Genomic DNA, 117,116 nt, shown 5'->3' on the forward strand with positions numbered 1-117,116 from the left:
AAGATCCAAGGTACAAAACATTTTAAACACTGGATTTTGTAATATTGTCAATGGTGATTGATAACTTCAATTGCTAAACATTTGGGCTATACAGTATATCATTAAGGCAATGCAGTGTATCACTAAGGACAATGATGATAGGTTTTATTTTATTGTTAGTCAAACTGGAGTGTATCACTTACTATCAAATCGACACTATACAGTCAAGGATGAAACGACATGGTATTTTTTCTTGAAGTCATTGACCAATGTACCACAACAACAACAACCTGTTCTAGAGGACATGCAACCTGAAGTAGAGGAAGATGACACACATGACCAACATTTCACCACACAACCACATGTACAGGTAGATAATGTTGATATCTTGTCAGCCATTCAGCGTTATCCAGATGATTTCTCTTCTCAGTAATTTCTTTGAACTTTCTTAGTATATGTTATGTTATGAATTCTTGTTTTCAGTCTCTGAAGTCTGAACCATATTTCTGTCTTTGAATTTGTTATGTTATGAATTTTTATTTTCAATTTTTGAACCACATTGTGGCATTTTGTTAAATGTACGTATGTGGTTGGCATTCTGGAATGACCCATTCTGGTTTCAGAACGACTCGTTCTACTGCACTCGTGGTGTGTTAATTTTGCATCTGGAACGTCTCGTTCCAGATGCAAAATTAACACACAACATGTGCAACCAGAACAGGCCGTTCTGGTTTCAAACGCATTAAAGAGATTTGGCATCCACCTATGCATCTACGTGGCATCCACCTGACATCCACGTGACCAACAGTTAACTCCGTTTAAATAATTTGGATAGAAGTCCGACATTGCACTAGTTTAAATTATTAGGGACCAAATTGAAACAAAAAATTAAAGTGGGACTAAATTGAAACAAAAAAATATTATAAGGGACCAAATTAGGGTTTTAACCAACATTATATTATATTAAAAGATTGTGTAAGGTCAGAGTCAACTACCATCCTCTTTGAGAATTTTCAATGAATTACGAATCACTTATCCTATCTCTAGTACAAATCTGCTTTGAAAGAAACAAAGCACAAGAAAAACCTTGTGTTTTATTCTAATTTACCTATGAGTACCATGATTGTGCATTTTTTTTCTTCTTCTTATTTTGATGTCATGTTATTTTATGATTTAATAATTATTATTTAAATTTTTTATACATATGTTTTTATAGTCTTTATTTTACTATTATATTATAAATGATTTATATATTTTTGGTCTTTCTTATTTTGAACGGTAACAAATCAATAATTTGACTTTTATTTTATATTACGAACTAATATTTACTACAAATGTTTTTTGAATGATAAAAAAAACCTGTTGCTACAAGTTTATGTGATGACCCACCATGGTCATTATACTTAACAAATGAACAATTAGCAACGGAAACAACTAATTACTTAAGATTAATATAATCACAATACATGAATATATGCACCATATATATGTGTGTGTGTGTCCAACACTGTAAAAATAAAAATCTCAAATTGTTAGTCAAGCAACTCAACAAAACCTATACAAACATAGTCTCTTGCTACACCACCATCCAGCATGGCCTTGTAGGCCACCAAATTCCACTGACCTAACCTTACCATGCTCCCTTGTAAACATGATAATTGTAATCCAACCACAAGGAAATATGCAATGGTAAGTTTGTGTACAAAATAATAAAATATAATACATGTATAGAAGTAAAAACATCTATGCTACCCACCAATGTAAAACCATATGCATCACCTTATGGTTTACAACACAACAACACAACAAACATCTCAACATGACATTCAACAACCTTATAAAAGTAGGTGACTTATTACATATGATACATCATATTTCACCATATCAATGTCATTCAAAAATCAATCTACAAAGCATATAAACACACCAAAACAACACATCATATGCAACACACCTCAACTACATGTGTCATCACGCATTCACCTATGAAGATCTCCTACAATAAAGGTGAGCAATTTAAATGGCTTGACCTTACTAAACCAACCAATATTTTTACATTTGTTAGATCAACAACCAATTAGGATATCAATCCCTACAACATTATTTCTCATATGTCATCACTTGAACTAAGAAAGTTCATTAACACCGTTAAGTATAACATAGCTTGGGTATTAGTTTACCATGACATTGGCATACATTAATCAAGTCACTTGTGGATTCAGCTCACTAACTATCCTCGTGATACCACACACCTCTCTAATAATTAGTTAAGGTTTAACCTTCGACTTCATATCTTACTCAACATTGAGTAAGGACCTATAAGAAACACAACCCACTCCAAGGGACAACATTTACTCTAACAATTGGGCTTATAGAGCACCACACCAATATCCTCACAGTGAGATACCAACTTTAAAAAATACTCATCCCTCTAGTCCTAAGTTAATCAACAATCATGCTTAAATGCCTAAAGCACTCTCAACATCAATGTCTCAACAATTCAACATATAATGCCTAAAGCATTCTCAACACCACGCCTCAAAAATTCAACAGTATAATCATATATATATATATATATATATATATATATATCATCACATATCAATATACATAGAACAATTACCACATCTTAACATACAAAATACAATAGATTCATCTAACCTGTGCATGTTTAACATATCATCATTAAACAAAACATTTTTACAAAGCATATCACGCCTGATGCTATCCACCTTGCACCGAGCACCATTAAGGCAGAAAGCTCTTTACCTTGCTTGCACCTGATGCCATTCAACTCATGCCCAACGTGGATAAGGTAGGGAATCTTTAGGCCCTCACACATGAAATGGTAAAGTCCACATCTGACTCCATTTCATGTAGAGAAGAGTCTCTCTTCTCACACCCAACGTCACTACATTAATACCCTACACCAATCTAAGCAGAGACAATTCTCTCACTTCACGCTTGACGTGATTCAAATAATGTCTGATATGATCAAGTAAGAGACTATTCTTTCTCCTCACGCTTAGTGCGACTAATCTTGCGCCCAACATGAGCAAGATAGAGAACCCTTAATTTGAGTCATGCTCAACACCTTGTAGGTGTGTCTAACGTGACGATGAGTTATGCACTTTGCAAATGTTCAAATTGGCTCAAAACACCTGAAAGTTAGAAGATACCAAACATGCAACACATAATAACAAACTTAGGCATCTCAAACAACTCAAATCCAATCTCAAATTTCACATGCAACCAAGATCATTCAAGTTCACCAATCTCTCCCCCTTGAAACCAAGAACACCAAAACTCAACCATTAAGCAATCCATCTCACATAACTTCAGCAACATAATAAAACAACCCAATCATGCGTATATAAGTACTTCAATTAATACAAATCCAACACTACAATCAACATGCAACCACCACTTCAATCAAGTAATAAAGTTTAACTCAACACCCTTCACAAGTGACAAAATACAAATCCCCACATTTGATCAAAATTAGTCAACACAATTACATTTATGGTCAAGGATTATCATTTAACTCAACCAAATTCAACAATGAAATCAATTTTAGTTTCCCTTACCTTGGAATCAAATTGAACGAGGAAGAGGAAGAAGAATGAGCTCCGAGCTCTGGGAAACTTCGCATAACTCAATAGCTTAGATTCATGATTCTAAAAACCTAAATCAACAACACAACTAATTAAAACTATGGGGAAAGAATCAATCTTTAAAGAGAAGGTTAAAAAACATGGAGAAAACTCATTGACCAGAGCGTCTCTCTATAGTTTCTTTCTAAAGTTCTTTGAAAAATGAGCTTACGAGACTCAAGTCTCAAAAGAAATCTTATATACTATTCCCTTAAAGTTAAACTAGATCTCAACCTAAAGAAATCCTCTAAACACCTAAAAACTTTTCAACAATCCCTTAATTCTCATAGTTCCTCTCAACAACAAATCTCAAAACAATATAACACATATTTATTGATAAAACACAATCGTTAATAAAAATGTACATTATTACATTTTACTTTTAATTTATTTATTAATCCTCTCTTTTACTATATTTTTATATAATTTAATACAATTTAATAAATTTCAAATATTTATTAATTATAAAACCAAAGAAATTATTTTTATATAATAATATGAATATTTTTATATAACAATGAGAACATGACATTGTATTATGAAATAAGATAAATAATTAGTCTTACTAAAAAAATATCTTCTAAATTTATTTCAATTTAAGTAAAAAATTAATTTTATTTAATTTTAAAATTGATAATATTTTTTTGACTTAAATATATTTTTATTTTTCGTAAAGTAGATAAATTTTGATTTTGATTTTCTAGTTATTGTTCCACTCTTAAAGGTTAAAATAACTGTTTTTAGTCCATGTAGATAAAAGTAAAATTTGATTTCAATCTTTGCATTTTTTTTAAATTTTCACTCTTTCAAATCTAAAATCATTTTGTCCTAATGTTTATTTTATGATAAATAAATAATAATTTTATTAGGTCTATAAGAATTTTTAGAAATGTCACGTACTAGAATGGTATAACAAAATGTTATGAATGACATATAAAATGTTACTTGACCTATTGATAAACTCACAAGTAGTTAATACAATAATAATATGAAATAAAAACAGTAATTTCAAAATCATAATTAAAAATATATCAATCCATATATATAAACAAGTATTTCAATCTTGTACGAAAGGTTTTTAGAAGTTTTTATTCAACAAATTTTTTTAGAAACTCTTTTAATTTATTATCTAATTTAATTTTATTTATTTTAATTATTTATAAATTAAATTTTAACTATATATTAAACACTAAACACTAATGCTTGTTTTACATACTAAAATTTTTCTCAACTAAAGGATTTTTAAAATTTTTTAATTTTTTATTTAATTCAAATTTTTTATCATAATTATTTATAAATTAAATTTAAATATTTTTAAAATAAATTATTAATAAATATCAATTACTTGTGAAAAAGTTAAAATATTATTTATATGTTTAAAAAATATTTATTTATAAAAATTTTAAATATAATATTTATTTACATATAAAATTTGTTATAAATTTTAGTTACATATAATAAATATTTAATTTATGTATTATATAGATTAAAATATTAATTTAATTATATTTTTATATCTTTCTAGTAAAAAAATAGGAAAAGGTAAAAGAAAGAAAGAAAGTTTGTTTTAATAAAAACAAACGAGGAGGGTTTGAAAATTGAGTCCGAAGGCATGAAAGGCCTTTTTTTCCCCTGCAACTTTTATTTGCAATTTAATGGCCCTAAGGCCCTTCCATCTCAAATTGTCGCGCGATAGATTCTTCTTTCTCTTCCGCTCTTCTCTTTCCCCTTCATTTCCCTCTCCTCTCCGCCCTCTCAATTTCCCCCAAACCTTTCCACCCTCTTTTTCTTTCCGTCACTTCGCCGCCGCTCCCCTCGCACGACCTCCGCCGCCGCCACTCGACGCCATGGCACAGAAAATCGGAAAGTCCACCCGCCGCCCCGGCGCTTCCTCCAAGGCCAGGGTTTATGCCGACGTTAACGTCGTTCGCCCCAAGGAATATTGGGATTACGAGTCCCTCAACGTCCAGTGGGGGTAACAGATTCAAATACCTTTGCCTTTTTATTTTTATTTTATTTTTGTATTATAAATGATTTCGAGGTGAAACAAAATTTAGGGTATTTTGTTGATGTTTTTGTGTGTTGTGGTGGTTATTGTTGTTGGCTCTTTTTTAGGGAGCAAGATGACTATGAGGTGGTGAGGAAGGTTGGTAGGGGGAAATACAGTGAAGTGTTCGAAGGTGTTCACTGCACTGATGGTGAGAAATGCATCATCAAGATCCTGAAACCCGTCAAGAAGAAGAAGGTGAGTTATCTGTGGGCGTTGACGATTTTTTCGTTGTGAACTTTTGGATTTCGTTCTTATGTGTGGTTGTGGTTACTTTTAAACTCGATTACATGGATGCATGTGTTGTTGTGTATGTGCTGCAAAACAATCATCATAGACAGGTTGGTGTTGTAGATGTAATGTGATTTTGGGAAATCAAAATGAACCGGTGATGGTTGGTGATATATTATTGAGGGAAACATACAATAGTAGAGTGCTATGCATATGTTGTGGCTGCAGTTGAAATGTTTCAGCTGCCAAATTGAATATGTATATTTATTTCATGACTATTGTGTGTGTGTGGTGGGGGTTTGGGTTTTTTTTTATTGTTTTTATTTATTTTCTGGGGTTCAGGAGGGCTTGGTTGTTTGTATGTAATATGTAATCACTTGTAAAAAGGATGTGCATAAATGCATGTTTAGATAGAATAACAGATACATTAGTCACGTCCCAAGGGAAAGTGGCTACAGAAATTGGAAGAAGGTACATTTGGTTTTACTTAATTTTAATTTTTTTTATGGTTGATATACGCAATTGTACCTTTGGCCTTGTTATAATTAAACCATGCTTTTTTCCCTCCTCTCTGGTTTGTCCTACCCACAAATCTCTATTCACGTGTGCCAATATTCAACTTCTGTTTCTTTGTTTCATTCTTCACACTAACATACCCTCTCTGTTCTATCTTTTTGCATTAATTCCATCATTCTTTTAGCTAGTGATTGTGTGTTTGTTTGTGTTATCAAACCCAGTTCGGACTGTTTGGTTCAACTGGAAACCAGACCTATTAACGGTTTGAATTTTAACTTTTAGGTCTAAAGTGTAATTAACAGGGTTGACTCAATAAATAGATTTGGATTCAACTGGTGTAAACTGGTCATGAGTCAAGTTGGCCCTCCCTCCATTTGAATTTTCTTGACTTGTATGTGCTGTTCTTGTTTCGCGTGTAAGCTGCTGCAGCAGTCTTTTCAAATTCCACAGCTGCTTTTTCTCGAATTTCCGAGTCTCAAGATTCTCTTCTCACCTGCATGCATAGTATATGCTGATCACGCCAAGCAGCATGCATAACAAAATAACATACATACAGTGGTGAAGTTTAAAAATAAAATAAAAAAATGAATGGACATGCCAATGGTTGATCACAGCTCCTGGCAACAAGATAAATTATTTTGAACAACTTCCTCACTTGACAAATTTGGAACATATGTGACAAAATAAAAAATATATTCCTATATTAATTATTTTAATTAAAATATAAATAATTCATGCAGTTCAATGAGTGTCTCACTGGTTCAACCAGTGACCCAGTGACCTCGCCGAGTCGATCATTGGTCTAAGTTTTATAACATTGGTTTGTTTAACCTATGAATTTTGAATTTTTTATTATTAATCATGCATGTCTTTTATTTTAGATAATTCTTTATTTATGAGCATTTATACATGTGTAGTATTAATTATTTGTCTCAGTTGTCAATCTCCGATAAGAAAACAGAAAAATAACTCAAAATTCATGCATTAATCATTTTTAATAATAAAAGTTCATAATACTTAAACAAAACATAAGTAAAAAGTCATGGAGACAAGGTGCTTAAAGCTTTAAATCATCTAAAGTTAAACCCTAAAGTAAAGTACTAAGTAACTAAAAAAGTAAACATTAAAATTCAATCTTCATCCTGCTGACCACTGATGGTGTACCAGTACCAGCAACACCAGAGCTCTGGTTTTTTTGTTGATCAACATTTGGTTGGGCCACGGTTATGCTGACCACCAAAAAACAAAACCATACAAGTAAGAAAATAAACAGAATAACAAAAATTGCTGCTGCCAACAATAAAGAAAAAAAAGCAATAGAAAGGAAGTAAAAGAAAGAAAAAATAAAAAAAGAAGGAAACAGAAAAAAAGGAAAGGAAATAAAAAATAAGAAAAGAAGGGAACAGGAAAAAAGGAAATAAACTCTCATTAAGTGGAGGTATTTTTGATTTTCATAAACTGCTCCACTCGCTCCGCTCCATGGTTTTGTGCCTGCTCTGGCTGCTCCAGGGAAACTCTATACTATGGGGTTACTGTAGCAGCAAGGAGCTGCTCTGCCGTGATAACAGCTGCTATTGACAACATAGATTTCTCTTGTATGTGTAATATTTGGTGTAGCGGCCATCCCATTATTCAATATCCCACTACAGTATTTTGGTGTTGATTGCTCAACAGTCCTATTCGAGTTTGACCTATAATTCTATTCTCAGAAATAAAATTGACCAAAAGTATCACAAACATGAGAAAAATTTAGCATAATCAAAGTTAAATACGTAAACATGGTATCATAATATTTAACAAGTCTGATGATGTGGGTGAAGGGTCTGGGACAGAAGATGATCTATCCTTGATCACCAAACACATGAAAAGATGTGGAAAAGGTATGTCAAAGTGTAGCAATCTTTCAAGATCTTCAAAGGGAAAGAGATAGTTGAGGTTGCTACTCAATATAAATTAGCAATTAACAACAAATTGACTAAAAACAAGATAATCATAAATTTAACATTTATTCCTCCACCAAATGCAGTCATTATAATCACAAGGAGTGCCAACGACACTCTCTCTAACACTATTATTAATTGAAATTTATTGAAAATCACAAATTTTGTGAGTTCCATGTTTGATTTAACGAGTCTCTTCTGACTTAGTGGTACGACCTATCAAAATTTGTGATTTTCAACTAATAATAATGAGAGTATTAGGAAGTGAGTGTTGGTAAGTGTCACTAGCATTTCTCTTATTATTGTCATCGTTTGACATATCCTCCTCCTTTTTGTTCTCCAAAATTAACTTTAACCTCTTTTGATAATATATGATTTTCAAAATGTTGTTTTTAATCCATGTATGTGACTCCAAATTATGTGACAACTCTTGGTTTCTGTTGTCTATGAAACACTTGAAGTGCTTGGTATAAATTTTTATTTGGAAATCAATGCTATGATGGAATTTTAATTATCTTTTTTATTTATTTTTATTTTTTTAATAAATACTAAGTTGTTTTTTTATTGGATATAAATGATGTTCAAGTGGCCATGGTACTACAGAGTAGTTCTAGTTTCTTCCATTTGGTTACTTAGTAGAGGGCAGTCTGCTAGTCATTTATTTCTTTTAATCTATAAATCTATAATTGTCTCCCACCCTCTGGTTATATATATGTAACATTGACAATGCTTCTTATGCTGAATGCAGATCAAGAGGGAAATCAAAATATTACAAAATCTTTGTGGAGGACCTAATATTGTGAAGTTGCTTGACATTGTTAGAGATCAGCAGTCAAAGACCCCAAGTCTTATATTTGAATATGTCAACAACACTGATTTTAAAGTGCTCTATCCTACGTTATCAGACTATGATATACGATATTATATTTATGAACTTCTGAAGGCAAGTCTTTGACTCTACTGTTTATTAATGAACAACTTCAATAGATGTATATTTTTGACAACTTTTTTTTTATCCTTACATCTTGCTGGACAATATATGCTGATGCTTCATAACAAGGTTGAATGCTAATGATTTTCTTATTGAATTTGATTTGAAAGTGATAAAGATACAAGTCCTTTGCTGTACAGATTTGGTGACTACTGTGTCAGGTGTAGTTTAGATGAACTTAGCATATTGGTTGGTATTTTGCACATGATGTTTGAATAAGGTTTTGTATTGTATAAGGAACTTATGGAACTTAAGTTCTGCCATATGTGTTCTTGTGATACAAGACATATGTGTTCTTGTGATACAAGACGTATCACCTTGGCTTGATTGTACAGTAACAGTTGTTCAAGAACCAGTTCTTTCTCTTGAAATTCTGTGTTGAGTTTAATAAATCAACCTCATCAGAATGGATGCACTGGTTCTGACTTCTGGATCTATATTGGTCTCTTCTTGTTTGGTTGCTTTATTTTACTGATGGCTGTTAGTTCTGAAATTCTAACTTGTGATCATTAATTATGAATATCTCTTTAATTTTAGATGTATCTTGCTTTTAAGTTTTCAACATATATATGTGTGTGTGTTTAATAAAGGTTATGTTCTGTATATTTCAAAACTTTAAATTGTGGCCATCCCACCACCTGTTATATTGTTTTTGGGGTAGGCTGCATTGTGTTGCTATTTGAGATTGTCAACTATGTCTTCAACCCTTCTTGAACTTGGAAGCTTTTGTTCTTTGGTGTTCATTAGAATGTATTGTTGATCCCTTGTCATTCGATAAAGATTATCTTTATCGGAGAAACTACATATCACTCAATTCTGTCAGTTGTTATACCGAACGAAGTACCAAACTATAAAGATTTGCCTGGAAGGTTTATGTTACAAATAATGCTAACAAAAAAATAATGTATATGCATTTACATGTCTTTGTCCTGTAGGTTTCTTTATTGTCATATTAATTACACTTTCCCTTATATATCCTGTTTGCATCTGTGTTGTCACTACTGTGCTGCTGTGTTTAGTTTGTGATATATAATTTGCATTAGATTATTTTATCAATCTAGCCATTTTCAATTTTTTTGGCTATAAATTTGGAAGTGATATCTAGCCATATTAGTTACACTTTCCCTTATATATCCTGTTTGCGTCTGTGTTGTCACTACTGTGCTGCTGTGTTTAGTTTGTGATATATAATTTGCATTAGATTATTTTATCTATCTAGCCATTTTCAATTGTTTTGGCTATAAATTTGGAAGTGCTAACTTATTTGAAATTTATGACAGGCACTAGATTATTGCCATTCACAAGGAATCATGCACCGGGATGTAAAACCGCATAATGTAATGATTGACCATGAGCAGCGTAAGCTTCGCCTTATAGATTGGGGACTTGCAGAGTTCTATCATCCTGGGAAAGAATATAATGTTCGTGTAGCTTCAAGGTACATTTTCTTGTGTCTTTTTCTGGTGTTATGATAGGGGGAGGTTCATGGGGGAGGACTCATAATTGAGTGGTGGTTTTTACTTGTGCACTCTTGTTTCATGCCACTCAACTCAACCAACTAAAAACCATCCTAGGGGGACTGCATTTTTGCTTCTTTTGTTTCTTTTTCAAATGATTTATTAATTTTAACAACAAATGATTTATAAATTGTTACAAGTAATTACTTAGAAATATTTCCATACCTTGTGTGCACTGTCTGGCTTGATTTCCTTTTGGTTGTTGTAGTTACTCCTTCTATTTGCCTTTTGTCTTGGCTATACGTATACTTCTTGAAATTCAAAAAATATGTTAGAATATTATAAGACTTTTCTTTTTGTTTAAAATGATCATTTGGTAAGCTAAGAAGTTTATTATAGCAAAGAAAAGGAGTGTGAACTTTTCCTCCATAGACATCCTAAAGTAAAGAGCAAAATGGTTTTCTTTAGAATAAGTGAGATGTCATTATTTTGTTTATGTTTTGCTTTTTGGTGAGCAAGGAACTTAGATTATGTTTAGTTGGCAGTTTTTATTCTCTTCACATTTGTTATTGAGCACAAACACTTTTTGATTTGATTTATGCATGATTTGCTTGTAGATATTTCAAAGGTCCTGAGCTTCTCGTGGATCTTCAAGACTATGATTACTCTCTAGATTTATGGAGTCTTGGTTGTATGTTTGCTGGGATGGTAAATGGTGCACTTTCTTTCGAATGCAATTTTTGTTTTTTACTGTTTAGGGTTTAGTATAGATTCTTCTATTATGATACAAACATATTATGTTTATTCTCAATTCTTCCTTGTCTTAGGGTTGTCTTTTTACTTCTACAGATATTCCGTAAGGAGCCATTCTTTTATGGACACGATAACTATGATCAACTGGTCAAAATAGCTAAGGTAATCAAAGCCTGGGCTTGCTTTTTTTTTTTTTTTTTTTTTTTTAATTTTTAAATTTGTAATCTTACATTTCCACTATGTTTGGATTAGGAAAGGTGTGTTTGAATTAGAAAAGAAAGTAAAAGAAAAGAAAGTGAAAGGAAAGATTGAAAATGAGTAAAAAGTGATATGATTTTTAGATTGTTTGATAGGAGAAATTGGAAGGAACTTATTTTATTTGTGGAAAAAGTAAAATAAAAGAAGAAAAATGTGTAAAGTGACATAAACATCCATACCTACAGATGAAATATAATAAATAATCTTTTGATAAAATATATAATTAGAATAATAGTTTTTATACAGAGATTTTTTTTATGTTTTTCTCCTAAAATATAAAAATATATAATAAAATTAACAAAGACAAGTAATGATCATGAATGATTTTTTTTAATAAAAGCTATAGTTTTTTAGGAAGCAAACTGAATAGAATGAATGCGAAAATTGAACCTAATGTAGGAGATAACGTGATAGAACCCAATTCAAAGTAGCAAATCTAGTTTATGACTATGTCATTTGAATTATGTTATCATAGTTTATCTTTAGGGTAATTTATTATCATAGCTTATCTTTAGGATTTGTCATTTGAATTCTGTTATCACAGCATATCTTTAGGATTTAGTTTAAGATTATGTTATTTGAATTTTGTTATCATAGCTTATCCTTAGGATTTATCTTCTTTTATCAATTTTAGGGAGTTAGTTGAGGGAGAGGATAATGAATATAGTGTAGCTTGAGAGAGAGACAATTTGGAGAATTATAAATTGGATTGTAATTGGAGCTGGTGCTCGAGGAGAGGGAGGCAATAAATTAATCCGTCAGTCTCTATTCTCTATTCTCTAAGGGGGTTGTATTAGTTTAGGATTTTATAGAATTTTAAAAGATTTTTTTTAAATAAAAAAGTCCATTGGTATTTAATTAGGATTTTATGTCACTTAAAAATAATCTAGTGGTATTCAATCTGAATTTTTAATATTTTTTAAAGAGTCCATTATAATTCATTGGTATTTATTTGAGACTTTTTACAACTTAAAAACAATCCATTGGTATTCAAAAATATAAGGATTTTAAAAGATTGTTGTATTAGACGGATTTTAGTAGTACCTATAAATACCAAATTCATAAAACAATCCTATCCTAACCCATCAGAATTTGCAGGATTGTTTGAAGTGACTTTTCATATACTTCAAGAATTCCTCTAGTCCAATTGTCAATGGAGGAACATGTCATGCATTGGTTTTCCTTGCCATGAGAGGGTGATCCAAGGCTCTTGTGGGAGAAGTTAAAGTAGGCAGTTTTGGGAACATTAATACCCATAATCCATATGAACAACTAATTGCACTTACACAAGCATTCTGTTGCAGCATTTATTAAAGAGTTTGACTTTTTGTCTTCCCAAGTCCCTTGTCTAACTGTACCACATGTCATCAGATATTTTTTGCACGAGTTAAAGCCTGAAATTAGATATTGTGTACATCTTGACCACCCTGTGACAATCAATAAGGCTATCTCTAGCTTGAGATGTGGATTGTGCACTATATGGGGAGGTAGATAGCAAGGTGAAAGTTTTTGGTCAAATATTTATTTTCTTCCTCTTCTCATCCCACTTTTCATCATAGGAATAAAATAACTCCTAGAATTCGAAACTTGAACCCGTCACATGAGTCAGTGTTAGAGGTTGACAATATCTACCACCTATCTTCTCAAGAATTGTTCGATTAGAGAAAGAAGTGGTTGTGTTATTGTTGCAGTTAATGATATCATCCTATTCATCAATTCCCAAACAAACATGTCATACTCATGTTGCTTACTAAAGACAAAGTTATCAACGGAGGGGAGATCGAGTTGGTAAAGTGCAACACGGAGGAGAAACAAGAGGGTGTGAATACACTACTAGAAGAGGCCAATTGAGGAAGCCTAGTCATGGCCAACTCCCTTTTTTCATCCTTGAGGACAAGGTTGCTATTATTGGAAAAGGCAATAATGCTAGAACCCAACTAAAAGTTGCAAATTTAGTTTATGATTGTCATTTGAATTATGCTATCATACTTAATCTTTAAAAGTTGGTACTCTGGGAGAGGGAGGCAGTAGATTAATGCCCCAGTCTCTTTTTTCTATTTGAAATAATAATACTCACCCATATTTGGGTCCATTATCAATGTTGAGTTGATGGTACCATGGTTGTCAAACTCGCGAGTCAACTCGTAAACTTGTATGAGTCTATGAGTCTAGGGTAGCAAAACAGGTTAACTTGCGAATAGACTCGATTTTTAGTAGACTCGGGCCGACTCGGGTAGACTTGGGCTGACTTGCTCAGAATCGCGAGTGTGAGACTGAGTCCACGAGTCCAATTAGGTGTTTTTTCTCTCCCTTAAATGCTCCAAAACGACGTCGTTTCAGCTAGGGTTAGTAAGTGACCATAGTGTTTTTCCCTCTGCGCATAGAATGAACGTTGCCTCCACCATCCTCGCGAGTTTGATTTCTCTCCCTCCGCCGCAAACGAACGCGCATCCTCTTGCTGGGAGAGGAATGAATCCTTCACGCTTGGTAAGCGCTTCGCTGTGGGTGTTCGACCGTGATTGCTCGTCGGTAGAAGGAAGGAAGCTAGTTAAACGAAAGGAGCTTTCCGTCGTTCCAGCTTCTGGCGCCGTCATTGTAGCTTCCGGCGTCGTCCCTACAGTTTCTGAAGAACATCCACCAGTCATCGTCTGACTTTGTTACTCGTTAGTGGACTTATGTGTTTTCGACTTTTGGTTGTTCATGTATGGTTAAGATTTGTATTATGACATTTTATTGTTGTTATTTGACTTATTTCAGACTTAGAATGTTGAATTAGTGATATTATATTGTGTGTGTTCGTGTTTTTTAATATCTTTTAATATTAGGTAGACTTTTATGAGTTTACGAGAGCTCCACGAGTTTGTGTAGACTCTCGAGTTTGACAACCTTAGATGGTACCATAAATCATCTCAAAGCTTCTGTTGTAGCCAAGGAATTAGGCATTTAAACTTACAGGCTAGACTATGGATCCGTGGCTTCTATCAATTAGGTATGTAAAATGCCTTTTGGCATGTAGATTTGATTGTGGAAGTATTTATGGGCAACATCCTAGATTTTTTTGTAATCTGGATTAGTTGCAAGGTTAATAAATCACTAAACAGCCTTAAACAGCCTTGTAGGCGTTGGTTTGGGTAGTTTAACTTTAACAGAAATTTGGAATGTCCCGAGGCAAGGTTTTTGCAAGTACTCACCTAATCTATGTATCTACCTTGTGGTTTACATGGACAGCATTGTCATAAGTCATAACTAGTAATAATCATTATGTTCTTCATCTCAAAAGGATTATTTATTGTCCCTAATAAGATATGTTGAGATCGTGGTCTCGATCAAAATATAGAACTGCTATCTTCCAGAAGTTTGCTCTCAATATCCTTGGGAGAAACTAGAATGCTAGATTGCAAACCAGTTGGTACCTGTTGATTCAAATTCAAGCCCCTCCTATGGGAACATATTTCAGGGCGAAGCATGTATAGAAAATGTTCGGGAAGCTAAATTATCTCAATGACCAGACCAAACACTTCCTTTGTTGTTAATATTGTTATCCAATTCCTAAGTTATCCATGTGTTGGTATAGAAGTGTAATCAACCGAATTCTGAGATTTATTGCAGGATCACTTGGAAAAGTTTGGTTTTCTCAAACTGACGTCATAGAAATTGTAGCATACATTGATGCAAATTGGGTAGGGTTTCCTAGTGATAAGTGATCCACATCATGATTTTTTCTGTGAGGAATACTTTTTTCATGAAAAAATAAGAAACAATGTGAATAAGATCATTAATCCATTATTTTCTATTTTTTCTCATTGTTGCAAATACTAGCATGTATTTTATTAAGCTTGTAATCATTGGTGTATATAAATCCATGGTGCCTTCTGTGATATATTTCTGTGAATTTGGGGCTTCGAGGCTGGTTTGTGATAATCTGACCATAGTTATCAGAATCTTATGATTCATGATTAATTATTCAAATCTTATGATTTGATAGGATTTGGCAACCTACCAATACATATTATAAGATGAATCTAGAATGACTTTGTATCTTTATGATGCATGAATGAATCTATACATATCATTTTCCCCCCTTTTTTGGCCTTTCTTTCACCAATTCTCATAAAGATTTGAAAAGTCATATAAGCTTAAATTGTTATATTTGATTATTTCATTACTCAATTTGTCACTCATTCAATGGGTATACTCTATTTAGCTATTTACTTGCTTTGTTTTCATTCTTTTAAAATAAAGGTTTCAGACTCATATATAACTATAATTATTTTGTTCTACAAGACTTTGCTTATGATTTGATACAAATTATGAATCACACTTCAACAATTAGCTCGGTGATTAAAGATTCGAATCTCAATTTAATAACCTTGAATCTGGTAGCTCTTAACATCCAGTCCAGTGTTCCATGATCAAAACTATCATATGGGTATTGATTTTCATTTCATCTGAGAGAAGATTGTAGTTGGGGAAATTATAACTTAGTTAACTAAAAAGATCAGTTGGCACCTTTAGGGTCCAAGAGTTTCTTTTGCAACAAGCTGGATGCTTTGACGTATATGCTCTGGCTTGAATGAGTGTCGGAAACTACATATTAATGATCTCTCAACTAATCAAGTAGACTGGATACAGTATAATCTAGGGATTGTGAATAGGATCATTTACCCATTATTTCTCATCACGGCAAATACCAACATGTATTTGTTATGCTGGTAATCATTGGTTTATATAAATTCATGGTGCCTGCAGTGATTAATTTCCTGTGCTCTTGTGATTTTATTTTCTATCTGTAAAGAAATATGATGTCATTGGCTTTTGAGAAAATCTTTCTTATGTTTCCTTCATGGTGCCTTGATTTTATGCTACTTTGTTTTTGTACAGAAATTTTCTACTACTGATCTTTGCAGATCACTCTTTATTTATTTTTAATTATAGAATAATTATTATCAATGCCTAAGAAAGCAATCTGAATTCTGAAGTTAGTTCAGAACCGTAAAAGTTGTCTGCTTAGTTCATAGGTACAGTACGGTGTAGAAGCAATTTAAAAGAGGTGTTAACGGAGACTTTGATTGATAATCTTTTTCCTATGCAATAGGTACTTGGGACAGATGAATTAAGTGCATATTTGGATAAGTATCGAATAGAGTTGGATCCGCATCTAGCAGCACTCATTGGGAGGTTTGTCTCTAGTTTAGTATGTTTGTTGCTTTTGTTAAAATAAAGCTATGTTTGACTAAGAAGTCGCTAAATATTGTGACATGACAGGCATAGCCGTAAACCATGGGCAAAGTTCATTAATGTTGAAAATCATCACTTGGCTGTTCCTGAGGTAGTATGCATTTGTAATTACTCGTTTAAATTTACCAATATTGTCATTGCTCCTCGTTCTAAATTTGCTCTATTTCTTAAAAGGCTGTTGACTTTGTTGACAAGTTACTACGCTATGATCACCAAGAACGTCCTACTGCAAAAGAAGCCATGGTAAGAGCTCAATTTTCAAGTATTTTTTAATACTGCAATATGTTTTAGTATGATACTGTCAAGAGAAGGTATCATATTATTAGCCTTAGCTTGGACTTTCTTTTGGGACTTCAGGCTTATTTGAATTCGCTTTACCTGTTAGTTCGTCTGATTGATGTTAATACTGCCTTGGTTGGGATTTTGTGTTTCCATTTTAAGAATAAAAATCGTTGGCAAATTCCTGTTAAGTCAACCATTGCACTGCAATTTGATGCTTGTAACCGATCTTGATAGTTGGTTTCTAATTCAATGCCTGGTGCTCATGGTGATTTTAGTTAAGGCCTGGATTTTTTTGTTTGCCTTTTTAACCTGTTGGTTTTGGTAACTAGTGATCTATAAGGAATAAAAAATGTGTTTTTTTTTGTGTGTTTTGCTCAAATTGTATGATAAACTTCCTTTTGCCCATCCTACAACCCTAATATTTGGTAATTTGAACTTATTTTGTTGAATGTTTCTAAAATATATTTATTGATATGCAGAGCCATCCATATTTCAATCCAGTTAGAAATGCAGAAAGTAGTAGAACTCGTACACATTGAGTTGCTTGTGCTTGTTTTGAGATAAGGTGCTCGATCTTGGTAGGGGGGCCCTCCACATGACTGAACTGTTATTTCTGGTGGAACTTGCTTGTAGGAGATTCTGCCCCCGTTCTGTTGTAAAACTCAGTTTGATTAGCTCTTTACTCAGTCGTCTCGTTTCTGGTTTTTAAATTTATTTTTGGGTGGAAAATTCAGGTTTCAACATGTTTATTTGATTGTGTGTTCCAAATTTGGAAATGAAATCTTGATTCAATTTCAGTAAAATTATACGCAAGGGATTTTATTTCTTTTTATTTTTCTAAGCTTGATTGAAGAATCAAGATTTTACAGTTCCTGATTCATTTCAACCGTTGGTACATCATAGCAAGGTAGTATTTACAGCACCCCATTTAACGTGTCGACACCTATCGATGTTACAGACAGATTGCTCATTCTGCGAGTGCAAGATTATAATAATTAATCGCTCATTTTTCTTATGGAGAACCTATATCTGTTTAACATGTTTTTCTGAAATGGTAGGAGTATGGCATTACCTGACATTTAACCTTTGTTATTATAATTTCAATTCGCCTTCTGTTTTCTGACGCTAGTACAAGTGTGGCATTACCAAACGCACCTCTTAAATTTGATAACTTCCCATTTAATCCAAAAACAATGTCGGATATTTAAATCTCGGTTTTATTTGGTTAATTTTCTTTATGATTTTAGAAGAAAATAAGAAAAATAAAATAAAACAGGTTTTTCTTTCAAGTTAAAATCAGCATCTTGTCAAGTTAAAATTCAGTTTATAATGAATGAAGTTAATGTGAGAGAATCTGTAAATTAATATATGTAAAAGTTATTGCAACTTTAAAAAGTTATTTATCTAATTATTTTGTTATAAAAGCTTTTACGGAAAAGTTTATTCGAGCATACTTTGTTTTTTCTTTTGGTGATGGGTTCAAAATGGTGCAAACCGAAATAAAAGTTAGTTATGTACATCGTGTTTTTTAGTTAAAAACGGTCTTAAGAGATAGAAAGATAGTAGTCTGGATAAGGCAATCGACTTGGGCCATTTGATCTATTGGGCTAAATATTTGAGCTTTTGAGATTGAGCAATCGTGAAAAATTGACAGCAAGCCACTTATTGTTGCGCCAAAAATGTAAAAGTGTATGTATCGTTTTCTCCTCGAAGCATTTATATACATAGCCGAAAGTATCCTGGAAAAGGGTAGGAAAGTTCAAGCTTCTTACGCAACCCAAATTATGGCTTTCCATTTCAATCTTTTCGTGAATGCACTACAACGATACCTTTACCTCAATGAGATTTCCTTATATTCTGGAACTCGCTGACATAACTTTCCTTCACATTTCAGTACTCTTATGACGCCATATTTACGGTTACGCCCTTACAAGTTACATTCTCCACAAAATCCTCGCATTAATAACACCCCATTCCCTTATCAATAACACTCCACTTTCTCCATAGGTATAAAACAACGATTGTTTTTTAAATGAACTTCTAGTTCTATAACATCAAAATACTTTTCCAGTAATAGCATGATTTTTTTTCTATATATGATCCTTATATGAAAGTTAATATTGTGGGACTAAATTTAGGTTGGGTAACTGACTCGAAGAGTCTGCTTTTTCGGAAACTCACGAAGTTCTTGTTATTGAAGATACAATTCAGGATTGGAATTTCATAAATTCATGAATAAAAATTAAAAAGTGCAATGTATTCACTGTTTTGTTATTATTATAATCGACGAATTAAAGTGAACAGTCACAGACCCAACTTGATTTTTTGTCAGTGAAACAAACCACTTTCGATTCACTCCTACGTTGTTCACTTTCTATGAGCATCGCAAGATTGGGATCATATAAATTCAGGATTTATTTTTTTATTTTGCATCTTTTAAATAAATGAAAATGCAACCCTTTTCTCTACAGTGGTCAGGGAAGAGCTCGATATTCTAAAGATAAGGATCCCCACTTTAACAGAAGTGAACAGACCATGGTCTCCAACCCAACTTCATGTTGAGGGGCAAGAGTCATAGCGTTCTCATTTTTGTTGGATCCATGTGCCCTCATCTATATATATTATTACCACACATTTACTACTTTAATCTTGTTTACCCATATTGCTTCCCTCACACTTCCCATAATTCTCTATGCTTATTTATGTCATTGTCTTCCCACACATCAACCAGCTCAAGGAATGTGTCCCTTTATTTTTAAAGGCTATTTTCCCCCTTTATACACATAATTAACCTTTAAGAATATATACATATAATCTTTATATCTAATTATTGGATATCATCCTGCTCACGAATAAATTGATGCAAAATTATTCTAATTTAACTAATAATTTCAATTTGAAATCTTTCTAGGCAACTCTGTTAAATATTTATAGGTCTACATGAGAGAGATTACTATTGGCCTAATATTAATAGTCCTATTCGATGGAGATTGTGGAATAGGAAAATATAAGTGGTCTTTATGAAAAGAATCTAATCATTATATTATACAGGTTTTCCACCCATCTTATATAACTTGGAGAGCGTGGGAGCATTCTCCATCACTGAGGATGTGGGAATGTAAGTGTCACATAGTAACTGGAGACAAAGTTAAGACATAAATCCCGGGATCTTCGTGTTTATGGCATATTTGGCATATAATCTGATATCATGAACAAGTCAGTGGGACCATCTAACTCGCATTATAAATAATAATAATATGCATTAGTATCTATTATTTTGAGGATTTGATTTGCTCTTCAAATCAATATAAAAAAATGATGGTTGATGGGAAAATCGTGATGAAAAATTAAAGGATTAACCCCTCTCTCTCTCTCTCTGTCTTGTTCAAACAATTCACGTAGAATTAAATATGAAGCAACATGGGCATATGATGATCTACCACTCACCTTTTCCCTCTTTTTAAATGGCGAGTTTAGCCACTAAGTGATGAGAAACTTGGAGAAGAGAAAAGATGCCTAATATTGTACTGCGTTATTGTAGTCCCACCCAATGATAAAGAAATCTTGCAATACGCGACGAATTAACAAAAGCTACATCAAGTCTAAAAATATGACACTTGGGTGCATGAGAAAAAGCATGACTAATTTATTGTGATATGGTATATGTATGCGCCGAGTGATGATCATTTTGGTTTAGTTTAGACGATAATTAAGAGCATGGCATCACCAAGCAAATGGAATGATGTGCATTATTAATAATATTATGGTGTGTACACTAGTGGGTATTCTGTTGCATACTTTCATATCACTCAAGTGGGTTCAGAATGGATTCTCTGATTTGATTTTATATAGCTAAACCAATGCGTTTAGGTTTTTTCTTTCCAATAATCATTGCATTCTATTTTGGCAATGTTAGAATAACATCATGCATGCATGTATGTGGGTGGATGGATGGATGATGATGATGTGATCATGAAATGATGACGTGGCAGGTGTTGTGATTTATTATTTATTTTTTCTTGGTCTTTTTGGGGTACAGTGGTGAATTTGTTGTTATCTTGCATAAACCCGACCAATGCTTTCCGTTTCAGTAGTTTTGTCTTTTTCTCCGTTCGAAGATGGATATGGAAAAACGGATAGAAGGACATTTGTGTAAATTCACACTCTAGTTGACTCGACGTGCATCCACGCCGCGGTCACGTCAGGATGCGTTTTGAATGCTTGATTTGATATAACGGAAAAGTTGCTTTTGTTCCGTTCTACATTATACCAACACTGAATGCAGATCATCAAAATTTAACCTCAATTTCTTTTTAACATTACTTTCCCTTTTTTACTTTTTTACTTTACTTTTTATATTTTTAAATATAATTTTAAGTCATTATACTTATTTCATTCGATTCTTTTTAGTTTTTAGAATTTAAAATAATTTTTTATTTCTATATTTGTAATTTTTAAATTATTTTTATTTTTATTTTTTTTAACATTATCTCTTTTATATTAATATTGTGATAGAAATATTAATTTAAATTTTTATATTTGATGTTGAATTTATTTTAATAAAACTAATTTTTATGTTTCTTATCTCTTATATTTTTGCCTAAAACATCTAATATTGATATTTATCTTTTTTATTATTTTCACAAAATTAAAGACCTCAAATTTTCAACCACATTAACACAAAAACGAACATTATAAAAAAATAATAAAAATTAAAAAGATTAAAAATTATAGATATAAAGATTTAAAAAAATTATTTTAACATAGAAGATCTAAAAAGGATTGCAAAGGATAAATATAAAGATAAAAAAGTATATTTTAAATTATAACTAAAAAGTATTTAAATTATAATTAAAAGATAAAATAAGTAAAATTATAAAAAAAAAAAATATTTTAACTTAAAATTAAACATATGTTTTCCAAATCAAAATTCTTCTAAGAGGATCGAGTTATAAATAAAAATATATACTATTTATAATTAGATGTTCCAATCGGGCTTTAACTCATTCTCAAATTTTCTTTCATTTTAAAAGAATAAATAATTCTGAACATTTAATTATACATAATTTAATTAACAAGTTACAACGCTCTTCTATGTATTTTCTTTTAGATTGGAATACAAGGTGGCTTAATTCTTTAAAAACTAAAGGTTGATGAGTTAATTTTATTTTCAACTTTTATTTATTTGCCTTATTCTATTTATATAGTTTTATTTGTCAATGGGCACAAGCAATAACTAAGAGAGAGTAGCTAAAGTACCATGAGAAAAGTACAGTGATGATCAAAATTTGACATTAATAATACAAAGTTCTCACAAATGAATTTTAGTATCACTGAAACAATGAACTTGGGTTTTTAATATCTCCCCAAAATACAAATAATCTCTTATCAATGGGGTGATTGATCATATTGGGGTAGTTTCCAAACTTATTTACGTAAATGAGGCTGTTTTTAAACAATATATACTTTTGGGGTACTTTTTCACGGTGTCGTTATGACCCATAGCGATACCGGTGACACGTGACATTTTTGTAACTCCAACGAAGCCATGAAAGTTATATTGATAATGTCGCTACAGCCTATATCAACACAAAACAGCTTAACTGAAGTCGTTATAGCCTATAGCACCACATATTTAATATAAAAAAGACAGTTTTAAAAAAATATAAGTAAATAATATAAAAAAAAGAATTTATAAAAGTGGCACTATGACCTATAGCGACACAGGCGACACTGTGTCGCTATAGCCCATAGCGTCACCCATTTAAAAAATAAAAAACAAAAATAGAAAAATATATATAAATAAAATAAAGAAAAAACATAAAGATAAATATATAAATATATATTTTTATGATATTCATAAAATAAATTAAAATGTGAGAAAAATTATTTTTTTTAATGATTTAAAAAAAACGTCAAAAATAGTGGCGCTATGGCCTATAACGACACTATGTCGCTATAGGCCATAGCGCCACTTTTATAAATATTTAAATAGATAAAAAAGAAAAAAAATATACATAAAATAAAGAAATTATAGAAATAATAAATTTATAAATATATATTTATATGAAATTGATAATATAAATTAAAATTTTAAAAAAAGAAATTAAGTTAATAATTTAAAAAAATAATTTACTGGAATTAAATAAATTTTTGTAAAATAATTTACTGGAATGTTGAGTATATAATAATTTTTAACAGATATATTTTATTTAAAAATTGTGTATAGTGTATAATAAAAAATGAAATAATTTTTTTCTAGAGACAGAATTTATTTATATAAATGGAAATAATAAAAAACACAAAAAAAATGAATTACAAAATAATTTTTTTAAAAAAAACTAGTATAATAAATCTGGAGAAACAAAAAACCTAATAACCCAAAAAAATGAAAATTTTGAAAGAAAAAAAAAAGGCTAGTGTCGCTATGGGCTATAGCGACACAATGTCGCTATGGCCCATAGCGACATCAGCCTTCTTTTTTTTTTTTTTTTTTTTTTAATTTTCGTGTTTTTTTCTTCTTAAAGTTGCTATGGGTTATAGCGACAAAAATTCGCTATGGCCCATAGCGACATCAGCTTTTTGTTTTTTAGTTTTTTGTTTTTTTTTTACCTCAATTTTTTATTAAATTTTTGTTTTTTTGGTTATTGGGTCATTTTTTTCTCCAGATTTATTCTACCAGTTTTTTTTTTAAAATTTATTTTGTAATTCATTTTTTTTGTGTTTTTCTACATTTTTTCCATTCACTTATTTTTTGCCCAGTTTTTTTTTTTAAATTTACATATAAAAAAATTATTAATACACTTAAATAATAAATTTTCTTTAAACTACACAATTAATTATTTTTAAATAAATTTATTAATAAATTACTGAAAATATATTTTTAATTATATTAAACAACATACTTAAAATATAAATTTAATTAAATTTGTTTATTTCTGTACTTATTTAATTAAAAATATAAAAATTAAGTTTTTAAAATGAAATGTTAATATTTAAAATAAATAATTTTCCCCAGCTTTTTAAAAAATTAACATATTTATAAAATAATTTTCGTTTTTATTTTATTTACTTATTTTTTCCATAATTTTTTTAAAATTTAACATATTATAATATAATTTTATTTTAATTATTTAGTTTCTTTACTTTTAATTATAAATATAAAAATGCAAAATTAAAAATAAAATGTCATTATTGCAAAAAAAAAAAATACAAAATGTGTGGCGCTATGGCCCATAGTGACACCATGTCGCTATGGCCCATAACGCCTCTCTTAAAAAATACATATTATTTAATTTAAAAATATATTTTTATAAAACTTAATTTTCTTTTTATAAATATATAATAAATACTTCAGTTTATTATTTTTATTTTACATTTCTATTATTTTCATTTTTTTTATTTTTTTCTTTACAGAGTGTCGCTATGGGCTACATTATTTTTCTTAGTTCATCAACTGTGGTGGCTCAACTTATAGCGACACTCATGTGGCTCATTCCAGCCAACCAAGACAAAAAAAAATGCCACGTGTCACCAGTGTCGTTATGGGCCATAGCGACACCGTTATAAACAGCTCCAAAGGCGTAAATAGTTTCAAAACAACACCATTTACGTAATAAACCTTTAAAACAACCTCACTTTGATCAAAAAGCCCTTATCAATGCTCTCTAAAGTCTTCAATATGCAGTTATATTAATTATTCAATACAAAAGGTTTACTACTGATCATAATCAACTTAAACAATATTATCTCATATAGATATATTTATTTATAATAAAAAAATTAAATAATCCAATTTGGCCTTCCCACCAACCAAAGAATCCTGGCATCCCATGAAAACTATTAATGAGAATCACATAGTCTAGTTCTTGTCACATGCCTATGTATCCTATATGTTACATTCCCAGTTTGGCCAAGCTACACATTTTGTCCCTTATTGTTACTCTACCAAAATATCCATTGACTTTATAGTCAAATCATATCCCCTCACACCACACGCCTTCCAAAAGCAATATACCACTATAATGAGTTCCACCTACATCAAAAATCCAACTTGTACAATCTCACTATGCATCATAATTATATTTATAGGTGTATAAATAATCCAACGTACATATATATACACGTACATGTGTGTATCTTGATCATTTAATTATATTAACACTAGTGTAAAAATTGGATTTAAAATTGAAGTTTTAAGATCGGTTAAAAGTGATGCGGTGGAAATTTTGTAAATAATATGAATACTTTTAAGATCGGTTAAAATTTAACCGATCTTAAAAGTACTTTTACGATCGATTATAAAACAACCGGTTTTAAAAGGTCACTTTTACGATCGATTACAAAAGAACCGATCTTAAAAGTTGTATCAGACATCACTTTTAAGATCGGTTCTTAAATAACCGATCTTAAAAGTACTTTTAAGATCGGTTATATTTTAATCGATCTTAAAAGTGCTACTTTTAAAATCGGTTATTTCAGAACCGATTTTGTATGTAGTATACAAAATCGGTTCATAAATAACCGATTTTAAAAGTATCTTTAGAAACTTTTTATATTTCCCTCCATTCTCATTCTCTTTAATCTTTCCTTCTATTCATTTTTTTACTCTCTCGCGCTCTCATTTTCTAAAGTCTCCAATAAGGTAAATTTTGTTCTCGTTTTCGTTTTCGTTTTCGTTTTCATCTTCTCATACTCTTCTTGTGTCTCTTTTCGTTTTCTCATACTCTTTTTGTGTCTCTTTTCGTTTTCTCATGCTCTTCTCTTGTCTCTATTTTTGTTGTAGGTTCATTTTGGGAAAATTACGAAACTGGAATGGTCCGTTCTACAAGGAGAACAGCTCGTTCTGCAAGGAGAACGGCCCGTTCTCCAAGTAGAACAGCTCGTACTCTTTGCAGAACGACCCGTATTGCTAGGAGAACGACCCGTACTCATTTAAAAAAACTGGAACGACCCGTTCTGATTTTGGAATGACCCATTTCAAAATTGACTCTTTTAAAATCAGTTACGGAACTGATTTTAAAAGCCTTTTTTCCACTAATATAAACATATATTACATCCCTTCTTATTTATATCATACGTACTCTATTGAAATTTGTTTGTCCTTTTTATAAAATTCTTTTTAAACACAGTTAATTACTTTATAATAAATTTTATAGAGTATTAAGATAAATATATTCTCTCCTCTATAAAGATCGGAGAAGATTATTAGAGAATGTTAATAAATTATGTAGAAAGTAATTAAATAGAAAGACTAAAATAACGAGTCATAATAATTTAAAAGATAACTACATTAACAAACTTTTTTAATATCTGTGAATTATATTTATGACGGAAGTAGTATAAATGATATTTATGCATGAACATATGTATATATAGTATTTATTTTATTCTTACATGGTCACATGATGTGTTATGCAGCATGAAGGAGAGGGAAATGGAGAGGAAATGTTATGCATGCAGCATGAGGAGAAAAAATTGAAGTGAAGCTAAAAAAGGATAGAGATGTTGAAGTTGATGATCACGTGTAGGTGTAGGTGTAGGTGTAGTGATAAGATGAACAATATGCAGGAAAGGTCATTTCATTTCAGATGAGAATACTATGAACATAGATAATAGCATAAGGTGCATGGATAGTAGAAGAGGGATGGGTCATTAGGTGCACAAATTTTAGACAATCATCCGAGCCAGGGCCGCACCATTGTGTCGGATTCTTAGCATACAAAACACACATATAATAACAAATACAAGAAATGACAACTCTTTTTTCAATTACTTCAGACCTCTCTCACGTACATCACCCACCCCTTTCTCTGCGTTTTGTCTCAACCACTCTTCCAATACATGTAGAGCTGTACTCCACCTATGAGTGCATGCATGGCATTTGCAAGGCCATTTTCGGGGGTTTCAAATTTTTCACTCGTATGTGCTCATATTTTCAATTTCAATTTCTCTCAATAATTGCGGACCAAACTGTCATAACTTTATAATTAGTATTTAATTATATTTACCATTTAGGGCGATTACAACACATTATGGGAGATAAGTACCCAACACGCATATGAAGAAGTTAAACAACATTCACATCCTCTATTCAATTAATTGAGTTAAACTCCCATATATTTTGAGAATGGTGTTTGTTGTGTTTTTAAAATATGGTAACATTTTATGCTGTAAAAAACATATATGATACATGCATATCACAACTAATAATGTAAGATTTACATTCTTATAAAAATCATTAAAAATAAGAAAAAAACTTATACGTGCCTTAAGCGTAGACATTTTGAGAAAGATAAGAAAAGAGGGGAAATTAGTAATTGATATGATTGGTGATGTGACATGACAAAAAGAAATAGAGAAAAAATTTTAATTGTTATTTCAGTATTCAGTGTTTGAAAATGTAATGTTTTAAAAAATAAAATCCTAAAAATAATTAAAAATGTGTTTAAAATATGTTTCAACTTTCACAAAATTAAATAAGACACTCAACTAATATAAAATATAAAATTTAACATGTGTGAACATGACTATATTTAAATAAGGTTATACGATTCAATATAATACAATACATATATAGATCCATCAATCGTCTCATCATTCCTCGTATATTCATTAATAATAAGTGAGAAATCAAGTACATCCGAGTTAATGTGTGACGTTTATAAGAGAGAAATCACTTAACTAAAAAAATTAAAATATTAAATTAGTGACTCTCCTAGTTCTTACATGGAGTATTTTGCAATTTATTTCTAATGTAAGACTTATTCATCCACATAATGTTTGTTGGATAAGAGGATTTAGAACAAAAAGAAAAAGAAGTTAAATTTTTTAATAGAAATACTAAATATTACGAAATTTTTATTACACTAACTAACACAGAGATACATAGCTAAATATTATAATAAAAGTACTTGCTTCCATGCTGTAAAAAAAAAAAAAAAAAAAACCTGTTTCCATGTTTTTTCTTGAAACACAGTTTGATTGGTTACTTAGTTTTACATTTTGGGTATTTTTTTTTTGGAGTTTTTTTAGCAATATGCAGAGCTGATTTTTTTAAATTAAAAAAAGAAAAGAAATATTTTACAGAGGAATAAGGAACGATTGAATATTGAATGATTATTTAGTCATATCTCCTTATATTCCTGTCATTTTCTTTAAAAAAGAATACGTTTAAATAATAAAATATTATTTCAGACTGAATAATTATCCTTTCTTCATTTTCCTTTCATACCCCTCAATCAAAAACTCTTAATGTCACCGACCTAGAGAACATAAGGGCTTTGCTGGCATATTATATAATATACTCTTACCACGTATTTGCCAATTAGAACCATGATACATAAACATGTTTTGTTTTGTTTCTCAGAGTGGGTCAATTTCAGGTCTAGACGATGGCTAAAGACCTGTCCCGAATCGACCACCTGTGCTACTATTATTAAATATTCATGCAAGCAAGCACAAAATTATAAAATAAACAAATAGAGAGGAATATCTGGAGTATATTACATATAGAAAATGTCGCTGTTAATTAATTGAGTAATCAACCCCATAATCATTCCTCGAGCCACACTAACCACACACTCATAGTCAACTATTGGATCGATTTTACTTTCCAACTATCTTACTCTATTTTTTATTCAACCCTACAACAACTAGGCTTCTTGTTCGTTATGACAATTTGCAACATTATTGCGAACATGCTGCTTAATTGTTGTCATTTGCCTAACCCGGTCTTGTAACTATGTGGTGAAGGGATTAATATCCATGTTTAACCAACTATTTTAATCTATATTTGGATCCAACATCATTAACGTTGTTCCTCCAACCCTAATTTCTCCATGTGATAGCCAAGAAGAGACATAGCCTAACCATAGGGTTTTTTGTTCGGCATCGGGCCTACAGTGTTGATTGTGCTTCGCAACCATTAGTAATTAATTAGTATATCCATATCATGTATACCATTGTATAAATGAGATATTCATTATGATAATTATCTTTTATTTTTATGTTTATATAAATCACTCTTTTTTTTAACTTTTTAAAACTACATTTTTCCATAATTTAGTAACTTCTCTTTCTCTTTTTTGTTATTTTTTTAATTTTAAAACTATAATAATTATTTATAAAATAATTATTTTTCCTAATAATGTGTAGGCACGAAGTGTCTGACAGTATTTATAAACGAAATAAAAAGGAGGGCTCGTACGGAACGCAACCTGTATAATAAAAAACAGGGAACAATATCTATTGCCTTCGATCATTTTCTTGGATGATTTGCTCCTGACTGTTTTCTTTGTCTGTTTATTTCATCATACGAAAAAAGAAACACATAAACACGATACGTGTCCATGACCCATGTTCTTCTTGACTATTTATTTCAATAATGATTCACGATTCTTTTTAGTATAGGGTTATTTATTTGAACGATGCGGTGTGATCATTATTCATTCATACCCTTTTTATATATGCTTGGGGCAATTATTTTTTATTTCCTTTTAAATAAAATTTTGTTAGAATTCGTTAAGAATCCATAACGAATAACGAATAGCAGCACACACAAAAGAAAGAAGAAAAAGAAAAAGAAAAAGAATATATCATGTCCAATATCATAGTGTAGACGTTGGCTACTTGATCCTTCATATGCCAATTAATTAGTAAACTAAGATTGTTTAGTTGATAATATAAGAATAGAATAAGAATGGAATATATATGAGGAATGAGTTAAAGCCAAAAGTTTTGCGAGAAAGAGCCATGCACTTATTAAGATCTTTTTTATCTCTTCCATATAGGCTTATTCTGTCGTCATCTCCTATTTATTAGTAGGTATTTTGGATATGATCCAAGTTTATTCAATGAACGATTGAGCAATTATTATGAGACAAAACAGTTGCTTTTAAGTGAGATTCCAAAGTAGCTTGAGGCAAAAAAAAAATGGACTGATCTATAGGAATTATTCTTCATATTAATCAGTCAAAAAACTAAAATCTAACATTTAATTATGACAGAAAATCTTTTGAAATGCTTTCGTGATTCCAAATCTAATGGAGTCTCGACAACCGTCTAGTCATAGAATAACATGGTCAGCAAAATCGTGGTGGGTTCTTAGGATCAGCTTTAATGCATAAATGGTTAATTTCAATTATTAATGATCAATAATATATCTCATCTTGTATTTTAAAATTTATTCACTTTATTCTATATATATATATATATATATATATATATATATATATATATATATATATATATATATATATATATATATAATATGCCTCTATGTTGACCACCAATTGTTAGAAAGAAAAGTTGAATCTTGATATCTATATGGTATTCCAAGTATATCTATTTTATGTAATAACTCTCACATCAAATATATAAATAATAGGAGATTTAATATGATATTTAATTCATGAGATTTTTTCAATTAATGAACTATAAAGTTTGCACTGATTTTTCCTCATGTGCTTAATGTTTTCATTGATAGTTTGAGTTACAAATATTCTATTTATAAAGTAGATTAAGATTCAAAATAAGAGCTTAAATTATGAGCCGACACTCCCACTTAAAGACTAGTTTTCATTTTTAACTTTCTAAAGTAATTGATCATCATTTTTTAAGAGAAATAAAAAAAAAGTCTAGATTCTTGCCATTAAAAAAAATAAAAAAGTAACTTTTCCAAAAAAAATTCAAGGTTAGACACTTAGACCTAAAATTTATTTGTGAAAGAGAGTAATTTATTTATGGTGAAATATTTTGTTTAAATAAAAAATTAAAAATCTATTAATTTGTAAAGTATTTTGATAACTTAAAATTATTGAATTTCATATTAATTCTACCATAATGAAAACAATAAAGTTAATAAAAAGAAGTCACAAATGAATATGACAAAAAATATGTAATAGAAGATAAGAAAAAAAAAAAAAAAGAATTCCTTGTAGGCATGACAATCTAACTCATCTCGTGAGTACCCGCCCGAACCCGCCTTGATTTGGACGGAGAAAACCCATATTTATCTGATTCGAGTTCGAGTTCGGGTTCGAGTTTTCTCCTATTGATAAAATCAAGGGCTAAGACAGGGATGAGGATGTTAATACCCGCCCCGTCCCCACCCCCGTACCTGTCCCGCCCTAGTCTCGCTTAATAATATAATTAAAAAATTATTTATATATATATATATAAATCAAAATTAGAAATATTTATATGTAAAAATTTATATTTTTTTACTTTTTTATTTATAAATTTGTTCATATTTATTTAAAAGAAAAAAAAAATAGGAGCGGAGGCAGGGCGGGGAAACCCGAACCCTGTTGGGGGCGGAGATGGATACCCAAATTTTACTCCTAGCGAGTATCGGGAGCAGTTTAAATTTGCGAGGGTGGGGGCGGGGAATCTAAAACTCGCCCCCGCCCCGCCCCATTGCCATGCCTAATTCCTTGACACTCTCCCAATAATAGTCGGTTGAAAGAGTAATGGGTGTTGTTTTATTTTTGGTAACTAGTTGGTGGTTGTTATATTTGATCAACAAATATGTATTATATGAAAAAATCTAAATAGGTAATGAAGGAAAATTTATTTACTCTAAGAATAAGTCTATCTATATTTATTCTACTTAATAATTTATATTTTACATCAAATTTCAATGACTCAATTGTTAAATTAAAAAAAATAATATATAAATTAAGTTTGCAAGTTTATTAAAAAATTAAAAATTATTTAATATTTTATTTCATTTATTTAAATTAACATATAAAATATTTTTATAATTATCTATCATTTTGAATTACTGAAACGAGGAATTAAATAATTTTTAATTTTCTTAAAAATTTATAGACTTAATTTATGCATTTAAGACTTTTGATTCAATGATTAGATTGTTGGAATTTGATATAGTACATGAGGTATTGAGTGAAATAAATCTAAATAGATTTATTTTTAAAATAAATAAATATCTCCTCTTAAATAATTAATTAACTTTATTATTATACTTAGATATTACATGGAGTTGTCTAAATAATTAATTAATATGATAAATAGATGAGACAAATAGAATAGTTAATAAAATAAGAATCCTATTATTTTAGTTAGAGTTGGTGGATACTTAGGCTTTGATTAAATGTTTTAGATCACTTTTAGTCTTTTAAAATTATTTTGAAATTGAATTTGGTCTCTTTAATATTTTTTTCGTATTATTTTGATCGCTTTAAAAAAAATAATATATTGAAGCAGGTTCTTTGACCTAACTTCGTAAGTAACATCGTTTATGTGACATTGTATAATAATTTTTCACTTTCTCATGTCATATTGTAATTAATGTTATTAATTATTTATTTTTATGAATGTGGGTTCATAATAAGAACCCTGTACCTGTCTGAGGGGCACACTAGTAATCTTCTCGTATTTGGTGGGCCGAACGAGAGTTCCGATCGAATATTCCGGTGAGGGGGGATGCACCTGCAAAAGGCACTCCGACGCTCAAGTCAGGACAAAGCACAAATATCGATAGCAATTAATGAATAGTTACGTTACCTCGTGACATGAGCTATTTATACTGACATTTATGGGCCCGGATTCCCATGGGCCCTGCAACAGGATTACCGGATTAGGTAATGTGCCTCTAATCGGCTTATTGGTATGATTAACTCTTAATCCCTAATTAGGGGGAGTCCTTAACTTTTCATTAGTGGAAATCTGGATCTATGGATCATGTGGTGGCTAATCGGCCACCTGGTTCGGCCACTCGGGTGCCGATTGGGTGTCGGAGCCAGGTGGCCGAATAACCCTACTAGTACACTTGCCCCCTAGCCTTGTGAAAGGGAGACCTTTTGCAAGGGTATAGATGTGAGGTTAAGTGATGGGGCAGTTGAAAGGTTGGGATGATCTCTAGCGTTGGATCTTGAAAATTAGGCAGTTATACTTTTTCGAATTTTTGAAATTTTCCCGCCTTGTTTCTTTGCTATATATAGCGATGAGTGGTGGGGCCTTTTACACATATCGCTCTCAGCCGAATCGTGTTGCCCGAGCAAGTTTGAAGATTGAACTGCGCGCCGAGTGACCGTTGTGAATTCGTAGTCTTGGTAAGTCTGCTTTTATGACTACTTCATCTGAAAGCTCTTCGGCTAGTGAGGTTCGGTCATCATCATCCGAGGGGTCATCATCCAGTGATTCGGGACATTCGCCGAACGAAGATGGACGATCTTCTGAGATTATGAGTGCATCCGAAGGGGCCTCGACCAGTGGAAGTGAGGGGGAGCCAATTAGGACTAGGCGTGCCTCAAATCGACAAAGATATGGGCCTTCCGAAGTGCTGGGGTATGAATGGGTGAATGGAGAGGTGACTTCATACTACTCGCGTTACCGAGATACCACAATGATTACCAACCTATTGGATTACACGAAGTGTTTACATTTTGATGCGAAAGAGGAACCATACCCGATTGGGGTTCGAGCGTGCCGAAACAATGCGTTCCCCGATCCCGACACGGTCTGCTTAGACAAGCAGGCCGAGAGGATGGCGTCTTTCTATATATATGACTGCCTTTTGAGAGATTTGAAAGTGACGCTGCCCTTTGATGACTTTACAATGGGAGTTCTTCGGGTTTTGAATGTGGCGCCGACCCAGCTTCATCCGAATAGCTGGGCCCAGCTTCAAGGGTTCAAACATCTATGCCGATGTGTAAATATTAGACCTTCTCCCTTGCTTTTTCTTTACTTTTATTCGTGTTGGCCGTCAGACTTGGCAAAATGGGTATCTCTTAATCGAGTGGGGACTCGGCAACTTCTGGATAGCTTTACGTCGTCCTATAAGAACTTCAAGGCTGGGTTCTTCCGAGTGACCATCCGGCCGAATGGACATCGTTTCTTCTTTGGTGTGGACGACAGGAGTTTGTTTCCGTTGTACTGGAAACGTGCCCCTCGACCATATGATGTAGTGCCGGATGAGCTTCTCACAGCCCAAGAGCGACAAAACGTCCAATTTTTGCTTCAACTTCCTCGGCGTTTGCCGACGAGGTCGCTAATTAACTTGATCGAGTCATCCCGATGGGATTATGATTTGATAGGTAAGTGACTTTCTAGTTTCAGACTTAAGCTAAATTCATATTGATGTTCACTTGGTTATTCGTGCAGGAATCATGGTGAAGAGTGGTGCAAACGAGTTCAACATTCGTGACCTCCTTGCCAGTCGGGTGCACCAGGTGAAAGCTTCCGGAGTTATGGGTAGTTCATCAGTTGCTCCATCGCCTCGGCCAGAACAAGACAACCGGGTTCCTCCTTCACCGACCCGCAAGCACAAAAAAGGGAAGAAAGGGAAGGAAGTGGCCGAAGAAAGACATAAGAGAAAGGCTGCCGAAGAGAGGCCTGAGAAAACCAAAAAGTCGAAACAAACCGTGTCTTCACCAGGCGGAACGATAATTTGCGTCCCTCCGGGGTTGATGTCTAGGGCCTTTTGGGGTGAAGGTGTGTCTGCCGATTCACTCGTTCGGCCGGAGGGCTTCTCGGAGCAGGGCCGGGAATTATTGAGTCAGATGGACGCCACGTCCAAGTGGAAATATTATTGCGAATTGCAGTCTCGGTCTCTCGCATTGGTGAACCAACTTGCCATGGGGCCGATAGGTGAATTGGTGCAGATGAGGCAGAGGTTAGAAGAGGCCGATAGAGCGGTGGCCGAAGCCCGTGCTACAACCCAAGGGGCCCTAGCTACGAACCGCCAACTTGCCGCTGAGCTAGACGTTCAAAGGTGTAATAATGATACTCTTCGGCTGGACCTTCAGAAAGCAGAGAACGAGGGGAAGCGTCTAGCCGAAGAGGCACAGGTCGAGCTGGAGAGGGTTAAGGAGTCGGCGAAGGATCAAATTGTGGCGCAGCATGAGGCCGGATTTCGCCACGCCATTCGGCAAGCAAAGTACTTCGGCCGTTTTCGCGAGGACTTTGAGTTTGACATGACCAAGGACTTTTACCAAGGGTCTTTGATGTCGTTTGCCGAAATGCCTGCGGGAGCTATGCCTGATAGTGATGGACCGGATGATACTCCCGAGGGGGAAGAGGCGCAAGGTGCTTCGGACGATGAAGCCGAGGATGATCAAGAAGGGCCGACCCACGAGCAAGAGGACGAGCCCGAAACTCAGGAGGGTGCCCCCACTCACCCTGATGAGTGACTGCCTTTTTGTTCTTCGTAGAATATGAATAGTGTAGGATTTAATAGGCCGATAGAGCCTTTTTGTATTTTTGCTCCAAGTAATGAAAGCTGACTTTTTACTTGCATTTCGTAAGTATCTGGCGTATTGTTGAATTGTTGAATCCGGAGTTCACGTAGAACCGTAAGTTAAATACCGCCGTCCTAATGAGAATCAATCTAAAGTTGGTCTTTTACTAAAACCGAACAAGGTCCGCTTAAACGAGTTAAAACCGAATGGACTCTTTAGGAATTATTTGTTCTTTGAATCTGAGTGAGGTCATTCGGAATTGGAGCTTTTCGTGTCAAAACCGAATGGAGTCATTCGAAATTGGAGCCTTTCGTGTCAAAACCGAATGGAGTCATTCGGAATTGAAGCCTTTTAAGGCAAAACCGAATGGAGTCATTCGGAGTTGATGCCTTTTTGAATTTAAACTGAATGAAGTCACTCGGAACTGGAGCTTTTTAGGTCAAAACCGAATGAAGTCATTCGGAATTGGAGCCTTTTGAGTCAAGACCGAACGACTTCATTCGGGATTAAAACTTTTTTAGAAGGTACATCCTTGGCCGAGTTGGTTATTCGAGAGGGAAACCTTGAGTGAGATTTGAAGGTACATCCTTGGCCGAGTTGGTTACTCGGGAAGGAAACCTTGAGTGAGATTTGAAGGTACATCCTTGGCCGAGTTGGTTACTCGGGAGGGAAACCTTGAGTGAGATTTGAAGCTACATCCTTGGCCGAGTTGGTTACTCGGGAGGGAAACCTTGAGTGAGATTTGAAGGTACATCCTTGGCCGAGTTGGTTACTCGGGAGGGAAACCTTGAGTGAGATTTGAAGGTACATCCTTGGCCGAGTTGGTTACTCGGGAGGGAAACCCTTTTTCGAGTGCAACTTTAAGTAACAAATGATAAGACTGAGCTGGAACTTTCATTTCATTGATATGTGCCTCGTTAAAAACCTTGTCGGCCAAAACCTCTTTTCACTTTTTTCTAAGAGGAGAAAAGACCGATCAAGGAAAAGAGTGCACTCTGTATGTATACATGGATCACGATCTTTACACAGAAAATTGCTAACTAAAATAAGCCTTCAAGTGAGTTGAGTTCCACGTTCTTGGGATGATCTTTCCCGAAAGCTCCTCAAGCTTGTAGGCACCATTATTTAGAGTGTGACGGATTCTGAATGGGCCGTCCCAGTTAGCTGCCAATTTTCCTTCGCGGGGGTTGCGCCTTGCCGATCCTTGTACACGCCATACTAGGTCACCCTCTTTGAAACATCGCTTCGAAAGGGTGGAGTTGAAGCGCCGGGTCATTCTTTGCTTGCATGCTTCCGCCATTATACGCGCCTTATCTCGGATCTCGTCTATGACATCAACTTCAACCCGAAGAGATGCCTCGTTGTCTGCTTCGTCAAAATGTAAACGGCGGAAGGAAGGTTCACCTACTTCCACTGGAAGCATGGCCTCTGTACCGTATGTCAATCGGAACGGAGTTTCCTTTGTTGTGGATTGAGGCGTACATCTATAAGCCCATAAAACTTCTACTAGTTCTTCGGCCCAGGCGCCCTTAGAATCTCCCAGACGCTTTTTCAATTCTGTTAAGATGACTTTATTTGCCGCCTCGGCTTGTCCGTTCGATTGAGGATGTTCAACCGATGTGAATCGATGCCGTATGCCTAAGTCTTGGATGAACTTGTTCAACTTTTGATCTGTGAATTGGAGACCATTGTCAGTTACAATGGCATATGGTATACCGAAGCGCGTGACAATGTTCTTCCACAAAAACTTCTGCACCATACCAGCTGTGATCGTTGCTAACGGTTCGACCTCGATCCACTTTGTAAAGTAGTCTATGGCAACTAGCAAAAATTTGCATTGGCCCTTGGCTATAGGAAACGGTCCGAGTAAGTCCATCCCCCATAAAGCAAATGGCCAAGGGGAGCTGATGCTATGCAGCTGTTCTGCCGATGCATGGATTAGGTTGCCATGTTTTTGACATTGAATGCATCGCTTGACAAATTGTGCGCAATCACTCTTGAGAGTTGGCCAATAATAACCTGCCCTTAAGACTTTCACTGCAAGAGTCCGTCCGCCAGAATGTGACCCACAGATGCCTTGGTGAATTTCTCTCATCACATAATCGGCCTGCGCCGAGTCTAGGCATTTCAGCAATGGGGTTGAGAAACCCCTTCTATACAATTCACCCCCGATGACAGAGTATCTAGCAGCTTGGGCTCGTAAATTTTTGGCAGACGATGGCTCGACCGGTTCTTTGCCGTGAAGAATGAATTCAAGAAGTTCCGTTATCCAGGTTGCATTGGATGCCGCCGAACTTGATTCTTCCACTGCTAAGTTTTCAGCTGTGGCTATGCTCGGGGTAGGTAACTCAAAATGTAGAGTGGTTCTGAGCTGGCCTGGTTTCCGAGCACTGCTTGCCAATCGGGCTAGTTGGTCGGCTCGTTCATTGTTTTCTCTCGGCGTGTGTCGTACTTGAACTTCCTCGAAGTTGGAGCACATGTTATGGAATAGGTGATAGTATCGTAGCAAATTTGGATCTTTCACCTGGAAATGATTATTAACTTGTTCCGATACGATCTGGGAGTCTGTCCAACAAACCAATCTTCGGACCCCAATGTCACCTGCCAGTCTTAGTCCCGCTAAAAGTGCCTCGTACTCGGCCTGGTTGTTAGAGGCTCGAAATCCGAAATGCATGGATTGTTCAAGGATTACCCCCATCGGCCCTTCAGGTATTATTCCTGCCCCGCTGCCTGTATTGTTTGAAGAGCCGTCCACATGCATTGTCCATTGGTCGCTCTGAAAGTGACCGTTGGGATGTAGCTCATTGACGAATTCAGCCCAGTGTTGCGACTTAATCGGCCCGCGCGGTTCGAATGATATGTCGAATTCTGAGAGCTCGATGGACCACGCCATCATTCGTCCCGCCAGTTCGGGTTTCCGCAGGACTTTAGCAATGGGGCAATCTGTCCGAACTACAATCTTGTGCCCCTGGAAGTATTGCCGAAGCCTTCGAGCTGTATGAACAAGTCCGAGTGCTACTTTTTCCAGCAACTGATATCTAGTTTCCGCTTCTTGCAGCATGCGACTAATGAAATAAATAGGTAGTTGTGTGTCCCTCTCTTGGACCAAGACCGAACTGATGGCCTCATTTGAAACGCACATGTATATTATGATGGCCGATAAGGGATCGGGCTTTGAGAGGATTGGAGGCGTTCCGAGACGCAACTTTAATGTTTGAAAAGCCGTTTCACACTCTTCGATCCATGCGAATTTGTTAGTTTTTCTCAACAACCCCAATATTGGTTTGGCCACCTCTGTGAGGCATGGAAGAAACCTTGATAATGCAGTGAGACGGCCAGCCAGTCGTTGCACTTCTTTAACATTATGGGGACTTCTCATGTCGATTATTGCTCGACACTTGTCAGGGTTGGCTTCAATACCCCTAGTCGAAAGCATGAAGCCGAGAAACTTGTCGCTTGCTACCCCGAAGACACACTTTTCCGGATTGAGCCGCATGTCGTGTCGTCGAACCTGGTGGAAAATCTCAATTAAGTCCGAGATATGATTATGAAGGTCATTTGACTTAACAACCATGTCGTCAACATAAACCTCCATATTCTTGCCGATTTGATTTTGAAATATTTTATTCATGAGTCGCTGATATGTGGCGCCGGCATTCTTGAGTCCGAAGGGCATTACCCGATAACAATAGTTAGCCGAATCAGTAATGAAAGCAGTCTTCTCCTCATCTTGTGGATGCATTTGAATCTGATTGTATCCTGAATAGGCATCAAGAAATGTCAACATGTTATGCCCCGAGGCACCATCAACTAGTCGATCAATACTGGGCAATGGGTAGGCATCCTTTGGGCAGGCTTTGTTCAAATTTGTGTAATCCGTGCACATTCGCCATTTCCCACTCGTCTTCTTGACCATAACTACATTTGCAAGCCATGTAGTATATTGTATTTCCCGGATGAACTCTGCTTCAAGTAGTTTGGCCACTTCTGTTTCGACCGCCTGTTTCCTTTCGGTACCCATCTTCCTCTTCCGTTGTGCTATCGGTCTAGCCTCCCGACAAACAGACAATTTGAGACACATAACCTTTGGATCTATACCTGGCATATCCGAGGGTACCCAAGCAAAAAGATCTTTATTTTTCTGAATAACCTTGCTCAGTGCGTGGCGATCTGCCTCAGGCAATCCCGCCCCCAAGTATGTCACTTGCAGAGGTCCCTGGCCGACCTGGATTGCCACCTTCTCCTCGACTGCTTCCATCCGTTCATCTTCATTCATTCTTGGATCTAAATCCCATGTCTGGGATTTATCTGATACTGGAGGGTTTACCACATGAACTCTCCTTGACTTTGATTGCTTTTCTTCCACAGGAGTTACTCGCAAACTGGCAAAGTAACACTCTCGGGCAGCCTTCTGATCAGCATGTATTGTGAGAATTTTGCCTTTGTCAGATGGGAACTTCATTGCTAGGTGCGGCGTTGAGACAATAGCTCCCAACATATTCAACGATGGCCGACCCAGAAGAATATTGTAGGAAGTGTTAGCATGTACTACTATGTACTTCACTTGGATTTCCTTGTATTCCTGCTCGTCAACACAGAAACGAGTGAAAAGCTTAATGTATCCCTTAGTGCTGACTCTTTCTCCCGAGAAACCAACTAGAGGGTCGTCGTATGGAACGAGTTCCTTTTCCGAGATGCCCAACTGCTTAAAGGTGTTCCAGTACAAAATGTCGGCCGAACTACCCTGATCCACCAACGTTTTCTTCACTATGCAGTTGTGGATTTCAACACTAATTACCATTGGATCATCTTGCACGGGGTCAATTCCTTGAAAATCAGCATCAGTGAATGTTATTGCTGGTAACCTCCGAACGGGTTGTCTATCGACCGCATTGACCGAACGAACGGCGCGCAAATGCCTCTTTTGTGCCGAAGAAGTTGAGCCTCCACCGGCAAACCCCCCGGCGATGGTGTTGATGACTCGCCTATGGGAAGCTGTAGGCTCATCTTTCCTTTCGCGTGACCAGCTTCGGTCGTGGCGAGGTCTATCAGTCCGGTCTTGTCGAGGTCGGTCGTGTCTAGGTTGATACTGGCGCGATCGATGCGAATCGGGCCGATCAACGAAATTATGAAGCTGACCTTGCTTGATTAAATCCTCGATTCTGTCTCGGAGGGCCGCACACTCCTCGGTAGAGTGCCCCCTATTGCGGTGATACCGACAAGACTTGCTAGTATCGGCGCGCGGTGGCGTGGCAGCTCTTTTTGGGACGGCCAACACCTCTGATGCTAGGGCTTGTTCAAGCACCGCAGCTCGGCTTGCATTGAGGGGAGTATAATGAGTGTATTTCGGACCCCGCGTTGGTCGGTCACGAAGAGTTATCTCCTTATTTCGCCCCCGATAAGATGGTTCTACTGGCTTGTCAGACTTTCCCGATGGTTCAGCTCGGGCTTGATTTCGGAACTCAGCCAACTCCTCCATCTGCATATATTTATCGGCTCGTCTTCGAAGTTCATTCATGTCTGAAGGGGGTTTTTTGCACAGGCTATTGACGAATGGCCCGGGCTTCAAAGCTGTCGTCAGATGATGGAGTGCCACTGCGGGTTTAAGATCCCGAATTTCTAAAGCGGTTTTGTTAAAACGATCCATGAAAGCCCGGAGAGTTTCCTTCTTATCCTGCCGAAGACTAACCAACGACAGAGATGTCAAACTGTGAGGCCGACTCGTTGCAAATTGAACCGTGAACTGAGAAGATAGGGTGTTGAACGAGTCAATAGAGTTGGAGGGAAGCTGAGTGAACCAGCTCAAAGCTCGGCCTTTTAACGATGTGGGAAAAATCCGACACAGAGCAGCATCGTCCGTTGTGCTTAATGTTACCTGCGTAAGAAAAACATCAAGATGTTCGTCAGGATCCGAAGTACCATCATATTTATCAATCGGCAGCGATTTCCAATTATCCATTAAAGGCAACTGCATGATAGAAGGTGTAAAAGGATGTCGGTGTGATCCCACTGTTGCTACATCGGTGGGACGTCCAACTGTAGGCAGGGCCGATTGAAATTTTTGTGGTGCCGCGGCCGAGGCATGGATAGCCGAGGTATGGATGTCATGGGATTGGTAAGATCCGTGTGTTTGAGTGTTAGTAGGCTGGGTAGGTTTCCATGAGGAGTCTTGACTCTTTAACGCCTCATTTTCGGCTCTCAAAGCCGAAAGTTCCTTTGCATCCTTCTCTCGCTGCTGTTTCATTGCAGCCATCTCCTGCTTGAGCAAGCGCACGGTCTCGGTGAGATCAGTTTCGTCCTCAACTTGAACATGCTCTTCCTCGGTTTGGTGATTTTCCGTGTTCATTCTCCTTGTCCTCGTCATAGTCTTGTTAAGTCTTCAAGTCTTTCTCGGTTCGGCCCCACGGTGGGCGCCAAAATGTACCTGTCTGAGGGGCACACTAGTAATCTTCTCGTATTTGGTGGGCCGAACGAGAGTTCCGATCGAATATTCCGGTGAGGGGGGATGCACCTGCAAAAGGCACTCCGACGCTCAAGTCAGGACAAAGCACAAATATCGATAGCAATTAATGAATAGTTACGTTACCTCGTGACATGAGCTATTTATACTGACATTTATGGGCTCGGATTCCCATGGGCCCTGCAACAGATTACCGGATTAGGTAATGTGCCTCTAATCGGCTTATTGGTATGATTAACTCTTAATCCCTAATTAGGGGGAGTCCTTAACTTTTCATTAGTGGAAATCTGGATCTATGGATCATGTGGTGGCTAATCGGCCACCTGGTTCGGCCACTCGGGTGCCGATTGGGTGTCGGAGCCAGGTGGCCGAATAACCCTACTAGTACAAACCCTAAACTAAATGTTCTCGTTTATCACCTTCGAAGAACAAGTCGTGCAGGGGGAGAACAACTACGATTGGGTTAGAGAGGCTGGTGTTCATCATGGGTTATTGATTGGTTGCAGAACGTTTTAGATAAATCCATAGGTCTTGTCACAAAGTCGATCTTCTGCATCTACGACGTTGAGAAAGTAAAAAATGTGTGTAGAGAAACTTTGATGCTTATTACTTCAAATAATGAGATGAACTCCAGAAGAAAATTTTGGCAGTCTCGCATCTGCACTGTGAGTAAAACTTGGTTACTTTTTGCTATGTGTTTGCTTAATTAATTTATTTTGTTTGGTGTTGATTTGGTGTTTTTGCTGTTGTTTTGGTTGTAGACCCTTGCATTTTTTTTTGGTGGGTGGAGGAAAACGAGATTGAAGATGATACATTGATTTAAGAAACTCTACACGGTACATAGGAGGAGTTGAAAGACGCATGAAAAATAATTCTAAAGCTGCAAAAAAAGATCACCACAACAAGGAGAAAGGGATTTTGTGTTGATATGCTTCCTTGTGCTTTGTTGTTCAATGTTGAGAATCATGTGTGTAGTTTTGGTGTCCAAAAGTAACTTAATTGAGTTACAATTTTGTTGTAGTTCTTAAAATGTGACTATATTATTAAGAAATAGTGTTGCAGTCCTATTAGATGGTCCTATTTTGGTTTTATATTCTAGGGACCACTTTAGTGTAAGCATTTAAGGATTGTTAAAGTAGAATTCATATTGTGTAACAACTTTTTTAATGAATAAAATGCCCTTATTATTAAATTCCCTTTTTTGTAATTTATTTGGTTAATTTTGGTAATGTTGAATTCCATTTATTTGGACTTTAATTTTTATAATTGAGTTATGTAACAATTTGATAGGTTATTACACTTTATAATTCAATAATTAAACAATAGAAAACTTAAATTTAAATACTTACAATTAAATTATAACAATTCTTATATATACATGTAATCATATATGTAGGAACAAACAATTAAAAACATAAATAAAATCTCTCAATAAAATTGTTTCAAAAGCTTGTACATATATATATACTTATAACTATCAAAATTGTAAAATACAAATCATAAGTTGTCGGCTATATAATTATTATACAAGTTGTGTCAGAACAACCACTACTAAATTAAATATTGTCATTTCTAGCATGATATTTTAACTTACTTGTCCTCTAACCTAATCTTGTCTTACTCCCATAATAAAACGACCATTTCAATTCAATAAGGAGAAAAAACAAAGGTAAGTTCGTAATCAATAAAATAACATAGTATAAAAGTAATAAACTAACTAGACAAACAACTTCATCAACATAACATTACATTAGCCCAAGGCCAAATTTAACAATAGAATAACATTTCAACACAATTTTTCAACTTAGAACATAAGTATACAACTCATCATCACATCAAATTAGCATGCATACAACACAACAACTAAATAACACGCTCAACACAACTTATGTTTGTCACATATTTCAACTAAGAGATCTTTTATAACGTAGGTGAACAATCTTAGTAACTTGACCTATCGAACCAACTTAATAATACGATCTTTTTGCCTTGCTAAATTAACAAAAAATTTGGATATCAATCCATGACACATAATGAATTTTCAGATTTTATCACTTAAACTATGAAAATCTAGTATCTCTATCAGAAATAAAACATCTTAGGTATGGATCTACACAACATTAGTATGTATCAATTAAATTCATATGAAATTAACCTGTCGACTACCCTTTATATATTGTGTACCTTTTCAGTAATTAGTTAAGGATTTTATTCTTGACTTCATACCTTACTTAATTTTGACTGCTTATAAACTAGAATGGCTCGACATGACCTCCATATAATATCAACTAAGGATTCAGAAAATAACACTTGACTTCAAGAGACAACAATACTTAAGAAGGGTTTTTCAACATTTAGACTTTTAAAACACAACAATATATATTCGCATAATGAGATATTTCAACTTTTTAAAAAATAACACCTCTCCTTTGGTCCTAAGTTTACAACATAGTTCAACAATATGCATCACACGTCTTACATATCTCAACACATCACACAACAACATACTTCACATGTTTATCAAAACCTAACATCTTATAACTTCACATAACACAAGCTTCTTTCAACATTAAAGCAGCTCAATTCATCACCATATACATCATCATAAACCAACAAACTATAACCTATATTCAATCATCATCAATCTTCATATAATCACCCATCATAACAAGATATGATTTACTAAATTACAAGTTTTTAAGTGAAACAAGCACTTCAAGTCATGAATAGAGCATTCTAAATGAACACAATTCGTTCCAAGTGCGCACAAATTATTCTGAGTGAGTTCAAACAAAAAGCATACCTAAAAAAAGGGTTGACCTAGAACTTAGGATATAAATGCGACCGCGCTAGATCTAACATGAGAATGAACCATAATTATATATATATATATATATATATATATATATATATATATATATATATATATATATATATATATTCATACCTATTATAAAGGGGATGTATTTTGGTAACCACCCCTTTGATCTCCACTTTTTAGTGGACCATTATACTCCTTAAAATGTAAAAATAAAAAATAAATAAAAACTTCTTATATTTCTTCTAAATAATTATATATAATTTTTAATATTTATTTGTATGTAATTATTAGAGGCACGAAGTGCCTCGGCCCTTCTAGTATATTCTAAAATCGGAAAAGGATGTGCCAAAACCAGAACGGCCTGTTATGAAATTGGAACGGGCCGTTTTAAAATATGGAACGACCATTCTCATTTCTGGAATAGGCCGTTCCGAAGTTAGAACGAGTTCCAGGTTTAACTTTAGCTCATAACGGAACAATCAAGAACGGGCCGTTTCGAATCCGGAACGGGTTGTTCTAGTCAGGTCTGAAATCTATAAATAGCAGACTCAGGCACTGTTTTTGGTGCCGAGAAATTCATCCAGAGTTCCCTATAGCTTGAAAATTCTCTCTTCCACTCCTTCCAATTGTATTTCTTGAGATTTTTGTGAGGCATATTTTAGTGTGAAAAATTGTTACAAAGCACCTAAAGATTTTGATATTTAAAGATTCAATAAAGCTCGTTTAAGAGGTATTTCAGTCGATTCTTTTTTTTCTCTCTCTATTTTCTTATTCAAATATTGTCATAATTAAAGCAATCATATAGACGTTTTAGGATTAACCATGTAATTTAAATTTCAAGCATGTAAATAGCAATTCATATATAAAGGGGATTAATTATTTAAATTATTAATTCTTACTATGTTAACTTCATCATAAGGATATCGATTAAGGGCGTTGTAAGGGTGCTTAATTCATTGGTGGCGACTCCATGAACCTATTTTCAAAACCATTAATTAAGGATTAGTCCAGTATCTAAACATTCCTTAATTAATGAGAGGATGTCTAATTCATAGATCGCAAGATCAAAAATTTTCGAGTTGCGACAATTTCTAAATATAAAATTATTTTATTTATTATACTGTTACACTATAGCACCATTTTTTTTATCTGTTTACTTTTGTACTAATAACATTAAGTTTTTTTTTATAATTAAAACTGTTTAGCATAACAATTGGTGTTATGCATCCATGATCCACCATGGAAATATGAAATGATTTATCAAATGTACACTAGTTTTTGAATTTTAAAAAGTATTCTTAGAAATATTTCTAACCAAGCATATTCTCAAATTTAGTTATAAAATTCATAGGAATGTAATTCTAGAAATAACATATTATCTCCGAACTAGCTTAAATATTTTAGTATTTTGTTTGTTTATTTATTTTTAAAATTTTGATACGAGATATGATTTGTTTGTGATATATATATATATATATATATATATATATATATATATATATATATATATTACACAATAAAAATATTTAGAGTCACTAAATCACTAAATTCTTGAAGCATTTTTTTCTAGAATATAAAATTAAATAATTAAGTTGGTGAAGTTATGTGAGATTGTACTTTACTTGTGTAAATAAATTTTTTACTTGTTATCTTTAGTCAAAATGCACGAGGAAAATGGATGTAGACATTTAATTGGGAACTTGTTAAGCTCAAGAGGATCAATTTAGTGATGGATTAAATAAAATAGTTTGTACAAAGTTGAAGATTCAAATTTTCTTATCATTATTGTAAAAAAATTGAGAATATATTCTTTAAAAATTAATGCCCAAATATTTAATTGATGTTCATATTGTGACTAATTTTATATTGATTAATTTTTTTAACTATGTTTTTAGTATTTAAATTTTGCTTTTGGAATTAGCAAATGTGTGAGTAAGGATTCAACTTTGATTTCTAATTTCAGATGGTATTGTTCTTTTTTTTACATTACTTAAGTATTTGATTTTCTTTTATATGATGTTGCATTTTTTTTTTCGAAAATAAAAAAAGAAAAAAAGGAAATGCGAAGAAGGATCACTAAAATTGCAACAAGAAGTTCTCAATAATTTTGTTTTCAAAAATATAGGTTTTCTTGAAAATACTTATCAATTAAATGAAAACTCACAATGAAAATCTTGATAATGAAAAATAATAATCAAATCCTCATTTAGATATTTATGATCCTAAAATTTGGGATAATTTTGATAATAAAATAAGGGACATTTTAGTTGAAAAAGAGACTTATAAGAGAAATAACTATTGATTTTTCCTTGGATAACACTTCTAGTTATTTTTTGCATGCTTATTATTCTAAGAAGTTAAATAATGGTGAGGCTAGTAATATAAGATGGTTGTTACAAAGTATATTGATTTTGTTGCAAGTTATTCAAGTATGACAATAATAAAAGTTGTTAGAAAATAATGGCTTAAGAGATTGGAGGCATGTTAGTAAGAGACTTAAAAATCATGAGATCAATTTTGAACATATGACTGATATGAACAATTAGAATCATTTGAGAGTAAGATTAGATAAAAATGAAACAAATGATGAAAACTTGCAATGAAAGAGTATGAAAGAAAAAAAAAAGATAAGTCTTGGTTAGAATATTTTCAATTGTGAAATGTCTTGCTAGAAATAATTTGACTTTTCAAGGATCTAATAAAAAAAATTATTTCAAAATAGTAATAGAAATTTATTGAAATTAGTTAAAATTATTGCGAAACTTGATCTGATAATGCAAGATTATGTTGGATATAATCAAAGTCGTGAAATTTATTACCATTATCTTGGTCTTGGGCATAAAATACAAAATAAGTTAATATCCTTCTTGGCTCGTAGTATTAAAAATTTCATCATCAAAATCATTTAAGTAGTAATAAAATAATTGTACCATGATGTGAATCACCGACAATAAATGACTCTAATTGTAAGATGTGTAAATATGTCAAATAATAAAATAAAAATTAAGAAGTATTTTTTAAAAATTTTAAAAGTAGATAACACATTTGGTGAGACTTTTTAATGAGTTACTAATTGTGTTAAAAATTCTTAATCTTAATATTAATGATGTGAGGGATCAAGGTTATGATAATAGTTCTAATATAAAAGAAAAATACTAAAATTTAAAACTATACCTTGTGAGTTTACTAGATGCGAAATTCCTAAAAAATAATATCATTTTTTTATTGAAGGATATATATATATATATATTATATTTCATAATTCTTGTTATAAGTATATTATTTTTATTCTATAATAATCCATTTATTGTATTTGGAAAATTAAAGTTCATAATACTTATTATAAGTATATTATTTTTACTCCATATTAATTTATTTATTGTGTTTGAAAAATTAAATCTTATAAATTTGGCTCAAATAAATATTTAGTTCATAAAATAATGTTATTTTATTTTTAAACCTCTTAATTTCAATTGTTTCTATTTTGGTTCTTTAAATTTTTAGTTAATTTTGTTTTGCTCATCTAGAATTTTGATCCAATAACTTATCGACTTTATTATTTTGATTTTTATAAATTTTTCCCTTCTTTTCAATAGATTTAACGTGATAAAAGTAAAATAATTTTATTATATGAATGAAAATTGGAAAATAATTTAAAATGGATTAAACACAAAACACTCTTATTTTACTGGAATTAAAAGTTATTTAAGTCACAATATTAATATAACAAATATTGAATTTATCCTAAAGAATATATTGGGTAAAGTTGGAAGTGGCTCATTAATATCTCCAACACTAAATATGAGGTTAAAACTGCATAAAATATTATTGTAATTGAAGGTACGGCGTGGGCCAGTGTCTAGTGGAAGATTAGGATCACCATAAAATTCAATAGGACTGCTGGCAGAGTAGAAATATGAAAAATCTCTTTCAAAGGTTTTCGTTTTTTGTGCCTTTAACAAAGTGCAGAAAATCATTGCTTGCTGCACATGACTCTCCAACATATCATACATCACAAATATATGCAAATCGATTTTATTTTATTATTTTAAATACAAATATAAATATAATATAATGGATTTTGTTTTATTTTCTTTTTATTTACTATTTTATTTAAAGATATTAGATAAATTAAAAAAATTAAACTGCCAACACTACTACTTGTGCTGTTTTTTTTTTTTTTTTTACATTACTCATTTTAAAATATATTTCATGAACAATAATAATAAAAATTAATAATCTTATAAATATGTAGTCAATTAAATTTAAAATCATTCATAATATTTTATTTTATGGATAATTATATACATTACTACTGAGCTGTATTTTGTATATATAAATATTTTTAAAATTATATAAAATAATCAAGAGATATTAACGATGAAAATATTAATGAGTGAAATAAATGATTAATCATGATTTTTTTTTTTGAGTAACTGAAGTTGTAGACTACGTTAAAAAACTAATGATAAATCGAAAGATAATTAAGAGACAATGCTTAGATAATGATTTTTAATCTTATTTTGTTTACGGTAATAAACAATAGAGACTCATAAATTTTTATCTAATAGTTTTAAGTTCGTTTAGTTTTTATTTTTTATTTATACTTTTAATGTAATATTTTTTTTTAATCTTTTTGTGCAGGAAATAATTATATTCTTTGTTTTGGTAATGAATAATTTTTTTTATCATTATTATTATTATTTTTATATTAAATTTGATTAATGTTGTAAATTATGTACCATCTAATTAATCAATTTAATGTACTATTATTATTGTTATTGAGGTATGAATTAATAAAAATAAAAAATTATAATAACATACATCCTTATAAATTTGAACGGGCTTTTATTATGATTGTTAGGATATTATTATTAACTTATCATATTATCTAAATTGTGTAACAATTATCATTATTGTAATTAATTTAAATATTTGTTAAAAATAAACATAAAAATATATAATTGATTGTTGTAGTTGTAGTAACTAATAATTTTAAATTGTACATGTTTCCTTTGTCAAGGTACATATATATCCATCCAAATTCACAAATACAGAAATTACTTTTTTTTTATTTTTTTTTATTTTTTTTTTAATTTTAAGGATATGCTGGCTATTTTATAGTTTTTTATTATTATTATGAATATGCTATTTTATAATTGATTGTTTCCAATAATAATACATTGAGTATGTGCTTACCAAATTTTACGTTTCATGCAATAGTAGTAGTAGTAGAATTTTAGTTAATTATAAATCTTATAATTTTTAATTATTATGAAAACAAACCTTAAATAATAATAAATAATAATTATGTATCATAAATATAAATCTGGAGTACTTAATAATAGTGTACTTATTAATATCATTATCTTTTTTTTCCTTCTCATTATTTTATGGAGGTAAAATAATACTGTCTTTTTAAATTTACTATAATGAAGAAAAAAAAAATAGTCTGATTTTAATTGAATACAAGAATAATTTTATTCGAGTGTTTAATAAACACTAAATAAATGACTTTTTTAATTTGAATTTTTTTTTATATCTGTATTTATAAGAGTCATGATTTGAAATTTAACAACTTATAAATAATAAATTTTATAGATAAATATCCTTATAATAGTTAAATTATCCAATATAATTTCTAAATTATATAATAATCCTTAAAGTTAGATAATAATAATAATAATAATAATAATAATAATAATAAATTTTTAATATCAATTATAAATTAATAAAAACTTTATTTATTGGTATATTTTCTTGTATTCAATATATATATTCTTGTTATAAAAAAAGCCATGGTTATTTCATCTAGTTAAATTAATTTGTAAATTCAAGTGTTCAACTATACACATAAATATCAATTATAATTTCAAAAAAATATTTAGTGTTATTAATGTTATTATTAATTAATGTTATTATTAATTATTAATTGACCTAAAATTTTTAAGAAAGTTATCATTATATTAAAAAATTTCATTATTAAGGTTTGTTCTTTAATATATTTATATAATGCAATGATATAATGGCATAAACATGATCTATCTGTTTCACCCTCTTTATTTTTTTAAAAAATAAAATCTATTTCACTCAAAACACATAACCACTCATTAGTGGGCTGTGGGCAAGAAGTGAAACGAAATGAGAAAAGAAAAGGTAACAAATGTTGCATTGAGTACCAAGAAGGTGATGAAATAACGGGACAGTTTCAACGCCAGACCATTTTTGAAAGATGAGAGTCATGGATTGTGCTTTTTTATTTTACAGTTTTATAAGTATCCCAGGTCTTGTTGAGAAAATCATGCGGGTTTTGGTGACTGTAACGTAGAGGTGTAACTGAATGCAGATATTGTTACCGTTTATAACTTGATAATCATTGTTTTTAAAACAAGAATTAAAATTCATAAAAATCATCTGTGGACAATAATTAAGAAACTGATATTTAGTTAGAATAATAGTAATAATAATAATAATAATTTTGATTCACAGTGTTGATGTGAAGCAATGAAGAATAACGGGTAAAATGGAGAATGGCATGATGACACATGAAAAATGCATGTGCATCCCATCCACATGATGGATGATGCATCATGGGGAGGGAGAGAGTGTAAAGGTAATGATTACGAATGGGGAGATGATGGAAAAGAAAAGAAAATAAAAAGAAAACGAAAAGAGCTCCACAGGACTGCGCAGCCATAGCCGCCATTTCCTCTTTCCTTGGTTTCTCTATTTTTTCTGCTCATTATTGCTTTTGTTAATTTGCACAATGAAAGAAGAATAGATAAAGACATAAAAATAATTTAAATTTAATTAAATAGTGTTGTTCAGATTTTGAAGAGAAGAGAGAGAAAAAGGCGAAATAAAAAAGGTGAAAAGAGGAGGTATTTAAAGCCGAGGAGAGGGTTCACAAGAAGTGTAGGGGTGTTGCTCTGGTTTTATGGAAACCCCCCCCAAGATTTAAGCGCTCTTGAAAAAGCTGGAATTTGGTAACTCCTATATAAATAGGGATTGGATTGTTGGGTGTGTAAGTGCAGCATGGCTTGTGCGATGGTTGTGAATGTGAGAGAGTTCGACCCAAGTAAAGACAGAGAGAGTGTGGAAGCCGTTGAGAGAATATGTGAGGTTGGACTCAGTGGAAAGGTTTCCCTCTTCACGGACCTCCAGGGTGACCCAATTTGCAGGGTCCGCAATTCACCTACTTTCCTCATGCTGGTATCTATCTTATTATATATATATATATATATTCAACCTCTTTTATTTCCTTTGCCTCACCTACTGTCTTTATCAGGTAGCCCAAATTGGGCAAGAGACTGTAGGAATGATAAGAGGGTGCATCAAAACCGTTACATGCGGAAAGAAGCGAAACAAGCTGCCCATATACACCAAACTCGCTTACATACTAGGCCTCCGTGTGTCTCCAAACCACAGGTCACTTTATATTCTATTTATACGAGTTTAAGTGTGTGGGGTTATTAGTCCTCACTCCTCATTGGGTGTGTGCGTGTGCAGGAGAATGGGCATAGGGCTGAAGCTGGTGCAGAGAATGGAGGAGTGGTTCAGAGGCAATGGAGCGGAGTACGCCTACATGGCAACGGAAAAGGACAATGTCGCATCCGTTAAGCTCTTCACCCACAAATGCGGCTACAACAAGTTCCGTACCCCCTGCATCCTCATCAACCCCGTTTACGCTCACCCACTCAAGACCTTCTCCAACAAAATCACCATAATCCCACTCGCCCCACACGACGCCGAGTTTCTCTACCGCAACAAATTCGCCACCACTGAGTTTTTCCCGCGCGACGTCGACGCCGTTCTCACCAACCACCTCACTCTCGGAACCTTCCTGGCCGTTCCGCGCGCCTCTTTCTGGGCTGACACGTGGCCCGGCTCGGCCCGCTTTCTGGCGGACCCACCTTCCTCCTGGGCCCTCCTCAGCGTCTGGAACTGCAAGGACGTGTTCACGCTCCAGGTGAAAGGCGCTTCGCGCGTGAAGAAGACGCTCGCCAAGACCACTCGCCTCCTCGACAAGGCCTTGCCCTGGCTGCGTCTGCCTTCTATTCCGAATTTCTTTAAGCCCTTTGGGTTTCACTTTTTATACGGGCTTGGAGGGGAGGGCCCGGAGGCCCACAAGATGGTGCGGGCTTTGTGCGCCTTCGCGCACAACCTCGCCAAGGACCGTGGCTGCCAGGTTGTGGCCACTGAGGTTTCGAGCCGCGAACCCCTACGCTGCGCCATCCCGCACTGGAAGAGGTTCTCCTGCGACGAGGATTTGTGGTGCATCAAGAGACTCGGGGAAGATTACAGCGATGGCTCCCTTGGTGATTGGACCAAATCTCCTCCTGGATTCTCAATTTTCGTTGATCCTAGAGAGGTTTAATTTTACCAACTAATTACAACTTCAGAAACAAAAAATAAAAAAAATCTGATCTTTTAGTTATACCTGTAAGGACTAAGGAGGGTTCTTTTTTATTATTATTTTTTTTTATGTAAAGAAAGAAGGAATATCCTATCTCTCTCTTTGTTTTGTTTAAATTTTGTAAATGGTTAGTAAAATGGATGTGGGTTCTATATCCCTTTTGTTTGATGTCTTAAGGGTTTGTTAGAGTAGTATATTTTGATGTGTTTGATAATATGGCGCGGGTGGGGGACCTTAACTTTGTTTTATTGAGTTCCTAGTATCTTTCTTATTGAGGGTAGTAGGAATCAAATGGTGCCCATTAAGTCTGAGCCTAAGCCTCCTAATATAGCCAATTATCCTTTTCCACGTTATCTCAATACCCACCCCCTCCATCCATTGGGGGAAGACATTACCTCGACACATGGATTCATCATGGGACATGCTGTCTTGTATCTACGTATAAACTTCTACCTTCTTCCTTACTTTTTTTTTTCTTTTTTCACAGGAGAATTCAATGGTAACTTCCTCACCTTAGCCTTTTTTTTTTCTGCGTTATTTATGCAGGGAAGATGGAGGTTTTTTTTAATTATTATTATTTAACTAGAAAGACATTTCGTGTTAATAAAAGAAAAAAAAAGAAGTTAATTTTGATAGAATCAACATTTACTTAAGAAAATTGAAAGTGGTTAAAAAGTAATTTATGATGGTAAAATTTTAAAAAAAAATGCGTACATGAAAAAGTGTATAACATTTATGCAGTTTTATAAATTATGTGGACTGGACCTGCAATTAGCTTTTGAAACAACCAAGAATAACACATTTGGTTTCACTTAGGCATGACAATCTAACTTGTCCCTCGTGCGTATTTGTCTGAGCTTGTCCTGATTTAAATGAGGGAAATTTATGTTTATCGGGTTTGGGTTCGGGTTTGGGTTTTTCCCGATTGATAAAATCGGGAGTGGGGGCAGAGGTGAGGATGTTAATACCCACCCCACCCTGTCCCTGTCCCGCTTGATAATATAATTAAAAAATTATTTGTATATATATATAAACCAAAATTATAAATATTTATATGTAAAAATTTATATTATTTTACTTTTCTTTTATTTTTTTTAAAAATTATTCATATTTATTAAAAAAAAGAAAAAAAAATAGGAACGGGGCAGGGAAACCCGAACCCCGCCAGGACAGGGATGAGAACCCAGATTTTATTCTCAGCGGGTATCGGGGACAGGTGTGGGGGCGGTTTAAATTTGCAGGAGCCCCGCCCCGTTGTGATGCCTAGTTTCACTCGTAATGGCAGTTTCTAAATCATGACTAAAGAGGTTTTGAACAGATTTCGTGCACTAATTTTTATTTTATTTTTTAATAATGCAGCAAAGGCTTTGTACATGCTAACGAAACTTATAGAGGCCCATAAACTAAAGGCAAGATAAACTTTAACACTAAACCTTTTCTCATCTACACAAAATCATTTTTAAGGAAGAATATTTGTTTCACGCTAAATTGTATAACAATTATCATTATTGCAATTAATTTAAATATTTGTTAAAAATAAACATAAAAATATATAATTGATTGTTGTAGTTGTAGTTACTAATAATTTTAAATTGTACATGTTTCCTTTGTCAAGGTACATATATATCCATCCAAATTCACAAATACTCAAATTATTTTTTTTTTCAAAATTTAAGGATATGCTGGCTATTTTATAGTTTTTTTTTATTATGAATATGCTATTTTATAATTGATTGTTTCCAATAACAATACATTGAGTATGTGCTTACCAAATTTTACGTTTCATGCAATAGTAGTAGTAGTAGAACTTTAGTTAATTATAAATCTTATGATTTTTAATTATTATGAAAACAAACCTTAAATAATAATAAATAAGAATTATGTATCATAAATATAAATTTGGAGTACTCAATAATAGCGTAGTTATTAATACCATTGTCTTTTTTTTTCCTTCTCATTATTTTATGGAGGTAAAATAATACTGTCTTTTTGAATTCACTATAATGAAGAAGAAGAAAAATAGTCTGATTTTAATTGAATACAAGTAGGGATGGGAATGGGCCCCATAGGGGTGGGTAATAGTAAATCTGCTCCTGTCTTGCTAGATAAAAATTGTCCTCATTCCCATCTCATATCCGCGCGGGTATCCATTGAGCGAGTATTCATGATTTTCTTGAATATCCATGTTTTTCTTGAATATCCATGTGGATATCCATGAATATTTATAAATTTTTTAAGAAATTAAAAAGTTTATATTATAAAGAATTATATTTAAAGTCATTGAAATATTAAAAATAAAAACTTAATGTTAATTTTGAACTTGTATTTAACGTTAATTTTGTTGAAATAATAATAAAAATGTAAGATAATCAATGACTTAAAATATATCAATCTCAAAAGTAAGTTAAAGTCTCATCACAAAGTTACAATAATTCAATCTCATAATTCTAAACGAAAGTAAACAACTTAAAATACATAAATTTTATTGGTCCAATCAAAGCTAGAAAATTAATCAAATTATATCCAACATAATTCTATAACATGTTTAACACATGTTGATAACTTCATCAACCTCACTTTTGTAAGAAAATAAGACGAAAGAGTGTAGTTTTAAGGTTATGTGGTACAAGAATAATTAGGATATTTAAGAAATATTATTAAACGGGTACCCGCAAGTATGGATATCATCATACCAGCCCCCGCCCCATTTATAAACGGGTAAAAAATTATCTGTCCCCATTATTCGCGGACACCTAATTAGCCTATCTATTTATTATCCGTAGCGGATTTTACCCGCAAATACTCGCAGGTACGAGTATTTTTGTCATCCCTAAATACAAGAATAATTTTATTCGAGTGTTTAATAGACACTAAATAAATGATTTTTTTTAATTTGAATTTATTTATTTATTTTTATATTTTTATTTGTAAGAGTCATGATTTGATATTTAACAACTTATAAATAATAAATTTTATAGATAAATATCCTTATAATAGTTAAATTATCCAATATAATTTCTAAATTATAAAATAATCCTTAAAGTTAGATAATAATAATAATAATAATAATAATAATAATAATAATAATAAATTCTTAATATCAATTATAAATTAATAAAAACTTTATTCATTGGTATATTTTCTTGTATTCAATATATATATTCTTGTTAAAAAAAACCATGGTTATTTCATCTAGTTAAATTAATTTGTAAGTTCAAGTGTTCAACTATACACATAAATATCAATTATAATGTAAAAAAAATATTTAATGTTATTATTAATTATTAATTGACCTAAAAATTTTAAGAAAGTTATCATTATAATAAAAATTTTCATCATTAAGGTTTGTTCTTTAATATATTTATATAATGCAATGATATAATGGTATAAACATGATCTATTTGTCTCACCCTCTTTATTTTTTAAAAAATAAAATCTATTTCACTCAAAACACATAACCACTCATCAGTGGGCTATGGGCAAGAACTGAAACTAAATGAGAAAAAAAAAGGTAACAAATGTTGCATTGAGTACTGAGAAGGTGATGAAATAAAGGAACAGTTTCAACGCTAGACCATTTTTGAAAGATGCGAGTCATGGATTCTGCTTTTTTATTTTACAGTTCTGCTTTTTTATTTTAGTTTTATGAGTATCCCAGGTCTTGTGGAGAAAATCATGCTGGTTTTGGTGACAGTAACGCGGAGGTGTAACTGAATGCAGATATTGTTACCGTTTACAACTTGTTAATCGTTGTTTTTAAAACAAGAATTAGAATTCATAAAAATCATCTGTGGACAATAATTAAGAAACTGATATTTAGTTAGAATAATAGTAATAATAATAATAATAATTTTGATTCACAGTGTTGATGTGAAGCAATGAAGAATAGCAGGTAAAATGGAGAATGGCATGATGACACATGAAAAATGCATGTGCATCCCATCCCACATGATGGATGATGCATCATGGGACCGAAGCGAAGAAGGAATTGAAGAGGGAGAGAGTGTAAAGGTAATGATTAGGAATGGGGAGATGATGGAAAAGAAAAGAAAATAAAAAGGAAAAGAAAAGAGCTCCACAGGACTGCGCAACCATAGCTGCCATTTTCTCTTTCCTTGGTTTCTCTACTTTTTTTTTGCTTATTAATATTATTGCTTTTGTTAATTTGCACAGGGAAAGAAGAATAGATAAAGACATAAAAATAATTTAAATTTAATTAAATAGTGTTGTTCAGATTCTGAAGAGAAGAGAGAGAAAAAGGCAAAATAAAAAAGGTGAAAAGAGGAGGTATTTAAAGCCGAGGAGAGGGTTCACAAGAAGTGTAGGGGTGTTGCTCTGGTTTTATGGAAACCCCCCCCCCCAAGATTTAAGCGCTCTTGAAAAAGCTGGAATTTGGTCACTCCCATATAAATAGGGATCGGTGTGTAAGTGCAGCATGGCTTGTGCGATGGTTGTGAATGTGAGAGAGTTCGACCCAAGTAAAGACAGAGAGAGTGTGGAAGTCGTTGAGAGAATATGTGAAGTTGGACCCAGTGGAAAGGTTTCCTTCTTCACGGACCTCCACGGTGACCTAATTTGCAGGGTCCGTAATTCACCTACTTTCCTCATGCTGGTATCTATCTTATTATATATATATATATATATTCAACGTCTTTTCTTTCCTTTGTCTCACCTACTGTCTTTATCAAGTAGCCCAAATTGGCCAAGAGACTGTAAGAATGATAAGAGGCTGCATCAAAACCGTTACATGCAGAAAGAAGCAAAACAAGCTCCCCATATACACCAAACTCGCTTACATACTAGGCCTCCGTGTGTCTCCAAACTGCAGGTCACTTTATATACTATTTATACATCACTCCAAGAGTTTAAGTGTGTGGGTTATTAGTCCTCATTGGGTGTGTGCGTGTGTAGGAGAATGGGCATAGGGCTGAAGAAACTTTAGCACTAAACCTTTTCTCATCTACACAAAATCATTTTTAAGGAAGAATGTTTGTTTCTCGCTACATTTGTTTATTCTTGTCAAATTTTAAATTACTTGACATAAATAGTATAAAATAAACTATTTTTCCATAGCTGTAAAAATAAATATTAAAAACAATGGAATAGTCATGGTTCTTTTAAAACAACCGTGAAGAATTAAAAACTGTGAGCTGAAAATTACCATGAGGTGTTGGAGTGAATTGGGTGAGAAAAGATACGAGTTAGATATTTCTTTAAGTTGACCTTTCTCAATTTGATTCCCTTTCCTTTTGTGGTTGTAGTTTGGGACTTTAATGAATCGCACGTTTCGGGATAGTGACATAAAGAAAACAAGCCATATATAGTTCAATAATACGAGGAAAGTTGGATTTTAATTTTTTGGTCTGAACTTTCCCATTTCGTTACAGGAAATTGAACACTGTAGGTGTATGTATTTCAAAGAGTTTTATTATTTTTAACATATTTTTCAATACTGTACATAATTATTTTATATTTTCTTTATTTTCTTTTTTAGTTTTTTTTTTGTATATACATTTCTCAAAACCGAAGAAGACAACTTTTTTTGTAGCCTTACTTTTATGTTCACCAATACCTTTCCATATTTTGAAACGTGTTATCTATTCAAGTGTTGAGTTAAAAATGTGACAAATATTGTAAATGAATTTTAAATAATATATTAGCCTATTGTCAAAAATAAATAAATAATATATTAGCATAATTTGTATAAAACAAATTCAAAACACCAAGAGATAATGTCTTTTGTGTTCAGTACTTGCATTTCTTTTCGTTAGATAAATTAAAGATTATTATTATTATTATTATTATTATTATTATTATTATATTATTGTTATTGCATTTATATTATACGGAGTCTCTTTTATTATTATGTGGGAGAAGAAAAAATTATAATTTAACTAGGTTCAAAATACATTGTTCATGCATGTATTTAAGTAGAAGTGTAAACGAGTTGAAATAGGTTAAATTTAGACTACTTTTATATTCAACCAAATTAAATTTAATTGTGTTAGATTGAATTTGTGACTTTTTTTAAGCGACCCAATCTTATTACAATCGATTTGGGTCAAGTCAAATTATCGGGTTAAACTATTAAAAATATTTATTTTAAATTTAAAACAAATAAGAAACATAAAAAACAAAAAAGATATTTAATTCAAATTTTAATACATGATTCAAATTATAAACAATATTACAACAACAAACCACAAGTATCTAAAACAAATAAACATTATGTCACTATCGTAATTTTTGAATTACATAACAAATAGAATTAAATTATTATTCTTGTCTATAACTTCTTTAATTGTAGTAATTTTTTTTGTGTACATTGTCTCGAAACAAAACTCAATATAAGCCCATTTAAAATGTATTATGTGTAGTATTTTTTAATAATTTATTATAGGTCGGGTTAGTTTGGGTTCATCAAGTGGAAAATTCCTTGACCCATAATTCAACTCAATTATAATCAGTTAATAAAAAAATTATCCAACCCAATCCAATGATCAAGTTCAATCTGCAAAAATGTAATTGAGTTGGTTTGGGTAGGTCAGATCCAGAGGTGAGTCATGATCCATTTACACCCTTATATACAAGTCTTAAAGACAAAGTCATTTGTATAAAGCTTATGCAACTAATTAACTAAAAAAAAGCTAAATGTTTACAAACAACATAAAAAAATTATTTATTTCTCAATATACTCTTTGCAAGATAGATAATATATATTTAACACGCCCAACTTGGCAATAACTAAATAAAAGGTGTAGGGTCACATGGCTTGATGAGAAAGTTCTCAAGTTGATTGCTTAAGGAGAGTTAATAAGTGAATGAGTTTGGACTAAATAATCTTCTAAATGCGACTATATATGTCAACAAGTTTTATTCATTCACACGAACTAGGATTAAAAGCAATATGATATTGTTGATCAACCATCACAATAAAGAAAAATTGAAAAATTGAAGAAGACAATGAAGATCATGTAACAAGTAAGTAAGCTATTGAAGCTCACAAGTGATTGAGGCTATTAATTATTTGATATTCAACCTCAAATAATAATTTTTTTTTATCACCAAGACACTAGTGAAGAACTAAGGAAGACTCATTATGCTATGAAGTGTTTTCGGACTATTGCCGTAAGTGTAAAATTTGTTGTACTTGCTCACAACTAATTTATAATTGGTATCTTGTTGATCTACAAGCTCCAAGATTAGGTGTTTGTGAGCTTAAATCACCATTAATAGTTGCACAATTGACTAAGTTATTATTCCTTGATTTATAGTCTTGAGGAGAGCTATGCATGCTTGAAAAAATATTGGTTCTCTTTGTGATTGAAATTCCATGCATGGTTGAAAAAACATTGGTAATAAGTCTATTGTTTTCATGTAGTATTTGACCTTATACTTTGACCACATCTACCTCTTCCTTTTCAATTAGCCAATATCTTTAACTCATGTATCTCTTGCATTTTGTTGTAAGACAAGAGAAGAAAAAAACTATTAATGGAAGGTACGGGATCCATTAATAATATAAGTTTCATTTGTACGAAAAATCTCTTTCAAACCTTCTGAAAAGCACATAATGTACTTTGAATCTTTATGTTTATTAATAGTCATCAATGTAAAAGAAGTTTTTTAAGTTGGTTAAAATAGACATTCTACATCAATTTTACGACCGACATAGATGCTGCTAACATGAAATATAATGTCTATTATACAATTCAATAAATTTAAAATTAGAGAAAAAAATGTGTCATTCTTAATCCTATCCCCTTCGCCCCCTTTTTTCCCCTATGTCGAACCTATTCAACCTCCTATTGCCTACATCCATCAAACTCTTTCCCCCCTCTCCAAAACCTTCTCCTTAGTGGAACCTCCTACCCCACCCCTTGTGCTTGTTAGAACACCCCTTAGCCCAAAAACCAAATGAAAAATGGGAGGAGAGGAACAACAAAACCAAATTTGAAACAATTTTGAAACATAAGCACCCCGTGCATTACCTCTTAAGATTTAAGACAAATAGTGGCAAAATGGAAACAAAATCACAAATAATAAAACAAAAATGAAATGGAAACAAAAATCAAAACACTTACTAGACCAGTAGCGATGATGGCATGGATGTTAGGAATTTTATAATTCCTAAATAATTAAATGGACTACATATTAGTTTAATATATTTATATTAGTTATTTACATTTAGATGAACTTAATATAAATGGTCTGTTTTAGCAAGCACATTAAACTACCAACACAAAAGAAATATGACTTAATGAGTAAAAAATGGATTAATCCATTAACACTACTACAAAACACTATTTAACATCGCCATATTTACATCGATGTAAATCATAAACGCGGTGACAAACTTGTAAATAAATAGAAAATACAAACATATTTACATTGGTTGGGAGGAGAAACAATATAAATATAAGAAATTTTACAACAGGTTTATGATTGACCGATGCAGAAATGAAATCCGGGAGTTATTCTAGATCGGTTTTGCTTATGACCTATGTAGAAATGAGACCCTAATGTTCTCGCGCCCACCCTGCAAAGGCACGCTACCCTTTCACTCATCAGCAACGTAAACCCAACCGCCGTGAGCAACGACTGAGACCCTAACTCCATTGATCACCATCGACTGACCGAGTCGTTTGCGCCCCCTGTGAAGTGAGACCCTAATATTCCCGCGCCCACCCTACGAAGGCAGACCCTTTCAATCATCATCAACATTCCCAGCCGCCAACAATCACCCAAAGCCTTCCGCTCGCAACCATGCTATTCGCTCACCGCCTCTGCTCTTCCAATATTCATCTTCGCCTCCAATAGAGACCACCGCGTTGACTTCCTTTTTTTCTCGGAGGGAGGGGAACAAATCGACCAACCTCTTCTCAACGACATAATCAATCACCTTCTCGAAGTTCATGCGTGTCTCGACAAGCAGGTCTATCTCTTCGAGTCCGAGATCTGCCAGCTCTGCGCCGCCTCCAGAGATATTTTCTTGCAGCAACCTAATTTGTTGGAGCTTGAGGCGCCTATTAAGATTTGCGATAATCTTCTTTTCCCTTTTCAACTCGCTTTTACTTTTTACTCCACCATCACCCCATCCCGAACTGCCTCGTTTAGGGCTTAGGGTTTCTGGCTTATTATCTCAGGTGAAATCCATTGCTCATTGCACTTCACTCTGCCTTCACCAAATGCTGTTGGGGCCTTGTCTTCTCATTCCTGTTGAAAGTTGAAGAATTGGGGCCTTCTATTGATTAATCCCCTTTTGTTTTCTATGTTCCTCTATTGAGCCTTATTGGTCTGTGATCTGCCTGTGTCATCCCAAAGTTAGTTCTCTGTTACAATGGGATAATGGTCAGTTGTGGATGCTGTAGTGGCTTATTATATAGAAAATGAAAGCCATACCTTAGTTCAGTATTCATAAAATCAAATAGTTTACTACTTTAAAAGAAATGAGCTGGTTTGTTTTATATGATATTAGAAACAAAGGCGGTTTCAACTATGCTCAAGGCTAATTTCTAAACTACACAATGGTTTTACACTGAAATGTCATGCAGGGAAAGAACAGTTTTACTGTAGTGGAGGAAACTATAATAATATAATAATATTAATTACAAATGAGAAATCTTTGAGATCGAGTTGTGAGGTCATTGAAGTGCTGAAATTATTAACAGGGGAGCCTAAGGATGAATGCAACATTACAAACCTTTTTATGAGGTATTTTTAGTTATTTATAAGATGTCTAATACATGAAAAATATGTTATATCATATGGGAATTAAAAATTTTAAGCCATGGTGTGGATAGACGTGTTTGTAATTAAAAAAAAGATAATTGATCTTCACTGATGACCTTAGTGTGATTCAGTTGCTTAGGCTTAGCCATGTTTATTATTGTATCTAGGAATCGAAGTGTTCAAACTAACTTAAATTTGTAAACAGGGTTTCTGAAACTAGTTGTTCAAGTTTTGGTGCAAGGAAAACCAAAATATTCCCGTTTGCTTTGCTCTAACTTCTATGAGTATTTTGATCTATTAAGTCATAGTAATCATTTTACAACAACTAGCATTCTACACTACTATAAATTACAACCACTCAATTTCTATTATGCTATACCTTGATATAAGTACCATACTGTAGATAAAATGATTGCAAAGGGAATGGCTTCTGAAAATAGATGGGAAATACTAGATAGGCTTGTATATTCCATCTTATATTCTAGCAATAAGTATAAAATATACAGATCTGAAAGAAGAAAAAAACTAAGGTGTAAAAATCCGGAAACATAACATTTATGGATTTGATTTATGAGAAAATCCAAAAGAAAAAAAAATGTCATAACACTTACTGCTATAGCAAAAATAGTAAAAGAAAATTTAACAAATTCACTTAGTGCCAATTGATTTTAAGATGAAATTTAACAATTGTGAATGACATTCAAATATAGATTATGGTTAGTGATGGTCAAGAACATTGAGAGTTTGAGACATTTGTCAATTGATGTTTTCTATTACAAAGTTTACCTAACTTTTGTTTATTTAAAAAAAGTTGAATTGCATTGCATGCTATATAAGAAAGATATGTTGGTGAATCCAAATTTTGTAAAGAAGAAATTTAATTTTGAATGGTTAGGTTGGAAAATTAGATTGTTCCTCAGCAATTATTGCTTTCGTGCTTTACCTAGGCTTGGAATATTTTATGATTCTACTCGGAGTTGTAGTTGCATGTACATTAGTCCCATATTCAAGCCTTAATTTCTAGTTCTGCAGTTTCCTGCAAGCATGCTTAATTATACCTAATGTATCTATGGTTATTCAATCAAATAATTTTTGTGTTAACAGTTTGTGGATACTTTCTAACTGTCAACATATCATATTTCCATCTTCTGTTTGATTTTTACTTGCACCTTCAGGTTTTTTTGCGGCATAAGTTAAATTTTTAAATAATCCATTCTTGCATATGGTGTCTATTAGATTACTGACGTCCTGCCCATTTTATTTGATTTCTTGCTGTCATTTTCATGTAGGACAACATAAATGCAAAGCTTAATAGCGACCTCTGTGATTGAAATGCCTATGTGAAGCTTGTTTTATGTTGATTTTTTCTGCATCACTTAGTTGAAAAGTTTTGCTAAGTTGGTTCTAATTTTCATCCCTAATTCTGATTATTTATTATTTATTTTGTGGTTCCTGTGGATCTGCCCTTTTACGTTTCCATATATGTTTCATAGGGTGGTTGGGGGGTTTGCTCTTGATTTTATAGTTTCTTTTAAATGATTAAAATCTTTAATGTGATAAATTAAAATTGATAATTTGTTTTTGTGATTTTTGTTATTGTAATTTGGTGGCCAAATTAATCTTGATTGAAAATATTTGTCCATTATATATAGACAAAAAAAGAATCCAAAAACAAGCATAATTTTTTTTAAAAAAAATGCAATCTACATCGGTTCTCAGGAAAATCGATGTAGATTTAAGCTTAAATCTACATCAATTTCAGAACCGATGTAGGAATGTATACATTTTCTAAGTTGCTCTATTCTACATCGGTTTTAGAACCGATGTAGATGACTTTGCAGAACCGATGTAGAATATACATCTTGTAGTAGTGTAAGGGATAATGAGAGTCCTAATAGCTTAAATAGTAGGCATTGTTAATTATGGTCCCCAAGATACTAAATCAAATTACTAAAATCGACTTAAATAAGACGATGTTGTACACTTGTTTTTGGATAGTGGGTTTTTTATCAAGTCACATATAAAGTTGATCACATAGGGATAATGAAAAGTGGGTCTCAAAGAATCTAATTTTTCCTATATTCTCATAAAACCAATAAAAAAATCCTAAAACAGTAGTACACTTACTATAACAAATAAAAAATCATAAATAAATTGTTTGAAAATCATTCCTTCATATTACTCCAAAGATATTTCACAGTGTCTATATATAGTACTTTGAGCAATTAGTGGTGTCTAGATTCTAGTAATTGAAATTATCTTGAGATGAAACAAAGATTAAATTGCTCATGAACTTGAACTCATTCTTGGATGATAGAACTCGCTTCATGTCTCGTCTCCAAAATTGATAATTAGAACGAACTACTCATTGGAGGAGTAAGCAAAACCATATTAGGGTTCTCTCCTAGATGTAGATAATATGACCTTGAGGGAATTTCTGATTGATCAACAAATCCTTGTGCTTACCTTATCGGATGATAGATTTCGAATCACGCATATTCAGGATTGAAGAAGAATAAGATGACTTAGAACAATAAGCAACAACAATCGAATAAATCAAAAGTAAGAATAAGGAATAATATCACATCGAATCAAGTGATACAAATAGAGTATAATGATTCCACTCAAATACCATATTACGATTTGAGAGAAAAAACTTTATAATTTAAAAGAGATTTTATAATTAATTGATGAATTGACTAAGTTCATAGTTCACAGCTCAAATATATATACATGTTTCATGAAGCATCTCTAAAAAAAAATGTTTCATAAAATAAGACAATTGTATTAAGAACATGTTACTAGCTAAAGGAAAAAGAAAACTAATTGTACATTAACTAATTAACAAGAAAAATTTTATTTATTTTCTAATATTTTTAATGATGTTTACATTTTAAAAAATTATTCTTTAGCTATTGATTAAAAAATGTATAATTTATTACATGTAGTTTGTCCAACTAGTCTAATACTTAAAATTTTTAATTAAAGATCAAAGTTATCTCTACCTTGTATATAAAATTATAATTGAAAGTGACATTTAATTCCTATAAATATTGATGCAGTTAGAATGCATTATACCTCTTCATTAAAAATGTTGCATGATTTGAATTTGAAATTAATTTCCCACTAAGCTTTACAAAGTTGCAAAACATGGATCAATAATCACACTACCTCTTCATCAATACTTTGGAATTCAATATTTGCTATTACTATTTGGTCTATTTGGAAGGCTAGGAATGAAGTCATTTTTGCTAATTGGGTTTGGAAGGAAGAGGAGGTTATTAAGAAAGTTAAGTTTTTGGTGTTGGAGGTTGATCAACATTGGAAAGTTGGGGATTATAGGTTCTTGCAAGGGGAAGACCGGTTAACAGTCTAGGTTCCACCACTTGTAGGTTGGCTAAAATTCAATTTTGATGCTATTGTTCACTTAGGGGGTACTCAAGTGGGGTTGTGGGGGTGTTTTGCGTGACGAGAAAGGGACCTGGGTAAGAGATTTTTGCCGGAAGTTGGAGCCTTGCTCTATTATGGAAGCTGAAATGCATGCTGTTTTAACATCCCTAGAGATTGCTTGGGAGTATGGGACTAAGAACCTATGTATTGAAACTGACTGTAGAGAGGTGTCTGCTGCTTTCAACAATGGGTTCCCAGTGCACCATCCCTTGTACAGGTTTTATCAACAAGGCGTAGCTTTATCAATCGTAACTGACAGGTTCACTTATGTTATGTTGTACGTGAAACTAACAGTTTAACTGACTATTTGGCAGATTTCTCTATTAGATTTATAGCTAATTAATCTCCAATGTTTTGTCATCCTTATCTAAGACAGTGTGAATCTCTGATTTAGTTGGTTTTTTCCCGCGTTCAGCGAGTCCTATTTAGCAAAAAAAATAAAATAAATAAAAGAATATTTCAGCTTCATAGATAGTTTACTAAATCACTTTCTTCCGTGCTTTGCTGTTCTCTTTATCCCATCCACATCTGATTGGGTTAGGACGTTAGCTGCAATTGTACCTTGGGATATGAGGGGAAAAAAAGATAAGCACTTACAAGAAAAATAGGGTTTTGTTTAGTATTTTATTGTTATAATTATCAACATGACATGCGTCTTGAGATAGGAAGAAGGGTGGGCCTGGTTGGAGCTACAAATAAATGTGAATCCAGGTGGCATCATCCCTTTCTTTCCCATTTTATCATCATTGATTAATGGGGGTGCCACATTCACTTCTTTGCTTTGCCCATGTTTTTGATAAATGATATTTTTATCAAGTTATAGTAAAATTTATATTCAAAATTACCATAAAAATAAACTCATAATATTATATATATATATATATATATATATATATATATTCTAATCTTTAATCAATATCTTAATTAAGACACTTGTTAACATTCTTTAATTATATAAAAAAATGAGTTAATTTGGATAAATTTCTTAACAAGTATTTATAGAAAAAAGAATAAATATTTTTATATAAATTAAAATTAATTTATACATATTAATTTACAGACCTTAGCTTTTTAAAAATTTCTTCATCTAACTTTTTATGTATAAGTATTTAAAAACTTATAGAAGTTCAACATTTTTACCTAGAAAGGTTTTAATAGTAAGATTGTTAAGATAATAGTAGGGTTTTATAATTGACAAACTCCCAAAAGCTTAAAACCTTATCCAAAGTGGGCCTGTAATAAATATGTTACAAGGGAATGAGTAGTGTTAGGTGCTATAGTCATACCTGCATGTACGGCTGTACCTATATCCACAAAATCATGCAAGTAATTTTTTTATACTTAGACTTTCCACTTGGATGATTAATATAAATTTTTATTCCTTATGAGTAATTTTTATGAATAACGATAAAATCTGAATATGATATTCGTCCTAAATGGGATCTTACATGATTTGTTTAATTCACACCCACCACTAAATGGGAAATTCGTTTGAAGAAACATAAAAAGAAAAGTGTTAATTTCTGAAAAAGACCACCTTACCCGCTATTCTATTAATAATTCTAAGTACTGTTTATTCAAAGAGAATAATCCTTATTTTGGAAACTTGAAAACATAGTGGAAATTAAAGCCAATTCCAGTCGAATTAGATATAAAAGATAAATGTCAGTGAAATTTAGGCAATCCTTGAAAGATGTTATAAATTACTCCATAAGTTTGTCACGTACATTTTGTTAGATGAAATCAATTAGTGCTTTAGTTAATATAACTTTAATTAACTAACTTTCATTTCACTATTTATATAGTAAAAATGAAATTTGTTTCCGCAACACGAGCCGAAATCATGCATGTAATAAAAATTTTCAATATAAATTATATAATCCTGTAAGATGGATTTGGTAATAAATTAATAATATATATTCATCTATATGAATTCTCTCTGAACAAAGATTCTCTGGATCTGCTTTAGATTGATAAAAGGCCACAATGAGACATTGATCTATTCTAGTATTTATGTGAGAGATATATATAAAGATATTTCAACCACTAAATCATTATTGTGTCGGAAGAGTGACGATTTTGGATTGGGAATTCGGTTCTCTGCAACTTACACATTTAAGGATAAGGTTGCATATCTTAGTCCAAGTAAAAATGAGGTTAAACAATTTAATAGAAGATATTTGATGCAAATAGCTATATACTCCAATTCATAACAATATAAATGCTTCAAATCGTGATATATATATATATATATATATATATATATATATTATAAATTTCTACATCATATTTATTTTTAACAAAATAAAAATTATATCATTAAGATATAGAAAACAAAATCCAAATTGTTCCCTCTTTCTTGTTCATGCATGTAAACTAAAAAATTTCTATTAGCGCGTATGAGAAGGGGTCTTTGCACATGGTTTAGATCTCAAAAGAATTTGAGCAGCTTGTAATATTATTGAATCTATTTGACACAGATTCTTAATTAACAAATACGATTACCCTCTTTTCATAGTGTTGATTTATGAGTTACTTTTGCTTTGTCCTTAACAAATAGCATTGAAACTTTAGAATATTTTAAATTTTCTAGTGTTGTTCCTGGAAATTTTAGCAGCTTTGATTCCATTGGATATATTGCAATGGTTTGAAAGAAAATGCACAAGTGACTCTTATTTATCCACGTCTTGGTATGGAAAAGCGAAGAGTACGTGATGGGTTGGTGACTTATCTTTGCATTAGCACCAGTGTTTTCTCATTTGGTGGATATATACGACAACCAAAAGTTTGATTAATAATTAAATCACCAACACGCACTGTATATATAATTGGAATTATGGGTGGAAATGTTAGGCAAGGTTCGAGCAAGTTCAGTCTTATTGCTTAGTTTAAATGTGGAAATTCTTTCTCCTACTTTGCATTTTTAATTAAGTTTCATACGATAGCCCACATATTAATTGCACAGAGTCAAGAGACAAAGAAAGTGTCCAAGAAGGAAAATAGCTAGGAAAGTGGTTGCCAAGAAATTCGTCCATTAAGTTTGAAAAAATATTTTTTATTTTTAATTATAAAATGTCGCTTTAATCTTTTTATTTCATCTTTTTTTTTTTTAAAGGTTTATATAGAATTAGTTAAAACAACTTATTTTTTCTGTTTTATTTTAAATATTTGAAAACAAAAAAAACAAAATGAAAATACTGTGATGCAAATAAATAGAAAATAGTTTTCTTTTTCCAAAATAAATAGGTTCTATTTATCAAAGGGTAAAGGAAATAGAAAATGATGCAAATATTGATAATTGTAGGTTGTATGTATATGGTGAAATATTTTATAAGGAGAAAAAAATCTACTTTTGATGATCTTTATAGTGTTCTAAAAGGATTTGTTCCAACTTCCAACGTGGGCCGATGGAGTCTTAGATTATTTGATTAAGGAATAAATCTTAGATTATTGATCAAGAATGATTCGCATTAAAAGAGAGAGAAGATTGAATGGTGATTATTATAATTACAATTTTCCAAAGTAAAGAAAGGTTAATTGGTGAGTGCTTTCCGTGAGTGTTTTTCTTCATTTTGCCCCATGTAAAGTTCAATTGAGTGGTTTGATTAAAGGACAAAGAGAAGTGGCGAGTTAAAGTCAAATTTGGCTGCCATTAATATTGTTTTTTGTTTTTGATGTTCACAGTTAATAAGTGGGATCATATATCAGTTAATTAGCACGCTTTTGGAAACAAACATCTGTTTTTTTACATTAAGGTGGGATTAGACTAATGTGACCATAGGTGCCGGGATGTTAGTGTGAGACAAGATCATAATCTAATTAAAATTATCCTTAAGAGCTACAACTGTTCTGAACGGGGATGCAAATCATTGTTGTTTGACATAACAATCAAAAGGGAAGCAATGAGGAAAAAGCCTACAACATTTTGACTATATTGTTTATTTGTCCCAATCATGCTTTTACTATATCTAGGGGAATAGGGGATCACTTGGATCATTCCGTCTACCATTAACTATATAGATCAAGGTCAATTGAATGCAAACTTTCGAGCTTGAATGCACAATTTAGAATTAATAGACATAATATTTAAAATTTATTAGAATTGATGTAATTTATGTGTATGAAAATTAAGACATAAATTAATATTACATCGAAAATTAACAACATCAAATATTTTAGAATTTTTTTAATGCTAAAAGTATGATTATTTTGGGACGGAGAGAGAGAAACAAAATGACCACCTAATGCATGGATTAGCATTAATTTTTTTCTTCAATTAACTAGAAGTTTTAAATTCAAATCTTGGATATGTAATTACATTAAATAAAAAAAATTATTGCTTATAATAATTTTATTCGATTTAAATAAACTTATCTTTTATAAGTAACTATAATCTATAAATAAAAGAAGAAAAAAAACTAATAGAAAGAAAGCTAGACTAAGAAATGATTTGGACTTGGCCGACTAAAGAAAAGATTAAAAAAAAAAAAAAAAAAAAAAAAGCTAACCATTTAGGCCTCAAATAATACATGTGGCGTGTTTTCCTGAGTCCCTTAATAGTGGGGGAAATAGGTCCAGTTTTATCCACTACACAAAGTGTCAAATCCTCTAGTTGAGCATTGCAACCCCATGTTCATTAATGAGGTATTTTATATGTTTTTTTTTTTTTTTTTACTTAGGACATGTTTAAATTAAAACCTCTTATAAATTAGTTTACGTATAAAATAAATTTTAATTTTTAATTTTTTCTACTTTTCTTCTCTTATAATTGTTGTTGTTGTTGGAGAAATTTATCTAAATATGTCTTTATTGTATTTTTTCTTTTAGATTTTTATTGTTGAAATTTCTCAACCACGTGGAATTCTTTCTCTTGAGACACCTTTCACTGTAAGCTTTACGCACAGGTACTCGTTCTTTCGCCTTTTTAGGTACGGGTATGCAGCGGTTTGGATTAATCTAATAAATCCAGTGATATGCTTCAAATCAATTAGTTTGATTATTATTTTTTCATATTCGAATCAAACTCTAACCAAATCGATCAAATTCAAGTTTTAACTTTCACATATGTGAATATGATTATTTAACCAAATAACATATTCTTTTTTAAAAAATATTTTTGCCTATGCTTAATGCACAACTGATACTTACCATGTGATAAATTTTTTCAGAGATCTACTAAATTTAATATATTGCCCAGACATAATGAATAGAATCACAGGATAAGAATAATCAAATCTTATTAAATGTCTGCAAAATTATTTACATTAACAGTGCACTGTGCACATATATATAGATTCATTAAATTAAATTCAGAAATTAAACTAATCCGTGTACTATTTTTAAGCTAGTTTTTCTGTGGTCACCGGGCCACAGGCCCACTCCATTGTGGATTACGGCAAGACTATAAAGGTAATAGAGAAGAGTGACTTAAAAATTTGAACATGGACGACTCGCTACAAATTGAACGTACATCAATTTCTTTCTAAAAATATATATGGCGCTAATCCACAGTCAACAAAATGTCTGGTTGAAACTCGATTTGGTAACAATCACAAGTAATACATTCAAGAAAATGGTAAATGATTTTCAGATGTCATAAATTAATGAATTTGAATTCTCTGATTTCTCAATCTTTCATATAAGATATCTTGTCTAAGATATTTGTAAAATTCAAATTTGCCATGCTCAATGTCTCCTGTTCGTATTTCAATAATGGTAAATTTTAAGTATAACAGGTTTTAGAGCCCATACTCAAATGAACATCAATGACGGATCCAAGCTAAGTAATACTCCCAACACAAGCCTTTCAAAGTTCAAAGTTCAAACTATCTGCACCCTCATCAGATTGGTTCTAGTTATCCTCCTTTTTTCCCTTTAAAACTATGCTTACAAGTTCTGGCAGTCACAAACCAATCTCGAATAGTCAAAACTGGGTCACTCACTACAAGAGCTCACATCTAACCTACGATCAGTAATGGCTGATTGGAAGTTGCATCCCTAGGGGTATGATATAGTCACAATGAACATATACTTTTGGTGCTTCATGTTTAGTCACATGCCAACATTTGCTCACAGTTACAATGAACTGATTGAAGTATCAGCTGGAATATGTCAGTATCCTCTAACTCCTGATGCTACTTGAGTGAGATGATTACACAATAATTTAATGGAGCTCTAAAGTGTGCAGAACATGGTCTAAGATACCGAATGTCTCCTACTTCTAGATGGGGTAGATTTTGTTTCCTCTACAACAGTAGAAGCGGGGCTCTCTGATGTGTCAGAGCTAGTTAGCTCACCACTTTTTTCTTTGCTTGACCAAATCTTAGAGAGTATCTTCTTTGACATGAGGCCTTTCATTTTACTAGCAGTATTGCCTTTACCGCCATCATTGTCGTTTCTGCTGCTGGCACCGCTGCTTCCACTTGATAATTTTAGTGTATCGAGTTCACCTTTCAGAGATTTTATTTCATCCATTTTACCCACAGCATCCCATTCCTCTTCTCCGTTTGTTATAGTAGACCTTGAGCTCCCATGAGATCCACCAGGAAGAAAGGCCCTGGTTGATCCGGGATGATCCGGAGTGCTGATGTCTCCTGAAGATGTAGCTCTCATCTGTTCAAAGAAGAGAACCTGCACAACGACACGCATGGGAAGCCGTTCGTTCTGCACAGCATGCATGCAAGCCTCTGCAGACAACTTCCTGCAGTTCATCAACCTACATATTCTTTTTCTTTCACTCTTGCTGATTCCAGGATGCTCCTGCATTACATAGTACATTCAGTCAGCCTTGGAAATATGGTTAAGGTGAATTGAGATTAATCTATTTGTTTTCATATAATCAAATAGGACAGCCATCGTCAAGGATTTAATGCTGAAATTAACACACTAAATTAACATCAAAATTTATAGAGATGAATGTATATCAGTGTCAGTTAAGAATTTCATTAGCCTATTGAAATATCTCCTTGAAGGAGGTACTATGAGGAAGATAAAATTTGTCTAAATGTAGTAATGCATTAATGTACCACTTGAGTTTCATTACTGTTAGCCAATTAGAATGTCCTTAAAGGAAAACTTGAGTTTCCAGATAGCTGATGTTTAACACTTTTAGTTGGGAAAAGAAAAAGAAAAACTTGAGCAATAGATACTTGGCCAGCTGTATATACTACTTACAAAGCAGATAGGCTAACTTATAGTGCAAGGAATTTACCTTTAAATACATGTCAATAGCACGATAAAGCCCATCATGAGATGCTCTTGGAAAGCTTGATACTAATTCAGCAAGATTAACAAATTTTGAAAGAGGTAAATTTGGATCACATGCAATCTCAGCAAGGTAGCCATCTACCAGTTTTGCCACCTTAGCCTTAGAAGGGTCTGATACCATCCTGGGGCTTCTGATCTCCTGAAATTCATCTTCCAACAGAGAATCTGTCTGAACATGTTGATCACACGCTACAAACTCTTCTACTAGCCTTTGAACGGTATCAACATCAAAAATTGCCTCACCAACTGGGGCACGAACTAATAAATCAGACACCTTAGCCTCCTCAAGGCACATACCTAGTCTCCTAATCAGTTCAGATCTCTCCAACTCTTCGCATTCCAACAGAATAGCTAGCCTTAATAACTTTACCAACAAACTGAAGGAGACACTGCCTATGTCCACAGGTAATATTCGGATTATAGTCTCCAACAATAATCTATTCTTTACAATATCTCCTCCCTGGATCATGCCCTTTGTGAAGCCAGGCATCCTTCTTGAGGCAAAAGCATTTAGAGCTTCTCCAATTACAGCACCAGAAACACAACCTTTGGCTTTAACTGTAGTTATAACTCGTTCATAGAGATCAAGTTGGAGCTCACAAAGGTCCTCCACCCACCAGTCCTTTGGAACCATTTGTTGTTTCCTCACACTATTGAAGTGGGGATCATTGCTATTTTCAGATGGTAGCTTCTTCCTGTTATATGTGTATGACCACTCCACCTTTGATGTATCAATTGAAGCCTTTGTGGCTATGGAGTCAATGCCATGGCTCACTACCTTAAGTTCCTCAGACCATGGAAGAAGAGACTTGGTAGTTTGAAGAACAATAATAGAGTCTTTCCAACTCCTGAAAATGCTGGAGTTGAGGAAGACTTCAATCTTGTAGATAAGATTTCCTTTCTCAACAATTTCATACATCTCAAGATATTCTGCTGCACAACGAGCAGCGACAACATTGTAAGCATTAAGTGTGACTGTCATACCATAACAGAACTTGGCACATATTTCAAAAGCAGCAGGTCCTCCAGGAATGTCATGGATATGGACTTCATCATTGTTCTCCTCATCAGTGTTTGTAACCAGCTTTTGGAACCGTGCACTTTTTGACAAAAGAGGAAACTGCATACATAGAGCAGCTTAAGGTCATGATCAAAAGTAGAGAACATTATAAGGTCCATAATCAGACTATTCCTTCAAGTATTTTGCAAAAGAAAAAAAATACTTCTCAAAAAATTAGAAAGAAATATACCAAACATGCAAACATGATGTATTAACAGACGAATCATCTATCGCAACTACACAAGGTTTTCAGGATAGAAAAGTATGTAAAGCTGTTATGAAAATCCAATTGAGAGTTTTTGACAAACTGTTATATGCAAATATGTTAGGAACCATCTTTAATAGAAACACAAACAATATTATTGATTTGAAATAAAGAAAACTATCACAGTAGATAACCCCTGTAATCCCAGAGCTAATGCTCCTCAGAGAAGAGATGACTCTATCCCTGCCAACCTCTCAAGGTTCTCACAGAAAAGATTCATCATGCCTTAGTCCTTGCAGTCCTCACTCCCTATACCTAGGGTGCCTCTCCTAACCAACTAGCCACGTCAGCAATTGTAACTAATTTTGTGTTCAGCCCAACTGTTGGGCTTTAGGCCCAAACCGGTATCCTAACATTTGTAAATCTATAGAACAAATGTTACGTATCCCACAAAATTCCCGGAATGGAACTTTATGTTATGTGGAGTAGAGACAGCTGCCACCATTAAAATATGAAATCAAGAACAATTTGTAAAATGTAAAAAATCGACCAACACCTGAATGGTTAAAAAGACATACTAACATACATACTCTGACCCTACTGAAACTTGTTTTTGCAATACATTAAGAATAAATATCTCTGTGATTTTCAAGAGGAAAGAACCGATTAGACTAATTTAGAACAGCATTTGACCCCACATTCCCCCTCTTAAAAAGTATTGACAGGACATATGAAGATGATTATGCTTCATATCCACAATTAGATATTTATAACAGCAGGATTGAATTACAGACTTTTCATTCTAATAAAGGGAGATATACATGTGAGCTATATACCAGATTACTACATCACTTCGATATCAGATTGAATCTTACCTTATGGAGATAAAATTTTACATTTCCAACATTAATGACTATGTCAGTTGCCAATTCAGTTGTTACATACCTGACAAAAATATGTTGGTGCACGTTAGTTTTAAAATAAAAGAAACAAATCAAGAAGAAACATAAAAAATGAAGAAAAATATGGCACCCAAATTATTTTAAGATCTCAGGCATGCACAATGGAAAGATCATTATGAAACTTTTTTGGTGGTATTACTGAAATAATAATATACATGGATTTCTGTTGTCCATTAAATATGGTGAAAGTGAGGAACAGATAACCAAATATGGCCACTCAAAGCAAGTCCTACATATTAATATCCATAGATGATGGAAAATGGATAGATTGAGTACAATTCTTTGCGTTTGCATAGAAGTACAAAAAGCATATAAAGAATACATTGCAAGGCTGGAGGTTCTAATAATTTCTAGATAAGTTTCCGGTTGATTATTTTATTAAAAGATCAAGACTTTTCTATTGGCATTGACGGTGCTCAAGATTCTGTCATTTGCTCCAAAAGCAACAGTGTATAGAAACAAAGACAGATAAATTTCCTATAAACTTGTATGATTTCTACACATAAATAAAGTTACTATTAACTCTTATGATATACAGCAATACACATACTGTCATACATGCACATGAATGTATGTGGAAGCAAGCATGCGTGCATGAGTGTAAAAGAAAAGCTTATGTTAATCATACTAGTATAAATACCCATGCAATGCACAGGGCATAATTTTTTACTCCAATTACTGTAGCTGCCATGTCAAATTAGTATGCAAATAGTAAACTTCCTACTAATATATATTTATACATCGACATATAATTTTTTAAAATGGGAAAGAAACAGAACCAAAATTGATATATCAGTAAAAGTAGAGGTGTCAAAAAATGGCCTGGCTGACACACGGAGCTCCAAAAAATAGTTGCCCAAAAAGAACTGAGTGCAATCTGGCCTGGCCCGGTAGGCCAACCAAGCCAATAATTTTCGGGCCTAAAACCTACCGGCTTATTTGGCCCGGCATAATTTTTTTATTTTTCGTTTGTAAAATAAAAATAAAATAAAATGAGTCAATTTGGCTAGGCCCAATGGACTAACAGGCCAGGCCACAAAAAGTGGCCCATAAGAAATTCCGGTCAAGCCTGTTTTACAGGTATTGCCCGTCCGGCCCATTTAACAACTCTAAGGAAAAGTAAAGTTGAACTTATAGACTGTCAATTAAATGACAAAGGAAGTAATGGCTGATACCACATCCAAATCACCATCACCCGAAATAATTGAAAGAATTCATTTCGAAAAGAGTTCATTATAAGAAAACGCGAGAGGATTGGCATATCCGCAAATATAACACATTATTTGCCTATAAATTGAAATCAAACTCCTTAATTAATATCATTCCAAAAATGAATGAACACAAAATAGTATAGACTGCATCCTGTCAATTAAATGGCAAAGGAAGCAATGCCAGATACCATATCCAACCAACTGTGACCTGGAAAGAATTGAAAAGAATTCAATTTAACATGAAATGACTATACAGAATTTGATAAAATTTACAAATCCTCGAATATGACACACAAAATTATATGCAAAGAAATTGGACTCTTGTAACAATATCATTCCAAATAAAACTCATACTAGAATTCATTAGTAAATGGAATACATTTTTATTACCATATTTTTATTCCAAAGTCCTATGATGCATAGATACGAAATGCATATGATGATACAATTATTTTAATATATACATATATATATATATATATATAAGGATCCACATATTCTAAGAGTAAGTTTTGATAGACTTACTCCATTTAATAACTTATGTTTTATATCAAATTTTAACAATTCAATCATAAAATTAAAATTTTTTAATGCATAAATCAAACTAACAAATTTTTAAAAAAATTATATGACACTTCGTTATATAAATTCAAATTAACGTGTAAAATGTTTTTATGATTATCTATTAATTTGAATTAATGAAATGAAATATTAAATAATTTTAAATTTTTTTTTATAAATTCTTAGACTTAATATATGCATTAAAAACTTTTAATTCAAGAATTGGATTGTTAAAATTTAATATAGAACATGAATTATCAAGTAAAGTTTATAAAAACTTACTCTTAGAGTAAGTAGATCCATCATGTATATATATACTCATAAAATATAATAAATATATAATTGTAATTTTGATCAAAATTCATAATGCATAATAAATATATAATTCAATTTTGCAAATCCAAATTAATAACATATTTCTTGTACATTACTAAAAACAAAAAAATCATAAACCATTGTCATCATAAATTACTTCCTTTCTTGAAATCATTCATAAAGATGACAATTTTCATTTTTGGTTCATCAAGGGACAATGTTTCTATGCTTAATGTTTATATGTCTCATGTAACTGTGTTGGGTTTTCATAATTATTCAAAGGTTTGGATACTTAACTAAAACGAATCATTGAAGTATCCAGGAATGTCGATATTTAGATAATATTTTCATAATTTAGAATTTTTTTAAAGGCTTAGATTCTTCACCTGTAGATAAAGTATCTCGATACATACAGGTGAAGTATCCAAGTGTGGATACGAAAAGTAAATTCAAGTACTGGTGTTTCATAGTATAGTCCAAACACATGGCATTTGACCGAACTGCATAATAGTTCGAGACTATTGAATGAAAATATTAATCTGTCTTGTTAGGAAAAAACCTTATTCACATGAATTTTGGAAAGGTATGAAAATAATTGAGAAGGATGGTAGCATATCCTCCACAACAGAGGAGTTCAACCAAATCCATGTTCAATTCAATTAAGCTAATCAATCACAATCTAATACAATGACATAGCATGACTAGCGAAGCATAGATCAAATCCAGTATAAATCTGCAGTGAGCATCTTCATGCGAGTAAATGATAGCTTCTAATTTTAAGAATCACTGGGAAGATAAAATCACTGCCCAATCTGTTCTCTAAGAATAACATTGCAAAACTGATTACTTTTGTATGTACATGAAAAACGAAGAAAAGTCCACTAACACTAAAATCTTGAAACTGCCGGTGATTTGATGCCTATTAAGATTGATTGCAGTCAGAGAGAATAGGGAAACACAAGAAGAAAGCAACCAAATTAGAAAGAAATTGAAATGAAAACAATAGTTGGAATTGGAAGGAAATAAGTAAGAAAGCATGAAGCAGAAGAAGCCCAAAATAGAAGCTCCCAAGCAAGGGAAATAAAGTAAGTTGCATAGACATCACAAGTGAAGTGAAATTGTAAGTTTGATACCTGATATTATTCCCATCATTCTGAAAAGTATCAGGCTTGGATCCAAGTTTCATAAACTTCATCTTGATTATTTGGACACAAATCTTAGCTGCAATTTGCAAACACCTCTTAAAGAGAAACCACCGTCAGTTTAGATTTCAAAAAGAATGTGAACATGCTAAAAAGCTAGAGTGAGGAAAAGGATCTTTTTCACTAATCGAGGCCATTAAGAGAGCTTTTTTAAACGTTTTTTTTTTTGCTTACTTGAAATCGGAGAACTTTTGAAATTGGATAAAAGTAGAAAGCCCACCCCACTTTGAAGTTTGAACCCACTAAATTCTTATTTTGTCAGTCACTTTCAGTTCTAACCTATGTATCCAATTTTTTAGGGTTAGGACTAAGTTTCTTATGGGTCAGCCCAGCCCACCCCACTGAATGTTACTAATTAAATCAGAGGCTGGACGAAAATTAAATAATATAACATTTTCAGTTTTGTATTACAATATATTTTATTTTATTAATAATTACTACGGAAAAAAGAGACCTCCGACCCCCTTTATTTTTATTTTTTAAAATAAATATAAATTATATAGTAAATAATCACGTGAACAGTTATTTAAAGAATATAAGAAAATTGAGATTTAAAAGAAATTAAAAGATAAAAGGTAATTTAGATTTATGAGTAAAATAAAAGAAGATAACATGATCCACATAAAGTGAAGACCAAATCAACTATTGAAAAGAGTACTCCTTTATATAATGATATCGAATGATGTAAATATTCTTATAATATAAATTTAATGTATAAACAATATTATATTTTATATACAATATTACAATATAATATAGGATATAAGGCATATAGCTAGTCTGAAAAGTGCAATGGGAAAAAATAATAACGATAATATATATATATATATATATATATATATATATATATATATATATATATATATATATTATCTACGGTCCTTTCCTTCCAAAATTTAGTTCTATGATATTAAAACGTGTCTTTCAATATTAGCCAATTGTACGTTATTTCTCTTATTTTATTTTATTTTTTAATTATGTTATTAATGTGAAATAGGAGTATTCATTAATTTTTATACATAAAAAAAATTTGGTTGAGAAAATTTAGTAAAGTTTTTTTCTGAATCACATTTATTTCATACTAAACATTCATACTTGAAATCTTCGTTTGATTTAATTCTACGTAGATTATTGGTACAATTAACTCTTTCCATGTCTAATGCACAATAAATAAATCATAATGACATATTAAAAAATAAGTAATTTCAATCGTAATAATGTAAAACATAAAATTTTCAAATAAAAAGTCACATAATCAAAATATTTTCTTAAAGTAAAATGTGACACCGTATATTTTTACTAATGGTTGATTTTATTAAGATTTGTGTTGTGTTAATTTAATGTTAAGTTGTTGAGAAACTCTAAAATTATGAATTTTTTTAAGGATTTTTTAATTGTTTGGGAGTATCTTTGAGTAGAGGTCAAGTTTGACTTGTAGGGAAAGATATTAATATTTCTTTTAAGATTAAAGTCTCATAAGCTCATTTCTCAGAAAACCTTAGAGAGATAGTAGTGGGAGGATCTTAAGAGTTTTGAAGTTCTTCCTTTTCTTCTTTCTAGCTTGAGAGTTGTAGAAGTATGTGCTTGAGTACCAGAGTAGTGATCTAACCCCTAGTTGAGGATTGGAGTGGTGCGGAGCTTTCTGGTGTGTGCTACAAGTTTCTTGCCTTCTTCTTCCTCTTACTCTCTTTTAGAGTGATTTGTTGAGGTAAGGGAAGTTATAACTTTGATTATGTGGAATTGGTTGAGATATATGTTAATTGATGGTCATCAAATGTTATTATGTTGGTTGTTTCAAATTGAATGATGGAGGTTATAAGTTTTGTTATTATGGAGTATGTTGAGGTGATCTTGGTGTTTAGCCAAATGATTGTTGCATGCGGATTTTGTGGTTGTTTTTGAGTTGTCCAGATTGTGTGTGTAAGAATCAATGCGTTGCATGTTGGATTTTTCTTGAGTTTTAGGTCTAGAGAGCTAAATTTGTGAATCTGTGGAGTGTAGAAATTCACATAGCACCAGGAGTGACTCATATTAGAGGCTCTCTGTCTCACTTACATTGAGCACATGATTAATGACAAACGTGGGTTACAAAGAAGTTTATAACATGGTCATACTAGACGTGGATTGAATGGCGCTAAGCATGAAGAGATAGAAACATCTCTAACTTGGAGATATTGGGCCCAAGGTTGAGTGGTGTCCAACATACCCAGGATGAAATTCCCTGCCTAGACAATGTCAAGCACCAATGTGGTGACATTGGATATGAGCCAGGTAGAGACTCTTTGCTTGAAACAAGGTTAGACGTGAGTTTTAGCCACACCAAACTTGAGAGCAACAAGGGCTCTTTGCCTCATTCACGTCGGGTGCAAGAAGATTGATGCCAAGCGTGTGTGAGTTAGAAACTCTTTGCTTCATTTCATGCAAGGCATGGGAAGAGTGACATCGAGCGTGAATCACCTTATAAATATGTGTTGTTAAAAGTTGAATATGTGTAGGTTTGTGCAATCTATTACATGTTATAATATGATTACGTTGTGTTATATGCCATATGTTGATGCATCAATCAATTTTTTATACCTTGGTGTAGTATATTTGTATAAGTTAATTAAATGGTTGAAAGTTGAGTTGAGTTGTATTTTGGTTAGTTGAGTAGTTGTGTCGAAAATGCTTTGGCATTAAAGTTGTATTGTGTTTATCGACCTAAGACTAAAGGAGAAATTATTTTTAAAGTTGCATATTTTATTGTGAGGATATTGTGTTGAGGTGCTTTGAGAGTCTAGTTGACCCTTGAAGGGGATAATTATGTCTGCTATAGGACCTTAGTTGATGTGGTATATGGACTACAAGCAACTATTGTTGATTCATATGTGAGCAAAGTCAAGACATATGTGTATAAAGCAACCAATTTAGAGTAAGGTCAAAGGTTGGGGTTAAAATCCCTAACTAAGCACTAAAAGTGTATAATATTTGGAGGGTAGTTTTCGAGGAAGTCACCCAAGCCTATAATGTTGTTGAGCACCAATTATATGTTTTGGGTGTTTTCGAGTGTGTGTGAAAACTAAAAGAGGAGAGGAGATGATAGTAGTGTGAAAACTAAATAGGAAGAGGAAAATAGTAATGTAAAAATTGAAAAAAATTAAAAGTACCTATTGAAATAAATGGGGAGTGGAGGAACGTAAGGGGTGCATGTGAAAAATAAAAAGTAAAGGGAAGGAGGTGTATGAAAAAGAAGAAAAATGTGCGAAATTGAATGTTAGAGGTGTAAAATAAAAAAAAATTACGGATGTTTTAAGAATTTACTTTAAAAAAAAAAAAGAAAAAAAGAAAAGGAGTTGTACTTTTATATATATATATATATATATATATATATATATATATATATATATATATATATATGTATGTATGTATATATCATGAACCAATATATATCTTCATCTATGTAAACCTGGACTCAAATATACTTTTGAAAATTTAGCTACAAATGCACTTCTGAAAATCTAGCTTCTCTTGCACTCACTAAGTAGATTGACAACCCTCCACTGCCTTCACCTCCTCCACTGACATCAACCTTTCCTTCTCTACCTTCGACCTCGTGGTCCATGCCAAGACCATGTTTAAACTCATTTGCCCCATTATTGTTTCTTCTCATGTGTTTATAAGACCTGCAACACTCTTGTCTCTCTTTTCGCTCTTCACACTCCTTCCTAAACCTTAGTTTTTGTTTTCTTTCCCCAAGGCTGAAGTGGTGAGAACTAGGATTGTGAAGTAAGATTCATCATCCATTATTCATCTTCAACCCTAGAGTCGCACGAACACTTCTTCTTCTCCCTTCTCTTTAGCTCAAAGCCGAATTCTTCTTCCTTTGAGGTAAGGGAAGATGAGATTTTGGGGTTTTGGGTTGAAAATGTGGGGTTGTTGAATGAATTGAAGGTTAATGTTGATAAATTTTTGAAATTTGCAACTGAGGGGTGAATTCAAGGGGGTTTTGTGTTGAAAATTGGAGATTTTTGTTGTTCTTGAGGTAAGGTTAAAATGTGATGATTTTCTTGAGTTGTTGTGGGTGCATGTTGTTTTTCTTAGATTTTCTGAGTTGTATGATGTTAGTGTTGGAAGGTTTTTGGGTTACATGTCTTGATCCTTGCATGGGTTGAAAGGATTTGGAGATTTGAGTTGTTCATCTGCTGGTATGAGTTTATTGGGTTTGGGATGCTAAGCATGAGTTTTCACGCTTAGCGTGACAATTTGGGAGTGCTACTGGAATGTTGGGGCTAAGCGTGAGATTTTACGCTGAGCGTGAGAGTGAGTTGTGCCTCTTGAAGGCTGACGCTAAGCGTGGAATTCTGTACTTAACGTGAGAGCTGAGTTGTGCCTCTAGAAGGTTGAGGCTGAGTGTGAGTTTCTACGCTGAGCGTGGGGACTTAGTTTAATAAATATCTTTTCTAATTAAGTTGGTTGCTTACATGATGGATGAGCTGTATGTTGAAAGCTTGTTATTTGAGTTGTATTATGGTTAAATGATGTTGAATAAGTTGTAAAGATATTGTATGATGAGGAACATTATGTGTTGAACATATTGCGTGTTGTTGGAGTTGTTTATATGTTGTATGTTGTTGAAGTTGTTTACGAGTTATGTGTTGATCAATTATATGTTGAAAAGATGATATTGTTGAAGCATGTTGAAACTAAGTTGTTAAAGTTGTTATATGTTGTGCGTTGGCTTATATGTTGTGAAATATGATGAGATGATTTAGTTAAGAGTTGTGAAGTGCATGATGATAATGTTGCTAAGTTGTTAGGTGAGAGTTGTATGTTGTTATAAAGTTGTATATTGTACTATGTGTTGAAAAGATGTTACCTTGTGATGGTTGAGTTATAATTTGTGAGTTGAATTGTTGAGCTATTGAGTTAACTATGTTATTTAAAGTTGAATATGAGTAGTGATGATTGAGTTGTGAGATGTTGAGATGCATGTTGAACATAGTGTTGTAAACGAGTTGTGAAGTTGAGTACTTGTTAGAGATGATATATGAGTTGAAAAGTTGTGTGTTGACTAAGTCGTTGTGATGAAAAATATAATGAGCTATTGTGTTTTTATCTTGAGTTGTTAAGTTGAACTGTGTTGTTGAGTTGTGTGTTGACTGAGCTATGATGATGAGTTGTTGATCACTAAGACTATGAGAGATATTTTCGAAGTTGCTCATCTCATTGTGCGGATTGAGATAGTTGTGGTATTATAAGAGCCCAATTTGTTGAAAAACCCTCCTCGGGAAGTTGTCTCTTGGAGTGGATGATGTATTGTTCTCCTCTAGGACTTAGTTGATCTTGTGAGTCGACAAAGTTGAGGCACACGTGTATGAAACGACCACAATATAGGGGCCAGGTCGAGCTATATCGCTTACAAGCGATCAATTCAAGTAAAGTACGAAGTCAGAAACTTAGTTTCTAACCGAGTATTGGAGGTTTTAATATTTGGAGGATAGTCAGTAGGTTAATCCCATAAGTGGCTTAGTTGAGCTAGCTAATGTCATGGTAGGCCTAAACCCAACTGTCCTATCCTGACATAGTACTATACTTTTTTGTTTAAGTGGCAAAGTATAAGAAACCGTTATCGTGTTGTGGATTTTTATCCAAATTTTTTGTTTACCTAGCAAGCTCAAAAATGTTCTATGTTGTCGATTCGGTAAGATCTATCCACTTAGACATCTCACCCTGTGTTGTAGGAGATCTCCGAGTTGAAATACGTGACGACGCATGTGTTGATGAGTTGAATATGTGTTGATGTGATGATAATGTGTTGCTATGTGATGATGTGTTGTAAGTTGTAGAAAATGTGAGTAATATGGGAGTTGTTTGTTGTTTGCGTTGAATGTGATAATGATGAACCATAAGTTGCTATGTTGTATATATATTATGTGTTTTTTATTTTACCTAACTTACCCTTGCATGTTTTCATGTGATTTGGACTGCGATAATCATACATTGTATGAGAGCAAGACAGAGATAGGTTGGGATGTTAAAGATGGAGGTCACCTAGTGGCGAGAGTTGAAGATGTTTGTATTTTGTATACTACACTTAAGGGTAGAATATTTTGTAGTTAGTTGTAAATATATATATTTGTTGCATGTTGGGCCACCTGTGTTGTATATATGTTTATACATTTGTATTATACTATTTTAGTATATATTTCACTTGTTTAGTTGTTGTTTCGTTGTGTGACAATCATGACAGGTCGTTAGAGTGTTGACATCATCTTTATCATCACTGTGACCTCCTCACAATACTTGACAATCTATTTTATTCCACCTTCCTCAATCAGCATGATAGTTGCTCTTCCCTCACCTCTACTATCCCTCACCACCTCCCCCACCCTTTTCATGCTTATTCTTTGAAATCCATTAAAATGACTAACACTAGTTAGTCATTAATGTAATTTTTGACGTTAGTTGCTTTTGGGGGGAATTTATAGTTTTATTCCCTTTTGGTTTTCTTAGTATTTATTTGGTTGCAAATTAAAATAGTAGTTGAATAATCATTATAATATGTACGAATTGTATATTTGATGGTGATTTGCTTCACTTAAGGATTGATATATTATTTGTATAAATTGTTAAATTATTTTTTTTTTGTAGTGTATTGTATTATTGTAAATTATTATTATATTGATGAACATATATATTGTATATTGTAATGTTTGTTTTCTAGTTATGAATGTATAGATTAGTGAATTATTTGTAATTAGAACATTCTAAAACTTGTGACTATGTTTGAGAATGTATTATGTTTAATATGATGATGATGATTTGATATATGTTTTAAGACTTGCATGATTTGTTGAGAATGATGTTAAAGATCATATAATGATGACATCTATTTAGAAAACATATTTATATAAATTATAATATAATGTGTCATCCTTTATCTTATATTTTCATAATTAGTGTATTATTCTTTTGATTCAATGTGATCATATATAGAAGCTAAAATTAAACAATCAAACAAAGTGTCATTATAATTAGAGTTAATTACCTATACACTGCTAGTGTAAAGTTTTTTTACACTGGCAACCAATCATATCTTTTAATAGTATCATGTTAGTTGCTCATTTAATAAAATAAAAATAAAATAAAATAATTTAAAAAATATGATTTGTTGTTAATGTAAAAAACTTTACACTGCAGTGTATCTTATAATTATATTAAAACTTTCAACTTTCATAACTCTCATCTTTACAATTAATATTAATTATTAGCATTCACCCTATGAATTAAACATTGGATGGAGAAAAAAAAATAAAAATTAAGGAATGTTTGGTTTCAATTTTTTTTTTAATTTTTAGTTTCTATTTTTATTTTTAGAAAATAATTTTCATTTTTAAATTTTAAATTTTAAAAACAGTTTTAATTTCTCAATATCTAATTTTAGAAAATGAAAACATTCAAAAATATATTTGATTTAACTATTTTCAAAGAAAATTATAAATATTTTTTTAATAAAATTTACAATTTTTAAAATAAACAATGATATATTTTCTTAATAATTAACGATTAAGAAAGATAATTAAAAATAATTAAAAAAATATTAATATTACAATGAAAACAATTATAGCATAATATATATATATATATATATATATATATATTAAAAATTTCGTATCTTTTATTTAACTTTATATTCTTTTAGTTTTAGATTGTAAGTAGCAAATATTTTAGATTTAATTTTGTTTTAACCTTTTTATCAAACAATTGACATATTTAAACAATTAATTTATATCATATTGGAATAAGTTAAAATTGAAAAAGGAGATATCTGTGGAGCATGGCTCAAACAAAAGGAAAAAAGATATATATATATATAGAGAGAGATAGAGAGAGAGAGGGAGGGAGAGAGAGCATCTACTACATCTATTTAGGTTAAAAATAAAGGAGAAAACAACATTACAAATAAAAGAAAACAAAAATCAATGCAAATAATCCGCATGATATAAATTAAAAAGTTATAAAAATATAGATAAGGAACAACGAGAGCATACAAAACACAAGTAAAATAGTTTCTTCTACAAAGACTACAAAAATGAAACATATTTTGGAAAGAAAAGAAAAAGTAAATACCAATAAAATTATACCACATGCTACCACTTTTTCTTTTTTCGTTTGGAAACTGAAAACAATTTTATTTTAATTTTAAATTTTAGTTGATATTTAAAAAAAAAAACATTTTCTAAAATATAACCATACATATTTTCGTTATTGTTTTCTTAATTATTATAAAAAAAAATGTTCAAAACAAACAAGATTTTATAATTTCTACATAAGACTTCCCTTCATCCATATATTATATTAATTAGAAAATAAATATGCAGACAATTTTTATAACAAAAGACTCAATCATCTACCATACAATGTTATAAAACTAAAAATGTCTTCTCCAATTATCATTCAACTATCTTGACCCCTTCCAATTATCTCGTGTTACCTATTCATACATATTACCAAACACCCTTGTATATTACATCCAATGTTTATTGGGATGTTAATTTTCTCTACACAAATTAGTCTTAAGCAATGTGTATCAAGAATATTTTATTATTATTATTCACTTAAACTAATATTTTTATGGGAATGTTTTACGCATAAATATTTTACAAATTTTAATATAACATTAAATTATTTTTATAATTTATTCTCTTCACAATATAACTTACACATTTTTTAATCTATACAACATACGAGTTAACATCATATATAAAATTTATTATATAATAAATTTTATATATGAGTATAAATTTTTCCTGTTATCCTTAATTATGATGATGACAACTGAGAAGATAGTATCAATTACTACACAAGGACGGTGGTAACATAGTGATGATAGTATATGATAATGATAAAATGACCACTAATAATTGAGATGGTAATAATGATAATTTAATATAATGATCTTGCTATATGAAAAAATCATATCTACATACACATATCCATAAATTATTTTTTTATTTATTTTTAAAGACGTGTCAGAATCTGGTGTATATAATAATATAACAAGCGCACCATAATGTTCTCGCCTTAACATCTGACCTTACAATCTACCCCCGTGCTACTGCTAATCCATAGGCAATAAAATTTGTAGTTGAACCATGATTTTGTACCAAGCACAAGAGTCATAAATTCAAGAAAATAGTAAATGATTTTCAGTTGTAATACATAAATTAATGATTTTGAATTCTCTTACCTCTCGTATTAGGCATCTTAATTAAGATATTTGGAAAATTCACATTTACCATACCTAATTAATGTTTCCTATATATTTCAAGAATGGTGAATTTTAAGTCCAATAGGTTTTACAGCCCATATTAGTGCACAAATGAACATTGATGACGGATCACAGCTAAGTAATAATCTCAACACAAGCCTTTCAAACTCCCTGCACCCTCCTCATCAGATTGGTTCTAGTTATCCTCCTTTTCCCTTTAAAACTAAGCATACAAATTTTGACATTCACAAACCAGTCTCCAATAATCAAAACTGGGTCACTCACTACTAGAGCTCACATCTAATCTAATATCAGTAATGGCTGAATAGAAGTTGCATCCACAGGGGTATGATATAAACCCCAATTAACATATACTTTTGATGCTTCATATTTTAGCCACATGCCAACATTTGCTCACAGTTACAATAATGAAGTATCAGCTGGAAGATGTCAGTATCCTCTAACTCCTGATGCTATTTGAATGAGATGATTATACAATAACTGAATGGAGCTCCAAAGTGTGCAGAACATGGTCTAAGATACCGAATGCCTCCCACTTCTAGATGGGGTAGATTTTGTTTCCTCTACAACAGTAGAAGCTGGACTCTCAGATGTATCAGAGCTAGTTAACTCACCAATTTTTTCTTTGTTTGACCAAATCTTAGAGAGTATCTTCTTTGACATGAGACCTTTCATTTTACTAGCAGCATTGCCTTTACCACCATCAATATCATTTTCTCTACTGGTTCCACCTGATAATTTTAGTGCATCAAGTTCCCCTTTCAATGCTTTTATGTCTTCCATTGTTCCCACAGCATCCCACTCTTCTTCTGTGTTTGTTATAGTAGACCTTGAGCTCCCATGAGATCCACCAGGAAGAAGGGCCCTGATTGACCCGGGATGATCCGGTGTGTTGTTGCCTCCAGAAGATGTTGTAGCTCTCAGCTGTTCAAAGAAGAGAACCTGCACAACGACACGCATGGGAAGCCGCTCGTTCTGCACAGCATGCATGCAAGCCTCTACAGACAACTTCCTGCAGTTCATCAACCTACATATTTTTTTCCTTTCACTCTTGCTGATTCCAGGATGCTCCTGCATTACATAGTACATTCAATCAGCTTTGGAGTTATGGTTGAGGACCTTAACAATTTGTTTTCATATAATCAACAAGGATAGCCAACTTCAAGGCTTTAATGTTGAAAAAATACATCAGGACTAAGAAAAATCATAACACTAAATGATCATCAATATTTAGAGATGAGTATGTTACAGATAGTATCAATTAATAAGATTTCATTATTATTAGTCTATTGAATACCTCCTTAGAGGAGGTAATACGATGAAGATAACATATGTCTAAATGCAATAATGCACTAATTGAGTTTCATTATTATTAGCCTACTAGAATATTTCCTTAGAGGAGGTAATATGAGGAAGGTAACATATAATATAGTAATGCACTGATTGAGCTTCCAGTTGTTGATGTTTAAAACTTGAGTTGTAAAAGGAAAAGGAAAACCTGAGCAACCGATACTAGGTCAGCTGACAAGCTAACTTAAAAGTACTAGGGATTTACCTTTAAATACATGTCAATGGCACGATAAAGGCCATCATGAGATGCTCTTGGAAAGCTTGATACTAATTCAGCAAGATTAGCAAATTTTGAAAGAGGTAAATTTGGATCACGTGCAATCTCAGTAAGGTAGCCATCCACCAGTTTTGCCACTTTAGCCTTAGAAATGTCTGATACCATCCCGGGGCTTCTTATCTCCTGAAATTCATCTTCCAACACAGAATCCATCTGAACTTGTTGATCACACGCTGCAAACTCTTCTACTAGTCTTTGTACAGTATCAACATCATAAACTGCCTCACCAACTGGGGCACGAATTAATAGATCAGACACCTTAGCCTCTTCAAGGCACATACCCACTCTCCGAATTAGTTCAGATCTCTCCAACTCTTCACATTCTAACAGAATAGCTACCCTTAATAACTTCACCAAGAAACTGAAAGAGACACTGCCTATGTCCACGGGTAATATTCGGATCATGGTCTCTAACAATAATCTATTCTTTACAACATCTCCTCCTTGGATCACACCCTTGTTGAAGCCAGGCATCCTTCTTGAGGCATAAGCATTTAGAGCTTCTCCAATTACAGCGCCACAAACATTGCCTTTGGCTATAATTGTTGTTATAACCCTTTCATAGAGATCAAGTTGGAGATCACAAAGGTCCTCCACCCACCAGTCCTTTGGAACCGATTGTTGTTTCCTCACACTATTGAAGTGAGGATCATTACTATTTTCAGATGGTAGCTTTTTCCTGTTATAGGTGTATGACCACTCCACCTTCGATGTATCAATTGAAGCCTTGGTAGCTATGGAGTCAATGCCATGGCTCACTACCTTAAGTTCCTCAGACCAAGGAAGAAGAGACTTGGTAGTTTGAAGAACAATAATTGAATCTTTCCAACTCCTGAAAATGCTGGAGTTGAGGAAGACTTCAATCTTGTAGATAAGATTTCCTTTCTCAACAGTTTCATACATCTCAAGATATTCTGCTGCACATCGAGCTGCAACGACATTGTATGCATTAAGAGTGACTGTCATACCATAACAGAACTTGGCACATATTTCAAAAGCAGCAGGTCCGCCAGGAATGTCATGGATATGGATTTCGTCATTGTTCTCCTCACTAGTGTTTGTAATCAGCTTTTGGAAGCGTGAACTTTTTGACAAAAGGGGAAACTGCATATATAGAGCAACTTATGGTCATGATCAAAAGTAGAGAACATTATAAAGTCCATTATCAGACTTTTCCTTACAAGGATTTTGCAAAAGAAAACAATTATTCCTCAAAAAACAAAAAGAAATACCAAACATGCAAACATGGATATATTTAACAGACCAATCATCTATCACAACTACACAGGGTTTTAGGATAGGAAATTAGGTAAAGCTGTTATGAAAATCCGATTTAAGAGTTTTTGGCAAACTGTTCAATACATACCCTACCTAAACTAGTCTTCGTTATATAATTAAGAATAAATATGTCCATGATGTTCAAGAGGAAAGAACCCATTAGACCAATTTAGAACAGCATTGGACCCCACACTCTCCCTTTTAATAAGTATTGACGGGACATATGAAGATGATTATCCTTCATAGTTCATATCCATAATGGCATAATTGAATTACAGACTTTTTTTTTACTAATAAAGGGATCAAGAGATGCCCTAATTAACATAAATTTGCGGTTCATATGCATGTGAGCTATATATCAGATTACTACATCACCTCAACGTCTGATTGAATCTTACCTTGTGCAGATAAAATTTTACATTTCCAACATTAATGGCTATGTCAGTTGCCAACTCCGTTGCCACATACCTGACAAGAAAATGCTGATACATGTTAGTTTTCAATAAAAGAAACAAAGAAGACTGAAAAATCACAACAAAAATTTATTGAACATACCACAGAAGAAAATTGTGACATGCAATTTAAGATTCTCAAGCATGTACAACGGACAAAATCCTTCCTCCTATCTCTTTTTTGTTGGTATTGATGAAATAATAATAAACATGGATTTATGTTGTCCATTAAATATGGTGAAATCATAGAATGATAGAACAGATCACCAAATATGGCCGCTCAAAAAATGATAGAAAAGTGAGTAACAGTTGGTAAGCGGTAACATAAGGAAGTCCTATAAATTTATACACGTAGATGAAGGAGAATACGGTACATTAGAAGAGTATAATATATTATGATTTCAAAGAAGCATAAAAAAGATATAAAGCATATATTGCAATGTTGGAAATTTTGATGCGCTCTAGATAGGTTTTCAATTGATAAAATCTTTAAAAGATCGAGACTTTCCTATTGGAGTTGAAGGTAATCGGACATCTGTCATTTTGTTCCAAATGTGTAGAAACAAAGAAAGACAAAGTTTCTAGCTATAAACTCATGATTTATTCAATTTGACATGGAAATGGAATAATTATATTTATATAAAATGTTATAAAGTTTACAAAACCTCGAATATAAGACACAAAATTATGTGCAAATGAATTGAATTCTGAAATTAATATCATTAAAAAAAATCATACTAGAATTCATTAGTAAATGAAAAATATGAAATACATTTTTATTTCTATAGTTTTATTCTGAAGTCCAAACACACGCCATCAGACCGGAACTGCGTACTAGTTTGACACGAATGATCGAAAATATTAATCTTTGTCTTGTCACAGAAAAACTTTTATTCCCTTGGATTTTAGAAATTTTCTGAAGATAATTGAAGAGATGTTATGTCCTCCAGTGATATGAAAAAGAAAAAAAAAATAGAGGAGTTCAACTAAACTCATCTTCAATTCAATTAAGATAAACAATCACAATGTAATAGAATGATATGCGCATGAATGAGAGCAGAGATCAAATCTCCAGAATAAATCAGGAGTGAGCAGCATCTTCATGCAAGGAAATGATGCCTTCAGATTTTAAGAATCACTAGGAAGATAAAATTATTGGTCAATCTGTTTTCAAAGAACAAACGTTCAAACTGGTTACCTTTGTATGTGCATGAAAAACGAAGAAAAGTCCACCAAACCAAAAATCTTGAAACTAATAGAGATTTGACGCCTATTAAGGTTGATTGCACATAGTAGAGGGACAACACAAGAATAATAAAATATTACCAGGAACCAAACTGGAAAGAAACCAATAATACTGGGATTTGGATGAAAATTAGTAAGAAAACATCAACCACAAGAAGCCAAAAATACATATCCTCAAGCAAGAGCTAAAGAAAGAGGGAAATAAAGTAACTTGCATATATACATCACATTCACAGGTGAAGTAAGGTTCTAAGCAGAGAGAGGAGATTGATCTCACACCTGATATTATCCCCATCATTCTGAAAAGAATCTGGCTTAGATCCAAGTTTCATAAACTTCATCTTGGCAAAAACAAATGACTGTATTTCTCCTTTTTTTCCTCTCTGGACACAAATCTCAGGTTCTACTACAGCTGCAAACACCTATCTCACCACCTCCACCTCTGAAAGATAAATCACCGACTCAGACTTTAGATTTTAATAAGAGTGTGTAACATGCTAAAATCCAGAGTGAGGAAAGGAGAATCAAGTAGAAATATGGTATATCTCCTATTAATACCGAATATTTTTCAAAAATCGAGGCTATTAAGAGGTTTTTAAATGTTTTTCTTTTGCTCACTTGAAATTGAAGTCTCAAATGTAAGGCTATTTACTAAAATGGCAACACAGTCCAAGGACCTCAGAAAAGAATGGTCATGTTAGGAGACAAAATTTCTCAAACATATATATAATTTCTTAAAGATAGAATCGGAGACAACCCCACTTACTCAAAACTGACACCACCGCCCGAGCCACATTAAAATTGTGTTTTTCATTCTAGATTTCTGCTTCCATCTCTTCTTTCTTTGTTGGTTCCAATAACTTATTCAGATACCAATAACAACACCTTTTTTCCTTTGCTAGCCACGTTTCAGCTTTGTCCCTCCTTTAAAGCCAAGCACCTGCCACAACACAAGACCACATGTATGAATTAAGAGAACAGAAGAAAGACATCAATTTATAAGATTTAAGTGGTTCCTGCTTCATTGATCATTGCACACGTTTAACTAGGCCGAAAGAAAAAGATCATTAATTCCAAGACTATATATAGGTCGACAACAGCATAATCCATAGACATTTGAAAATCAAGCTTCAGAGTGATTGGTTTTAGTTAACATAAAAAGAAAAAAGAAAGATACCGAGCAACCCGCAACAGATTTCATGTTCAGCTTAATACACCATGCACCAAATAAAGTAAAATAAAATCAAGCAGACCCAGAACAGAAATTGGCAAAAGATAAATCTTCATAGTTCAGACCCTTTATATAATAATGTAGCAAAGTGGAGTGAACAGAGTGAATAGATAAGATAAAGAAGAATATGAAGGGACAGGAATAAATCTCAACAGAAGCACAGTATACGTACCAGACCCTGAATTGTTCTTCTTCTCTTTCTCGGAATAAATATAGGGGAAAGCAAAGTGTTTTGCACGACAAATTGAGTAAAACAAGTAGAAGAAGATAACAAGTTAAGAAAGGAAAGTGGTAGAAGCAAAGAGTCAAAGCTAATCAAAGAGATCTGAGATCAGAATGCATGTCTGGCTCTGCTAAGCAAGAAGAATCTAACATGGAGTGGCCACGACAAGAAACACAAAGTTGAGTGCATGAGTAGCACTATATCCTGAAAGAAGAACCCCACATATCACACAAACTACCCAACCAAAGACCCTTCAAAAAGATAAGCTGTTTCTCATGTTTGGCATCCAGCGTAGCTGCACAAACACAAAAAGCCAACCATCATCGCAATGTTCTCTTTGATCACAACTTTTGGATCGCCCCCACCATTCTCATCTTAAGCTAGAAAACAAAAGCATTCACAAAATATGCAACAGTCCAAGTTGTCCATCTTTTATGGAAAATGAAAAGGTTTAAAAAGAAATATAATTGGTTTATGAGTTTAAAGTGAATAATAATGAGGTTTGTTAGTTCATAGTAATAAAGTAAAAGCAGGTTGTGTTAGTAAAATGATGGCGAGACACGACCATGAGGCCCCTCAACACATTCACTCACTGAGTCCACTGTGTCAGTGTATGCATGCACGCCCATCTGACATGAACCACTTTGTTGCTCTCTTCGCCAAATAGTACAAACGACTTCGTTTCGGGACGTGAGTCTTTTAGTAATATTCATATCTTTACTAGTTACAGAGGGTATAGTAACTTTTGCTTTTAGTATATGTAATTTTATTTTTTTTACTTTAATTCTTGCAATGTCCTTCATCGTCTATTTTAATTATCATCATAAACCTACCATTAAAAACAACATGTTTTATGTCCCTACAAAATATAGTGTTTTGTTTTTATTCCTTAACTTTACCTCAAGATTTAAACAAATGATAACAAACATTAAAAATGTCAAAACAAACAAAAATTAGATTTAAATATAAAAATTATTATACAATAAAACATATTTAAACTTTATTATTATTGAATAGAAGGATCAAGACAAGATTACATTAATAGTTATATATACTTGTATCTCTTTTGTAGCCGAGTGATCTGAATTCTGGTATAGCAGTTTATGTAGTCCCTCTCATGGTGGACATATTGTTACCCCGATGCATTCTCAGCCAATAATTATTTACGTATACCCTCCCTCCCACATGCAATGTTTCAATCTGCTATTCCCAATGTCAACAATTCAAATAGAATATGATCATGTTTTATCGTATTCTTTTCCTCAACCACATCCCCATGATAATGCTTACTCTTGTTACTAGTTTCCTTACCACAAATTCATTTTGCTACTAAATCACAAGGGAAAAAAAAATGCTTCAAGAATCTCATTCAATGAACATTAATTTAGGAATATGTTTCACACACCTGATGTAGATGGTGATGCAAGCAGGAAACACCCTGAATTATAAAATTAGAGTTTGTTAATGTCACAGTCTCTCAAAGATTATATTCTTGGGAGATTGTCGGGCTGATTACTATTTCGTCCATATTCTTTTTTTTTTCTTTCTTTCTCACATATAATTTTTTAAAAGACAAAATATGTTGTACACTAAATGTGATCTGATTTCTATTTCGTCCATATTATTTTAATGCTTTTATTTCACAATTTTCAAATAAATATCCGCTAAATAGTATATATATACAATTACAAGAATTTTTCTCCATAATTAAATTTAAATTATGGGATACCTAAAAATATAAAAGAAACAGATATTTTAAAGAAATATAATTTCCATAATTAAAAATATAAAAATAATTAGATTTAATATATTTGTTAGTCCTTACATATATATGATGAATTATAATTTTAGTTCATATACAAAATTATTTTTATTGGTTTTGGACTTTGTGGGTTTAAAATTTTGAAAATAATTTTTTTATCACCATTTATTGATAATGTAACATACATTTAGATATGTCACACCAAATGTCATCTCAAAATAGTTATTAATATATTATGTCTAGATACATGCACATCATTACTAAAGTAATACAGGCTGATTAAAAAAGTTAAATTTACGATAATCAACACTAATAATTTTTTTATGAAGTATATATTAAAATCAAAGTTTGTCGTATTTATACCGACTAAATCAAATAATTAATTATTTCTCTAATGTATATTTAATCAAACATGTACTAGATTTAACTTTTCATGAATGAAAATATTCATCCATCGATCTATGATTTTGAAAATAGAGGGCTTACTAATTCGGAAATATATAAATATAAAATACAACAACACATGACATATTTTGTAATACCATATTTCTTTAGTTATTTATATTTGAGATATATATATATATATATATATATATATATATATATAATTATTAGTTTTATTTCATATTGTTTTGTTGTTATAGTTTTTGTGTGGTAGAAGTTAGAATTGTGATAATTTTAAATTTAAATTGTAGGATACAACTTAAGTATGTGAAAGTTGATGGCTTTTTGACCAAAGTAGGGTTGAATGGGAAGTTATTTACGTAAATGGTGCTGTTTGAAAACTATTTACGCCTTTAGGGCTGTTTACAACGGTGTCGCTATGGGCCATAGCGACACCAATGCCACGTGGTTTTTTTTTTTTTTGGTGTGGGGTGGGCTCGAATGAGCCAAAACAGTGTCGCTATGGGCTGAGGCGACACAGTTTGTGCGCCATTAAAAATGGTGTAGCCCATAGCGACACCATTTAAGAAAAAAAACAAAAAAAAAGTAAAATAATTTCTAAATTTAAAAATAATGAAGTGAACTTATATATTTATAAAAATAAAAAATATTTATTTAAAAACATAATCATAAAAAATATATATAATTATTCTACAAGTGGCGCTATGGCCTATAGCGACACCGTGTCGCTATAGGCTATAGCGACACTACTAATTTGTTTTTTTTTATAGTTATTATTTTCTTTTATTTTAAAATTATTTTTATAATACCAGTTAAAAATGTTAATTTGTAATTATAAAGTTAATTTTTCTCTTATTAGTTTTATGTATATATATTTTTTTCGTTTATTATTTTATGACAAATTAAATATTGCATTTATTTATTTTTTTAAGTGGCGTTATGGCCTATAGCGACACAGTGTCGCTATAGGCCACAACGACACTATTTAATTTGTTTTTTTTTTAAATTATTTACTTATTTTATTTTACCATTTGTTTATTTTTATATTAGCAGTTAAATAATATTGTAATTGTAAACTTAATTTTTCTGTAATTAGGTTTGTGTATATATATTTTTTTCCTTTATTATTTAATTTTTTTTTAAGTGGCGCTATGGCCTATAGCGACACTGTGCAATAATGAGATTTTATTTATAATTTTGCGTTTTTATATTTAAAATTAAAAGTACAGAAACTAAATAATTAAAATAAAATTATATTATAATATGTTAAATTTTAAAAAAATTGTGGCAAAAATAAGTAAATAAAGAAAATTAATATATTATCATTAATTTGTTAATAAATTTAATTAAAAATAATTAATTGTGTAGTTTAAAGAAAATTTATTATTTAAGTTTATTAATAATTTTTTATATGTAAATTTAAAAAAAAAACTAGGCAAAAAATAAGTGAAGGAAAAAAACTGTAGAAAAACAAAAGAAAATGAATTACAAAATTTTTTTTAAAAAAAACTGGTAGAATAAATCTGGAGAAAAAAATGACCCAATAACCGAAAAACACAAAAAAAAAATTAAAAAAAAAACTGAGGTAAAAAAAATGAAAAACTAAAAAAAAAAAAAAAAAAAAAGGCTGGAGTCGCTATGGGCTACAGCGACTTTCTGTCGCTATAGCCCATAGCGACTTTAAGTAGAAAAAAAAACGAAAATTAAAAAAATAAAATAAAAAAAAGGCTGGTGTCGCTATGGGCCACAGCGACACTGTGTCGCCGTGGCCCATAGCCACACTAGCTTTTTTTTTTTTTTCATTTTTTTGGGTTATTGGGTCTCTTTTTTTCTCCAAATTTATTCTACCAGTTTTCCTTTTTCATTTTTGTTTTTCTACATTTTTTTCCTTCACTTATTTTTTGCCCAGTTTTTTTAAATAAAATATATCTGTTAAAAATTATTATATACTCAACATTCTAGTAAATTATATTATCAATTTCATATAAATATATATTTATAAATTTATTATTTCTATAATTTGTTTATTTTATACATATCTATAGCGCCACTATTTTTTTTTATTTGAATTATTTACTTAATTATTTTTAAAATTTATTTATTTTATATTACAAATTAAATATTAATTTCTATTTATAAACTTATTTTTTGTGTAATTTCTTTTCTTTATATATATTTTTTTCCTTTAGATTATTTTATCACGAATTAAATATGTACTTTATTATTTATCACAGTGGCGCTTTGGCCTATAGCGACACTGTGTCGCTATAGGCCATAGTGCCACTATTTTTTTTTTTTTTAAATTATTAACTTAATTTTTTTTTTACATTTGAATTTATTTTTTTTAAGCCGTTTGGTGGCGCTATGGGCTATAGCGACTTTATTTAAGCCGTTTAGTGACGCTATGGGCTGTAGCGACTTTATCTATATGGCTTTAATGGCTTCCCTGAAGTGAAAAAAATGTCACGTGTTACCGGTGTCGCTATGGCCCATAGCGACACCGTTATAAACAGCCCCAAAGGCGTAAATAGTTTCAAAACAACCTCATTTACGTAATAAACTTTTAAAACAACCCCACTTTAGTCAAAAAGCCGAAAGTTGACCAAAGAAGGTTGAGATTTATAAGATGAATATGGAGGAATGAATATTATAAGTTCATAACTATAAAATTTTAAAAAGAAATTAGAGAGAAGTGCTTTAGGCTACTAGAGTTTGATTGTCGATTTGATTCCATTAGGAGGTCCCTTTTCTTTCCTTGTTAGCTAGTTGGCATAGTAGAAGTTGAGATTCAAGCTGAGGAGTTAGAATCTAAGTTGGTGTAGCGCTTTGAGGTTAGCTCAGAGCTATTTCTTCTTCTTCATTTTTTTTCTTCTTCATTCTTCCTCATTATCTCCGAATCCATGGTAAGGAAAGCTAGAAACTTGTTCCTGATGAGTGGTATAAGTTGTAGTGGTTTGGTTGTTATCAAATGTGATTATCTGGGATTTTTGGATAGTATGATGAAAATGGTGGGTTTTCAGGTGCTTTGAGCCCGTGAATATGAAATTTGAATGATTTGATCTCAATTAATGTTGCATTTTCCCCTTTTGATATGGAATGGATTGTTGATGAGTTATATGAATGATTTGTTACTTGGTAGTTTGAGGCAATTTGAATCTGCTACGTGCAAAACTCACCATCATGCTAGTTGCACCTTCATGATGTTGGGTGTGGCTTTAACCAAGGGTACTCTTTCTTGCTCATGTTGGATGCAAGATTGGTGACGCCAGGCATGAGAAGAGAGAATTGTCTCAAGTTGACATGACATTGAGCATGGTTTGAATGACATCAGACATGAGGTGAGAGATTTAGCTCTGCCTAGATTGACGTCGGGCACTAAAGGAATGACATTGGATGTGAGGAGAGAGAATCATTTCGAGTTGGATTGAAGTCGGGCGTGGGACTTTGCCACGCTAGGCATGAAGGCTTAGGGGTCTCTACCTAATCCACGTTGGGTGCAGGTTATATGACGTCAGACATGAGAGAGGTAGAGAGCTTCCTACCTCAATGGTGCTGGTGCGATTTGCTTTGAAAGTACTTGTTATTTATTTGATTAAATGGTGAACATGAATATGTTAGGTAAATCTATTGCATGTTATTTGTTGATTGGTGAAGTTGTTTTGTGTATTGATATGAGATATAATATATATATATAGGTGATTGTGTGGTTGAATTTGTTGAAACGCATTGGTATGTCATAAATTGATTTCTATTGATAGTTTTATATACATTGACATGGGATAATGCATATAGATGTATGTTGTTAAGGCATGATGTTAAGAGTGTTACACGCATTTAGGCATGATTTGTCAACCTATTGAGGTATTGATGCTGAGAGTATTATAGACATTTAGGCATATTGATTGATTTAGGATTAGAGGAGAGAGTGTTTATGAAAGTTGGACATTTCATTGTGAGGATATTGGTGCGGTGCTATGGGAAGCTAGTTGTTGAAAAACCTTCCTTGAGTAGTTGTTAAACTCTTGGAGTGGATTAGTGAGTCTCATCTAGATCCTTAGTCAATGTTAGAGTAAGGTATGAAGTTAAGGGTTACAACCCTTAAATGATTATTGGAGAGGTGTGTGGTACCGTGAGGATAGTTAATTGGGTTGTAATCCATAGGGGACTTGGTTAATGCATGCCAATGTCATGATAAGCCCACATCCAAACTATATTATACCTGATTGTGATACTGGATTTACTTATTTTAAGTGACGACATCTGAGAAATCATGTGTAGGAATTCATATCCCAATTTAGTTGTTGATCTAGCAAACATGTTAGGTGTGAAAATGATCGGTTGGTTTGATAAGATCAAACTTCTTAGACTGCTTATCTTAGTGTAGGAGATCACCATAGGTGAATGCGTGATGACACATTAGTTGAGGTTTAAGCATATGATGTGGTGTTTTTGTGTGTTCACATGCTTTGTGGATTGATTATTGAATGACATTGATGTGATAGAATATGATGTATCATATGCTATTGAGTTCTTTACTCTTGTAAGGTGTTGTATGCCATGTTGAGTTGTTTCTTGTATTGATATGTGGTAGACAATGAATGTTTGTTGCATGGTTTAGATACTAGGATTGGTAGTATAGTTGTATTTTCTCCTATACTTGGTATGTTGATCTATATTGCTAAGATACTGTTACTTTGTGGAAAAGTTGAAGATTTCATTGTGTTACCTATGTTCCATTTTGAGATGGTGGTGAATGTATGATTATTTTGTAAATTGAGAACATGTTGTGTGGTGTAATACTTAAGTTATAGTATAGTTAGTTAATTCTTTTATACTTTGTTGATTCTTTGAATATTTATTTACCCATACATGTTTTCTGGTGATTGAACTACGAGGATCATATTCATATGAAAGTATGATAGGGATATGTTTGAGGAGTTGATAGTTTTGTAGACCATGTTGGATGGTGGTGTAGCTAAAGGCTACTTTTGTAGTTTTGAATAGATGTTGTAGATATTGCTTGATGGATAACTTATGATTTTTATTTCACAGTTTATGGATTAATATATGTACCTATATGTGTGTGTGAAGATGTTTTATTTTTTCCTAGTTGTTTTACACTTATATATAATATAGTACTTGTATCCATATGATGTGAATACTAAAATCCTAGGCCTTTTAGTTGTTTTCGCTGCTAGTAGTTAATTTCATTAGGTTTAGGATCATGATGGATCATTATTTATTAGTATTAAGTAAAATTATGCATATTTAAACATTAAACAAATCTCTTGGTTGGGTCAACTTGAACTATGAAACATAAATTGTGAGTTTGGGTTCTAAAATCTTTTTTTCTTCCTTCTTAAAAGTTTAACATTTTTTTATCCATAGAAAATATTACAAAAACAAATCAAACTTAGGTCATCCTACTTCTACTCAACTCTTTTACTCTAATTATTAAACTAATCCTAGTGATTAAAAATTTAGCACTTTACCATAAACTTTTCTTAGACAAAAGAAAATATATTAAATAATATTGGCTTAAATATGTTTTTAATTCTTCAAGTTTAAGATTAATTTTTTTTTAGTTTCTCAAATTTAAAACTGATTTTTTTAGTTTATGTAATTTTTAAAAAATCTTTTTTTACTCCTATGGCCAGTTTAATATAAATGTCCTTAAATCAACGGCAGCCTCAATTGCTATAGTTTTTGTTTAATTTCTGCAATATATTAAGGATTTCTTAAACAGAAACTTCTATAATTTTCTATTAAAAGGAGAGATCCCAAAAAGCAAAGTTCAAAGCATGTTGTGAGAAACTTATAGTATACGGAGTATGATGCTGATATTTCAGTAATGATCACAAGGCACGTGAAAGTTGATTCTCATGGCCTAGTATACTATAAAATGCATTGGGAACTTGTATGCAGGTTTTAAAGTTGCTACGAACATGAACTAATCATGAGAATGGAACTCGATCCATCTTCAGCCAACAAGAGGTTAATTAGTTAATTGTGAAAGAGGGGTACCCATAACCCTAAGAACATAACTATTCAATTCATTGAATGTGTGACTGTGACTTGTATATCGCGTTTCTTACTTCACTACATGTTGATATTTATTATTAAGTCAAGACCACGTTGAAAAAAAATGAGAATGAAAAGTATTGGTTAGAGATAAATCCCACCACCCTTATTAATTAATTGAATGTATAGAGATCTTACCCAAGGGTGAGCCAAAGTAGAGTTTTTACCAAGGGAATATAATATCTTGCACATTTTGTCTAATACATTTTTTCTTTTTATTAGAAGTTGAGTCTCATTTTTTTATTTATTAATGATGAGTTTTAATTTTAGTATTTCATTTTGGTTGACATTTTCACAGCGGTGCTATTTAATACCAAAGCAAAGAGTTTAGTACGAAAAGCACGAATCGCTAACGTGGGCTATTACTATTTTTTAAAATAATAATTAGAAATTTGGAAAACATAAACTTTATTCAAAAGAAAATAAATGTTTGTACATATTTAGAATAATGTTTCATACATGTTAGTATTTTTCTTTCAAAAAAATAATTATCATTTTAAAATATCAATGAAGTACTATTAAATATCTTTTATTATATCCTTAAATATTTATTATGAAATCAAAATATAAATATAAAAGTCAGACAATCTAGTTAATATATAAAAGATAAAAAATATTAAAAATTGAGTTATTATTATATAAAATGTAAAATATTAATTAATTTTTAATTTCTGTCGTAATCTTAAATCTCAAATAAAATAAGATAAAGAGAGTATTGTATAAAACTTAACATTGAATTTCACATAATGATAAAAATATGTGTAGAAAATTGTGTTTAAAAAATACACTACCAATATAGCTCATCATTTGATTTATTCTATAATGATCACAGCACATGCATTATGGCTTACATAAAAGGGCGGGGATGATCGGGAACATTTGAAGTGTAATGATTATTTGCATACACATTATTTTTCCGACTCAATAAATTAATCCAATAATTAAAGAGGTGTGTGCTACTAGAAGGACTTATCTCCATCATGCATGCATCAAAATGATGTGAGGACACGCACCCTTAATATCACTCAAGAAGAATTTTAGAGTTGATTGATGTAAAAGTTTGTCTATTGTAACCTTACCCTATTAATAAAAACGAGTCAAATTCAAATCTTCATGGATGACAATTTAAATTAGGAATGCATGTCCTTTTCAATTTACTATGTACTTTATATATAGTGATTAAATTCTCTGCCTAATTTATTCTAGGTCATCACAGAGGATGAATTAGGCTTTTTTAGTCGTAAAAAATATAGAAAGACCAAGACCAACAACAATAATAAATATTGGTCTGATTGCAAGAACATTTTAGTTGACTAACACGTCCGTGAATTGATAATAATTTGATAACATCATGGAGTACTTAAATAATTACATACATTTTTGAATGTATCCTCAAATCTTATCAAAACATTAATGGTCACCTAATATTAGTCATATACTAAATTCGATTCGAGGAATTAATAAAAAAATCACCGAATTTTACCTCTTCTAAAACATTTCTATACACACGACTAAGAATTAAATATTTGTGTCAGCATATTTAGAAAATTCAACTATTTATTAATTATACTCGACTTGATTGGTGTTATTGATGTTGTTGTTTTTAATTATCTTATATACTCATGTCACCTACGTTTTAACGCGATCTTATGGTATAGTTTGATAAAATATCAAAAGCATGCATGGAATCTTAATCCATGAAGCTATGCGATAAGATGAGTGTTCTACATTTATTTTCTCACTCTTATACACACATCTAATTAAACACACTTAATTTCACACAACATTCTACTACGTGGAGGACCAACTAGATTAGAAAGCATGGAAAAAGTCTACCCTGCTGAGGGCTGAGGCTGAGAGAGTTGATTGCGTTTGTTGTTGCTAAGCTAGAGCTAAGGCCCTTTAAATTTCTTTTATAAAGTCATGTAACCTAACTTTAACTAGTTTGTCACTATTTACTGTTGATTTCAATTTAGGGTTGAACTAAAAAGAAAAGTTATTACTTTCTTTCACGATTTACTTACCTAAATGTTTTGACCAACAGTACAAGATTTGACAATTTTCTTTTGAACATCCTTTTGCTTGAGTTCGATGGCTACATGTAACTGAAAGATAACTTTCACTTTGCAACACTATGGTCACATGTGACCTGTTCAAACTTCAAAATTAGATTTTCTAAATTACCCATTGATTTCAATTTGGTCAAACATTTATCTTTGTTGAATTTGTAGAAAAAAGTTGATTCATTGTTTTTTTATTATTAATAATATGAAGTTGATTCATGGTTGAATTATTGATTAATTATTTTTTCACTCACATATATTTTATATAAAATTTTAAATATTTAATTGTTGATTTAAATTAAAGTTCATAATATATACATCACGTTTATAAATTTTTAAAAATTTAAAATTATTCAATAATTTAAATCAACATATAAAATATTTTTATTATTATCCATTAATTTTAATTGATAAAATGAAATATCAAATAATTTTTAAATTTCTTAAAAATTTGTAAATTTGATATATATTAAAATTTAATTTAATAGTCAGATCACTAAAATTTGATATAAAATATGAGTTATTGGGTAGAATAAGTCTAAGTAAATTTGCTCTTAGAGTAAGTAGATATTTCTTTTATATATATATATATATATATATATATATATATATATATATATATATATCAAATACACGATTTTTTAGGAATAGTTTAAAATTTTAAAAATTATATTTGATACTTTTTTTATTAATTAAAAATTGATAAATTTTTATAAAAATATTTTATGTGTTAATTTGAATCTATATAATAAAGTCTTATATAATTTTTAAACTTGTAAAAATTTATAAATTTAATTTATATATTAAAAAGATTTAATTTAATTATTAAATTATTAAAATTTAATATAAATAATAAATTATTAAATAGAATAAATGTAACACATGTGTGTTGTTTAGGATAGTTAAATGTTATTGAGGGCAATAATGTGTCTTTTTTTAGCTTTTTTTAATTTGAATTGCATTAGAGGCATATGCTTTTTTTATGTTATCCTATGTAAATAAATTTAGTGTACGACCGTATTTAATTATCTCTAAAATGATACATGTGAAAAGCAAAAAAAAAATTAAAGATTGCAATTCTTGATTACAGCTGGACGATCTCAGTTTGCGGACATTTTATTCAATCAATCATTTTAACTTATGTAAGAGCAAATATAATGGAAGTTGTTTCTCCCATGAAACAATTTAAGTTCTGATTTTTTGTCATAAGATGACTTTGACGTGATAACATGAGTTGTTTGAAAAAAAAAGAAAGAGTTGTTTCTTCAAGCAACCGTTCCTTACCAGATTTCAAGCAGATCTTATTGAACATATTTGAAGGCGTTTCAGAAATAATAGTGATGAAAATTAATTTCATATAATGTCTATGTATTTATTATTATTTTATTTTATTTTTAATATCTATTCATTGTAGTGTAATTATCTTTTTTAATAAAAATTTAAAATTGGTTCATAGATGATTAGAAAAAGAATTTTAAAAGTTAAATTTCTTAAAGTTTCTTACTATTGGAGTAAATTTATGTTTGTATTGCTTAATACTGACATGGCACACTAAAAGATCACTTTTTTCATTTTTCAATGCATAAATAACTTAAATGAGTTGCTTCCATTGGAGATGCGCTAAGTAAGTAACACACGTTATTTTATAGAATTTTTTACGTAAATAATATTTTTTTAAAAAAAATTACAAAAGTAACATCTGTGCAACTTTATTTACTTAACTAGAACCGATCACTGTTCATGCTCAGAATTCGGTTTCCCGGGAACCGAATTCCGAGCTTCAATATTTTTTTCCTTTTTTTTTTGTGCTCAGAATTCGGTTCCGGGGAAACCGAATTCTGAGTTGTTTTAATTTTTTTTTTTTTTTTTGCGTTTGAGGCCCAGTTTGAGCGAATCTGGGAAGTGGAACCCGTTTTGCTTAAACACATAGAGTGTTATTTTTGAAATTGGAACGGGTGCAGAACGGCCGTTCCAATTTCAAAAATAACACTCTATTTGTTTAAGCAGAACGGACCGTTCTGCTTTCGGAACGGCCCGTTCCACTTCCCAGAAACGCAAAAAAAAATTAAAAACAACTCAGAATTCGGTTCCCCGGGAACCGAATTCTGAGCACACAAAAAAAATAAAATTTGAAGCTCAGAAATCGATTCCCGAAAAATCGAATTCTGAGCATGAACAGTGATTGGTTCTAGTTGAGTAAATAATGTTGTACAGATGTTACTTTTGTAATTTTTTTTAAAAAAAATATTATTTATGTAAAAAATTCTTATTTTATAACTTTAACGTTTTTGAGGATATATAACTTTAATTAAATACTATTATTACTAGTAGAGATTGAAGAAGGCATTTCAACCAATCCATTTGTATATGGAAATAGTTGTAACGGTTAACCTTTTTCCCCTCTGGTTGAAGCGATAGCCCAGAATTATAGGTGGTGGTGGGTGGTCTCAACTCAAATAATGAGGCTAGTTGAACAAAGATGGGCCCAGCTAAAGGCACATGTTCAAACTGTGATATTTGTCGAGCCCATATCTATGGCTATTGGCAGGACCTGGAAGTGGAAGCCCATGCTATTGCTTTCGTCTATCATATAACAAAAATGAAATTAAAAAAGCTATTCAAACAAAAGCAATAAAGGAAAAAAAATGTTGAACATATGAATTTCAACTTTTAATAGAAATGGACAAGTGGTTATACAAAAGTTTTTGTTTCGTATGTTTAGATTTTTATTTAATGATAAGGGAGAAGGGAGGTGGGGGACTAGAATTGGTAACAAGTGGGGTGAGAACTAGTTTTGTCCACTCGATCACCACATTCATCAAAAATCAGGATAAGTTTCCGATTATGTTTCATGAAGTGGACATAGAATCAAATTAAATTCAACTTTACACTACCGCAGAATATGGTATACAGTAAATTTTTTTTCATGTATAAGAATTAAGATTCTTAATAGTTATAAATTCTAAAAAATTATAATTTTTATGAATCATTGATCAATCATAAATATTATGAAATAAATTGAATATGAAATGTATTCGAATTCAAATAATGTATAAAAAATCATTAAAAGTCTTAAAAGTAAAAAAAAATTTAAGATCTAAATTATATTTTCAATAAAAATATGTGATTTAAACCTTATTATATAACTATTATTATAACGTGAATTATTGTAATATTGTTATAGTCTTATAGAGGAACCAATAGAGAGAACGCGAATACGAAAGAAGTGATAATAAGTCCGGCCTTCAATCATATGTATACCCCCAAAATAGTCAACGTAATATTAAATAAATAGAAAATGAAAATGAAATATTTCAATACAATATTAAAAAAAATTAAATTAGATCTACGTAGAAAGTTGATACTTAAAAACGTGATTGGGAATTTGAATCAGAGAAAGGCATACTTTACATTTTTATTTTTGACACCAAGGCATACTTTGCATTAGATCTCAACATATACCTTTTCTACATTAAATCTGATAATAACTATATACTAGTATAATTATTTGGAAAGCCACAACTCAATTACAGTGATCAATCATATTCAGACCAACACATGAGATTCATGTAATTCTGTTCTTTACTCAAGACGTGAGAAGACCAACTGACACACTGACAAAAGCCACATAGTATCATTTTCACATTGCATGATTGAATAATCCATTTTGGTAACCAGACACGTGTAGTGGGGCAAAAACATTTGTCATTTGATTGGAATTTGGTGTGGCAAAATGCTTTTCCCAAGGCATAATGTTCTTGTCCAGAACCAAATTAAGAAGTGAAGGAGAAACCCAAAGCGTGTCCACATGCTTCGGAACGTTCAAGGAGATAATGATGCCAAGTTATAAATAACAGAACAATGATCTGGAATCTAATCTCATCTGCCCCTAATGTTGTAAAACTTTATTGTATAATTTTGTCAATGATGAACCCTATAGCGTGAGGAATATTGCCCTCAAAGTTCAGCATAAAAAATAATGAGATAAAGACTAAGCCCCATTGAACAAGTAGCTGAAAAGTAAATAAAATAAAATCTAGCAAAGTAACAAAAGAGAACAATCACAAGCTGGAATGCTGCATTGGCCAGTTAAGTAAAGCATAAAACTTTTGATGACGACACATTAGTATTATGAGTACACTGTTAAGTGTTACCTCTTTTTCAAGCTTTTTATCTTTTGTCTCTCATCCCTCCACTATTTGGGTGCACCCCCACAATCCCTTGTCTCAATGGATCGCATGTTCTTCTACATTGTTTCGCTTCTTTTTATTCTGTCCTGATCAACATTCATCTTTTAGAAAAAGAGATATTATACTACTACACCAAGAACTGAATTGCATGAGGTGGACCACTTTATCAAAGCTTAGAAAGTGAGACATCATAAGCTTCAGATTATATTATATATATATATGTACGTTACTTTCACTTGTATATCAACAAATCAGAGTGGCGCAGCGGAAGCGTGGTGGGCCCATAACCCACAGGTCCCAGGATCGAAACCTGGCTCTGATAAAGAGTGGCTTCCGATTTCCTTTTAGTAGATTTTTGCCAATGACAGCGCCGAGTGTCTTCTGGGTGCTTCACCACATCAAATGAAATTTTAATTAACAACACTGCATTTATTATTTACTTTTTATGATACTTATAATATTATTATTCCAAAAACAAATGGATAAATGATCATTACACATGACATCTGAGTTACTGAGTATAATCAAAATGGATTTGATAACAGTAAAGGAATTAAGGCTCACTGTTTATATATTCAAGCTCTTTATCAACTAGGTATTTAATGATGGATTAAATTTCATCGACGTGAATCGAAATTTGCACCGTATATTACTATATTCAGTCATAAATATGTCATAATTTTGTTCCCTTCCATACCTCAAATAAAAGAACGGTATATGATTTATGTAGAAATTTTAAACTAATGTTTCTCATTATAAATTTGTAACTAACAAAGTTTAACATTCTAAATGAAATCCACAAGATTGTTATTCGGTGCCATGTGCGTGTGGGAAATGGGCCTTTTCCAGTCCATCTATTTCTTTCTCCAATATCATTTTACTCAAATCACAAATTTTTATTGCATTTAACAATTCAAAAGGGTTGGTTAATAAACTGATAAATTAATCAATATTAATAACTATTGAATAATGTTAATACACACTTGTCAATGTTTTCAGATATTGATCATTATCATTGGATTAATTTCTAGTAACGTTGACTTATTATTAAGCCAATTAACCAATCTTAAAAAATATTGACCTAACTCTTTATTGATAATGATCTTTAGATTACTTGATTAATCACGTAATAAACTGACTAATTGTGAACCATTAAGTACAGTGAAAGAGTACGGGAAAAAATATACTATTTGGAAATGATCTAAATAGGGTACATGAGTATACATTAAAATTAATATTTATGATATGTTTATTACATTTTTTTTTTTTTTACTTTATAGTCATATGATGTCTCGTCTCTTTTCAAGAATTCTGTGAAATGATTTTTGAAGAAATTATATTCTGTGATGAAAATAATAACGGGTTTGAGATTCAAGTACACAAAAAGGGGAGACAAATATACTATAATGATGATTGATATCAAAGATGGGAGTTGGCCAATATTCTATTATTCCATTATTATTTTTAGTTTTTAAACATGCAGGTATATTATATTTGAACTCTTGATTCTTACATACATATTTCTGTCATACAAAATGAAAATTCTTACATACATATTTCTGTCATACATATTTTTGTTACTTTTAAAAATTAAACAGGATTGTTGGAAAATTCCCAAGTTTTTTACCCAGGAGTTTTTTCAAAATGTAGGTTCACATGTGCGGTTGATTGACTAAAAAAAACAAGATTAAGGTTGTTGGAAAGGAAGAAAATTGTTTAAAATTTAGAGGTGGTTGGAGTTAGGTTGGTGAATTCTATAATCTTCAATATAGTGATTATATAAGGATGAACTATCTTGATCGGTCATTTAATATAAAGATTTTATATACAACTCGACGAGATTGAAAAAGGTATATACAACCACCATTAACTTTCCCATTTAATGTGTCGGATGGCTACCCAGATGAGAAATATGTTATAACAGATTATGATTTAAATGAGGATATGTCTAGGTCATAGCAAATGATGATTTGCATCTCAATATTGTAATAATTGATGAAAATTGTGTATATTGATATAGATGTGATAAATGTTGTTACTTTTGTTAGTTTTTAATAGTTGTTTAAGGTTATTATTAAAAAAATAAAGATACATAATAAATTTTTTAGTTTCTCATAAATAATTTTAATATTTTCTAATTATATTTTTTTATTTGTTTTATAATAAATGAATATTAATTATCAATATATAAACTAATTAAAAATTAAATAAGATATAAAAATATAATCGATAAAAAGTAATTAATGTTGTTGAACTTTAAAAATGACATATAAATAAAAATAGTTTTTCTTAAAAAATGAAAATTAAAAAAAAAAAGATAATAATAAAGAAGCTTTCCAATGGGATGCAATGTTTCACATAATTTTAATTTCTCCTCCTGTCGTACTTAAAATTATTTATCATTTGTTTTTATATTTCTAGTGATAATATTAACTAAAACAAAACAACAACGCAGCTTTACCAATGAATAGATGGAATCAACTTTTGAGTTTCTTTGATTAGACAATTAATTACGCATGTGCTGCAATACAACAACACTAAATTTCAATGATGTGTTTATTTTAAAATGAATTTGAACTTTGTTGATTTATAATTGTAAAGATGTATCAAACGTTATGTGATGTTGGTTAATATTATTCTAACTTCAGATCTCAAATATATCCATTTTATAATTTCTAAAGTTCAAAAGCAATATTATTTCGTAAACATTATATTATTTTTCCTAAATTTCTTTTCCGTACATTGCATGGTCCATATTCTAGTACATAATGTAAAACTGTTGTCATTTTCATTAATAGCTAAGGTCTTTCTTCTTCTTCTTTTTTTTTTTTTTTTTTTTTTTTTTTTTTTTTTTTTTCTCTAGAAGGAGCTGGGAATCGGATCCAATGTTGTGATTGTTTAGGACTTTCTATAGTAAATGTTATTTGAAATACAAAAAAAAAATAATAGTAAGTGTTAGTATTTAATTTTTATACCGTTAAGTACAGGAATATGCTGCTTGATCTGTCCTAATATGCCTTCGATGAGCACATGTGTGCATGTTGAACTCGAACTTAAATGTTAGACAGCATACAAATTAGCAGCAAAAATCTGCCACTAAAGTCTAACGCCAGCAAATTTCTACTAATATATATATTTATAGTGAAATTTATATATCACCAACTAATAAGAAAGGGATAAAAATGAAACTTAAGTCACGTTAAGTACATTAAGTGTGTATGAAAGAAAAATGGATTATTAAATTTAGGATAAATTTATTTTTGATCTTTTAAATTTTAATCTATTATTTTTAGTTTTTGTAATTTTTAAAAATTTCTTTTAAGTCTTTGAGATTACTGATAACATATTTGAAAGTAACAAATTGAGATAATTATGCGGTATTAACTAAATTTAATGTAATATTTTTACTAATAAGAACATCAATAGATAGATTTTATGTGATAATATTAAACATATTTTTTAACCAAATTTGACTATAAGAATTAAAATAAGATTTTTTGAAATTAAAGAGAGAAAAAATCAATTTTAAATTTAAAGAATTAAAACCAAATTTATTTTAAATTTAAGAAATAAAAGTATATTTTAAAAAAAGTATGTTAAGTGTGAGCAAAATATTTCTACTAAAATATTATTACGAGTCTTTTTATTTTCAACTAACAACAACAGTTAAACGTGGTAAGTTGATTGTAGAGTTTAGTGAACGATAGAGAGAAAAATATATAAGGCTTTCTCTGAGAACGGAGCCTCATAAGCTCATTCTCAAAGAAAGTTTTAGAGAGAGGTTTTACAGAGAAAGGCTCTAGGTCCGTGAGTTCTTTTCTCTCCCAAATTTCTCTATTTAATTCTTCTTCTTCTCTAGATCACTAATCTCTTCTGTCTTTTTTTGGAATTCAGGCTAAGAAACTTGTTTTTGGAGGATTAAAATTCGCAAGTCGAGCTTTGGGGAAAACTTTTTCTTCTCATTTCTTGGCTGTTTTGAAGTAGTCATTAGGTAAGGGAAGCTAGATTGTAAGTAGATTGGTTGAAATTGAGTTTAGAAACTCAAATTTGGTGTATAAATTTGAGGATTTTCTGTTAAATTGAGGTTTTTAGCGATTTTGGGCTAAAACGAGATTTTGGTGATTTTGGCGCATTAAAGGATTGCATGTTGGATTTAAGCTTGTTTTTACTTTCCTTGAGGTCTGTTGATGATCTTGTATGGATTGCATGTGGTTGAATCTTCTAATTTTCAGGTTGTTGGATGGACTTTCTGGGTTTTGGGATGCTGCTGTTTGAATTTACGTCAGGCACATGTTCTTGGCGTCGGGCGTGCATTCAACAGAGGTATCCATTTCTTAATTTCGTTGGGCGCGAGGTTAGTCACACCGAACATGATTTGAGATGGGAGTCTTTGGATGAGTTACGTCGGACATGAAGATGGCCACACCGAGCGCAATATCAGATAGTTGCTGAGTATGGTATTCTGTTGATATGGCGTCAGATGCATGGCTGGGTGCTCCGGGCATGGAAAAGCCCTAGAAGTCTCAAACTTCGTGAGGCCAGGCGCAATATGAATTGCGCCGAGCATGGTTTCTTTGGTGTGTTTCTATTTTTTATTTGGGTCAGGTGCACGTCGGGCGTGAGTCTCAATATGTTTAATTTGGCCAGATTGTGTTGCTTAGAATGTGGTTGATTTATTGATGTATGTTGTGGATGGGATCATGTATGTATGGTATATGATATGAAGTGATGTTTGGTTCATCTGTATGCTTAGAAAGATATGTATGAATGTTTTAGAATATGATTTGAGATGTATGTATGTTCCTATATGGATGATATTGATCATGATGGTGGACTGACCATGTATGATGTATGATGCATTGCTTGCATGTGGTGCCTTATGGCATGTGTCTAGCATAGGATTGAGGAGAGAGAAAATATTTTTTAACTGGAAGAGCTCACATAGAGTCTCTTGAGAGTGGTGCTTGGATGGGCCACTAATATGCTTGAGAGTGGTGCTTAGAGAGGCCACTAATATGCATGAGAGTGGTGCTTGGATAGGCCACTGATATGCATGAGAGTAGTGCTTGGATAGGCCACTAAGATGCATCAGAGTGGTGCTTAGAGAGGCCACCAATATGCATGAGAGTGGTGCTTAAATGAGCCACTGGTCTTGGGTGAGAGTGGTGCTTGGATAGGCCACTAGGTTGGATGAGTCTCCTCTAAGTTCTTAACTAGTGTTGGAGCAGGGTAGGAGGTCGAGGGTTATTCCCTTAACCAAGTATTGGGGAAGGTGTGTGGTTCCTTGTGGATAGTTGATGGGCGAAGTCCATAAGTGACTTGGTAATGCATGTCAAGGTCGTGATAAGTCCATACCTAGCTGTGTTATACCTGACAGTGGAATCATACTTCCAATTGTGTAAATGACATTATCCGACTAAACACCTGAGGGGATTTGATATCCTGGTTTGTTGTTGACCCAGCAGGGCGCTTCAGGCATAAAAGTGATTGGGGTGATTTCGGTAGGATGAGATGTCATTTATATTGCTCTGTTGTTAGGGAGATCTCCTAGGTGAATGCATGACGACGCATTAAATGATTGATATGTACGGATATTTGTCATGAGTTGCTTTATTGCTAATTATTGTATGATAGAGTGCATTGTTTGACTCTATTGTGAGACCCGCAGCTCTTCCTCCCCTTTTCTCACTTTTCTTCCTCCAATTTCTCTATCATTCTCTCACACCTTCTTCTTCTCTCTCTTTGCCTTGATTTCGTTTCTCTGGAACCATTAGGTGGTGGTGCTGAGTAGGGGATTGGTTTGCTAGCTGGGTGTGTTGAGTAGGTGCTGGTTTTTCTCGGAGCCGTGCGGAGAGTTATCAAGCTTGCTTTTTCTTCTCCATTTTCTTCCGCTTCTTCCTCCCGGAGCTCGGAAATTCTTGAACCAAGGTAAGGGAAGCTAGTTACTTTGTGTATTTTGGCTGTGAATGAGTCCCGAAACTCCTTTGCTATTTGATGCTTGCGGGATGTCGGGTTGAGATTTCTGAAAATGGGTTTTGGTGGGGGGTTTCGGAGATTGGATAAATTTTTGGGGTTTTGATGATTTTGTGATTGCATGTCGAAAATGGAACGTTTTTGTTGATGTTTGATGAAAGAGGAAGCTTTTGGATGGTTTGCATGTTGTTTTCCTGGTACTTTTCGCAGGTTTTGGTGAAATTTTCGTAGCAGGTAAGGGTCCCCGTTTGAATTCGCGCCGGGCGCAGTTATTCGCGCTGGGCGCGACTTGAAATGGGTAATTTCTGGGCGAATCGCGCTGCGCGCGATGGGGACAGCGCTGGGCGCAATAGAATTTACAGGTCTCTGGTTGAGAATTGCGCCGGGCTCGCAGTTAACGCGCCGGACGCGCATTTGTGTTTCAGAATTTGACCTTATAGTCTTCATAACAGTTGTAGCCTTGGATGTTAGCTTTCCAATGGCACTGGAATCACTCAAATAGGAGTTTTAGAACTCCAGATATGGCCGTTTTAGTGAAGAGGGGTCAGGCTGCCAGCTTTACCTATACCTGTTGCGGTTTTTAGAATTTTTAACAAGGTAGATGAAAGAATTAGGACTTGGTGTCTTCATGAGAGTTGTAGGAAATTGGATTATATTTCATATGAGATAAGGATGAGCATGGTAGGAGTAGTATAACTCATGATGTGTTATTTTCTGTGAAGGTTGCCATTTTCCATTTAGTGATTTGGTTAAGTTTAAAGTTGTTTTAGGTGCTTAGGTTGATTGGTGTTGTTTGGGTGGGTAATTTGACAAGATAGATGAGTTGTAAATAAGAGGATTGGGTCGTAGTATGTGTTGAACATGTCGTACGTTGTGAAATTGTTGATCATGCTATTTTATGCTGTTAATGATGAAATGCTACGCTGTAATGGATACATATGTATATGCTGATATTGATGTGCTGCGCTGAGCGCGGCCCTTGTCGCGCTGGGCGTGAGACTCCTTGGGAGTCTCTGCCCTGTGGGTGCTGGGCGCAATTTGAATTGCGCTGGGCGCGAGACCAAGGGGAGGTCTCTGCCTTCCCCGCGCTGGGTGCGGGTATAGGCACGCCGGGCGCGCGAGACTCCTTGGAGTCTCTGCCTGGCATGCGCTGGGCGCATGTGAGCCTTGGGCTCTCTGGCTGAGCCCCGCCAGGCGCAGGCATACCTGCGCTGGGCGCGCTAGCCCCTGGTGCTCTCTGGTTGTACCGCGCTGGGCGCGACCATGAGTGCGCCGGGCGCGGAGATGAGAAATTTATATATGTTGGTTAATGTTGTTTTATGCTTAGTTGAGTTGTAGACGAATATAATGTGATGACTAATGGATGATGTTGGTTGATTGATGTTGAGTTGTATATTTGTGTTGTGCTGCAAGTTGACATGTTGAGTTGTACAGTTGAGTTGTGTTGAAAGTTGATGTTGAGTTGTACAGTTGTGTTGTGTTGCAAGTTGATATGTTGAGTTGCAAACGTTGTGTTGTGTTGAATGTTGATATGAGTTGCTGTAGGCCATAATGACTGAGTTGCTGTAGGCCATAATGGCTGAGTTACTGTAGGCCAAATGGCTGAGTTGCTGTAGGCCATAATGGCTGAGTTGCCGTAGGCCAAAATGGCTGAGTTGTTGTAGGCCATAATGGCTGAGTTGCTGTAGGAGATCTCCGAGTTGATATGCGTGACGATGCATTGTGTGCTGATTGCTGATTATGCTGTAAGATCGAAGAGTTGTATGCTGAAGATGTGTGCTGTTATGGCTAAATAATGTGGTACTTTAAATGAATTTTGTTAAGTTGATTGATGTGTTGAAGTGCTGTGCTGTGCTGTGTTGGGCTGTGCTGAGTTGGGGGATATTATAGCCGCTAAGTCGGTGCTGTTGTTAGCCACATATGGGTGCTGATTCTAACCGCTAAGGCAGTGCTGATATTGCCGCATTGCGGTGCTGATATTGTTGAGTGGTATAAGTTGTATAAGTGTGCTGATAATTGTATCTGTTGTTTATTTATATTGATATATATATATATATATATATATATATATATATATATATTTGTATGTTGAATTTTAATTACACT

General features: G+C 32.3%; 4 protein-coding genes, 1 long non-coding RNA gene and 1 other non-coding gene across 10 annotated transcripts; 4 read left to right on the forward strand and 2 right to left on the reverse strand.

Annotated features, from left to right (window-relative positions):
* The first annotated feature begins 5,235 nt into the window (after window positions 1-5,235).
* On the forward strand, window positions 5,236-18,177 carry LOC109807969 (casein kinase II subunit alpha). Its single transcript, XM_020370731.3, has 10 exons — window positions 5,236-5,607; window positions 5,748-5,877; window positions 9,115-9,309; window positions 10,638-10,795; window positions 11,432-11,522; window positions 11,664-11,729; window positions 16,921-17,003; window positions 17,091-17,154; window positions 17,238-17,306; window positions 17,825-18,177. Exons 1-10 carry the CDS (start codon window positions 5,288-5,290, stop codon window positions 17,882-17,884), a joined length of 1,236 nt encoding a protein of 411 aa, XP_020226320.1. The 5' UTR covers window positions 5,236-5,287; the 3' UTR covers window positions 17,885-18,177.
* Window positions 18,178-51,314: 33,137 nt separating this feature from the next.
* LOC109814893 (putative N-acetyltransferase HLS1) lies at window positions 51,315-53,413 on the forward strand. Its single transcript, XM_020379409.3, has 3 exons — window positions 51,315-52,041; window positions 52,118-52,257; window positions 52,339-53,413. The coding sequence occupies exons 1-3, from the start codon at window positions 51,865-51,867 to the stop codon at window positions 53,204-53,206; spliced, it is 1,185 nt and encodes a 394-aa protein (XP_020234998.3). The 5' UTR covers window positions 51,315-51,864; the 3' UTR covers window positions 53,207-53,413.
* Window positions 53,414-56,966: 3,553 nt separating this feature from the next.
* On the forward strand, window positions 56,967-58,248 carry LOC145957761 (uncharacterized). The gene is made up of 2 exons (XR_014433762.1): window positions 56,967-57,857; window positions 57,938-58,248. It is a non-coding gene; the product is annotated as an uncharacterized LOC145957761 (long non-coding RNA).
* Window positions 58,249-72,027: 13,779 nt separating this feature from the next.
* Window positions 72,028-79,349, reverse strand: LOC109814910 (phototropic-responsive NPH3 family protein NPY5). Of its 3 annotated transcripts, none has more exons than XM_083075329.1 (5): window positions 79,141-79,349; window positions 78,894-78,926; window positions 75,834-75,903; window positions 73,638-74,813; window positions 72,028-73,186 (listed from the first exon to the last, which is right to left on the reverse strand). In XM_083075329.1, the coding sequence occupies exons 1-5, from the start codon at window positions 79,200-79,202 to the stop codon at window positions 72,623-72,625; spliced, it is 1,905 nt and encodes a 634-aa protein (XP_082931455.1). In that variant the 5' UTR covers window positions 79,203-79,349; the 3' UTR covers window positions 72,028-72,622. The 3 variants fall into 3 exon arrangements, with proteins under 3 accessions (XP_082931455.1, XP_082931456.1, XP_020235029.1); XM_083075330.1 differs by lacking the exon at window positions 78,894-78,926 and adding an exon at window positions 77,320-77,339 and having other exon boundaries at window positions 79,141-79,339; XM_020379440.3 differs by lacking the exon at window positions 78,894-78,926 and having other exon boundaries at window positions 79,141-79,347.
* A 9,133-nt stretch (window positions 79,350-88,482) lies between these two features.
* On the reverse strand, window positions 88,483-95,112 carry LOC109814911 (phototropic-responsive NPH3 family protein NPY4). Of its 3 annotated transcripts, none has more exons than XM_020379441.3 (6): window positions 94,486-95,112; window positions 93,849-94,022; window positions 93,362-93,524; window positions 91,784-91,853; window positions 90,036-91,211; window positions 88,483-89,551 (listed from the first exon to the last, which is right to left on the reverse strand). In XM_020379441.3, the coding sequence occupies exons 3-6, from the start codon at window positions 93,421-93,423 to the stop codon at window positions 88,994-88,996; spliced, it is 1,866 nt and encodes a 621-aa protein (XP_020235030.1). In that variant the 5' UTR covers window positions 93,424-93,524; window positions 93,849-94,022; window positions 94,486-95,112; the 3' UTR covers window positions 88,483-88,993. The 3 variants fall into 3 exon arrangements, with proteins under 3 accessions (XP_020235030.1, XP_029130505.1, XP_020235031.1); XM_029274672.2 differs by lacking the exon at window positions 94,486-95,112 and adding an exon at window positions 94,379-94,481; XM_020379442.3 differs by lacking the exon at window positions 94,486-95,112 and adding an exon at window positions 94,260-94,390.
* A 14,175-nt stretch (window positions 95,113-109,287) lies between these two features.
* On the forward strand, window positions 109,288-109,359 carry TRNAM-CAU (transfer RNA methionine (anticodon CAU)). Its single transcript has one exon. It is a non-coding gene; the product is annotated as a tRNA-Met (tRNA).
* Window positions 109,360-117,116: the final 7,757 nt, after the last annotated feature.

This window comes from Cajanus cajan, chromosome 5 (assembly GCF_000230855.2).
Source record: "Cajanus cajan strain Asha chromosome 5, NIPB_CcT2T_4, whole genome shotgun sequence".
In the NCBI taxonomy this organism is placed as follows: domain Eukaryota; kingdom Viridiplantae; phylum Streptophyta; class Magnoliopsida; order Fabales; family Fabaceae; genus Cajanus; species Cajanus cajan.

Bases quoted from the DNA above. Each gene is read 5' to 3' on its own strand.
- LOC109807969 (XM_020370731.3), top strand. From the start codon at position 5,288: ATGGCCCTAAGGCCCTTCCATCTCAAATTGTCGCGCGATAGATTCTTC. The intron at 17,155-17,237 runs GTAGTATGCATT...ATTTCTTAAAAG, and splicing joins ATCACTTGGCTGTTCCTGAG to GCTGTTGACTTTGTTGACAA. The intron at 17,307-17,824 runs GTAAGAGCTCAA...ATTGATATGCAG, and splicing joins CTACTGCAAAAGAAGCCATG to AGCCATCCATATTTCAATCC.
- LOC109814893 (XM_020379409.3), top strand. From the start codon at position 51,865: ATGGCTTGTGCGATGGTTGTGAATGTGAGAGAGTTCGACCCAAGTAAA. The intron at 52,042-52,117 runs GTATCTATCTTA...TGTCTTTATCAG, and splicing joins CACCTACTTTCCTCATGCTG to GTAGCCCAAATTGGGCAAGA. The intron at 52,258-52,338 runs GTCACTTTATAT...GTGCGTGTGCAG, and splicing joins CGTGTGTCTCCAAACCACAG to GAGAATGGGCATAGGGCTGA.
- LOC109814910 (XM_083075329.1), bottom strand. From the start codon at position 79,202: ATGAAGTTTATGAAACTTGGATCCAAGCCTGATACTTTTCAGAATGAT. The intron at 75,904-78,893 runs GTTAGTGGACTT...TATTTTTGTCAG, and splicing joins GGCAGTTTCAAGATTTTAGT to GTATGTAACAACTGAATTGG. The intron at 74,814-75,833 runs GTAAGATTCAAT...CTATGTATGCAG, and splicing joins TAAAATTTTATCTCCATAAG to TTTCCTCTTTTGTCAAAAAG.
- LOC109814911 (XM_020379441.3), bottom strand. From the start codon at position 93,423: ATGAAGTTTATGAAACTTGGATCTAAGCCAGATTCTTTTCAGAATGAT. The intron at 91,854-93,361 runs GTGTGAGATCAA...TTTTCTTGTCAG, and splicing joins AATGATGGGGATAATATCAG to GTATGTGGCAACGGAGTTGG. The intron at 89,552-90,035 runs GTAAATCCCTAG...TATGTAATGCAG, and splicing joins CCATTGACATGTATTTAAAG to GAGCATCCTGGAATCAGCAA.